Here is a 144,179-nt window from a genome sequence, read left to right on the forward strand (position 1 = left end):
GTCTGAGGACCTAAGTAAGTAGGTAAAACAATCAATCTTTGAAAACAAATTTTCAGGTTTATTCAAATTTAACCATCTGTTGAATCCACTGCTCTGTCAGAAAGCCAGAAACAGATCACCTTTTGGATTTATTTTTGTATAGTTCTGGTATGCCTGTTGAATATTCCCCCATCAACCACTTAGCTAATTGCAATACATGAGAACTATGTACTTCCACAATGCAATTTAGTAGGTCAAAGCTGAGTAATGCATTTTGGAAGCTAAATCCAGAAGTCCCAACTAGGTCGACATAACGCATGTCTCAAGCTATATCCACGTAACCTAACTGTAGCGTTTTTATTTAATAGACTGAAAGCAATTATAAGCCAAGCTGTTTTGGATCAGCTGTTCTGTTGCACGTAAAACATTAAAAAGGTATACAGATACCCTATCTATCTGAGATGGAACGCAGCCATTTATGAGAATACTTTCAATAACACAATTCGATTATTCCAAAATTTAAACAGAAAAATGAATTCAAACAAACAATAGAACTTGGTCAACGGTCACAATGGTCGCGTTCGAGGAGCAATCCAATAAGCTATCCGGTTTGGTTTCCACAAGTCGTGTTTTGACAGAAGTAAATCTCAAGCTAGCCCAAACTTAACAATGAACTAAAGAAGAATTAAAGAAGACATTTATAGTAAGGTAAATTATTCGTCGTTGCGTTAAGAAACAATTAGTTCAATGATTTTTGCTTGGATCTGTTTATTCCTTTTTCTTTCTGTCTGTTTTTTTTTTTACTTTTGTTTTGACCGTATTTTGTTACCGCCAATGACCCATATAGGTTATCCTGAAAATAAATCGATGTACTTCCAGAACATAGAACTTTCATACAGCTATCTCTTTTTAAATGCTTTTCAAACATTTTCTGTTCTTTTCTTTTAACTGCAGTTCACACTACATTACCATTTGCAACGCAAAATAGCCATCTGCCCATCATAACGAAAACAATTTTTAAGCTTTCTGAAACTAACCCAGTTAGAAACCAGGATCACAAATTCTTGTTGTATTACGTAAAATAATCAATTTGTCAAACTGACGGCGACTCGGACAAATTTAGAGCGTGTCCATTTGGACCGTTCCTAAATTTTTACCTGCCCTGCCCTGACAAACAAAACGCTATAGGCTTTTCACACCAAACCCAGAACCGGGTTTTCAGCAGAAAGTTTTCGAAACCCCGAAAATCGTTTACACATTTTCATTTGACATTTAAATTTGTTTAACGCCGGCTGTCAAATTTTGTATTGATGAAAAAAACATTTCAGAATCAGCCGCAGAACTTTCGATATACAATGAACTAAAGGATCTGGAAATGCAAGATACAAATTTAAGCCTTATGTAGGTACTTATCAAGTTGATTTTCAGGAAGACAAAGATGTAGCTAAAAGAACGAATGGGATCCCGTCATTGAGTGGTTTAACAAACGTTTCGATACGAACACACAAAAAACACCCAGTAAATCATCACCCACCGTATCGGATGCCGATAAAATGAGAATATCCAAGTTCTTCCCTTCACACAGTGAAGATGTTCTATATGGCATGTATTGTAGGATTTAGCTTTGCATCGACACCCTTAAGTCGATAATCCTTTCCTGAGCTGTGATAGAGCAGCGCATCAGCGCAAACAAGGCCGTAACATTAGCTCGTCTCGAAGAAGAGTTTCAACTGGAGTTCTGGGGACGGGTGGAATGGGCTCACGACATGAACCGACAACAACTACAAGCTCGCTTGGCTGCAGCTATCCTCTTTGTTCACTTCAACCGGTCCAACAATTCACTAAGGAGAAGCTAATTGCCTAGAAAATATTAATTTTATTATCTTCTATCATAACAAACACAATCCAAAATACTGAGCCAAATGTGCCTTCAGAACCGCCATATATTGTGGCCGTCCGAGCAACTTCTAGGTGGGGTTGAGAAGATTCTGAACAATTTCGTGTAGGTCCTTATGGCCGAGCAGAAAAGGTCAATTCCTAGTTCCAGATTCGTACCAAAATCACCCATCCAGAGCGATCACTGCAGCAGATGGTCTGCAATTTCTCAATGGCTATCTCTTTGGCTTCTTCCTTTGAGGATTCGCCTGGCTTGTCCAAAGGACTGAGGATCTTCTTGATGTTTGGCATCGGTGTCCATCAAGGGGCAATAGTCCACTGTTATGATTTTATTCACTGGAACAACGATTCCCACATTGTGGAATGTTTTGGCACAAATTTTCCTGGCCCGTTTCTTGGTGGTCTGTTAAATATTTGGTTTTATAATAAACAAATATAATTCTTTTCTGTTCTAAAATATATTAGTTATCCCAAGCGTTCACTTTGAGTCGAATATTATTTGATTATTTATTTGTAAAATGTGAATTATATAAATTTTATTATTTTATTTTACAGAGCTGTACTACACAAACTTTCCGTAAGGTAGCGGTTGTTGGAGTTGGGTTTCCTGCCACTCCAATTGTGGAAGGACGTACATATACGCTTAAGAGCAGTTTGATTATGCCTTACAAGTGATTGATGAAATAAGTGATTGAGTAATGAGTTGGCCTAAAGCATTCATGTAAAGTAAGAAATTCTAATCCGATTATTTATAAAGTTAAAAGGAATAAATAAATAATAATAAATAAATGAATAAGGTCATTTTATAATTCGTTTAATAAGAATTTCATTTATTTGATGTATCTTTCCATATATATATAAGTATAAAGTTAGATACTAAAGATCTATTATATTTCTATCAATTAAAATAAATAAGTAAAGCAAAATTGAAAGATATTTTATTTTCATCGCAGTAGAAAAAAGCGGAGGTCTAGACAAATTTTTTGAAATCGCCCTTTAACAAGGCGTTGTGACTTATCAGTGCCATTTCGTAAAAATCCATGCCTAGAAAATTTAATTGCCTTTCAAAAAACAAAAAATATATTATATATAATTTTGTAATTTTTTTCTACTCTTTTCTTTCATAAGCAAAAGAGTAGGACAAATTTGAAACTATTTTGTTTCGTGTATATGAGATAGAAATAGTGAATAAATGTTTTCTGTGTATTGGTTTATTTCGTTGATTACTTTTGGAGTTGCTTATGTGCGCGATGTTTGGGCAACTGACGATCAAACTATTTGGTTTCGAAAAAGTTGCATGTGCGCGCCTAGCCTAATTCTTATTTTGTAAGGATAGCCTAGCAGATTGCCAACCGACCACCAGCAATGTAATATATTATAATTTAAAATAGTTTTGACTGAAAAACATAAAGTTAATAGTCTTACAATTAACATAACTTTTCCTAAATTCAAAAAAAAAAACATTTACTGATCAGATTCATTTAATTTTCTAGATATCAAAAGCGAAATCAATAAAAAAAAAATCAAACGCATCTTCTAAGAAAAGAACTCATATTTATTATTTTTAAAGCGAACAGATCTCTCTCATTCCAGTTCAACATTCGTTGACAGCCGCCGAAGACCGATATCTTCCAATGATTTCTGACATTCATAAATCTGTCAACTGTCATTTGAAAAAATCGTGTGTGCGGATGTGGATTTTTAGACCACTGGCCGACGACAATTTCCACGTTTGTTTTCGATTTTCATCGCCAAATAACTACAAAAAGCTTCTAAATTTTGCTCAAATTAGTTTAAACAAATTGCAGTAACAAAAATGCCACCCAAAAAATGTTCTGCTGCTCCAAGCAAAAAGACAGAAATCAAAAAGAAGGAAAAAGTTATTGAGGTAAGTTCCCGTCTGTGCGTTGTCTGTGTGTATGGATGGATATATGGCTGCGCTTTTTGTCTCTGAAATTCTCCAATAAGCGCAACAACAACAACAACAAAAGTGATTCTTAACCTTAAAAATTCCTAATGCACTTCTTTTTATTTTCGAATTGAAACACGAAAAAAAATAGGACAAAACATTCGGATTGAAGAACAAAAAAGGCTCAAAACAACAAAAGTTCATTCAACAAGTCCAGAAGCAAGTTCACGCCGGTGGACATCATCCGAAAACCGATGCCGAAAAGAAGAAGGAAGAGAAGGAGAAGAAATTGCAAGAGCAGAGGGAATTGGCTGCACTCTTCAGGCCTGTCCAAACACAGAAGGTCGATATGGGTACCGATCCCAAGTCTGTTATTTGCACATTCTTCAAGCAGGGTACTTGTGGCAAAGGTGACAAGTGTAAGTTCTCTCACGACTTAACAATCGAAAATAAGGTCAGTTCTTTTTAAATTCTATACTTATGTATGTCACGTCTCGCATTTATATGATATATCTCCTTTTAGGCCGAAAAACGTTCCATTTACGTGGACATGCGTGATGATGAAGGCTCTGGCATGCAAAACTGGGACACGGACAAGCTGAAAGAAGTCGTTGATCAGAAGAACTCCAATGATAAACGTCGTAATACCACTGATATTGTAAGAATCTTATTAGAGTTTCTACGGAAAAGAAAAATAAGCTTTTCTTGATCTTTTTAGATTTGTAACTTCTTCTTGGAAGCTTTGGAAAAATCCAAGTACGGTTGGTTCTGGGAGTGCCCGAATGGTGAGAACTGCATTTACCGGCATGCCCTTCCCCATGGGTACGTCCTCAAAAAGGACAAGAAGAAGGAAGAAAAACCGTCCGAGATTTCCTTGGTCGACCTTATCGAAAGAGAACGTTCCGCTCTAGGTCCTCACCAGGTTTGTCATTCTTCTTATGTTCTCTATTGTTTTTTTGCTAAGGATTTTGTACATCTTTTTCTTGCAGACTCGTGTAACTTTAGAATCCTTCTTGTTATGGAAGAAACGTAAGATCCAGGAGAAGAAGGACAAACGCATCGCTGACGAGGAAAAGAAAAAGAAGGACTACAGCAAGGGCAAACAGTTCGGTATCTCTGGTAGGGAAATGTTCAGCTTCAACCCCGATCTTGTCGACGATGGTCCAATGGAGGATGGTGATGCTGCATTCGACAGTTACGCCCGTTCGGATGACGAAGAAGACAACGCAGTGGAATACAAGGAACTCGATTTGGCGGCATTATCTTTGGCAGCTCAGGAAGTACGAAAGAAATTATACAACCTCTTCATCTTCAAGGAACTAAATCATTTTATGTTTTAAGGTGGATGGTACTGGTACTGTGGCTTCGAATACAAGACTAAAAGACCAGAAGGATGCCGCTGAAGCTGAAGAAGCCGCTGGAGCTAAATCTGAAACACCTGCTGACGGCGGCGATGCGGCTCCAATCAATGAAAATCTCTTCCTCGACGATGCTTGTTTAGGCGGTCTGGAAGACGAGCTAAATGACCTCGATTTGGATGAAGAGGATTAAGAAACACACAGAATTATTTGATTGCCAATTTATTAATGACATGAAATAACGGTATCAAAAAACATCAAAATACAATCGTTTGGATTTATCATTAGCGTAACACATGCGTTGTTTCTTTATTTTGTTTTTATTCCTAAATTAATAAGCAAATTTTAACATTACAAAAAATTGGTATTCTTTGAATTCTAAACTTTTTGTTCTTAATTTGAATTATTCTACCAAAAGTTTGGCGGTAGTATTCCTTGAGGCTTTGGTATTTGTCCCTCCATTAGAATCTTACCCAGAGTTATCTCCAAGCGGGCCTTTGGTCCACCCTCGTCCACTGCTGATAGTTTGGGGAAATACTGTTGCTGTATGACGAGCAAAAGCTTGCGGAACTGTTTGCCAAATGTTGCCAGCATATCGGCTCCGGCGTTTGTGAGGAATTCAAACATTAGTGTGGCACAGATGTCTGGCAAAGGTTGCAGGGCAATGAAGTTACTCAGCCATATCCAAGCGTTTTCGATGCCATATGGATGCGGAGAGCTATCGGCTCGTCGTCCTGGCGTCATCATCACAGCCGAATAAAGTCGCGCAATTCCTAATTGTCGCTTCAAGAACAATGCCTGATTTTCTATGGCCCCATCAACAATCCGATAGCCAAGTAGTTTTGAGTAATCCTCAATGGATTGTCCGCGTTTTTGGGGAATGAAATAGGGCACGAGGAAGGGGGATTCTTTGAAGGTGTATGCCAGGAATAAATTGCCAAAGTCGGGGAATAGTTTCCAGAGGGAGACAATGACTGTGGCAACTGGAAAGGCGGCTTGGGGATTGCTCGAGACTGCCGTGTCGCCTTGACTGACGAATTTCTTTGCCATCAAAAGGATGCAGTAATCCCGGCCCAGTGGATGATCGTTGATGCTGATCTGTCCATCGGTTGTTTTGAGGGGGTTTCCATTCATAAAGGAGAATAACTTTTCGAATTTGTCCTGTAAAAAAGGAAGGAAGGATTTTTATATCATATTTGCGTTATTTTCGTGAGTCTGACGACCTATACCTGTAAATGCTGTGGACTGACCGCTGAAATGGCATTCACAGGAATGTTGATGGCTTTCTGACAGGCGAATCTATATTTCTTCATATTGTCGTCCGACTGAAGAGGTTTCACCTTCTCCACCTTATCCGTGTAGAACTTGTTGATTTGTGTGTAGAACTCGAAGCGTTCTCTACTGACGAACTGCGACGATGCCTCAACGGGCATATCGGAATTCGCTTCAGTCGGGGCTTGAGATGGTGTTGCTGCTACTGTTGGCGGTGCTGTGGCATCAGTAGCATCGGTGGGGACTTGTTGTTCTACGAACGCGGGCTGGCTTAGAGAAAGAATAGCAGAAGCAGCTTCTGCTGCCTTTTGTTGTTCTTCGCTTTGCTGCTGCTGTTGCTGTGCTTGCGCCTGTTGTTGCTTTTGTAATTCCAAGAGCTTGGCTTGTTCTTGTTGTTGTTGCTCCTGTTGCCGCTGCAGTTGTCCCTGTTGCTGTTGTTGTTTTGCTTCATTTGCGATAATCACTTCAAGTTCAACTATCGACTTGCATAGGTTTTCGGCGACTTTTAACTCCGCCGTTCCGCAGGTTTGACTCCTGATCTTTCCGATAAGTTGATCGAACGATTGTACAAAAGCCTTCAGCTTTTGGTTATGCACCTCGGCTGTTGTCAGGGCTTTCTTATCGAGCGACATCAAAGTTTTGATTACTTTTTCATAGCCCATGCGGAACTTTTTCTGATATTGAACTATCGCCTGGATGGTGATCATTTGGAGTGTGTGTTGGGTTTGTTGCCTAAGCGCGGTAATTTCGCGTTCTTCTTCACTCAGCTGTTGCAGAGCTTGTCGTTTGGCCTCCTCCAACATTTGTTTCTCATTTTCAAGGTTTTCTTGTAGGCGTTTTTCGCGCTCTTCGTCGAGTTTTTCACGAATTTCGATGATTTTGGTTTCATTTGGTTTGTTCTTGCGATGGATTTCCTCGATTTGTTTGCGAATTGATTTACGACGGTTTTTCTCAGCTTCACGAAGGATTATTGTGGCATTTATGGTTTCATAGTCTAGATTCTTCAATTATAACAACAAAATAGAATTAATTAACAACAATTGACCACTGAATGTTAAATGGAAGTCTACCTCAAAACTTGTATTCCGAATTGTAGGTGAAATTATCAATGGACTTTTTATGTGTCTTGGGGTTTCTTTTGATTCTTCGGACAATCGTTGGGGTTTAGCTGGTGTAACAGGATCTTCTTTGTAGTCGTCCTTGTCTGGTCCTATGGATCTTTCAGTTACATATGGAGATATTTCTGCAGCGTGTTGCAGGACTTTTATGTGGAGGGAAGAGACTTCAGACACGAGTCCTTCGACAAGACGCTAAAAATTAGGGTATGATACTGACAGGCAGAAATCTATAAAACCATTTACTTACTGTTGTATTCATTTTAGGAAGGATTTTCTTAGAAAATAAAACAAATTAAATTTACAAAATAAAAACTTTTTTGTTAGAAAAAATACAGCTTCTTGATGCTTGACAGATTTATTGTATATGAGGAAAAGTTTAACAACACTGATGACAGTTGGTTGACAAGGAGATGAAAACAAAGTGATGCCAAAAGATTTTATTTGTACATTACATTGCACATGAAATATTAAGGGTTAGCCTACATGTATATGCATTTGATTTCTGAAATAGAAAAATTAATTTTTTGATCGCACAAATAAATTCAAGCATTTAGTAGGATTGTTGTTGTAACGCAATTAAGTAGATGATCTGATCTGGATCACTAGGTTTTTATTATATCATCTTCATCTGATTCAATGATGCACCTATTTATTCAAGTTATAGGAGCAAATTTTAAACTTAAACAATCTTGGGCAAATTCATAAATGTTTGCTAAACTCCTGCTGACTTGTTACTTAGCAAGTCCAGAGTTTAAACTGTGCTCTTAATATAAACATAGGAACTGCTGTGTTTAAGTAGTTATTATCACAGCCAAAAGTCATATTTGAATTGTGTTTGTAAATTCACAACTGACAAAATTTCGATTAATATAGCAATTCAAGAATTTTAGATATCTTAGAAGAGTTAAAGTTATGGCTCCAAATTTGCAAATGTTGCACCAAGAAAAAGTAAAATATAAAAACACGATTTAATCCATTAATATTAAGCGACAAGGATTTCTACAAAAGATATCGTTGGGTATAGAAACAGTCACATTCATTCGTTCCTGGCAATCTCCAGGTTTTAACAGCATCTATAATAGCCAGCGGTCCTTATATCGAATAAAGCTTCCTTTTTATTATCATCGTAACAACATTTCCCTTATCTCGTTGTTGATGTGCCGGCAAATCGTTTCTCTGACTGGGACCAGTTTTCCTGCCATCCATGTTTTATATTTTCTTTGCTGTTGATCTAAAATATTAAAGAATGTTGTTAGTTATTTTTTTGATTTTTATTAAATAGTTTTGTTTTACTTACTTTATCAATATCCAATTTGAGAATTTGCAGATTTATTTTTCTCTAAAAATGCATTTTTCTATTTTTCGGAACAGCTGATACTTTTGTGTTCAATAGTGATCGAACCGTTACATTGATTTGTGTTCCAATTTCACACAATTCCAATTTCAGATTGCTGTCAGTAAATTTCGTTCGGTGGATTTCAATCAGGAATTTTTTTAATGACAGAAATTTGTAAGGATTGCTATAAACGACCTGAAAACAACGGTTTGTTTTCAATGATGAAAACCAATGATAGCTATAACTGGCGCCTAACCTGGGGTTTTGCTTAACACAGCTAGGAAACTGACCATGAATAAGAGCTGTATTTATTTAACCAATAAGCCTTTTATAGGCTTTTCACACCAAGTCCAAAACCCGGTTCTCGGCAAATTATCGGTTTTCGCCGAAAACCTACATCGAAAACTCAATTTTTCCCATACATTTTTGGTAAAGCAAAAGTTTTAAATAAAACCTCTCGAAAACAAGTAGCAATTCAAAGTTGAACTAAACAAACAAACAGCTGATGGCTGCTGTCAAAACAAATATTTCATTTTGAAATAAATTTGGTCGTGGTAAGTAATATTATTTATACAATTTCCTTACATAATAAGAATTATTGCTTTTTGTTTTTATTAACAGAATATAGAAGTGAACAAAACAAAAAAAGAAAACTTTGGGGGAGCTGCGTGGCAACAGAAAAAATTGCGGGAAAATTTGCCACCGTAGAGAATAAAAACCCCGGTGAATATTTGCGTCACTGGTGGTTCTTTTATGATCCTCCAGACTTTCAAACGCTCTCTGTTAAGCGAGGAACCCGAATTCACTATGGCTACTGGCGTGACGATCCCAAGGACGAGGAAGACTTGCTCAAAGTTCGTAATAACGTTTCAAAGGGATGCGTTTTTGAACTCGTCGCCACAAATATGTTCGACGCTTTCGCTTACTTCCTGGAGAAAGACTTTCCAGTAACTCTGTTCAATCACAAGTGTTTGGGAGATATGAGAAAGGCTATAAGTTCATTTGCGGAGGAGAATAAGTATGAAAGAAAATCTCTGGTAGATTCTAAGTCGCAGCGGGCTAGTAAAATTTGCGCCAAAACATTCCGTAATGTGGGAATCGTTGTTCCAGTGAATAAAACCTCAGAAGTGGGCTATCGCAACTTGATGAACAGTCTGCCAACATCCAGAAGATCCTCAGTGCATTTGACAAACCAAGCGAGTCCTCAAAGGAAGAAGCCAAAGAGATAGTCATGGAGAAATTGCAGCCCAACATAACAGCTTCAGTGATCGATTTGGATGAGTGTGATTTTGGTACGAACCTGGAACAAGAAATTGACCTTTTCTGCTCCGGCCATAAGGACCTACACGAAACCGTTCAGAATCATCTCAACCCTGCCTATAAATTGCTCGGATGGCCATAATATATAACGATTCTGAAGGCACATTTGGCCAACAGAAGTATTGATTGAATAGGATTGATTTCGTTGTGAAGGAAGAAGAAAATGTTTTAAATAATATTTATTTTTAGTGGAAGAGTTTTGTTCGTTTTTGATTCTATGATATATTTTCTACACAATTTGCTTCTCCTTAGTGAATTGTTCGGACCAGTTAAAGTCAACTAAGAGGATAGCTGTAGCAAAGCGAGCTTGTAGTTCTCATTCCACCCGTCCCCAGAACTTCAGTTGAAACTCTTTTTTTTAGACGAGCTAGTGTCACGTTAAAACCAATTTGAATCGGTTAGAATTCATTTTATTTTCACAAATAGTTTGAGAAGAACAAGACTTTTTACTCACAAGTTTTTTCATCAATACAAAATTTGACAGCCGGCGTTAAATAAATTTAAATGTGAATTGAAAACGTGTAAATGTTTGGTGTGAACGGTTTTCGAAAATATTTTGCCGAAAAAGGTGGTGTGAAAAGGCTATTAAACTAAAGATCAAGAAATCACGACTTTAGTATTTAGGGCTTAGTATTCTACTAGGAATAGCATTTTTTTATATATATTTAGCAATTTACTATGTGTCTTCAACATTTTGAACTATTCCTTTCTTTTTTCTTAACTAGTTAATTGCTTATTAGCTTTTACTAAACAAAGTCATCCAAACATGTCTAAACATTGACTGTAAAAAATACTGGAAATAAAAAAAATTATCAATTCGAAATGAAAGAGAACTAACGAAAGTTCTATATATTTCAAAAAATGTTGCCGTATAATTCATGGACTGATAGTTAGTACTTCACGCTATTGTTATCTATTCCTGAACACTACTAGCTCTTTTGTAGGTTTAAGGGAAATATGAACAAATATGGAACGTGGTCATTGTTTTTTTGTTTATTTTGCCAAACTTTATAATTGATATCCTTAGCTTTTTGGTGCCTAGAAACAAGAGATCGAGCTTGGGAAGTTGTAGCTAAGTTTAGTGGAATCACTTTTAATGGAGATTTTGTATGGGAAAATGAATCTTATAGGCTGCGTCGTTTTAGTGGATAAGATACATATCTTTTCTGAAAGATAAAATACGAATTTAAAACTCTTTCGACATGGTCATGGAAAAAAACTACAATTGCGAATTCTCGCTCAAATCTTGATTTTGCAGATGTAGATTGTGTAAAACCTCTTTAAATGTGTAGTAAGAAAAAAAATTAATTATAATCTTTTAATCTCGCCTTGAGTAAGTCAAATCACAAGTATAATTCTGAAGACAAAAACTATTTACATACATTACAATGAAATCGTGGATTTTACAATTTATTGATTAGAAATTGTCAAAAGACAATTTTGATTTAAGAAACATTTTATTATGTATGTCATCATCATTCTTATGAACATTTGTAATTCGCAGTTTAATAGTTAAGTTAAGGTGGCGCTACAGGCCGGGCGGATCTGGGCCTCAACCAACATGCGTCTCCAGCCTGTTTGGTCCCTAGCTAGCTGTATCAAGTTTCGCATGCCAAGTTGGTTGAGGTCTTCATCTACCTGAGAGCGCCACCTGCGTCGCGGTCTTCCTCTACTACGCTGTCCCTCGGGATAGGATTCCATTCGCTCTACATGACCTAGCCATCTAAGCCGTTGGACTTTAATTCTGATAACTAGGTCATTGTCGCTGTACAGCCCGTACAGTTCGTCGTTATATCTTCTCCTCCACTCTCCATCTATGCGTACGGGACCAAAAATCACCCGAAGAATTTTTCTCTCGAAGCATTCTAAAATGCTCTCGTCTTTCTTTGACAGGGTCCAGGCCTCAGCGCAATAAACTAAAACCGGCATGATGAGTGTCTTATAGATGGTGATTTTAGATGCTCGAGAGAGGATTTTACTTCTCAATTGCCTTCCAAAGAAGCAGAGATTTGCAAGAGTTATTCTCCATTTGTTGTCTGTGTTTATAGCTGTGCCTAGGTAGACACTTTGGTTACTTTGCGTAATAGAAATATTTTGTTTTTCAATTTTAATTGACAGGTTAACAGCTTCGAACAACTGTCGTTCCTAAATAGTTAACAATTGTATCAAAAAGAACAGACCATAGGGATATGGATTTCTTAGCGTAATTTTGTTTCCAGCAAATCTTGTTACAAAATAATTGCACGTATGTGAAATATTTATCCACCTGTAATTTTCCTAAAAGATATGAATAGCTTTCTAAAACCAATCTAAAAAAATCAATAAAATCCAGCAAGCAAATGGGATGTACTCTGTGAAACATTAAAACGAAATGAATTTCAAAACAAACTATTTATGAGTGTATTTTATATAAAATTTAAAAAATAAACATTTATTTGTGCGAATCTAATAAATAAACACACGTGTGAAAATTTACGCTACACAAAGGAAACAATTGATTTGAAAGTTGTGTCCTTTGAATATTTCGTAATTCCAGACAAAATTCGAATAATATTGGCATTACTGACCTTTTTGTAGTCTAGTACCATTTTTTCAAATTACCAACCTCTATAAATAAAATTATTATTTTGTCTTCATAAATTGACACCTGTCAAATACAAATCTGTCAAAACTCGAATGATCTGAAAATCCATCTTAATTTCGACGAGCACGTAAATCCCAGTAAGAAAGGTACTGCCACAAAATGCCTGAAATGTCCGCTGCTGAAAAGCAGCTCTTGCTTCAAAAGCATGAGCGTGCATCCAAACTACGTGCTGAATTTCAAAAGCAAATCAGCAACCCCTATCGCCATGCAACCGGCGAAGGTGGCACTGTGGTAAGTTGATGGTTTTGCAAGAAACCAATTGTTATGTCATCACAATCAAAATACTCTGAAATCAAAATATTTTTGCTTTTCCTAGTTCGATGCAGGAATGCAGCGTTTCCAAGCTATGCGAGTAAACTACTACGAACACTTCCGACCAACTGGAAAGGCATTGAGGACAGGTCTGCTAACAGTCGTTATTCCAATCTGTGCATTCGCTCTTGGTTTTAAGTTGGACCGTGAAAGGAAAGAAGAGCAATTTCGTACTGGCCAGGTTGCCTACAAAGATCGTCAATTTAAGTTCATTTAAACGATAATTAAGTTTGTGGGTGTATTTATTTTTAAAGAATATCAATACAAATAAAGATTGGTTATGAAGAATGCTTCTTTTGTTGAGTGTTTTACTTGTCTTCCAATTGTTTGTCCCTAGCTATGACATAGTCCTCAAACTTCACCATGTAAGTAGTTCCTTTATGCCAATGTGCTGTCACCTTGCATGGCTGTGGAATTAGTAACAAAATGTTTGTTATACAGGATATATTTTTGTATGAAAATCAACTTACAAATCCACAGTGTGTCAGAACGGCTTCTACAATTCCAGCTGTGAAGTTGGCGCAGTTCAAGGAGCCTTTGTCTTTAGGCACACTTATGAATGCATTGACCAATGGATCCTTTTCAATGATATAGTAAGTGCGTTCATCTTCGTTTGCGTGTTCTAGTTTCTCTGCTTCCTTGCCAAAGAGATTCTAAACAAAAGAGAAGGCAAATCAAAGCTGGCAACTTCTGAAACATTTTCTTCGCTCTTTCATACCTTCCATAAAGTTGTCTTAACAAACAAAAGCATTTGTGTCAGTTTTGTCTCTCGCTTCGATCCCCTTTCTCGTACAAAGTAGATGTCTATTACCCGAGTTCCAACATCTTGTCCCATTTCATGTAATCTACAATGGAAGTTTTCATATAACTTCTTCCTGCATAAAGATTTAAGGTACTCTTACTTTGTTTGTAATTCAGGAACAGTGTACACACGACTTTGGCAATATTGCACAATTTCACTAAACAACAGAGCTACAATGCTTTGGGAAACTTCTGTTTTTCCCTTGGCCAGTGGGCGATCCAGGATATTAGTTCTCGGGCGCATAGATGAGATTTTTAATGCTTCAAGTTTTTCCATTATTCGATTGCTTAAAACCTTTATTTATTATTAAATGCTAAGAAATATTAACAAAAGTTAATTTTCTGCTGGGAGTAAAGTTGAATTGTTTTGATAAAAGTAAACAAATTCCAAATGATGGTAAAATGACAGCAGAAATGTCATCCGAAAATCTCTACACGAGTGAATGGTAGACTTTGATTATTTTCTCCCTGAAGAATTTGAGGAGTTCTGTTGGAAGAACAATTTCAATTACAATATGAACCCCACAATAAACATCTGGCCCATTAGCTCAGTTGGTTAGAGCGTCGTGCTAATAACGCGAAGGTCGTGGGTTCGATCCCCCCATGGGCCAAGTTACTTTTTACGTTTTTTATAACAAGAAAATACAAATCCTATTAATTTCGAATTCAGCCCTCTAATGAATTCTATACAATCGTATGTGTTCCTATTTCCCGAATTAAAATTTGAATGCTTTTTCCAACCTCTGCAATAATAACTAACGTTTTCTTCAAGTGGTCAATCGATGCACATTTCCCCACAGAAAAAAGTCAATTACATTTGTCATGCACATCAAGGTTTCTAATAAAGATATCAGACCATTTTTCATGCATATCTGCAAATTTTTCATACCCAAAAAAACAAGCAAAGTAAAATGTCTTGAAGTATCAATGAATTTTTTGGGAATTTTAACTGGTCCCTATGCTTCCTGGATAGCGACGTGGATTTCAGCGCAAATATGGTTACAAACTTAATTCTTTGTGACAAGACCCATTTTTATAACGAATAGGGTAAAATATATCAAACGCAATGAAATCTCATGGTTTGATTTGAGCTGTAAAAATGTTATTAGTATCAAAGATGTGTGTAAGTTTCCGGGTTTACAAAGCCGACCCACTGAGAGAAACCGAAATAAGTTTAAATAAGCTAAAAAGACCTGTAACGGACATATTCGACGAACTCAAGGCATGACAAGAAATTACGACAAATAATACTACAATGTCTCAAAGGTAGTAAAAATGGTTAGTCATTTATAATATATTTGCGTAACACTGCGTCTTCGTCGATCGGTTCCGAAACTCGTTTCCTTTTGTTAGCTCGACCGATAAAGCCAAATTGCTTGCAGCACAGTTTAGCTGTTTATTAAATGCTGTCAGTGTGTGACGTGACTCCTCCTGTACTTGTAAGCGTAAACAGTTTAATGGGACTAATCTTTATTCGCACTCGATCAGTTGCTGGAGTACTTAGAGATCTCGACATTCACAAAGCACGATGCTGAGCCTAATTTTGGACGTACTGTTAAGTACAGTTATTTGTTCTTTAGCCACACTCTACGAATGTGGAATGCTTAACCAGGAATCGGTGTCTCCTTTCTAATCATGTCCTCCTTTCCTAATTGCTCGCACTGTATCTTATCATTATAAGGGTACTCATAACCCCTTGAGTGTTCAATTGGTGAACCAAAAAGTCAGTAATCATATGGCTCTATAGCGGTCACCATTGACTGTAACAATATATCGTTACATTTATGTTGAATTAAGGATATTTTCTGATAAATTTGGTATAACCGTTTGGATCAGGTTTTTTATCGGAAACGTTTAGTTTATCTTAAAAAAACAAACATTTTAAACATTCCATCAATGGCTGAAGTTGTCGTTCAATATCAGAACTTGCACATTTTTAACTTTCTTAGAAGTTTTTTCGTACGAAGTTAGTTAGCTTCAGAATCCTTTTTGGTTTGTTTTGTTTTTTTATTTGTGAGCAATATTAGAATTCTACGGGAACAACCGTGCTTTTTTCGCTTACATTCCTAAAAGAATTTTTTTTGAATACTATTATCCGCTAGCGTTTTACATTTTGTCTGGAGATCTTAGGGATTCGATTGCTCAGTTTTCTGGAAATTGGGCGTCAGTAAGAACAGAGTTTGTCATAACACTCGAGAGTGTAAATTGTTTCAAAATATAAAAGGCTAAGGGTGGACTGGATGGTCTTTATCTCGCATGTAACACTAGGTGAAATTTTCTTAAAAAAGTGTCAAAATTCAAAAGCAATTATGTACAAACGACGACAGCCCTTTTTTTAGGCTAAAAATAAATTCTAATTGCACAAAAGTTAAAATAAGGAAAAGCTGTTTTTAGCAATATCTTAAATTATATAACAGTGTATTGTTTTATAGAGAACAGCTTCGTTTCCGGGCAGTAAGATGGCCTTCCCTTAAATTGCGTAAATGCAACGAGATTTGTATGCGTTGGTCTCAAAAATACATCGAAATCGAGTTTGAATGTTACAAAACCAAAAATCTGCAAAGCATTTTCAAATTTTGAGTTTTGATAATAGTAACAACTTTCAAACATAAACAAAACATTTATTAAAAATAAAGTTACCATCTCTAATTATACTGACGCAGACCGGCCGCAGAAATTATTTAAAAGGTAGAAAGTTACTTACTTTCTTAAAGGGTCCTTTTTTATTTCAAATGTTCCACTAGTACCACAGAAAATGTGTCCCAAGAGAGTAATGTCGGAAAAAAACTTTTAAGTACTCGGTTTTCAAATCTTATTAAATATATCTACTACTCAAAACTTCAAACTCGTTTATTTCAATACCGCATTTTTTAACTTGGCCAGACACATAGCTCAAATAATTTTCAACATACTTTGAATATATTTTGAAAAATAATTAAAATGGTCAGGTTCAGTCGACATAAGGGACTTGAAAGTAAGGCAAGTTTCTTGCATCTGATTGGCTAGCTGCCAAAAAATTGCCTTCCAATTAAGGCAACTTTATTGGAAAGTTGGTCAAGACAAATCTCCCTAACTATAAAGACAAGTAAACTTATGTGAGATTGACAATCGATCATGTTTTTTTAATTAACTGAAAGTTGAACTTTATTCCTCTACGATTTATTTTTCGCACGATTTCATTTAATATATGTATTGTGTAAAAGGGTTTCTCGACAAATTGGAAAAGAAATAAGTAATATTTTATTTATATAATTGTAGTTTGACTGAGGAGTGTTTTGTAGACAATAATGTTTTCGGTAGTTTTTGTACGGTAAACTGAAGGTAGAAGTTAGGGAAGTAAAGTTCTGAGTTTGAAGTTTATGACACTTGAAGAACTTACTAGTTGACTTGGTCAAAATGTACGTTCAAGGAATGCAGTTGACGCAAATGAAGGCCCTTATTGTCAGAACATTTTTATGTTTCACTTTACTAAGTTGCATATAAAATGAAATGTAGCTAACTTCGTTTATATGTAAAATGTCAAAAAAATCTAATTATGTAAAAGTATGTGTGATATTTCATAAACAGCAAATTTATGAAAAGATTATGAAACGTAATTAATAATGACTGACAAGATATCCCAATTTTTCTATAAAAGAAGAGCGAACTCTTTTAGAATGTGCTTACCGAGAAAAAACAATAATTGAAAATTAAAAAAACAGATGGAGTTATGTGGAAGGAAAAAGTAACAGCTTGGGAGAGAATATCATCTAATTTTAATTTCCCGTTCGGCTACAGGACCGTTGAAGCATTCAAAAAAATGTACTAAAAAGAAATTAGGAAAGTGGTCGATGATGATGTAGATGGAATTTAATATATTTCCTATACGACTTTGCAATTCCTGTGGCAACCCTTGAAACTATTCTTGAAACAGTTGAAACATACGTCCCTCCAAAATCAGTAATACTTAAAAGATGATTGCCTGTAGCAAAGAATCGTAGATCTACCAATATCTGGTTTATGGGTGCAATTGAATTATTTCTACAAGACGGAAAATTTTGTTTAACGATTTGTTATAAAAGGCATGTATCAAACTTGTTATAAGGCCGTTCTAGATTCTTCTCGATTTGTTCTAATATATGGATAGTCATCTTTTTAGTCACAACGAAATCTTTTGTAGAAGGCCAAGTCATCAAAACTAAATAAGTACTCATTCCCATCGTAAACCTGATAGGGGACACCAACTTCAATCAATTGAGAAACCTCCACATTATCATCCAGCAAATCGGCCAATTCAAAATTCATTTTTATTATTTTATTTTAGTTTGAACAAATAACTAGTTTTTTTGGCACAACAATTTGCCAAAATGTCACACAATCACAACATAATCTCCCAAGTGAAATTTAAGGTATTATGCCCTAATATTTATTCCCCATAAAATAAGTTTCTCTTGGGTTCATTTATGTCAAACTTTGAGTTCAGTGCAAACCATTAAACAGTAACTTATGTAGAACTTAAATAGTTATGAGTGGTATCAGCAAACGGGCCTTAGTAGCTTGCGATCAAAATGTTTGTAATTCATTAATCACTAACTGCTACGAATGAATTAAAGTCAAACTTAAGCTAGAAAGTTATATAAGTTTTTGCAACTCTGTACGTTCCTATAACTACCATACCCCCTTTTTGTAATCTCGATTTGTATTTTGAAAGAAAAATCCCTAGTCAATTTGTGTTGGTTTCTAGGCTGACCTAACCTCTTAAGATAGATCGAAACGACGATGGTCTTTTTTTTTTTTTTTTTTTTTTTTTTATAATATGCAGGCACTCAAGGGGTTATTAGTACCCTTTATATGTTTATATTTAAACACAGTGCGAGCATTAGGAAAAAAAGGAAGGATTACAAAGGAGATACCGGTGCACATTGGTCTTAAAGTTCTGAACATCAAAATGGGAGGGAAAAACAGAGTTGGCTAAAGCATTCCACATTCTCGATGTGCGATTTAAGAAAGAATCTCTATACTTGACAGTACGCCCGAAATTGAGCTCAAGGGTAAACTGATGAGCATTCCTGGAAGTGCGAGTATTACGGCTGAATTGTTTAAGGGGTGGAATGCAACTGGCTAGTTCAACAGAACATTGTTTGTAAAAATATCGATAAAACAACGAAAGGCATGAAACATTGCGGCGGTGTTCTAGCGATGTAAATGTTTCAATTATAGTTCTATCGCCTATCATTTTTAAAGCCCTTTTTTGTATTCTATCCAAGAGATTTAAACTTGTTTTGGGGGCACCTGCCCAGATATGCGAATTATATTCAAGCATTGGACGGATGAAGGCTTTGTAAATTACAGCCAGATCAGAAGGGGTGAAAAATTTCTTGCACCGTCGGAGAAATCCTAAGCACCTGGCAGCATTTTTGGCAATATCAAATATATGATCGTTCCATAAAAGGTGATCTGTGATACACATACCAAGTACTGACAGTTGATTAGTTTCTTGGATGCAAGTGCCACTCATAGATAGTGGCATCGGGGGTATGTTACGCTTTAACGACAGGAGACAGCATTGAGTTTTCGAAGCATTAAATTCTACACGGTTTTTGATTCCCCATTGTACAATGCTGTCAAGATCAGAATTTAATGAGCTTATCATACGCTGCCGTTGAAGTTCCACATCCGAAGGACAAGGATGTGAATCTATAAACGAGTATGAAAAGCTGAGGGTACTGTCGTCGGCGAAACAGGTTAATGGATTAGAAGTGGCAGACATAAGATCATTTATGAATATAAGAAAGAGTGTCGGAGACAAAACGGAGCCCTGGGGAACACCAGCATTTATTTTAAGAATTTCAGACTTGTAACCATCCAATACAACTTGTATTGAACGGTTAGAAAGGTAATTTCTAATCCAACGAAGAAGAGATTCATCAATACCAAAAGCACGCATTTTCGATAAGAGAGCTTGGTGCCAAACTCTATCAAATGCTTTTGAAATATCAAGTGCAATAATCTTACTTTCTCCAAAACGATGTAAAGATTTGTTCCACTGTTCGGTGAGATGGACCATGAGATCACCAGTGGACCTATTGCTACGAAAACCATACTGTCGGTCATTAAGAAGCTTCCGTTCTTCGAGATATTTCTTGAGCTGATAATTAATCAGCGTTTCCATGACCTTGGAAAGAAGGGACGTGAGTGCTATTGGACGATAGTTAGAGGGAGAGGAGGATTCGCCTTTTTTAGGGACAGGCTGGACAAATGCTATTTTCCATCCGCTCGGAAAAAGACCTGTAGAGTAGGAAAGATGGAAAAGTTTACGCAGTGGTTTTGCCAACGATGAAGAACACCTCTTCAGAACAATTGGGGAGATACTATCCGGGCCAGCGGATTTGTGTATGTCAAGGTCTTTCAGTACTCTTGCAACTGCACGAGTGCGAAAGAAGATTCGTCCCATTGAATCATTTACGCTCTCAAGAACAGGAGGACTCATGACACTTTCCGGTAGCGTCGAATTAACAACAAACTGTGCTGCAAGCAAATTGGCTTTATCAATCGAGCTTACATAGGGAGTGTCATTGTGGACGAGCGTTGGAACCGAGGATGACGTGGTGTTTCGTACGTTTTTTACAAATGACTAGTAGTATTTTTTGCCTTAATTTCTGATCATGCAAAAATTTGGTTCGACGAATATGACCATTACATGTCTTCCTAGCTTGTTTGAACTTATTCCGGTTTTCCTCAGTCGGGTTGGCTTTGTAACAACGGAAACTTACATCTCTGATCCTAATAACCTCTTTACAGCTCGAATCAAACCATGAGTTCTCTTTGGGTTTGATAGATTTTACCCTATTCGGGATAAAATTTCTCATTCCACAAAGAATTAAATTTGTAACCATATCTGCGCTGGAATCCACGTCACTATCGAGGAAGCATAGTGACCAGTTAAAGTTCCTGAAGAATTCATTGAGACCGTCCCAGTTGGCTTTCTCATATTGCCAAACGGTTCTCATAGGAGTTTTTTCTTTAACTGGGTTTTTACGACATGAGAATTTTGCAGATATGATACAATGGTCTGATGTGCCTAGAGGCGGTAATACACTAATTGTGTATTTATTAGGGTCAGAGGTAAGAAACAAGTCTAGGGTGTTGGCGGATTGACCTGCAACGTCAGGGATTCGAGTTGGCTCATCGACAAGCTGGGTTAATTGATTTAACTCAGCAAAGATCTCAACATACCTTCCTTCCGGTGTTGACTGACCAGAATAACGAAGCCAAGAAGAATTGTGTACATTGAAATCGCCCGCAATGACAATTTCAGTGTGAGGATAATGGGCAACAATTCTTTGAATGGAGTCAGACAGAGCATCAAATTCGTTAAAAGTTGAATTTCTGTCCAGATTTGGACTTCGATATAAAAAACATGTGTGGATGATGTGTTTATTTACCGTGAATTTTAACCACATGAAGTTAAAGTTTGTGTTAGAGCACAAAGCATATTGTGGCTGGAGTTGGTATGCAACATCATTTCTTATATATACGGCTAGTCCATGATGAGGAAAAAATAATGGCACTAAGTTATACCCATTTAGATTGAATTCGGAATGATCGGAATCTTCACCTATTTGAGTTTCACTCAATGCCAAAACAGCTGGCCTGTTTGATGCAATGTGGACATATGTGGCATAGGAATTCTTTCTTAAACCACGAATGTTACTAAAGTCCACCCTGAATTCACTCAACATTTTAATGTATAAAACTTGTAAAACAACAAATTCGGACAATTACCTATAGTAAATGTAATATCTAGAATCCAATTTGAACTTTTCAATAACAGACTTTCACTAGTGTTATGCCTTAGTGAAAATCTGCATATCGATCCGCCCCTGGTTAACTAGATATCACATGTACTAATCTATCCGAAGACACACCAACTCAATCCATATATACACTGCATAGCAATAAAAAGAACCGTATGCAATGTCTACATCGATTGTGATAATATGCCTGTGTGGGGTGGAGGGAAAGGAGAGAAGGGATTACCCATTACACTGTGTTTATCACTTTTGCCATTTCATTGCTTATTTATTAATTATATACGCAATGTTGAAGGTAGGTAGGTATTGTTTTGTTGTTTTTTTTTGTTTTTCCTTTTGTAATAAAAACACTGAACACTGAGTACATGCACTTGATAATGGAATTAACACGGCGACTTTCGACTCTTTCATAAAAAAAACTTTTTAGGCAAAACAAATCAAAATTCTATTTTTGTATTATACTTTGTAATATTTTATTTTGTTTATCTTCTTGATTTTATAATAGTTTATTCTTAAAACATTTAAGTATTTTGTTTTTTTCTGTTATTTCATAGGCATTTCTATAGACATACCTTCTTTTGTTTTGTTTGTAGTTGTATATTCATGTAAATATACTCTGTTTGTATTTAGTTTTGTTTTTGTTTTTTTATGATACACATTTATTAAATATATTTATGATAGTTTATTATATATAATATGTTTTAAATTTTTAAATAAATTTGCGTAATTTAATTTTTTTTTGTTTTAATGTACAATTTTCCAAAAGAAATAACTACATATAAATCTTTTCAAACTTCATTTTATTTTTGTTTTAATTTAAACAACTTTTATTTGTCGTTTTGAGTTTATTTTTTTTTAAATATTTTTTTTAACAAATAGAATAAATAAATAAATTAGATTTATTTTGCTTAATATTTCTTTTGTTGTTATATAGTTTTTTTTTTATAGTTTTAAACGTTTCATAATTTTAAAAGTTCGATTTTTTGTTTTCTTTTTTGTTTTATTTAATGTAGATGATGATATTTTATGTCTTTATTTATTTTATTTTAAGTATCTTTAAGTATGAGTTTGCGTGGATGAATTGTATTTTTTCCTTCTTAATACTGAGTTTATTATATTTTGTAGTTGTAGTTGATTTTTGTTTTTTTTTATAACATAAGTTTGGCAAGTTTATTTTACGTTATTTTTAAATTTTTTATTTTGTTTATTTTATTGAAGGATTTAGCTTCATTTTGTACTAATGATTTACATCTTACTATTTTATAATTCACTAGTTGTTGTTATTCGAGTGACTCTTGCTTGCGATAGAAATTATATTTCCCCAAAAATTTGCAATCGCATAATTTTAACTCTGCAGGAATCTCACTTGAATGAGTTATAAGAAAATATTTAGGGGAAATATATTTTCCATCGCATGTTGAATGTTGTTAATTTTAGGATATTTTATTTTGTGAATAGTTACACAACCATAAAATTTTATATTTTAATAAACAGCAATATATATATAGTTTTTACATATACACGTAAAACGAATAATGCTTCGTTTTTATTTTGTTTTTTTTTTTTCATTTTCCACATAGTTCTAAGTATGACATTAAATATTTACCTATGAATAAAGTTTAAATATAATTTAATTAATTTATTTTATATTCTTTTAATTTAATTTATGTATCTAAGGTGCATATTTATTGATAAAGTTAATATTTTATTTATAATATTTCAAAATTGCACAACAATACAATATTTGTCAGAATTTTCAATTATTTATTAATAATTTATATGACAAACAGTGTATTGTAAAATGCATGAAAGAAACAAATTCATTTCATTCAGATGCTATAATGTTTGTTTAAACAGACAAATATAAAATATATTCAATTATTTAATTAATAAATTTAACAAGGATATTTCTAAAATTTTCGTTCCTTCCAATAAAATGATAGTTTTAAAATGTATTTTTAAGAATTTTTGTAATTCAGAAAAAATTCACTTTAGAAATTCATTGAGCCCGTGGAAGGAAGCAAAATTTATTGTTTTTTATTTTCAAGCATCTAGAATTAATGAATTAATTTCAATTGTGTTTTTAGTTTTTTTTGTTTCTTTCAAAACTTTCAATTTTTGTTTGTATTTAAATAAGCTTTGATTTAACAAACATTCAAAGAAAACTTGATATAAAGGCTTTTAAACATGGAAATAACAACATTTTATTTAATATCTTTTAATTTAAGAAATAGTTTCATTGCATTTGAAGAAACTTTGTCCCTTAGTTATACTAAAAATCATTGTTAAACCCCAGATTTCAAAATGACTGTCTTTGTTGATACTTCCAGGAAAGCCTTCACAACTCATAATTTTCAATTTAATTCTTTTTTTTTAAAGTTTGTTTTGTTTTTGTTTTTTTGTTTTACTAAAAAATTGAAAATATAAAAAAAAGTTTTGTACATTACGTAGGTATTGTTTTTTGTTTGTTTTGTTTAAATCTTAATACTGTAAGCGAATTTATTTGTTTTTATTCGATTTCATTTTCTATATAAAATAATAAAAAATGTAAAAAAGCAAAATAAATTAAAAACTTTCAGGTTTTTTGTTTATTTTCATAATATTGAGTTATTTTTGTTTTTTTTTTTCTTTTGTTTTTAAAGCTTACTCGTATGATTATGGTAAAATTATAAATAAAATGAAAAACATACAAATACATAATACCAAGTTAGCGTCTTAAAAAGTTAAAAGAGAAAAACGTACTTTAAGGAATATTTTTTGTTTTGTTGTTGTTTTGTTAAATAATTTATGCAATAAATTAAACTTAGTATAATAATTATTGAAATAAAATGCATATACAAAATTTTAAAATAAGGACTTGTGCAATGTGTTAATTTGTTGCTTTTAAGTGTGTTTCTTTTTTAAATTTGTGTGTCTTACTATGCGTACAAAATATAAGTTTCGTATTTTAAAAAGAAAATGATAAAGAAACAAACAATTTTAATACAGAAAATTGGTATCTACTCTACTTTTTAAGAGAGAGAGTAAAAGTGAGAAGAGAGAAAGATTGTAAGAGAGTTAGGTAAAGATGAAATTAAAAATGTTAACTAAGAAAAAAATAGTTTAAAGTATTGTACTTTATTCTCATTTGGTATTGATTTGTTCAGCAGAAAGTGAAAGAACTTGTTTAATTTTTCATTTTTCAATTTTTAATTTTGTTTTCCTATTTCGGTCTTATCTATTTTTTTTTTCTTTATTTGTTTTCGTAATGAATTCGGTTAAATTGTTTTTTTAGTGGGCATTTTGCTTTTTTTTTGTAAACATTTAAACTTTAAAACACAAGTCTGCCATAATCATTCAGCTGCGCTCTAACAGATGTTGGTTGATAATGTTGTTGTAGTTGTTGTTGTTTTTGCTGATGTTTTAATTGTTTTTGCAGTTGTTTTTGTTGTTTGTGGTGGTGATCATGGCCTTCTTGCGGATAGTTTGTATAGTAAAAGTTATCGAACTGTTGTAATCTAGCCTCCAAATGTCAGACCTGCGGCTTATGCTTTCCACCACATACGCCGCAGGATACGCCAACCCAGTGGCAAGCTCGTAGTGGTGGATAGCACCACAGGCATGGTACAACCAAGGAAAGTAGTGTTAGTCCAATCCATCTAAAAAAAAAAACAAAAAACACAAATATGTTAATTTGAAAATGATTAATCGTCTCTCGCAAAATTATTTACCTCTTTGTGCAACCAGTTTCATTCACACATTCACATGGATGGGATGGTGTTTCGCCTTCAGCATCACTCATGCAATGATACAACATACATCGCGCACAACCCATTCCGGAGATACATTCAAAACCCGTTCTAAAATTGTCGGGGGCAAATTCGCATGCACCCTTTCGGTTACATTCGTCCAAATACAATTCATGGCAATATCGACATCGCACCCTATTATTATTGCCCATCACTGGTACTTTAAACCCGCTCGTGTCCGTTGTACCATCCGGGGAACCATCAAGTCCGGTGCGTTTCTTTAGATTGCAGATGGATTCACGGCGTGCATTTAACACTTGTGCCGCAGCTGGCTGATCTACAACTGGATAATTGTAATCGTGTACCTATTGTTTTGTAATAAAAAAAATTAACAATCTTGTATAATTGGAGGTATTAATGAGTTACTGCGGTTAAAGTGACGTAGGAATAGTTTTCACTTGGTGCTATTGATGGCTGCTCTGCATTTGGATTTTGTAGAGGAGATGGTGGTAGCTTATCACTGGATATGTACTGAATGCTGCCTTTTTCCTTTTCACTGTCTTTATCTCGTTCACTGCTCCCTGTAGGAGAAACTAAACATATTTTATATAAAAACATTTGTTTTTCATTGTTAAACTCAAAATAAAACAATATACATACTGTGACTTTTTTGGCTACCCTCGGGACTTGTCTGTTGTTGTTGTTCAGCCTCAATAGGTAATTCCAAAGTCTAAATTTTATATAAATTTGATTAGCTTCTATGATATGATCATCGAATTTATCTAACTCACCATAAATACATCATCTTCACCAACTGAATCATATTTTTTCAATGGAGGCCAAATAATTGATGGATTTGATTGAGCCAATCCTGAAATTGTATTATTTTCATAATGTTAATATAAAAATTTTTAAAATTCGTTTAACAATTAAAAATCATGGTGCAAAAATTAAACTGTTTTTTTTTTTTTATTTTAATTATATTTTGTGTAGAAAATACCAGCAAATCATAATTAAAAACATTTACAAATAAAAAGATTTAATTTTTTTTTTAATATTTCATCACTCAAATTGAACTTACCAATTATTTTATTTTGTTTATATTCGTAAAAAAAGTTGTCCAATTATGAGGCAAAACAAAGAAGAGCACATGATGTTAGAATTCGGAAATTAAAAAATAAAAAAGTAAAGAAAACAAACAAAGTGGAGTAAATAAAACAACAACAACAAAATAAAAATTGTTTTATATTATTTTTTTTAAATAAAAATATACAAATTAAAAAAATGGGATATTTTGAAATGCAAAAAATAAACCTAAAATATCATACGGGCTCAAAAATGGACAACATTCAATGTATACACAATGGAATCTTAACTTAACCTTCGGTCTATATTTATTTAATGTTGTTTTTTTTGTGACTACTCTCACTCTTAAACATTATAATGTTGATTAATAAATATATTTTAAAATCATTGACTAACAGGTTTTTAAGTGATGACAGAAACATTAAAATCTATTCTAAGCAGCTGCATAGCTCATACATGCTCCTGCTAGTAGTTGCATATAAATTCGAGGCTTAGGAACTTAGCAAAAGGCATTTCATAGTCCAGTTTACAAAGGTTTTCATCTCAAAAAAAATCCAACAGTTTCGAAACTTGGCACACTTACTAAGGGATGTTTGGTGATGACCCAAAAAAAGTCTCCAAGAATCCGCCGTGAGCTCTAGCGGCAGTTAAGAGAAACATGGAGATTGTTTCAGTTTTTCAATTTTCTCTCGAAAACTATTTGTACCATCAAAAAATGTTGTGCCACAAAACTAAAGCTCATTAAATTTTATAAAAAATGCTCTTATCATTTTTTGTTCGTATCTGTTATAGTTTATAAAATAACTAGCGACAGTGACGAGAAACATACGGGTTTTTCGGTTTTTCGGGTTTATCTTAAAAACTATTTGTCGTATCAAAAAATAATCTTCTACAAAATTAAAGCTTATTAAATTTCCTAAAAAAATATGATATTAATTTGTTTGTACTTGTTTTAGTTTGTAAAATAACTCTATAGGAATTTAAGGAAAATATGTGTTTTTTTATACGAAAAGAAAGCTTAATAAATTTCTTAAAAAAAATATGGTATACATTTTTTCGTGTCTGTAATTGTCCACAAAAAAAACTGTTGTACTCGCTGGATCACTATATGCCTCATTACCTGCATGCCTAGAGAATCAGCATTGTAGCAAGTTACTTTATCATCTCCAACGATGCCACTCGCTATTGACATGATTTCATTTGTAACTAGAAATGGAGGATGACTTTGGTACCAATTTGGCAGCTTTGCAATTTCTGTATTATATATTATTTTACGTGCCTCCCCAAAAACTTCATGTTGCTCACTAGTAGAAAAATGAACGCTAGTGAATCCTTCGAGTTATGAGAAAATTTATGAGTAGCAGTCAGCCCTAGAACCCATTTGCTAAGTACACTATTAGTGATTCCACGCCCTGGTGTCAAGCCACCCATACTCTTCATTTCACGCATTAGAGTTTGTTCAATCGTCTGGTCCGGCCACACCCCTGTCCAAAATCGGTCAGTTCTTCTCATAGTAAAGTAACCATCTTGAACTGACGGCAGTTTTATCATGTCCCCTCAAATACAGGTGACATGATTTGGCGTACGAGAAATGTCTGGTGGCATGAAAATATGGAATCATATTCTTCACACAGTTAATATGGGCATTCCAATCCGTTAAGCGTGAATAAAATCTTTAAGTAATGTAATCATATTAAACAACTAAATCCAATCCGTTAAGCGTGAATAAAATCTTTAAGCAATGTAATCATATTAAACAACTAAATCTATTATTACATTAGCTAAAGATGTCTGTACTTGTATTAAACCGTGAACTGCTCTAGCGAAGGTTTTCCTAGCAGCATCTTTTCAACAGAAACCGGGGCGTATATAGTAGTCAATAACTCTTGCAGGCCACGTCTGACTACGTATTTTTATAGACGGGACTCAGATGAAGCTGCGGCAACGACTTCTTTGCTTTGTATATAAAGAGGCTGGTCAAATGTTATCACCAGGTATTTTTGGTCAAATTTGCAACACAAAATGCCAGGATAGTGCAATGCAGTGTAAAGTGTATTATATTCGGGCGGTGGAGATTTTATGAACAGAAGAGAAATGATTTTAGTTTTTGCACTAAAGAAGCCTGATGTTATTGAGTGCATGTACCCTTTCCATCTTGGAACATCGTAAATGCCAATAAAATTTGAGTGTAACGGTTTTGAGTGTAACATTTCATGGGAACACGCATTCAAATTCTAAAAAACTAAATTTTTTAAATCCGCCATGTTTTTACTGAAATGTTTCCAAAGGAAATACTCCAAGTTATCCACATCATTTAGCACAAGGTAGTTTTTCCAGCTTTCTTCGTATGTCCTTTTCTTTTCCTATCGAAGTAGATGCAGCAATGCATCTTATTCCGCCCAAAGAATGTAATGTACATATTTAGTCCATCTAACGTTCTAACATTAAAGTCCGTATTATCAAACACAAATTGATTAAATGAACCGCTGGAATCTTATCGCTGATATCTCCAACAACTGAGCTTCATAGTATGAAAAACAAAATCCTAAGCTTGATATAAGGTTTACCAACTTCTTAGAACCAATCTTTCTGTATGTAAATAAGGCAAGTCTGCTTAGTATTGGAGACATGAATGATCTGGGACGCACAACTGATATAATGCTATGCCGTATTGCGATGCACTTCCTTTTTCTATTTTCAATGTTCGTTTTCTTTAGTATAAGAGTTTCCAGAAACATTTTTAGGGTTTAAGGTACACAATCGTCATCAACATGAGTATAGAGTAAAAACTAATAAGCTTTAATTTTGTAGAAGATTATTTTTTGATACGACAAATAGTTTTTGAGATAAAAGTGAAAAACTGAAACAATCTCCATGTTTATCTTAACTGCCGCTATAGCTCATGTCGAATTCTATTTTGGGTCATCACCAGACATCCCTTAGTAAGTGTGCCAAGTTTCAAAACTGTTGGATTTTTTTTAAAAGTTAAGGCAATTTTTTTTGTTGACTTGATAGAGGGAAAAGCTAAGAAAGAAATTGTGGATTTGTAAGTCAAACAGGAAATTAATTCGCACTATCCCGATGAGTTGTGATGATCTCAATTAAAATTTCGCACTAAACCCAATCAATGTATAACACCATATTTTTTTTATATTCCTTTTTAAAATTGGCTTTTTGGGGCTATCTAAATTTAGGATTTTTTTTTTGATTTTTCAGATCTTTAGCGAAGAACAGTCCAACAGGAATTAGCACGACTGGAAAATGGTTGGAGAGAACTAAAGTATATCCCCAAAAATCTATGCAATGCAAGGGGAATGGGGTTTTAGTTTATCTTTTAGAATCGGAATAATTGCCTAAATAGCTAAGAAATGAGGCTTGGTAAAATGTTCTTGCTTTTAAAATCAGTGGAAACGTTAATGATATTCGGGAATTGGGTTTCTCGCAAGTTTGCTATATCTGCAAAAGTAGATAACAGCCCAAAATGTAGTCTACCGCGCGTTACCCACATTTTTAAGTTCATAAAAGCAGTACTGGAATGAATACCACTAAAACCCCTACGGAAACGAAAGATTATGCAAAGAGAATTGGATATATTCACCAAATCTATTTTAATGTAAATTAGGTAGGATCTCGGAGTTGTAAAAACTGCAGTCTTTTTGGGACTGCAGTTAAGTCACAAATAAGAATTTGTTTCTTTAGTCGTTTAACTTACAAAAGTACTTTAACTGTAACTAAACAGTCAGCAGTTAGTACTTACTTTCTGACTTGGCAGTAAAAAAAAGCAGTTAATTGGCTAAAAGTTAATTAACTGTAGTTCTTTTAACTGGTTTTATTCGTTTTAGTCAATACAAATTCCTTTGTACTGGGGTATTGGAATTTTTAGTCAGTAAGTCTTTTCACTGCAGTTAATGAACTTTAAGTCTAGTAACTTTTGTGGGCAGGTTCAGCCAACATAATGGACTTCATTTGCAGTCAACTTTATTCTTTGAACGTAAATTTTGCCAAGGTAACTAGTTCGTTTTTCAAGCGTCATGAATTTCAAGTTCAGAACTTTAATTCGCAAATCTTTACTTTATAGTACAAAAAGTACCAACAAAATTACTCTCTTAAAAACACTCATCAGGCAAGCTACAAGTCCACCACGATTTGTATTTTGTTGTTCAAAATTGACAACGAACCCTTTTACAGAAAGCATTAAATAAAATTGTGCAGAAAATAAATACATCATAGAGCAATAAAGTTCAGCTTTCAGTTGAATGAAAAAAATTATCCATCTGTCATTTTGATAAAAGTAGACTTGACTTGACAGTTAAGGAAATTTTTATTGAATAACTTTCCAGTCAGCTTTCTATTAAAGTTGCCTTAATTGGAAGGTAATTTTTTGGCAGTCCCTTATGTCGTCTGAACCTGCCCAGTCTCACTACAAAGTATCACATCCCACCATGCCAGCAAATGTGAAAACGGTCGACAAGTTGTACCACAGAGATGTGGTAGAGATGAAGGGTTTAACAAATACTCTTTTCAATTGAGATAGATGGATTCTTCTATAGAATTCTGGTGAGGCAAACAAAGCCAAGACAACACAAAAGTTCATTAGGGTCAATATCGAAGCTTTTAGAGAATATTAAGTTTTGCTCTCGAATGTCTATATTTTAATCAATGAGACTATTTATCGTTCCCAAAAATATCAATAGAAACTATGTGTGCCACTCTAGGTGAATGGCCACAACGTGAAGGGCTTGTATAAAAGCTGAGGTCGATCATTTTGAGCGAAACTACTTTTTTTAACTAATCTAATATTATGGCCAAATAAATGAAACAACAATGAATATAAAATATTATATATTTCTTGCCTTAAGGTGTTTTATTATTAAAACAGAACTTATGGCATGAATTAAGTGAAGACTCAAATCATAACGAATGAGAATTTCCAGAAACTATATTTAGAAGAAAAAGAATTTAATTTTCAAAACCTGCACTTTAGCATTAAAAAAGTAGCTTTAGGTTGTATTTTACATTTTTAAAGAGCCTTATTTTAAAAACCTGATTTGATTGAAAAATTTAAAAAAAAGATTCAAATTCAGGATATCTTATTCCTTTAAAAAAGTTTTATGTTGGTAATGAATGAAAAGGAAGTGTCTCGGAAAGTCTTTTGTAAAACATGGACGACTTACTAACGAACTGGGATGCGCAACTGGATTATGTCGAAGATACATACATTAATTTGTATGTACTTGAAAGAGTAATTTCGCCTGGTTAGTTTCATGTTGGAAGCAGCAGCAGCACGGTTAATATAATGGTAATGAGTTTAGAGTTATGAAGTCTTCCCCCAGAGAGCCCATTTACTGACTGAATTGTTCGGGGGCTATCAAGAATAAATGTTCCTTCTACTTCTAATTGGAAGCTTATATTTTACATATTAAAATAAAAAAAGAATCCCTTTTTTGAAAATGGAAAACATTATGTGTTAAATTTTGTTTACTATTTTGTTTTCTAATCGTCACTCCCATTTGACCTAGTCAAATGACTCTTTGCTTTGTAACAAAAAGTCTTATTTCCCGTGTTAGAACGGTTTTAAAATAATAAATCATAACTTTTGTATCCTCAAATATAGATTGACCAAGTTGTAGATTTTAACAACAGAATATCCAGTCACTTGCATTAAGGAAACTTAAATTCTAGAAATTCTCAGTGAAAGGATCACATTTCTTTAAGTTTCCTAAGGCAATGCAAGGAGTTTTTCTTTCCTTCTGATCTATCTGTTATCTTTAAAACTTATATACGTCTAAGCAATTTAACCGTAACAATTGATATATAGAGATAGATTTGTTCCTTAGCCGTACTACGCGAATGTGGAATGATTTACCATACTTTATCTTTCCTGCTCATTGGAATATTAAGGAATACAAAAACGATGTTCACCGACATCTCCTTTCAAACCCTCACTCCCTTTTCTATATATGTATATATTTTTTATAAAAAAAATTACTAAAACATGTGCATTGGCCTAATTGAAATAAGAAACTATATTTGGGTTCGGATGTTGCTTTTTGAGTTAGGGACTATACCTTTGAAAAATGTACCTATATATTTCATATCCTTAGTCCTACTCTTATGAATACTTATAATAACGCAGTGCTATAGTATCGTTATTTAAGTGACAGTCTTTTTGTTTCGTTTAATTTGCGTGAAACATTAATATTGGTGCAAACCATCATTAGGTTACTTACTAGGCTAATATTTTGTTTTTAATAAATTAATAATACAACAAAAAGAAAAAAAAATTCTGATGCAAAAGAAAAGCGATCATGCTTAATTAATCATAACAAATTATATCACTTACAACATTTAAAACAAAAAAAAAAAGAAGTTAACTAAAATAAAAAAACACAATTGATAAAAAACCAAAATATCGATCAACTATAAATATTTATTTTTCGTTTGTTTAATTTCAGTCTACAACTTGAAATTGTTTAAAATAAAATACAAAACAAAAAAATAATAAACAACTTACTTTAATTTAAATAAAAATAAGAAACATACCGTCTATCAATTCATTGTAGGCTCGAACAATTCCCTTGTCAAAAGCTCGCGCATCAGCGGCAGTTTGAAATGTTAAGCCATTGCGTTGTTTACCGGCGCGCCAATGATGAAATGTTGGCATAACTTTGAAATATTTTAAATCACGATTTATAACACAGCTAAGGATAACCTATTGAAAAAAAAACATACGAATAAAACGTTCAAAATATTTGTATATGAAGGTATTTCAAAACTTACATTCTGATCCGAAATTCTTTGTCCATAGATTATATATTCATGTCCACCTGCGCCGGGGGATAGTCTAGTACGTTTACGTATTGAAACGTTAGCTAAACCACCCCCAGCAAGTGGTAACCAACCTTCTGTGCTCTCGTCTCTAGTCATTACCTGTGCTCGAACTTTAACTAAGAAGTCGCTGAAATAGAAAATAATAATTTTAATTAAAAATATTTTATTTAATTAAAAAACAAAATAATTGTTTGGTTTTTGAAAGTTAGCGTTTTAAATTTTTGGCCAATATAAATATCACTAATGTCTTTATTATAAATACTAGCTGACCCATCCGGCTTCGCTTGTATACACTATATCAAAAAATTGTTCGTACAGGTGATTCTTCAAAATAATAGCTAAGGTATTTAAAGAAAAACAGATTTTCAACCATTTTTTTTTTCAATTTTGGTATTGTTTATTATATGAGGATTAAAAACAAAACAAAATAAATTAGTACCAACTTCATGAAAAAAAATGCTACCAATTAGGCAAAGTAGGAAATCAAAGGTAAAAACTTGCACGTACAGTGATACAAAGTAGCTAGTGTGATAAGCTTTGGCTTTTATAACATTTTGAAGGCGAGAACTAGTTTTGAAGTGACTTCCGACGAAATTTTGTTCCATTCCTCCAATATAACGGTTTTTAGCTGTATTTTATTACTTATTTTCGATTCTCGGACCTTTCTTCCTAAATAATCCCAAAGATGCTCAATTGGATTAAAGTCTGGCGATTTGGGAGGATGAGGCAACTGCGATTTAACATTATAGAGAAGCCACTCCTTTACTATCCTTGATGAATGTTTAGGATCATTATCTTGCACAAGTAAAAAGTCGTCTTTAAGGCCAATTTTAAAAGGCTTTCAAATTTTCTTTTAAAATTTGTAAATAATTGTTTTTATAAAATGCTTGAATGTCAGCAGCTATTTTAGGAGAACTTAACTTGGGATCAGCCTTTACCATTCTTTCAATTTTTAATTCCATATGATCATCTAGTATTTTTTTCGGCTCTTACTGGGTCCACTTCAAAGCTTTTATTTTTCAAATAATTTTTTAATACATATTGAACTGTAGACCGTTGTCTACCAATAGTTGTCGATATCTCAGCACCTAACTCAGCTGGTCTACGAGCCCAATTGAGTATCGGACGTGGTAGGTCGAGTAGAAAACACTCTTGAATTGTTGCTTACCTCTGACCCTAGTAAGCACACTATTAGTGTTCTATCCCCTCTAGGCACATCTGACCATTGTGTAATATCAGCAGATTTCTCGTGTAAGAACTTTCCAGTTAAAGAAAGAGAGAACCGTTTGGCAATACGAGAAAGCCAACTGGGACGGTCTCAATAATTATTTTAGGATCTTTTATTGGTCACTATGCTTTCTCGATAGTAACGTTGCCGCCAGCGCTGATATGATCACAAGTTTGATTCTCCTGGGAATGAGAACTTTTATACCGAACAGGGTTAAAAGTATCAGACCCAAGGAAAACTCATGGTCTGATGATGAGTTTATTAGGGTCAAAGAGGTAAATTTCCGTTGCTTTAAAGCCAACCGTACTGAGGAAAGCCGGAAAAAGTTTAAACAAGTCAGGACCAATCGTACTGTGGCAAGAGTCCTTAGAGATTTTAAGACACATAAATCCGCTGGTCCGGATGGTATCGCCGCTATTGTTCTGAAGAGGTGTTCTTCATCGCTGGCAAGACCACTGCGTAAGCTTTTTCATCTGTCCTTCTCCTCAGGTCTCGTTCCGAGCGGATGGAAAACCGCATTTGTCCAGCCTATTTCCAAAAAAAGCGAATCTTCCTCACCGTCTAACTATCGACCGATTGCACTTACGTCCCTTCTTTCCACGGTCATGGAAACGCTGATTAATTATCAGCTCAAGAAATATCTTGAAGAACGGAAGCTTCTTAATGACCGACAGTATGGCCTTCGTAGCAATAGGTCCACTGGTGATCTCATGGTTCATCTCACCGAACAGTGGAACAAATCTTTACATAGTTTTGGAGAAAGTAAGATTATTGCACTAGATATTTCAAAAGCATTTGATAGGGTTTGGCATCAGGCTCTCTTATCGAAAATGCGTGCTTTCGGTTTGCATGAATCCCTCCTTCATTGGATTAGTAATTACCTTTCGAATCGTTCAATACAAGTTGTATTGGATGGATTCAAGTCTGAAAACCACAAAATATATGCTGGTGTGCCCCAAGGCTCTGTTCTATTTCCAACACTCTTTCTCATTTTTATTAATGATCTCCTGTCTGCAACTTCTTATCCAATACATTGTTTTGCTAACGATAGAACTCTTAGCTTTTCATATTCGTTTTCAGATTGACATCCCACTTCTTCGGATGTGGAACTGCAACTACAAAATATGATACTTACTTACTTACTTAAGGTGGCGCTACAGTCCTGTGTGAACTAGAGCCTCACCCAACAAACTTCTCCATCTAGCTCGGTTCCTAGCTAGTAGCTAGATGTCTCTAGTTTCGCGCTCCAAGTTGGGTGAGGTCACCTTCCACTTGTGCGCGCCACCTGACCGGCGGTCTTCCTCTACTGCACTGTCCTGTGAGTGTGGATTCGAACACTTTCCGGGCCGGAGCATTGGTTTCCATGCGCTCTACGTGATCCAGCCATGTTAGTCGTAGGAATTTTACCCTTCTGGCTAAGTCTACGTCGCTGTACAGCCCGTACATCTCGTCGTTCCATCTTCTCCTCCACTCTCCTTCGATGCATACGGGACCGTAGATTACACGAAGAACTTTTCTCTCGAAACGACCCAAGGTGCTTTCATCCGCTTTTGTCATAGTCCATGCTTCTTCACCGTATAGCAGGACGGGGATGATAAGGATCTTATATAGCGATACTTTGGTCCTTCTAGAGAGGGCTTTGCCACTCGATTGCTTTCTTAGCCCAAAGAAACAGCGGTTAGCAAGAGTTATTCTGCGTTTGATCTCAGCGCTGGTGTTGTTTTCTGCGTTTACAGTGGAGCCTAGGAAGACGAAGTCATTGACTACCTCAAAGTTAAATTTGTCGATGGTGACGTTTTGACCAAGACGTCGGTGTTGTAGGTCCTTTCTTGAGGACAGCATGTACTTTGTTTTGCCCTTATTGACCGTTAAATTCATTTTTTGCTACCTCTGCCTCAATACTCACAAAAGCCCCATCAAGCCGAGTTCTTCCGATAATGTTAATGTCATTAGCATATTATGCTAGTAATTGGACAGACTTTTGAAAGGTAGTGTCTCTAGTGTTGACGTGTGAGCTCTGCACTATTCCTTCAATTCGCATGACAGCGCATCACCTTGTCTAAAACCTTTTTTGACATCCAAAGGTTCTATCAAGTTGTTTCCAACTTTCATGGAGCAGCGCGAATTCTCCATGGTCATCCTGCTCATCTTCAGCTCGTCCCTGTAAATGCTGTCACATGCGGTCTTGAAATCGATGAAAAGATGGTGGGTGTCGATTTGGTGTTCTTGGGCTTTTTCCAGGATCAGCCGTAATGTGAATATTTGATCAACTGTGGACTTTCCTTGTTTAAAACCACACTGATAAGGACCTATCAGGTTGTTGACGATGGGCTTTAGACGTTCACATATTATGGCAGAGAAGATTTTATAGGAAATTTTAAGCAGACTGATTCCTCTATAGTTGGTGCAGTTTAGAGGGTTTCCTTTTTTCAGGATTGGGCAAACAATACTGAGGTTCCAACTTAAAGAGCTCGGCATTCAAGCCTTCCAGCGGCTTTATTAGACTTCAGCTTAGATATGGCAATCTTTACTTCGTCTAAGTCGGGACGACGGGATTGTTGGCTTTCGTCGTCTATGTTGAATGGATCATCCTGCCTGTCAGCGGAATTCGGTTTGTCGTCGCCGTTATACAGTCTGCAGAAGTGGTTCTTCCATATCCTCAGCATTGACTGCGGTTCCACTATGATGTTTCCACTTTCGTCTTTGCAGCCTTCGGTTCTAGGTTTATGTACCTGTGAATTTCGTTTCACCTGTTCATAAAACTTTCGAACTGCATTCCTGCTTTTAAAACTCTCAACATCTTCGACCGCACGCTTCTCATGCCCTCTCTTTTTCCTTCTAAGAAGTCGGTGTTCCTCTTGCCTCTTCTGCTCGTAGAGCTCATGAGCAGCTCTCGTCCTTTTATGCAGCGCCACTTTGCGTGCCTGTTGTTTGGCTGCATTTGCCTGCCGACATTCCTCATCAAACAAGGAGTTCTTTATTGGTGGGTGCTTGAAACCCGGCACGTCAGAGGGTTTTTTGAGCGTTATTAAAAGTTGGTTTGGTTGATATGAAATTGTATTTAAGCTTTGTAACCTTTTTCTTAGTGATATTTTTTACGACGTTTCTCTTTTTGGGCTTTTTGTCATTTTATGATTTGGGTTATAATTCGTAGGGTGATAAGTTACAAGAAACGATAAATATCATAATCGTCCCAAATAAATGTCACAAAATCCAACTTTATGCCAATAAACCCAAATTCAAAATTCTTTTGTGCAAAAACTAAAAATTAGAGGGTTCTTTTATTTTGGGGAATTTTTTTTAACTTTTTGGGCTTTGTGATCAATTTTGGGCTTTATGGCATTTTAGGATTTGGGCATAACTCCAGCTTGTGGAGAAAAAAATGGTGCACAGGATTTTCGTGTATATTAGCAACTAAACAGAAAATTGTATAAGACTTTAGTTGTAAAAAATCTACAACTTTTCGTGAAATGATTCTGATTGTTTTTGAACAAATGTGTTTTTGGATTTAAATTACTTTTTTACAAGATTGTAGCCTGGGGCAGGGCAAGGGTGGCGACCCTCAAACTTGAACTTAAGCTAATACTTTTCCCCCTACACATAAAAAATATAAAATTGCATCCTCTGAAATAACTTCATTTGTTTGTACTGTTGTTACTCACATAAAAGGAGTTTACTATGTATTTGTAAATTTGGTGACATTTTAATGATGTTATTATTCCAACCTTTAAAACAGATGCGATAGGTGCGTCGACCCGACCTATTACAAATTATAAACAATTTACCTGATGCGACGACTACAACGGCTACAACGACGACGACGACGTCCTACATTATGTCATTGTGTTAAAATACTTTAAAATGCTTTAATTAATTGTTATACCTAGTCGTTGACAAACTCTTACTTGATGTGGTGGCCAGACCAGGCCAGGCCAGGCCAGGAGTCTTTAGTGCTGCTGTTGGTGTTGCTGGGACAACGATACAGCGACTATTATGTGATATGATGGAAGGTGTGTAAATGCATACTAATCAGCTAGAGAATAATGCTATTATTAGCTGAGTGAGTTGGTTAATGAGTTTTGCTTGAACTATACAAAACAGTGAATATGATGTTGTTTTTATTTTTGTGGGTAAATGAATGTAGGTATGTCCTGGTCCTGGGTGCATGCGGTGGTCATTATAGTCTACATCAGGTGGTTTTTGTTTTGTTGCATTAAATGACCATAAGGGAAAAGACACATTAAAATTACGTTATTATTCGTGTTTTTAATAATGAAGGCTTGTCAACAATATGTACATATATATAATTTAAAACAAATAAACAAATTTTAAAGAGCACGTTTTATTAAAATATCTAATGTCAAAGTATTTTTTTGTCTCAACTTTTGTATTTAAATTAAAAAACGCTTTTTACCAGGCGCACAATAAGCAAATAAAACGAATCAAAATTGACTGCTTTCCCAGTTTTCAAAAAATGTCCTTTACTGGAAATATAGAGTGATTATTGAAAATTTCTGTCATTGACAAAAATGTTCCTTATTGAAATCCAGCATTCTAGGTAGGAGTTGATCATTGAAAACAAAACTTATAGGTAGATAGCTTGGTTTCAATACCAAACATAACAAGTTCAACTTGCTTTTAAATATCGGAACAAATTTATTCAATACTAAAAACCAATGTTAGATATAAATGGCCCCCTGTACAGTGAGTGCCATTAATATTCGTTTTTTTGTTTCTTTCCATAAAACGCTTTACTTTTTACTTTAAACTTAGTAATAGTTAAAAACTATAATATTTTGTATTTAATAATTTCAATATATACACATTTTTTAATTAAAATAGCAATTTAACAAAATAAACGGTGATTTTTTAAGAGCTTGAGAACTTTAAAAAAAAAAAAACGCATACAATTTGCTAAATCTCATCGATTCTTTATTTGAAACGTTAGATTGGTCCATGACATTTACTTTTTGAAGATAATTTCATTTAAATGTTGACCGCGGCTGCGTCTTAGGTGGTCCATTGGGAAAGTCCAATTTTGGGTAACTTTTTCAAACATTTCGGCCGGAATAGCCCGAATTTCTTCGGAAATGTTGTCTTCCAAAGCTGGAATAGTTGCTGGCTTATTTGTGTAGACTTTAGACTTGACGTAGCCATACAAAAAAATAGTCTAAAGGCGTCAAATCGCATGATCTTGGTGGCCAACTTACCGGTCCATTCCTTGAGATGAATTGTTCTCCGAAGTTTTCCCTCAAAATGGCCATAGAATCGCGAGCTGTGTCGCATGTAGCGCCATCTTGTTGAAACCACATGTCAACCAAGTTCAGTTCTTCCATTTTTGGCAACAAAAAGTTTGTTAGCATTGAACGATAGCGATCGCCATTCACCGTAACGTTGCGTCCAACAGCATCTTTGAAAAAATACGGTCCAATGATTCCACCAGCGTACAAACCACACCAAACAGTGCATTTTTCGGGATGCATGGGCAGTTCTTGAACGGCTTCTGGTTGCTCTTCACTCCAAATGCGGCAATTTTGCTTATTTACGTAGCCATTCAACCAGAAATGAGCCTCATCGCTGAACAAAATTTGTCGATAAAAAAGCGGATTTTCTGCCAACTTTTCTAGGGCCCATTCACTGAAAATTCGACGTTGTGGCAGATCGTTCAGCTTCAGTTCTTGCACGAGCTGTATTTTATACGGTTTTACACCAAGATCTTTGCGTAAAATCTTCCATGTGGTCGGATAACACAAACCCAATTCCTGCGAACGGCGACGAATCGACATTTCACGGTCTTCAGCAACACTCTCAGAAACAGACGCAATATTCTCTTCTGTACGCACTGTACGCATTCGTGTGGTTGGTTTAATGTCCAATAAAGTAAACTGAGTGCGAAACTTGGTCACAATCGCATTAATTGTTTGCTCACTTGGTCGATTATGTAGACCATAAATCGGACGTAAAGCGCGAAACACATTTCGAACCGAACACTGATTTTGGTATTCATGATGAAATGTCAAAGCATACTGAGCATCTTTCTCTTTGACACCATGTCTGACATCCCGCGTGATCTGTCAAATACTAATGCATGAAAATCCTAACCTCAAAAAAATTACCCTTTAAAATAAATAAAGCATACGATAAGTCAAAAAATAACACTCCATTAATATTTGGATTTTTCACATACTTATATTGATTTTTTAATTAATCTTTCTTACCATTGATTTTAATGTTTTGTTGGACACCCTTGATTGGATCAAACTCCGTCCAGTCGCTTGGGTTTGTTTTTTTTTTATAATTTTTTGAAGGTACTCAATGCCTATTTTGCTCCACTCTTCTTGAAGCCGTTGCTTGAGTGCACTTATTGACAGGACAGGGTTTTCGCGAACTCGACGGTCCAATTCATCCCACAAATTCTCGATTGGTTTAAGGTCTTGAAATCGTATAGGTGTTTCGATAACTTTTGGACAGTTATACAGAAGATGAAATGTTTGAATGTTAACAGTCGAATTGTTATTTCCTGAACACCGTTTTATTTAATAAATATGATTTGAAATCATAAAAAAATAATATAAAAATAAACCAGCGTCAAGACAAGGTGTAATGGTCTGATGAGCCCAACCATTACATCGGGGCGAAACGCATGTTTGAACACCATGCTGGTTTATTTTTATATACATTTTTCATGATTTTAAATCATATTTATTAAGTTATACAGAAGCCATTCTCTGGTAAAATTTGAAAATTCTTTAAAATGCCCATTTTTTCAGCACTTTGTCTTAAATTTTCTTTTAGGATCCTCAAGTAGTATTCCTTATTCAATATAACGTCGATGAATACTAAATTTCACATGCCTCTTGCCGAAATGGACCCCTAAACCATCATGTGCTCGCCTTCATGCTCCACTGTCTTTGTGTTCCTGCTTTTTAGCTCTTCATTTGTCTTGCGCCACACCATAACTCTTATCCATCCGATCCAAAGAGCAAATATTACATCATCCCACCAAATTGCATCCTTATTTTTGAGTTCCCTGGCAAATTTTCCTGTTGCGCATATTGATACATGGCTTTTTTTTGGCAATACGACCATTGTAGCCATTTGTATTTATGGTTCGGCGTACCGTTGTTTCACATATTTTCTTTTTGAATTCCATTAACACTTCTTGCAAAATTTTTAGTGCACTTAAACGAGGATTTGCTTTAATTTTTCTTACTTTAATCCGTTCTTCTTTCCTCGCTAATTTTTTTGGTTGACCCATCTGCTTCTTTGCTTCGATCCTTCCTTCTCTTTTATACCTCCGAACAATATATCAGCAATTTTTTTTTGCGTTCCACTTTATTATGGTGAAAAATAACAACGTTTCTTTTTTCAAGGCTTGCATTTTTTCCTTTGGGCCACATGATTAACTTTTTAAATAAAACCAAACGATCTTACACTAAATTGTTTTAAAAATGTATGCAAACGTCTAGTAAACACTTTATTTTATTGGACAAACTGTTAATCGGTACAAATGTCAAACTCAGCAAAGAAAACAAAAAAACGAATATTAATGAAGCGCTTACATGTGTCATTTTTGCGTTGTTTATCGTATATCCTAATGCAGTTAAGTGATTGCACTATTTTTGTTAATGAAATATCTATAGATCTATAGAGTAATATACTAATTTATAAAATAACAGAATAATAAACCTTAATTCAACTTTTACTACGAGAAAAACACCAAAAGTATTTTTATATGCATAACTTCATTTTAAGCTAGTTTCGACGACTATGGGTAGGGTATTCTTTCTTAACACGGTACACTACACATTCCCTTCCTTGGAATCTTCAGAACTAATATTAAATAAACTTTCCTTGTAATCTCAAGATCTCTCTTAATATTTCAAAACCTCTCTTAAAATTTCAAAACTTCAGACCACTTAATTTATACAGTGGTGGACAAGAATTTAGCACACTTATATAATGACATGAAAGATCATATATTTTAAAGTTTTTGTCCAACTGACAGCTGCAAGTTTATTTTATTTATATGCAATATGGTGGGATATATGTTTTACCGAAAAGAACATTATACAAGTATACCTTTTAAAACGGAATTAAAAAACTTGTTAAAACAACTTCTTTTAACTGAGATGGATAACTTTCAATTTATTACCATTATGGAGGATTCAGTATTTGGTAGGCAATACTTTGTTTTTTATGACTGCACTGATTCCCAGGCAAACTTTCATCCAAAGCCACACATCGTTGTCTTGGAATGCCATAACATGCATCATGAATGAACTACCATAATTCTTGCAAATTTTCGGATTTTCATTGTTCAATTTGATGTTCCACATTATTCTACAAATTTATGATCGAGTTTAGAACTTTGATTTTATTGACCTCTAAGCAATTCTTTACAAGTTGTGATGTGTGCTCAGGGTCATTATCATCTCCATAGAAGTGGTAAATTTTCATCTGAAAATGAATCATATGGTGTACCAGGATTCTACACATGTGGGTCCATTTTTGTGTCAATTTTTACTATAGGACCAACACCGTGCTAGGAAAATGCAGCCCAGACCATAACATTCCCACCACCATGTTTGACCGTTTTATATCTAGGATTGTGTTGCATACTCTGTTTACGCCATACATACTTTTTGCCATCTGAACCAAACCAACAGAATTTGGATCCGTCGTTTCAAAGCACGTTATTCCAAAAACTGAGTGGTTTGTTCAAATTCGTTTGCAAACTCTGGCTTTAAAGTTTTTTTTTTTTTTTTTTAAATGAGTGGCTTTCGCTTGGCAACGCAACCACGTTAATTTTTTTCATTTAATCATCATCATAATTTTCTTTCAGTTCTGAAACGAATCCTAGTCTTCCTTTTACAATGACATTGCTCGATGTTTTGAATGGTTCCAAATTCTTCAAAATGCCGAAGCGCATTGTAAACCATTTTTCTGGAGCATTCCAGCTTGGATATTCCAGAAACTGTCCTTCCCTTGACTTTCATCTGCAAAATTATTTTTCGTTTATCTTCTGAGCACCATTGTCCTTTTGCCATGTCACTTATGTACATTTGGATTTAGCACAAAACTTATACAAGTAAAATAGCGATATTTCTTATCCTCTTTAAGTGTACTAAATTTGTGTCTACCACTGTATATTGACACCTACATTAAAATTGTAAATCCCCAAGACTTCCTTGATATTTCAAGCTTGTTTGGTATACCCAGGTCCTAAGGTTAGGTTAGGTATGCTAATATGATTTGGATCGTTAAGATCGTTATAGAAGAATTCTCCGTTTTGCTTGCGTTTTGGGCTAGAGCAGGGTATGTACAGAGAGGGTGAAGAACTGTTTCCTCGTCCATACAGCTTCTGCAAAAGTCATTTGAGAGTACGCCTAGCCGCGTGGTGTCCTTTCTCATTAGACAGTGTCCGTTTATGGCAACTATTATCGAGCTTATATGCAATCTGCTTAGAGATAACAAGCACCTTGAGATAGCCAGGTCCTTGATGTTTCAAAAACCTAAAGTACTTGAACTTGAGAATTTAAAAATATTTTAAACAATATACGCCCAAGAAGTTTCTACAGACTAGAGGAATGGGAGAGTGCTATAAAGGACGGTATTTTTAAATTCAATGTCGTCCTAAAAATGAGTTTTAGAACGAGAGTTGACTTTTTTAAAACTTTAAACAATAAACAGTATATTTAAAAAAAAAATTAAAGACAAATGTTTTTTGAAGATGACAAGATGTTTAAAAAAGTTATCAATGTTAAATTTACTTTATTCGAAAGAAAATCTTTTGATGATATAATTTAAAAATGATTTCTGAAAAATGACCGTCACGACTGGCTCGAACGTAGTCTGATCTAGAGGTCTAATTTTCGATGACTTTTCCCAACATCGACAATAAAGTGATCGTGGTTTTACATACAGTGCTGTGCAAAACATTTGCAACTAGACAAGATTTTTTAATAAAAAAAATTGTTAAGAAAATAAAACAGCGAAATTCTTTCTTTAGTTTTCTAAATTTTTTTGATATTACGTTACAGTTGTCGGAAAAAATTTAACACTCTTTACTTAAACAAAAAATAAATAACTAAATACTTTTATAGTTGGTGTTGGTTCAGCCAACTTTATGGAAAATTTTCCAAAATTAAAGTAATCCAATTTGAAAGAAGAACAACTTTAATTTCGCTAAAAAAAAGTAAATTACATAGTAGCAATAATTCATATACAATTATATTTCCTTACTTTAGTTTCCAGCTTATATCTTAATATATTTTATATTTTAGTAATTGCCTTAAGCAATTTTCTTATTTTTTCTGATTTTTTTGTTTTAACTATCAAGCTTATGCACTTCACTCTGTTTCTTCTCAAAAATGGTTGATTTAATGCCAAAAAAGCTAAATTTCCGGTGTTCAATAGTAAAATTAATTCTTTAAGAAAGAGATAGATATTGACTTAGTATATTGCGCCTTTTCTTGGAATTCAAGAAACAATACTGCCATGAAAGGTGGTTCCAAGTTCGCTTAACACTCCCCCCCGGTAACTGGGTTAGGATCCAGCTTACCACTTCCATCGAACTGGTGAACCTCAAGGACTGCAAGCTTAACAGCTGGGCGAGTATAAATCCCTGTTTGGGTTTGTACAATTGCGCTCCGAACAGTATCATCTTTTCCAGGTATCACTTTAAGAATCTTACCCTTTGGCCAGGTTTTTCTTGGACTGTTGTAGTCTACGATAACTACAATATCTCCTTCTTGCAACTGCCTCTGTGGTTTAAACCATTTTGTCCGTCGGGTCAAATCGGGTAAGTATTCGCGAAGCCATCTTTGCCAAAATGATTGTGCGTACTTTTCAGCGGCTATCCAATTTCTTCTGATAGCTGCTCCGTCACGTATTGGCTCTGCGTGGAGTCGTTCTTGATTAGAACAACCGATCAATAAATGATTGGGGGTAAGTGCTTCACTACTTTCAAAATCAATTGGTACATAGGTAAGGGGTCGCGAATTCACAATGCTCTCTACCTCCGCCATCATACTCACTAATAGTTCGTCGCAAGGATTGCGAGTTGGCGATATTTCAGTAAGGGTTTGTTTAACAGATCTAACCATGCGTTCCCAACACCCACCCATGTGGGGTGCTGCTGGCGGAATGAAGTTCCACTTCAGATCCAATTCAAATTCTTTGGCTACTGCATGTTTGTTTAAGTCTCTTATGGCCTGCTGCAACTCTTTACTGGCACCTCGAAAATTTGTTCCATTGTCGGAGTATACTTCTTTTGGCATACCTCTTCTTGAGATAAACCGCTTAAAAGCCAATATGCAAGAATCACTGGAAAGGCTGTGGACAATCTCGATGTGGATTGCTCGTAGAGTTAGGCAAGTAAGTAACATACCCCATCTCTTGTCTAGGCGCCTTCCGATGTTAACAAAGAGTGGCCCGAAGTAATCCACTCCTGTGTATGAGAATGGTCTTTGGAATGGTTGAAGTCGAGCGGGTGGTAGTTCTGCCATGCGTGGGGGCTGCGGCGCGGCTCTGTTGTTTTTGCAGTGCTGGCAACCTCTTTGAACTTTTTTTAGAACACGTCTCAAGCTGGGAATGAAGTAATACTGTCTAAGCTCGTTCACCACGGTTTCGTTAAAAAGATGACAAAATTTTATATGAAATTCGTTTACGATCAGGTAGGTGACTTGATGATCCTTCGGTAGAATGATCGGTCTTTTAGTTTCCGATGGTACATTTTTTATCGCATCGATTCTTCCCGCAATACGAATAAGTCCATTTTCGTCTAAGTATGGAGAGAGAGTATAGAGCGGACTGGTTTTGCCAATGTTGACCTCATTCCCGGAACTTGTTGCGATAGCTAGGGCTTCATACTCGATTGGAAAGCTGTCTTTCTGAGCTTGTTTGTAGAGGAGAATCTTAGCTGCTTCCTTCTCGTCTAGTTGGAATACTGATGGTCTGCAAGGTTTTCGCCATTTAAGGACAAATAGTTTGACATATCGATAGATAAATATTTGTGTCTTTAGAAGGCTTTTCCATCTCGAAAAACGGTTGAAGTCTAATACTGATGCAGATGGCTTTTCGAAGTGAAGAAAACATTCCTTAACCTCTTCATTGCCTTTTTCAGATGTAAGGTCTTCAGAGAATTTTTCTGATAGAGGAAATGGGTTTTGGTACAGGAACTCCGGTGCCGTAAACCATCTGCCTGAAGAGCTGAAATCATAGTTGCTTTTATATTTTGAGGCATCGTCGGCGACGTTGTCTTTGCTGGAAACCCAATTCCAATCACTTGCATCTGAACTTTCGAGTATCTCTCCGATACGGACGGCTACGAAACTTTTGTATTTTTTGCTGGATTTTATCCAACTGAGAACGACTTGGGAATCTGTCCAAAAGGTTAAACTTTCAAATTGAACTGTGTGACCATTTTTGATAATTTTAGAGAGTCGTACTCCTAACACGGCCGCTTCTAGCTCTAGCCGAGGTATTGAGAGTGTCTTTATTGGAGCTACCTTCGTTTTGGCGCTGATAAGTGAACATTCAACATCGCTTTGAGTGGAAACTCTGATATAGGCTACCGCGGCAATAGCTTCTTCACCCGCGTCCACGAATATATGTAACTCAACACGACTTCCAGTTCCAAAATGTACATTTGTGAGATATCTTCTGTTAATTGATACGTCTTTTATTTTAGGAATCAGGCTCAACCATATTTTCCATTTTTGGAACTGCCGATCTTTTATCTTCTCGTCCCACCCTATTCCTGACCGCCAAATTTCTTGCAGGATGATTTTTAGCTGAATTGTGAAGTTTGCAATAAGACCAAGAGGGTCAAAGACGCACATGAGGGCTCTTAGTACCTCTCGTTTCGTTGGAATTTGTGTGCCGTTCATAACGTCATTCTGCATTTTGCTTGACTTGAATGTGTAAACGAACATATCTGTGCTTGGAGACCACCACATACCTAGGAGCTTTTCAAAGTCATTTTGAGCGTAATTTGTAAAGGATTTGTTAGCATTTGAAGCTTTGGACTGTAGAGCGTTTAAAACGTTTGAAGAGTTGGAAACGAAATTTCTGATTTCAAACCCCGCATGCTTGTGGATGTGTATCACGTCTTTTACCAAGGCTATTGCCTCTTCTTCGGTGTCTACGCTGTCTAACAAATCGTCCACATAGTGGTTTTCAATGATCGCCTTTGTTGCCCTTGGAAACTGCATCTCAAATTTTTTTGCGTTTTTATTTTTTATGTATTGGGCGCAAAAAGGTGAACAAGTAGACCCAAATGTCATAACCTGCATCTGATACACCTCAATATTTCCGTCTTCAATATTACGCCACAAGAACCTTTGAGCGTTTTTATCATCCTCAAGAATCTTCACTTGATGGAACATCTCGCGTATGTCACCTGTTATAGCGATCTTCTTTTCACGAAATCGAAATAAGACGGATGGCAGCGATGGTACATCATCTGGTCCTGTTATTAAACACGAGTTCAAAGATACCCCTTCGACTTTCGCCGCCGCATCCCAGACAATCCTCAACTTATCAGGCTTATTTGGATTCAGGACCGGAAATATAGGTAAATACCAGGATCGTGTCTTTGAATTATTCACCTCATAATCATTTAGCTTCCTTGCGTATCCTTTCTTCAGATATTCTTCGATTTGCTTATTGACCCGTTCAACGAGTTGAGGTTGGTGAAGAAGACGTCTTTCGAGACAGCGTAATCTTTTTTCTGCCATGGGCTTCGAGTCCGGCAACTGGATGTTCTCATATTTCCACAACAGCGGAACGGCATAACTATCACCCAAGAAAATAGTTTTTTCTTCCAGTAGTTGCATTGCTTTATAATCTTCGTCCGAGAGTCTTCGCTTAGTAGGCCTAGTGCCTATACTCTCTAATGCGAAATATTGCTTTACTGTTTCATGCATCTGTGAATCCATCTCATTTTGACATTCACAAAGATGAATGTTAATTTTTGCTTCAACTTCTTTATTTAGTTCAGTACCAACCGATGAAACACCAAAAAGAGTCCACCCTAACCTTGTTTTTATTGCTGCCGGCTGAGATTCATCACCCTCCCTATTTTTCAGAGGCATTCCCAATCGCCAGTGTTGAAGACCGAGCAGGATTTGAGGCTTCGCATTCCAATATGATTTTATTGGTAATCCCTTCAGGTGTGCGTACTGTTGCATCAGGCTGCTTATGTCCAGTGTCTGTCTTGGAAGATCTAATGATTTGACTGTATGTGCACTTGGGAGCAAGTATTTATGATTGCTGTCTTGGGCTGATATTTCAAAAGTAATCTTCATGGATGAGTCCTCCCGGCGATGGGTGTTTGCAGTCCACCTTAAGCACAAAGGTTCTGTTTCACCATTGGCACCGAGTGCGAATGCTAATTCTTCATCAACGAGAGTTACTGACGATCCATCATCTATGAAGGCGAACGTATCTAAAGATTTGTTGTTGTAGTGTAACTTCACCGGAACGATCTTGAAAAGAGTAAGAGAAGCACTTGGACGAATGATTGTACCACTGTAGTGGGTGTTCTGAACGCCATTGTTGTTTGAGGTTGGATGGTTTGTTCGCACATCACCGTTGTTTCTGACTTTCAGTTGAACTTCGCTGTTATGAAGAAGCGAATTATGTCGATAGGTGCATCCATTAACACCGCAAAGCTGTGATGACATGCAACGACGATTGCCATGTTTGCGTAAGCATATTCGACAGATGTAACCAGTTTTAATCAACTTCCATTTATCTTGCAAAGTCATCTGCACAAATTTTTGGCATGAAGATAGCGATTTACAATCACCCTTGCATGCAGGACACTTATTATCATCTTGAGGCTTTTCTTCTTGATGAATGTTGATAATAGCTTTTGTCCTTTTATTTGTTTTCTGTTCGAATGAGTAAGGAACTGTCACCGTAACCTCTGACGCAGCTGCTGCATACTTCGCGATCCAATCGTTGAACACCGACAAATCGGCACAAGAAATAGTCTGTTTAAACATACCCCAATTAAGTTTTATTTGTGCTGGCAGCTTCTCTACCAGTTCCTGAAGTAAACAAGGATTGTTGAGATGAGCAGAAAGACCTGTAACCTCCATCATGCGACACATATTATCTACCTCGAGTGAGAAGTGTATTATAGTTTCTAACTTGTCATGTTTAGGTGCAGGTTCATTTCTTACCTTCTGCAAAAGCGACTGAATAATTATCTCGGGCCTACCAAATAGCATTTTCAATGTTTTTATCACCCCCTCGACCTGATCTGGATGAAGAAGTCTGAATTGTACTGCTTCAAGAGCCTTTCCTTTCAAACACCGTTGTAGCCTTAGCATATTCTCATTGTTGCTGAATCCACACACCTTTGATGAATTATTCCACCAACTAATGAAAAGAGGCCACTCTTCAGGTCGCCCAGAGAACTGAACTTGTTCTTTTGACATGAACTGTCTTGCTGCGATTTGAGCTTTGTTTAATTCTGGTGCTGGACTAGTTGTCACATCTAACTCGGTATATTTTTCCTTTTCACCTCGCCCGTTGTCCAACTTGCCATCATGGAAATTGTTCTGCGTATTTTTCTTATTTTCACCTGTCACTTCCTGCAAATTCGATTTCATTACCCACTCATAAACGCGATCACTGACGGAATGTGCACTCACAACTGAATCTTTTTCGTCATCTATGGAACATTGTTCAAGAATTGCATATTTTTTGTCAATGTATTCCTTATCACGCTTTGCTTGAAGTTTTCGCTCTTCTTCCAGTTTCTGAAGTTGTAACTTGACTCTATTTGCACTTGATGCTTTTGTTGCAATTGAACCATTGCTCCTTGTTGCTTTTTTGTTGTGCTTAGCTTTTTCGACCGGCTTACATAGACCCTTCACTGGAGTATGATCATCTACGGAATCATCCTGCGAGGATGGTTGAACTTCGACGCCTGAAGCGGCAGCATTAGTTGTGGATTTCTCCTTTGAGGTTGAATCCTGTATTGCTTGAAGTTTACTAACACATTCGCCGCAGTGCCAATCTATGCTTTCTACCTCTTCTGTAACCCCCACGCATGGGAAATGAAACCAATTAAAACAGGTGCCACATTCTACCATTGGCGCCATACTATCAGGCTCAGTACATTTCCTACAATTTTGGGCATTTGATGCCGGAGATGTCTGAGCATTGTGCGTCTTTGACCTACGTCTATAATTACCATAATTTTGAGGCATAACGACTTACCTTGTACCAATTGATTGCAAGGAGATAGAGTTGAGTTCACGACCACAACGGCGACGACTGCGATGACGGCGACGACTGCGATGACGGCGACGATGATGAGGATCTGAAGCTGAGGATGACGATGATGAAGACGTTGTTCTAATGATGGATCGATGAGCTGATGATGAAGACGATGAGTACGTTGAGCTGATGATGAAGACGATGAGTACGTTGAGCTGTGACCAGGTCAATTGATGATGACCACGTGATGATGTTGAATTGACTATGGCCAGGTCAATTGATGATGACCACGTGATGGTGTTGTTGTTCGTTTTAAACGAAATTAAAGAATTTTGTTGGTTCAGCCAACTTTATGGAAAATTTTCCAAAATTAAAGTAATCCAATTTGAAAGAAGAACAACTTTAATTTCGCTAAAAAAAAGTAAATTACATAGTAGCAATAATTCATATACAATTATATTTCCTTACTTTAGTTTCCAGCTTATATCTTAATATATTTTATATTTTAGTAATTGCCTTAAGCAATTTTCTTATTTTTTCTGATTTTTTTGTTTTAACTATCAAGCTTATGCACTTCACTCTGTTTCTTCTCAAAAATGGTTGATTTAATGCCAAAAAAGCTAAATTTCCGGTGTTCAATAGTAAAATTAATTCTTTAAGAAAGAGATAGATATTGACTTAGTATATTGCGCCTTTTCTTGGAATTCAAGAAACAATACTGCCATGAAAGGTGGTTCCAAGTTCGCTTAACAGTTGGTAAAATTGGTGTGCAAAACATTTGCAACTTAGATCTTTCAACTAAATTTCAAAACAATTTTCTTACTTAACGGCAAGGAAGTGTTAATATTTAATTGCAAACCCTTTATTTTTTATAATGGCTGTATATCTTCTGGGAATCGAAGCTACAACGTTATTAACAGCCGTTTTGGAATGTCATTCCATTGCCTCTGAATTCCAGCTCCCAATTCTTTTCTTCACAATTTCCCACAGGTTCTCTATTGGGTTTAGGTCTGGAGAATGGGTTGGCCATGGTAAAACCTAATTTTTTTCTGTAATGCACTTTGTGGCTAGCTTCGTTTTAAGTTTGGGATCATTTTCGTGTAGGAACGTTCATTTCGCAATGCGCACAAGGAAGCATGCTGCTACAAAAGATGACTACACAGTCTTCAGACTTTATCATGCCATCCACTTGTCGAATTGGCTCGATTCCTTGGACAGAGAAGCAGCCGAAGACCAAAATTAAACCATTTCAATGTTTGACCGTCCCTTCAGTGTTTTTTGGAATTAGCCTCTTGACATGTTGTTTTCGATCCGATCCGTGCTTATTGAACTTTGATTCGTCAAAAAACAAGACCGTTTCCCATTTTTGGGGAGTTCAGTTGAGATGGGTTTTTAAAAAAGCCAAACGAGCTTTTATTTAAATAAATGGCTCTTTTGCTATCTGAAAACCAAGCATTCCGGCCTGCAGTGCGCGGCGCCTGATAGTTGATGGGTCAATGGGTAACCTTAGTTCAATTTATGCATCCGTGGATGATGCCGTGGGGTATCTTCGAAAGAAATTTGTTATTTTTCAATCATCTTTTTCTGTGGTGCTTCGGGGCCTTCCTCCTCTATGATGGCATAACACCTTTCCACTTTTGATGATTCTATAAATAGTTGATTTGTGAATGAAATAATTCTTTGACATTTTTTTTTGTGATGCTTCTTTTTTGAAATAACTCAAAATCCTGTATTTTTTTTAAAGCATTTATCTTAAAAAACCGTTTTATTGATTAAAGTCCCGGCTAAAACTAATTAAACAAATCAAGCTACACGTATAAACTCAACCAACCAACCTCAAAATTTATCGGATTAACTGTAATCAAAATGAGACGAAAAGAGAAATGTCCACTAGCATTGCGTTTGTAGAATTTGCCTGTGAATCAGTGCTGTAAAATTATAAGCAGTAAGGTGACACATAAAAAAGTCTAAAGCAATACAAATAATTTGATTGGAACAACTTTTTTATAAACGAATGTTCGTTTTTTTAATAGGCGGTGTAAGTTGCAAAAGTTTTGCACAGTACTGTATCAAGTCAAGCGAACTTAAATTGCAAAATTCTTGAAGGCCAATTCAGGGGTCACGTAACGTGAAACTAGGCGGTTAAAAATGTGACGTATTGCTGAAACCACAACTGCCTAATCGCCGAATTAAAAATAAATCACTTGACAGTTGACAAAATGGCCGCCAGTTAAAATAGTGTTGCCAATTTAAAGTCTTAAGCATCTTGCACATGAGCTACGAACTGCGAACTGTGGATGTTCGCATATTTTGACTTTTCTTTCACATGGGCTTTATTTCTTTTTCTTTTCTCCATATTTTCCTCAGCCAGGATCTTCCACACAAAAACAAAACAAGAGTGGTATAATTTTGAGGTTATGTTGCACGCGAACAATTTATTCGTTGCAGTGTGGATGGTATGTGGAACGCGAATAGCGGTTGACAGTTCGTAGCAACCACACCGCAATTCGTAACTACCAAATTGTTTTTAAAAAATGTTCCTGTTTTAAAGAACAAAATGCAAATTTAACTATCCTAACATTAGTGTCAATTGGTTTCTTATAATTTAAAGTGTTTTTGTTAGAAATTGACTTTTTGAAATGTGTAAAATCATGTTTCTTCATCCATTAGTTGTGATTGATTGTGATTTTTTAGCTATTATCTTTTTGACAACACAAGTTTAGCTCATGCACGTTTCGTGTTTTGTTTCACTGTCAAACATCTTCAGTTTGGTCTATAATTTGACCATGAATCGTCTTACAAACGAATAACGCTTGCAAATTATTGAATTTTGAAACGTGAATGGGTTCTTCGAAAGTTGGCCGAATATCCACTTTTTTACCGAAAAATTGTGTTCAGCGACGAAGCTCATTTTTGGCTCAATGGTTACGTAAATAAGAATTGTCGATTTTGGAGTGAATATCAGCCAGAAGCATTGCAAGAGCTACCAACGCATCGAGAAAAAGTCATAGTTTGGTGCGGTTTATGGGCTGGTGGCATCATTGGACCGTACTTCTTCAAAGATAATGCGAATCGTTACGTAACTGTGAATGGTAAGCACTACCGTGAGATGACATCCAACTTTTGTTTGCCCAAAATGCAAAAGCTTGAGATGCATGACATGTGGTTTCAACAAGACGGTGCCACACAGCATACGCAATAATGGACTTATTAAGAGGCGAATTCGGTGAACATTTTATTTCACGTTCGCGACCGGTCAATTGGCCGCCTAGATCGTGCGATTTAACACCTTTAGACTATGTTTTGTGTTACCATGTTAAAGCTCATGTCTATACAGACCGCTTCAATTGAGGCATTGGAAGACAACATTAAAGCATTTATTCTTGAGATACCGGCCGCAATGTTGTAAAGAGTATGCCAAAATTGTACTAAGCGTTTGGACCATTTGAGGCCCAGTCAAGGTTAACATTTGCATGAAATAATCTTCAAGCATTCAATAATATGGACCGTACTATCAATTCAAATAAAGATTTCATGCATTTTTTTTAATGTTATGTGTTTTTGCTTATCGTTTTTATTTATCAATTTTACCAATTTTTTCAGAATTTTGGTAGTCTATTACTGCAAACAGCAACCAATATCCCATTAAGTTAATAGCTAAGTTAACAAGACAAAATGAAACAAAGTCTTTTATACAGAGTATTTTAATCAGTCGAAATATAACTTTTGTGAATAAAAAACAGAATTACAAGTTAAAAATGAAAATCAACAAGCTATGGTCAACTTAAACTTAAAAAATTTTAGCCTAAATGCTTACAATTAGTATTACTTGGAATTGGAATTATTTCAACAAGTTGTACTAAGTTTTTTGTTAATAAAAACGCATCATCATTATCCTTATAGCTATCATAGTTACTAACATATTACATAGTTTATATTCCCCCCCCCCCTCAGGCTTTAGATAGAAATATACTCGTGATATTGCAAGGTCTTCTCTCACTATACACTCTCTTATTGCCTTCGATTGACAAAAATAACAAAACGAAAAGAAAATTGATTCACAAACAACAAGTAAGTGCAGACAAGAATTCATTCAGTAATATTACCAGGGCTGGCCTGCTTTTTGCTATATCGACTATATTCCACCTCCTGAAGCACACCTTTTAATGCACACAGGGAACAGCGACAGCAGTCACCTTGCGTTGTACATTATGTACATAGGTATACCCCTGTCAATGGATTTATTTAATTTATATATATGTATGTATGTATGTATATACTGGCTGAGCTACCTTGCTAACTGCCTGCATGAAAGTCATCCAGTCATCCTATGAATGAAAATGAAAATATAATTTTTCCTTCAATGTTTGCAATATAAAGTAATTAAGTTTGGCGCAAAGAAAACAGTGGTGTGGTGAAGAAAAGAGGGGAGTGGCAACACTGGGCCATACATACATAAATAGATACTGTATAACGGTAACAAAAAATTATTGTCCTAGGAACGTAGAGCGGCACAGCGGCGACAACGGCGACATTCAGCAGCAGCGGATAGAAAATGTGAATTAGAAGTTGACCTAAATATTCAACAACTTTGCCTCTGTGGGCGATATACTTCATATATGTATACAAAAACACCCATACCTATATACATAGATGATAGCAGAGGGGTAGAAGTTTTTAGTTTATTTATATATACAACAGTTTTGGATATGGCATTGAGGGTTTAAGGCTGGGGTGTTGCATATGCGCGCATCCTTCCCATTCCTTTCGAATTTCCTGCTCCTATATTTGCACCACCACCCCTTAAAAATATAAATTTACATATATACACAACTTTTGGAGTTGTTTGGAAACTCTATTCTCTGTTGGGGTGGTCTCTGGCTCTGACTCTAGCATTGATCCTTCCTTCTTTATCCTTACTCCAATTTGAATGCTTCGGTCAAAGTGTGTAGAAAGCTTAATAATGAATAAGTTGCTATAAAAAGTATTATGGCTACTATTGCGTTTGCGTATATTTGGCTAGGTATGTGCAAAAGTGAGAAAAGCTTTCCATTCATTTTATGGTGTCTAGAAAATAGGTATTTTTTTATAATTGTTTGATTGGAACTTATTTTGAATGAAATATTTTTTAATATTTTATTTTTTTAAACTTCGATGAGTAATTTAAGAACTGCTACAATTTTAAGACCTTAACAAACCAATACCTGGAAAAGGCGTTGCGGCGGAAGACCTTCAAATAATCTTGATGTCACACGATATCTCTATTTTGTGTGTTCATTTGGTTGAATAAATCTTTAAAACAAATCTATGGAAATATGATACTCACTTCCGGGGATTAAAACCTTAACACATTTTATTTTATTTAATTACGTACATGCATGTTAATCCAATTGATAAATATATTAAGCCCCCCCCCCCCCCACCAGATAATTGTTTGCAAGGAAGCCAAACAAAAATTGTAACGTGATTAGAGCAAATAATATCAATTCTATTTATTTAAAGAAAAAAATAAGGCCCGATGATGTAGATCAACTGAAGTTCATTCGAAAACTAATTGTAGAATGTGATCGCTTTATTAACTATAATTTTTGTGTAAATATAGGCGCTGGTTCCAGTTCGTAGCTCAATGTCCAAACAAAAATTTAGACTTTTCATAAATCAACCAACCATATACCGACATTCAAGTTGCGTAATGACAACTGACCCTTAGTTTTGACATTTTTAAAAATAATTTTTGACAGGTGGATGTAATAGGTAACTTTAACAAATACTTGAAAATGCAATTGGAGAGGCTGTCATTGGATATATTTTGACAACATTAAGCTGGTCATACACTACTGATCGATTCATTTAACTGGAATCTTTAAAATCATTTGGTGGTACATTAAGATGACATCGCATACTTGATCCATTTGACTTTGAAAGAAAAGGTACTTTTTCAGCAATTTTGAAAAGTGTACAAAAAATGCCTTATGTCGTTTTTATTTTGAAATCCGGAATCTCTCTAAATAAATTTTTTTTATACTATTTTTAAAATCAAAAATAATATTTGCTGAAAGAAAGTTACTTTCCATAATCGGGATATAAAAAATGACAACTATCAATTTTGGGGTTTAAGGGTTTTAATCAGTTGGTATTTTCCATGGGTTTGGGGTTTCCATGAGTAAGTATAGATTTCCGTCAAAAATTGGATTTTCGTGGAGCATGGAATAGTTTTTTGTTTGCTGTCATTACCCGGGTTTCGTTGGAAAATCTATCAGTAGTATAGAAGGATTTTACACGAATAACAAAAACAGTATCCGCAGTATGAATACTACAGATAGAAGTTAAAGTAGAAACTTACTACGGATGGGTTTTTGACATCTATACGAATATCGAATGGGTCTTATGTGATTTCATTCTCAAATGTTGGTACGATAGATATTGCATTTGTATCTCGATGGCTGTGTTCGTTAAGTAGTTGTGCATTTGGAATCATGTGTTTTCCTTTGGGGAAAAAAATCAATCTGTGACTGTTGATATTATTTAGTTTTGTTAAAGAAAATGGACTAACGGGGCTTATTAAGCATAAGAAAACAATAAAACAAGATACTTAAGTTTTGATTTAGTTAAGATTATATAAATTTGTTTGGTGTTTCCACCCCACAAGAAGATTTAAAAATGATAAAGTATGACAGCACTTTCTAAAATGCAAATGGTGAATCGATGTTTCTTATGAAGTGGAAGTGAGATAGTTTGATTCGATTTTAATTTGACTAAAACAAAACTATATTTTCTGTACATAAATATGCAAATAAACATATCATAATGCATTATCTGTAAAACCAACTCCTCCTCACAGGTTTTTCTTCACAAATATTGACTAGACTCCTATCCCCCAACGGAATTGAGTCGAATCAAGCTCATTTCAATTCGATTCAGGTATATAAAGAATTGAGGCGTACTTTAAGCTCGTTTCAACACCACATGTTAATGTAGTAGTCTACGAACAAACCCTCTTCTTGAAAATTTTTTATTTTATGTCAAAGCTGCAATTGTTAAATTAATTTGTTTTATAGAATCTTAATTTTCAGATGTTTTCTTACCATTTCTTGTTTAAAATTGTCCATTTTATTAGTTTTAGTTAGTTTCTTTTGCTAAGTTAATTTTAACTTTTGATTTTCACAAAACTTTCTTCTATTTGTGTATTTTTTTTATTATTATGCTGACAGATCTTCTTCAGTTTACCAATTTTTAAATACAAAAATCTGGCTAATGCCATTTATGGAATACCAACAAAACAAATTCGGATGTGTGATGAGCTGTCAAATTTCCAGTCAAACATTTTTTTATATTAGTGCAAAGAGGGGTAAATCTACTAGAAAAATTCAGATCTGCAGATTTGATCATAAACCAAAAATAAATCATTTATTTTGCCCATGAAATACAAAAATGTCTGTTTTGACAGATCTAACTCAAAATATTTTTTTTATTTTATTCAAAGAAAACCTCATAATATCACAAGATCCCTTTCTATCACAAGATCCCTTCGGAGAAATCCCCGAATGAAAAATTCCGCTACGAATCACGAAAAGGGATTTGAAAAAAGCATTGCCTGATTCAAGAAAATCAGCGTCCATATTCGAAATCAGCTGTTTTATGTCGAAAAAAGTAATCAACACACCAGAAACTAAAATCCCTCAAGTTAAAAAAAATCCCTTAAATTTCCCCAAAATCTTTTTTAACCTTTTTAATTTAATTTAATTGAGTTTTGTGCACTTTTTGCGACTAGAATAGGTTCTTGTCAATTTGTAAAATAGATTTGATTGAAAATATTATATGAAACTACCAATTTTACTACTCTATAAAACTAAAACATATTCGTCTTCAAATGAAAAATTCCCAAATGAGTATGTTTATTAATGGTCCGGCGGCACTGTCCTTTCTGTCAGATTCATTTAGTCAAATTCATAATTGTGTTTTGTTTGTTAAACTAAATTTGAGTTTTGAGTTATTGAGTTATTGCTGCAGTTGATGAAGAGGCAGTGCAGCAAAATGAGATGAAAATACGAAGAAGGCGACTTTGATTTGGATGTAACTTTGTAAGTATTCAACTCCAATTACTTTAAATTTTCCAATTCCTTGATATCTGTTCCAGATTAAGAAAGAACTTCAGGCTCAAAAAAGACGCCTTCAAATACGTGTTGGAAGAACTTGAAGCGGAGCTGGAGCCGGGTGCGTTGTTAAGATTTTTGGCTGAAGGTTGCTATTAGCTTGGCACTGGCAATGATTTTAAGATCACAATGGCACAATCGACATTTTCTACAAATCTCACAAGTGTTATACATCTTAAAAAGAAAATTATGTCCCAAGTGGATTAAGCTGTATATGGATGACTTTAAAACGACAGAAGCAAGGCGGGAGGCTGGTTTTCCGGTTTCATGTATTGGTGTTTATTTGTTGTTTTCGACCTTTAAAATCTTAAATAATAAATAAAATAATAAATACAAAATAACAAGACTAAGTTGAAAGAACTCTCTTATTTTCAAACAACTAATTTTGTTAGTCTACGAAAGAAAAAACCTGTCGTAGAAAAGGACAACATATTTCAAGTTTTTTCTGAGCTGGTGATACCAAATTCTACGAATTTCAAATTTCGTACCAGATTTTCCACTACAAAGGGAACTTGTAATAGATTTTTCGGAATTCGTAGTCTTTTTTCTATTATGACGTAGCTCGTGGTAGGCATAAATATCTCTCTGGTTTCCTGTCAAATATACAACATAATCAGTTAGATTAGATTTTTTGTTGTAAGAAACTACAAATGTCATCCATTACATGTTTTTTGTTGTATTAAATTAAAGGGTAGTTACATTTTAACGACCTATGTTGATTTTGAATAAAACACAAAGCATTAAGGAAATTACTGTCATTTCTATTTATTATGATAATATTGGTATGGTTCAATTATGTATGGAACAAAGCTAGCTCTTTAATCTAGCTTCTAGACGTACACCTTTTCTTTCAAGGAAATGGTGTCAAATTATATGATCTTGGCGGCCAAGTGACATCGACATCATGTTTGATAACACGGCCATTGAATTTTTCGCAGGAAAGAGCCATTGTTTCGTTAGCAAGTGGTACCGTCCTCTTGAAACTACATTTCGTCTACATTAATATTTTCCCATTCGGGCCATAAAAATTTAGTATTTCACGATAGCGAACGATAGTAACTGCCTGACCGACCTCATTCTGAAAAAATACGAACCGAAACAGTCACTCTTTGTGAGTGCATTTGTTTTTCGACATCGACAATCACTCTTCGATTATCATTCGTCCAAATGCGGCAATTCTGCTTATTGACAAATCCACTGAGGTGAAAATGTGCCTCATCAATAAAAATGATTTTTTTTCGAAAATTCCTCATCTACTGTTGCCATTTCTTGCCACCATTTTGAACATTGACGACGCTTCAAATGATCAAAAAGCTAGAGTCAATTGCACCTTGTAAGTTTGTAAATGCAAGTCTTTATGCATAATGTTTATCAACGACGAGAAATGTTGGGCACGACGATGAGTTGAGTGGACTGCTCTTTAGTCACACTTTCGTGAACAGCAGCAATATTTTCTGCAACACGAGCTATACCATTGTGTACATGATATGTATTTTTATTTGAACGCCCTTTTTCATAACAAGCCTTAATTATTTTAACTAGTTGCTTGATTGTGTATTTTTTAATAGTTTAAATTAAATTGGTCCGAAATTGAGAAATGTCAAACGGAATGCAAAAAAAACTTGCCGTTTAGGTGTGGTTCACATTCAACATCGGCCCCTAAAATTTAAATGAAAGTTGTAAGTTTGAAACCAGTGATATTTAGAAAACTAACTATTTCATCCATTCATCTAAAGTTGTATTCAAAGAATGCAGTAGATAAGCTTTCTCCTGTAAACGTATCGACCCAAAATATTGTACATTTAAACAAAACTCATGTAGTTTGTTTGAATGAAATTGGATTGATATTACGATTAAAAGTTAGTATATTTTTGAGACAAATGAGGTAAATACGTGAAAAAGCATAAAATATTAGATAAGATTAGATTTTAAAACACCGATACAGTTTATTCTTAGAAATTCGATTAAATAGAAATAAAACAATAACCCTGAAAATATGGTCAATATTTTTTTTACAATAATGACATTTGTTTTAATTTTTATTTCCCAATCTAAGTCCTTGAGACAAGCATACTCGTATCTTGATTTTGTATTATTATTTAGTTCTTTCAATTTTTGTACAACCGATATAATGTATCGAAGACAGGAACTTATATTATTCCTTATGTAGTGACCAAACCAAGTGTGAGCAATCCACAATTTAAACTTCCCAATTTAACTACTGGCGCTTGAGTCGCCAAAGAATAGAGAAAAGAAATCCAGTATGTCTCAAACTTAGATTCTCCTTACATCTAGATATCATTCAACTTGTGGCAACATAAAATACAATTAATAATCTTCAATATTAATTAATTGGGATTGTGATTTAGAATATAAAGTAAATCGTTTTATTTTAACTCGCAAATCACAATAGATATATTTTAAATAACCCTCACAAAGCTAGACTCATCACATTATTCTAAACTTTGTTGTCAAATTTTCCTTCTGTAAGCTTCTTTGGATCTGGATCTAGCGACCTTGACTAATATTTATGTACACATGATCCAAAAAGTTTCCAAACATAGCCTATCGTTGGTGTTTTTGTGAAAAAAAGTTATTACGTTAAAAAAAAAAACTAAAATGGCAACACAGATGAAAGTACATTGTCTCCCCTTTCTTGTCTAGCAAATTTCATGAATTTTTTTGCTCGAAGGATACCGTTATGATCATAATAATGTGGTGGTTCCGTAAAAAAGAGACAAAAAAGTCTGCGTACACATTTCATTCTCTTGTTTTAGTTGGCAATGCAAGGTGTTCAATAAGGAATTATTTAGTTTTTTTGTAAGTTTAAGTGTTTTCAATGATATTTTAGCCAAACATTTTGTTTCCTTAAAAAAAACTAAAATGGAAACGAAATATAAGCAAATTCCTTTAGCTAATAAGTCGTATGGTGAAATTTCAAAAATTTTCAAAAGGCCACGTACTTCCGTTCAGTACGTTGTAGAACAATTTAAAAAAACAAAAACGATATAAAACAAACCAAGATGTTGTCGTCCAAAAAAATAGATCGCCGTACGGAGAAGAGGTTGCTGAGGAGTGTTGCAGAGGATCCAAAGCAAAGTGCACAAGTTCTCCCTGGAAAACTGAAAATCAGCAAAGGGGTTGATGTATGCCCTCAAACAAGAGGTCGTTTTGGGACCAAGTTATATTTACCGAGGAGAGTAAATTTAACATCCTTGGCACGGATGCTGGTCGTATGGTGTGGAGGAAGTCCAACACGGCTCTTAACCCGAAAAACTTAACTCCTACTGTGAAGCACAGCGGTTGCAATGTAATGGTGTGAGGTTGTATGGCCTCTTCCGGTGTTGGAAACCTTGTTTTTACTGATTATACCACTACTTGAGCATTCTTAAAGAAAATCTTCGTCCAAGTGCTCAAAAACTGATCTCGACGACGATTTTGTTTTTCAACAGAACAACTATACCAAGTACACATCGATGCTGGTAAGAGAATGGTTGCTTTATAATGTTCGGACGGAAGTTAAACATCCTGCTCAGTCCCCAGATCTCAACCCTATTGCGCATTTGTGGGATCATTTACAAAAAAAAAATCGTGAGTACTCAATTACCAGCAAAAATGACCTTTACTTGAGGAATGAAACAAAATTTCCCCCGATACTACTTCTAAACTGGTCCATTCTATGAAAAATAGGATGCAGGAAGTGATACAAAACAAAGGTGGTCCTACTAATTATTAAGTAAAATTATTTATTGTTTTGGGATAAACAGTTCCCTTTTTTCTAGAAAATAAAAAAAAAACTTTTTAAGTTTCTTATTTTTGTCCAGTACTGTAAATCTGTGTAGTGTATTTCGGAAATAATAATCAAATACCTGTTTAAGATATATGACTTCAATGTCTTATTTTTAATTCACTTTTATTGGTAGTTATAATTCATAATTAGGTTAAGTACAATATAGGTTATGCCATAGACAATGTGTTTCCCAAGAATGATGGATGGGTCCATGATTATTTGACAGACAGCCAGATCAGCTAACATCGAGCGTAAGCATTGCCAGACTTGCTGATATATACTCAACAATTTGTATTACTTTAAGTTTTGTTTTTAATAAAATTTTACTTTTTTAGTTGAAAAAATGTTAAAAGTCTTCGATTTCACAACCACAGGACAGCGCAGAAGAGGAAGACCGTGACATCTAGCTAGGGACCGAGCTAGACGGAGAAGTTTGTTGGGCCCTAGTTCACACAGGACTGTAGCGTCACCTTAAGAAAGTAAGTAAGTAAGGTAAAAAATTGTAAGTTGTAATCAAGTCTTTCAATCTTGGTAGTAAGTTTAAGTTCTTTAAATCAAACAATTTAAAAGTTTATCACAGAATGAACAAAAAATATACTGCTGTACGGAGACTTTTTTGACTATGTGTATATCGACATCGATAAAAGTAACAAACTTTTCTTGTAATTTAATTTTTGTTTGTTCTTATTTTAAGTATAGACGAAAATTGGTATTCAAGAATTTGACAAATTTTCCCATAAACAGATATTAAGTAGTAGCTAATGTTTTATTTTTATTTGATGTAATTACCCAAAGTCACAAGACCCAAGCTTTTTATACCATACATGTTTTATTGTCGCTATAGCTGACATCAACAAATTTTGACACATTAAAACTCAAAAAGCTTTTATTTACTCTGCAGCTCTCGTTCATGTGATGTGCGCAGACAAAAACTATTTAAAATACACTCATCTTTATAGTACTTGCCATAATTTAATGGCAAATGTAATGATGGCGCGGCGGCGGCAGGCGGCACATCGGAGTTGTGGGGCGGTATTGGACAGTCGGTATACCGAGACCAAGACCAAGACCGAGACCGACAACATTTAAATATTGCAAATAGAGAGGAAAATAAGCTTTTATATCCATTCTATGTAAGCTTCGTCATAGAGAACATTTTTTTTATAGAAGAAAAAACACAATAATCCATGAATGGATGCCAGAAATATAAACACCGCTCTCTTGGACTCTTTTCCTGTATCTAAGTACATATATATCCTCTCTGCAACACATGTGAGGCGGGATGAGTTTGAGGCATGAATGTAACGTCTCTATCTATATGTACAAACGGGCTCTATGGGGTTGATATACATACAAATAAAACTTACCTCTCCCATTCAATGTTGCACGTTTCATTGTTCGAAGAGTTTGATTGTTATTTTTGTATCCATTTCTGCTAGGTACATAAGCTTTAAACATTATTTCAATATATGTACATAATATACATATGTATCTGTGTACACATATGTATATCATATAATAGTACACGGCATCCGACATCATCATCATCATCGGCTAATATAGGGGGTGTATTATACCCAATGCCATCACCGCCGTCACCATCACCAACCAGGATTGCCAAATTGGGCTATTAATCGGAAATTGGTCTATTTTTGCTCAAATTAAAGATTGAGCTATTTATTGGAAATTGGTCTATTTTTTTCCCAAATTCTCGACTACAGTTTCAATATGACAGTCCAACAATAATTGGTCTATAAATAGCCCAGATTTTATTTTTGTCAGATCTTTGGTCTATAAATAGCCCAAATTTTATTTGTTGCTATCTTTTAGCTCATAAAAACTTTAGAAATCTTTTGAATGAGCTAGTTTTCGGCAATTTGGCGTATTTTGTATTGAAATGACAATATTTTTATACCTCTCGATTTTGTGGTTTTCTTAAAAAACTGAGCAATTATTTGGGCTACTTTTCCGGATCCAGTTTTGGGCTACAAATATTTTTTTTTTAAATTGAGCTCTTTACCGAGTTGAAGATATGGCAACCCTGTCACCAACCCGTATATACATTCACCATATCGCCAACAAAATACACAATAATTCCACTCCCTTCTTTATATGAGGGGGGGGGGGTGGTAGAGGGGGAGGTAAGGGATGATGGTATGGCAAGGGCAAGTGAGGCGAATAGAGGAAATTCTCTGTGTGAATTGTTTATGTTTATTTTATTCCTCTCACAGTTCTATGTCAGGTTGTCTCTTAGAGGTCATGTCTAAGAAAATGAATGAAAAAATTATATTCATTGATGAAAAAATACTTAATTCACGATTATTGGGTTTTTGTTTTGAATTGTTTCTTTATTTTGTTTGTTTGTTCTGTTCTATCTATCTCGGTCATTGCTTTCGCGGAGCGACACAGATAGAAAGACAAAAGAGATAAAAATTCTATTTTTTGATTACTTGCAAATTTTAAACAAATTGATTTATTTTTTTTTGAATTTTTGTTTTCAAGAACAAGAAGAAGGGTGGTAAAGAAAATAAATGTACAGTCTGCATTTTATGATTCGTTTTGTTTATTTGTTGTAACAATTTCGAATGTCTTTCGAATTTGGTATATTTATGTCAAATCGGAACTGTCAAAAAATTTTATTCATTATTTCCTTTTACTATAAAATGTAGTTTTATTTTTGTTGCTGCTCTTTTTGTCACTCAAATCTCGGTTTTTGTGAATACAGTGTGTGATTAGGGAAAGTAGCTTTTTTTATTGATATAATTTTATGGGGTGGTATGTAAGGGAGAGATAGAGCTTTTGACATCTCCTTTACTGAATGAATTTTTGGTTGTTGTTTTTTTTTTATAAATACATAAAGCATATGAAAGGTAGAGGTTTTCTATGTTATTTTATATGTTTGTTGGGTTTTGAGTTTTGAAAAGACAAGGCTACAAAAATGACATTTATTCAACTTTACTATACATACATAATATGTACTCTCAACATACATTATGTACATTGGTATTTTTGTGCAGAATTAGATGCAATAGTGAATTGGAAACATGTACGCATAAGGTTGAAAAACTGAATGATTTTTTTCGCAATCAGAAATTCGTGCCAAATTATGTATAAATACATTTTAAATCCGTACAAAGTTCCTTTCATTTAGTTTCATACACCGGAAATGTAAATATGAAGGTAAACTCTATAAATTATATGTTTCATTGTTGGCCAAGATGCCTTAGATGAAGAACTACACTAGTTAATACTTACTAAATTAGTTAATAATTTTATAAAAAGCATTTTTAAATATATACAGAATTTAAATATTCAAAAATGTAACAGTACTCCCCTTTATCAGCCAAAGCATTGAACAATTTCATGAGAACGACCAAGAAACTTGGAGGGAATGCATGTTTCTAGTATCTGATTGGTCAGCTGTCAATAAATTATTTTCCAAGTAAGGAAACTTTGTTGGAAAGTTACTTTGTGGGAAAGAAAAATCTCCCTTACTATCAATTCAAGTCAATTTTGTGTTAAAACATCAACTTTATTTGTTATTGCCATTCTCTTCACGAACTACTGAAGGTAAGGTTTGTGAAGTAAAGATCTGAGTTTGCAAATAATGACATTTGAAAAATGTTTTACTACATTTTATGATACCTTTTGTGTCTCCACCTTCAACTGTCACATTTTCGATAATGATGATGTTCAGGCTGAATAAGAGATTTGCAGGCAAGTCAAGTTTCAAGTCAGTTTTTAGTTTTTGTTTAGTTACTTAAAACAATCCTTTCAATTGAGACTTTTTTGGAAAGAAGTATACTAGAAAGTTTATCAAATTAATCAGCTTACCATTTATTTTGTATTCAACTGACTGCTGATCTGCATTACTATGTATGTAGTAGTTGTAAAAGGATGTTTTTTTAGACGTAGTTTTGTTTAAGTTTACAGGCACTCAAGGGGTTATTAACATACTCAACATGTTTTCTTTTAAAGACAGTGCGAGTGTTAAAAAAATAGTGATGGATTTTAGAGTAGATACCGGTGCACATTGTTATACAAGTTTTAAACATTAAAATGTGAGTCTAAAAAAAGTATCGCTATACTTGTACGAGTTATATACAGCGGCGAGCAAAATAATAGCAATTTATTAGGCAAGAACCTATATTTTTTCATAAATCAATAACACAGTCACTTTTTCGCAACTCTACTGTATTTTGGTACTCAGAGTAATTATGTTTACAGGTGCAAGTGATAATTTAACTGCAAATTCTCATTGCTATGTTTGATTGGCGCTTTGTGTAGTGTGATCTATTGTTTTAGGCGAGCAAAATAATAGCAGTGAGTGACAAATTTAGTTTAAATAATTGTGTTTTGATTTCAATTTTGATTTCAAAAGTGATAAAAAGTAAGTCCTGTTTTTCTATATTATATTTCCATTAAAATTGTAATAAAATTATTGAATTTATAAATTTAAAGTGGATCGAAGCAAGCACTGCACACTGGAGAGGCGGTAAAATTATAAAAAAAAAACTTGTTTTGGAAGCAAAACCTATAAAAAGATTCAAGAACTTCTTGGCTGTTCGGCGAAGATGATACGGAATGCCATTACTTTTGAAGAAAAAGCAGAAACCAGGTGACGGAAACAATCTCTAACACCATCTTTTGATGGTGTTAGAGATTGTGTAGCGGCAGCTACAGAGATTGCAGACGAGCTTAAGGTTCCGTGCGGTGTGCATACGGTGCGGAGAAATGCTAGGGGAGCATAACCTAAATGCTCGCATTACAAGAAAGGTTCCACTTTTAAAGAAGAACCATATAGTCAAAAGGATGAAGTTTGCGCTCAATCATTTAGGATGGGTTCTTGAAAAGTGTCAAAACAGTCTCTGGACCGATGAGAGCAAGGTGGTTCTCTATGGTGGTAAAGGATCTCGGCAGTTTTTGAGAAGACCCCCGAACATAGGATATAACCCCAGATACACCGCAAAAGCAATTACGCATGGGGGATTCAGTAAAATGGTTAGGGGATGCTTCTATTATAAAGTTGGATCAATATACTGAATCAAAAGCATTATGAATTGGCACTCTTCCGTGGATATCCTTCAAAACACCATGCTGCCATATGCCGAATTCGAAATTCCGCTCAAATGGGTCTTTCAGCAGGTAATAAATTTAAGAAAAAAAAATGTATTCCGAAAAAAATTGTGGTTGTTACGAACTGACTTTATTCGCGTTCCGCATTATCCACACTCGCAACGAATAAAGCAATCGCGCGTGCTTAATCTAAAAAAAGTCATTCTTGTCTTGGTTTCGGTTGTGAATAGTGTTCGGCTGTGGCTCATTCGCGACGAATTAAAAACTCTTATGTGAAATAAACATCAAAATCGACGAATATTCGTTCATTCGTTGGTCGTGCTCATGTGAAAAGTGCTTAACGCGAGTAATGTTGACGCGAAAAGTGATTATGTTTGAAACAAAACTTTTGTAGTAAGTTTTAATTCATTTTAAAGAGTTTTTCTATTATAAATAGATCCAAATAAAAAAAATCGTAAAAGAAAAATATTGAAAATACACGTGTTTTGTTGGAAAATCTATCAATAGTATAGTAGGATTTAACATGAATAACAAAAACAATATCCGCAGTATGAATACTTCCGATAAAAGTTAAAGTAGAAACTTGCTACGGATGGGTGTTTGACATTTATACGAGTCTCGAATGGATCTTAAGTGATTTAGTTCTCAAATGTTGGTACGATTGATATTGCATTTGTATCTCGATGGCTGTGTTCGTTGAGTAGTTGTGAATTTGAAATCATGTGTTTTCCATTGGGGAAACAAATCAATCTGTGACTGTTGATATTATTAAGTTTTGTTAATGAAAATGGACTAACTGGGCTTATTTTGCAAGTGTTTTGATTTTTTGTTTGTATATTTCCTTTGACAAATCTTATAAGAAATACTTCCAGACTCGAAAAATCTATTCGATAAATAGACTATATGATTTTTTTATTCAGAGTACGAATTTATAAACGAATCCAATATCGGATTCGAATCGTATTCGCTTTCGAAACGCATTACAGAGTAGGGCCGGTCGCTCAGCTCGCATGATTGAAGATGAAATAACTCGGAAAGTTTCGGGGTGCGCAACATTTATTGAAATACATATTCGTGAGTCTTGAAATATTTTAAGATACAACACATTTTTGAATTGATCGTTTTCAAATTGTTATCATTTTTTTCTACGCTCATATAAAGTGCTTAAATTTACTATAACAAATTAAAAAGGAAACAAGTTTTTTAAATAATATGACCATTTTGTAACAGAGGCAATACTCCCACTTTCGTCTTTCCGAGCTCGGAAAATTATGATGGATCTGAGGATGTGCTTGATGTTACTTTAGTAAACAACCGTAATTTATTAGTGGAGAATTGGAGAGTTTCCCCTTTGAATTCCTTTTCGGATCACAAGTGGATTCTTTTTCAAATTAATTTCGAGTCGAAAAACCCTCCGCCTTATAGAAATCCCAAATGAACTGACTGGACGAAATTCAGTCAAATTGCTAATTCCAAACTAATCAACTTACCGAATCTCACTGAATCGATAGGAGACCTTGAATCAAAGGTGAAAACCTTTCAAACTTCTATACGTAAAGCTTTTAAAGTCTTTTGCCCAGTTAAATATAGCTATATAACCCTTACTTCTTGGTGTCCCGTCTTAGGAAAATGACGATGTCAGTTTTCAATATCTGCCACAAACATAAGTTTTACCAACCGTATAAAGACTCTCTTAAAATTTACAAGCAAGCCCTGTCATCAGCCAAAAGACAAGGCTGGAGAGAATACTGTCAATCAATCGAAGACATAAAGGACTCCGCAAGGCTCAGCAAAGTTTTATCGAAGGAACATTGTAATCCTTCATTTCTCAAAAAGCCTCATGGAACCTGGACAGCCTCTCAAGCCGAATTGAGCTACTTGAGCTACTGGTGAAGACGCACTTTCCAGGTAGCGAGAGTGATAACCCCGAATCGCTTTAAACCACAGAGCTAAACGTAGCTCATGTGGAGCAAGTCAATTCCGTTTTAACCAGAGAAAATATTTTGTGGGCCATCAATACTTTTTCTCCATATAAATCCCCAGGCATGGATGGCATACTGCCAATTATGCTTCAAAAGTTGCATGATGTGGCAGCTCCATGGCTGGAACAAATTTTCAAAGGATGTCTCCTTCTCAAACATGAGCCCATGTCGTGGAGACAGGTCAAATTAGTTTTTATCCCGAAAGTGGGTAGGCGAGGTCACGAATCCGCGAAGGATTTCAGACCAATAAGCTCTTTTGTGCTTAAAACCTTGGAGCGCATTCTTGATTACCATATTAGAGAAATCCTAGTTGGACGACCTCTCAAAAGCTCTCAACATGCTTATCTTGGGATGATGACGAAATCTAGAATGCCAAAAATCTCGAATGCCGAAAATCTAGAAAATAAAAAAAAATTATCTAGAACGCAAAAATCCCGAATCCGTAAAAATCCAGAATTAACAAAAATCTCGAAAGACTTTATCTAGAAAAAAATCTAGAAAAAAATAAAAATTCGAGATAGAAAAAAAATCTCGAAAAAAAATAAAAATTCCAAATTTTTTTTGTTACAGTTAAAACTCAATAAAAAACAAATACATCAGTTTCAAAAATCAAATGGGGTGGCGCAACAGTCCGTTGTGAACCAGGGCCTAATGACTTATAACTCTCAACCATTCCTGTGTGCGAGTACTGTTGTCAGGAATGGAAGGGACCTACAATTTAAGGCCGAATACGAACGGCTAGTTTGAGAAAGCTCTTTTTCATGACAAGAATTACTCTTGAAGAATTTGCCAATTCCTCGCAAGAGGCAGTACCTGCGAAAATTAATTTTTTAAATTAAGATGGCACAGGAATGGATTGAACCCAAGACCCCTTGCATGACAGCCAACGCACTAACCATCATGACACGGGTACTACCCACCAAGGGTTTACCCAATATTTTATTTTCTGAGCAAGAAAAATAGTTTGCAAACAATAAGAAAGGTGCATGCATAGCAATGTGTAATTGTATGATTGATAACTTTACTTGTCAACTTTAAGTTTGTTAAGGAGAAGTAAGTTATCCAGAATGCGTGTTTAAATTTTTGAGGAAATGTTTAAAATTCGCGCGAATTTTGAACATTGCCTCAAAAATTCAAACACACATTCGAGATTTTTTCCATTCTAGATTTTTGTTTTCGAGATTTTCGTATTCGAGATTTTTACTTTCTAGATAATTAATTTCTAGATATCGTGGTAGACCCGCTTATCTTAAGGGCAAATCTACGGAGACTGCCCTCCATGAGGTAGTGCGTACTGTAGAACAAACAATCCATTATAAAGAATTTACTCTTGCCACCTTCCTAGACATAGAAGGTGCTTTTAACAACGTCCTTACCGAATCCATAGAGGAATCGCTCGTTAAGTTCGTAGTTGAAGACTTCATTCGAGAATGGATTATTTCCATGCTCAGTGGTAGGAAGATTCGAGCCACTTTAGGCAATACAATCGAAACAAAACACGTGAGTAGGGGAACACCCCAGGGTGGTGTCTGGTCATGGATACAATTCTCGTTAAATTAAAGAGATGTGGAGTGAAGCTAAAGAAGGTTCAGAGAACAGCACGGGTGCCATGCGTACTTGCCCAACGAACGCCTTAAACGTTATTTTGGATCTTCTACCAATCGACCTTTTTATTAAATACATAGTTTCCTGCAGCGCTATTAGGCTGAAGGAATCAAATAGCTGGTTGTCAAAACCTTATGGTCACAGCAACACTACGAAATTGATTCCCTCAGATATTATCTCGGTAGACACTGACTACTGCACTCCTACTTTGAGCCTTAGTAAGGGTTTTAAGGTTATTTTCCGATCCAGAGAAGATTGGGAGGATGACATTGTGTCGATAGGTTTCGACACAACCATCTTTACTGACGGCTCAAAGATGGAGTGCGGAGTTGGTTCTGGGATCTTTTCTGAGTCCCTAAATGCAGCTAAATCCTTTAGGCTTCCTGACTTTGCTAGCGTTTTTCAGGCTGAACTGCTGGCAATAAGGGAGACATGTAAGATACTGAAACAAAGCCCAAACTAAAACCGAAACCAATTGTGAATTAACTTTAAATTACTTTAAAAGTGTGACAGTAAGTGATCCTGATTCTTGAGTCTGGATTTGACTTTGTGTATTTCTTTAAATTATTATAAATCTTGAAAAACAAACATTTTGTAACATTTGATAATTTGGTTTTTCTGTGACATTTTACTTTTTTCTCCCACAAGTTTATTTCTCAGAGAAAATAATAATTATAAAATATCGTAAATATTATCACTCAAAGTTTTAAAATAATACATATTGTATAAGTACCTCCTAAATTCACTACATTCTGTTTTACGTGTTATATTAACTATCGTTGCATACTTTGAGGAGTGCAATTCAAATTCATTATCCAAACCGACAGAAAATACACGAACCATTCGCAATCCTCCAGCAACGTCGTCGCTACATACACTCATCTTAATGTCTTCTTGCACCATATGCCATCAAACTACGGACTACTTGATTGATTCAATAATATGTCATGGCAACTGTCGACGATCATATCACATGAAATGTATTGACGCCCCTTATAGTACTATTAAGCTGTTCAAGGAAAGGAAATCTTTTTACTTTTTCTGTGACGAGTGCGATCCGTTTGCACAGATTAACATTACTCGCGACATAATACAAAACAAATATAATCTAGAAAAGCTGCATAACCAATTACTTCGTCTTACCGAAAAAGTTGACAAAATAACCACTTTGCCACCAGTACAAAATATTGAGTCTCATAATAACGAAGTCGAAATGACTAATAGTGGATCGCTAGATGACACCTCATCTTTAAACCAAATAACTGACGAAACTGACACAATTCAGAACATGGATTCTCATAGTGTCGAAAATGAAATGACTCATAGCCGATCGCTAAACGATGCAGCATCATTAAAGCGGAAAATTGACGAAAGTGACGCCGAATATAGTGAAGCTAATCCCTCAACGAAGAAGCCTGCCAGAGCCGCTTCTCCCACTGCATCTGAACTCCCTTCTCAACATCTTCAATCAACTCTAACCGTATCAACGTCTTCTGTCCCGACCAAAGCAAAAGCAACTTCAATATCATCAATAGAGCCATTACTCGCAAATGCAAACCCATCATCATCAACGTTAGCAAACTCATTGTTATTTTCATCCCTTCCAAAGAAAAACAAAGAAATAAGGCATGGCTAAAATTTAGTAAAACTAGAGCAGAAGAAGACTTCAGGATTTACTCCGAACTTAAAAATATTTTCATTGACTACTCCAATATTCTATACTCTGACTATATTATAAAAATTGAAAATGAATTGAAACAGACCCCAAAAAACTTCTGGGATTTCGTGAAAAGTAAAAGAAAAACTGACGGTTACCCAATCTCTATGTCTTTCAATAACACAACAAGTCATGACTCCCAAATAATTTCAAATATGTTTGCTAATTTCTTCAAAGATGCTTTCGACGTACCTTCTTCTTTTCAGATTTCCGATTCGTTCTTTCCAGCCCAAAATTATCCTCACCTTAACTCACTTGACTTGATAATATGTGAGGATTCAATTGTTCGTTGTGTCTCAGAACTTGATGACTGTTTTCACCCTGGTCCTGATGGAGTACCATCATGTGTTTTAAAAAAATGTGTGTCTCATTTATCGTACCCTCTGTTTGTTTTGTTCAATGAATCTCTTAGAAGCTCAGTTTTCCCACTATTATGGAAAAGTGCATTTATAACTCCGATTCATAAAAAAGGGTCTAAGAATGAAATAACGAATTACCGGCCGATTGCCAAACTTTCCGTTATTCCCAAACTATTCGAGTCCATTATCTGTAAGATGTTATCCTTTAATTGTAATTCAATTGTATGTGAAAATCAACATGGTTTCGTCCAGAATAAATCAACAATTACAAACCTACTTCACTTCACTTCTTTCTGCCTTGACTCTTTCGAAGATCGTAAACAAGTAGATTGCGTATTCACAGATTTCAGCAAAGCCTTTGACAAATTGTGTCACAAGACTTTAGTCCATAAACTTAAGGCCTTAGGGTTTAACGACAAATTCTTGACGTGGATCGCGTCTTATCTCAAGAACCGAAGTTATAGCGTTATATTCAGAAATGAATTCTCCGACCAATTTTACGTCAACTCTGGTGTTCCACAGGGTAGCCATTTAGGTCCTTTATTATTTATCTTATATATAAATGACATAACATCCGTTATAAAAAACTCCTCCGTTTTAATATACGCTGATGACATTAAAATTTTCAAATCTATTAGTTCAATTAATGACTGCTCACAGCTTCAAGAAGATCTTCATAGTTTTAGGGAATGGTGCAATACAAACCGACTTTTATTGAATATTGACAAATGTAAAACTATGTGTTTTACACGCAAAAAAACAATTATAGATTATAACTATTTATTAGATTCTTCCTCCCTTTGTAAGCTTTCCGTTTTCTCTGATTTAGGTGTTATTCTTGACAGTAAATTAACGTTCTGTGACCATTATAACTTTATAGTTAAAAAAGCTAACAAAATTCTAGGTTTTATTAAACGTTTTTCTCGTGACTTTCGTGACCCATACGTCTTAAAACTTCTTTATGTATCATTTGTAAGGCCAATACTTGAATACGGCTGTGTTATATGGGCACCATACTATTCAGTCCATATTGACAGACTTGAAAGTATACAAAAAAGATTTATGCGTTTTTGTCTTCGTTTTCTTCCGTTTTCCCAAATATTTACACCACCTCCTTATTCTCAGAGACTTTTGCTAATAAAGCTCCCTACACTTTCACAACATAGACAATATCTCCAATTTTGTTTTATTTTAAAATTAATTAATGGTTCTATTATATCCGCAACAGCTCTGAATCGTCTAAATTTTAGCTATAGCCAAACTAGCATAAGAAGACAGATACCTTTATGTCCGATCTTTAGCAGAACTAACTATGGTATGAATAGCCCTTTAAATCAATTGATTTCAGTCTTCAATAAATTTTATAATTTAATTTCATCTGTTAATGACAATGTTAAAAGTAAACAATTTAAAGAAAGCTTTTTTAATTCGTTATAGTATTTATTTATTTCTATAATAATAAAAATTTTAAATTAAAAATTAAAAATTATGTAAATAGCTATAAGTTTATATTAACGTTAGATAATTAACGGATTAAATAAATAATAATAATAATAAGAAATGCGGCTATCTTTACAGACAGTCAGGCAGCTGTCAAAGCCATTAACTTGGCCACATCCTCATCTAAAATGGTCCAGCAATGTCGCGATGAGCTTGCGAGCCTGATCTGGGTTCAGGGCCATAGTGGTATCGTGGGAAATGAACGGGCTGACGAGCTAGCCAGGCAAGGATCGGCCCTTCATAGCTCACTTGCGGAAATGGTTAACATTCCTCTTGGCACTATGAAGGGTAAAATCTTTTCTATCTACCAAACTGAATCAAACCGAAGGTTGAGCAATTTAGCCAACTGCATTATATCTAGGAAGATATTACCCACCTATAATAAAACCCGTACAAACGATCTTCTATGCAGGCCAAGTCAAAACATAGCCAGGATTGTTGCGGTTTGTACCGGACATTGGCCTCTAGGCGTTCATGCGGAGAAGTTGGGTATCTCCTACATCACCTTTTGCTGTAGCTGTAGTGACCAAAGAGAAAGTGAAACGATAATCCATTTCCTCTGCAAATGTCCTGCTTTGGCAAACACTAGAATGAAATACATTGGAAAAGCATTCTTTCACGAACTTGATGAGCTATCTGCGACAAAGATTAGAGACCTAATCTGTTTTCTCAATGCGACAAAATGGCTCTAACATAATCGCTATAAAGCTCCTCTATAAATCTGTCCCTTTCAATCACAGGTCAAACGAGTTTTTGGTATCAAAACGGCGCACTACAGCGCTAATTGGATCTCAGGCTAGGTTGCCTTGAGATCGCCATTTCTACCTACCTACCTTTGGAAACTGGGGCTTTGCACATAAGCGCCTATATTCTCAAAATAGGATCTGAAAAAAAGAATTCAAAAATGATTGGAAATACAACAATAAACACAAACACACGTTGGTCAAGACTCAAAATATAACTCACATCGACCAAACTTGTTAGGATTCCTTTCAAGTAAAGTTGTAGCAAATAAATCGGAAATAAAAAACTTGTTCCAAAAAGTGGCAGCTGCTTTTTTTTTTTATTTGAAAATAAAATGCTTTATTTTATTTTTTACTTGCCACATTGACTTTAACCTGAATATTAAAACAGCAATTAAACTTCCTGTAGGGACATCCACCATATATCTTCTTCGTTTGCGTTCCTTTTAAAATATGCATACTTAAGAATTGCTCATATGTACAAAGGAAGCAAATAGTAAAAATGTTTAAAAAAAAGAAAGGAACACCAAATATGTCGACCATATGGTCACCTTTTGCATATTTACAATTACGAGCGAGTATCTACGTTTATGGTTGGCTTCGAATCTTTGTTCTCTTTTTCCTTTCGAAAGACAGACAAATTACAAACTGTAATTTAAACCTTAACAGTGAAGCAGGAAATTGCATTTTTGGTTTTATTTTTAGGTTTTTTCACAAATTCGGAGGCAAAATTTATGTTAGCGCAGGTAGAGATGATTATTATGTTGAGGTAATGATGGCGACGATGACGACGATAAAGATGATATAGTAGATGACAGGGGAGCATACATATTTATAGACGTTTCTATGCAAATTGTGAGATACATAAAGAATGCTTCGCCTTTATCACTTATGTGTAAATATCTATACGATACGAAGATACGAACAAACGATGATGGCGACAGCAGTATGGGTACGTAGAATCAAGTGTGGTCAAGTGGACACCGCCACCTGTTATGCTTATGGAAACTGTTAGCCTTTGCTCATTTTATTTTAAAGGAGCATTCGGAGGCGTTATGGATGTATCAAAATGTGTTCATATTTAAACAACACTATATACATACATAAGTAAGCCACCTTTATCTTGATTCTTTTTGTTTTTGCTAGAATTTAAAATAAACCAAACTGCTCATAGAAACCGATCTCAAAAGTAACTCTAAACCTTAACAAAGAAGGATGTATCTATATTAGAAAGGTACCTATATACCCATAATATCTATTAGGATATTTTAAATTTTAGTTGTGAATAGCGTTATGCGACACCCAGAAATAAACCAACAACAACAACAAAAAAGTTAATATAAAAACAACTTGCAAAAGAATATTTTTAATAATTTTGATTCAAAAAGAGAATATCACCATAACTTGCTCTTCGTGCATTATATCGAAGCGATACGACCGAACGGTGTTGAATTATTGTATGTGGGCGCAAGCAAGAGTCTAGTGAGAGGTGGGTGTAAGGAATTTTTCTTATCGATCACCCGGTTAGTTTAGAATGAAGAGGTTTATCTTGTTTTCTTTATTTATGTACCTTTTTTTTAAATATTATGTATTTGTATTCTTTTACGGAAATGAATTAATCGAGTTCTATATATTTTGTGACCAACATATTAAGACATCACTGTACGCGCACTGCAGAGTTAGCTTGGGATTCGACTTTATCGATACAAATTGCACTAAGAAGATACTCGTATCTGTACATATATGTAGGTTCTTAAAACTTTGGAGAAGGCAAAGCATTGAGAGTAGATAATTGATTATTTCCCGTTGATAATAATTATTTAAAACAGCCTTCTTTTAACATTTTAAAGTAACTTGATTTTTTTCCTAAGTTTTTTATTTTAAGGGCTTAAATAATAAATACATTGGGTGGCACAAGAGTCCCTTGAGAACTAGGGCCTAGTGACTTACAATTCTCAACTATTCATGTGTGCGAGTACTGTTGTCAGGGATGGAGGGGACTTACAGTTTTAAGCCGCATCCGAATGGCTAATTTGGGAAAGCACTTTTCATGATAGGAACAACTCTTGGAGAATTTTTCAATTCCTTGCAAGAGGCAGTACCCGTGAAAAAGACTTTAGATGGCATAGGCAGGGATTGAACCCAAGACCTCTGACATGACAGTCCAACGCTAAACATTATGCCACGGGTACCACGATTTTGAGGGCTTAAGAATATAAAAAAGCAAATTCCAATTCAATTTTCTTAAAATACATGTTGTGTACAATCTTAAGAAATGTTTCCTCATCGTAATGGTCTCGACAATGGGTTCCCTGTCCTTGCCTCCTTCAATCAAGCAAGCATCGCGTCTTTGTTGTGCTACAAGACTTTTGAAATCGGTTCTTTTTTGCCCATGCTAGTTTAGCGATAGTCTGGATTGTCCGAACAAACGGGACCAAGTCCCTTGTTAGTGACGAAGGTTGAGTACCAGCTCATCTTCAACTCAATAAAAAACAAAAAGTCAGCAGGTGTCGATGATATATCCAAATTTTTACTAAGACATTTACCGATGGAGGCAATTGACATTTACACCACGCATACTCTTCAATAATGCACTGAATAATGCATATTATCCAGTAAATTGGAAGACCGCTGTACACGAAAAAGGGAAAGCACAACTCCAACCCGTCAATTCTTCGGTCGATAATTCTTCTTCCGAGCATCAGCAAAGTTTTCAAAAAGATCATCAATAGGGCTCTGACAAAGTGGGCTGCGGACAACAAAATTATTCCGAATAAACAGTTCGGTTTCAAGGCTGGACATGACACAATTCATGCTGCGTCTTTGGAGCCTTCGCTTTGACGAAACGGCTGTTTTTCAGCAGTCGGCTTGACCCCAGAGTGGAGGTAATTTGCTACATGGCCCTCAAAAGGCCGATGATCATTTATGGTTGTCCTGTGTGGTTCAACGTTGCCCCTTCCCAGATGGAGAAGTTACGGCAGTGTTTACGACGCTGTACCGGCCTATATTGAACAGCCGAATCTTCTTACGTGCATTACTTTTCCAACGAGGTCCTATACAAATTGGCTCGAATCAACAGAATTGAAAATTTCGTGGTAAAACTCGTTCGAGGTCACATTGGAAGAGCTATGTCTTCGACCAACAATTAATTTTCGGGCGTTCTATTCGAATTACGAGTATTTTGAAAGTGCACGCTTGAGCGGCTTCATTCCACCAGAGGCATTCCTCTTTTTAGACTGATACGGTCTGATACAGGATATATTGGAAGTGCCGCTAATCTACCACGTCAGACGACGAACCGTGAATATGCGACTCCTGTACAATCGGGACGTCATGACACAAGGCGAATCGCTTATCGTAATGAGAGAAATAATGTTCAGTAAAAGTTTATTTTGTCCAAAGTAATTCCAAGGCTTGAAAATATAGTCAGTTTTTACAATTTCCTAGAATAAAGAAGATATCCACAGTTGATAGAATTATGAGTGCGAGTAAACTTATCATTTTACCCTTGTCAATGTTTTTAATAATGACGGTTTGGTATTGCACCAGTCCCATAGTTTTATAATGTCGGTCGTCTTGAAGTAGTTTATAGTTAAGGATGTTATATGTACATATGTAGTTCAAAATATTTATACTTCATCATAAATAAAATATGTATATTAATGTCATTGAATTCCTTAAATGGAAGGAATGTCATTTATATGTAAATAAATCGAATACAAGTAGACCAAGATGGCTTCCCTGTTGAACCCAAGATTTGACTTAAAATGTATTTAAATGATTATTTTTAAAAACAAAATTGCATCTGTTACTTAAGTTTTAAGTATGATAAAATTCAAGACGTCTAATTTTTGTTAAAAGCACAGTATGGTTTAGTTTGCCAAATGCCTTAGATTTTTGTCAATACAAAATGTGGTAAGCCCAAGAAGATTTGCTAACATTTTTTAAATTAGGTGGCGCAATAATCCGTTAAGAACTAGAGCCTAGTTACTTACAACTCTCAAACATTTCTGTATACGAGTACTGTTGTCATGAATGGAGGGAACTTACAGTTTTAAGCCGAATCCGAACGGCTAATTTTAGAAAGCACTTTTCATGACAAGAATTACTCTTGGAGAACTTGTCAATTTCTCACAAAAGGCAGTATCCGTGAAACAACTTTAGATGACATAAGCAGGGATCGAACCCAAGACCGCCCTATTTTTTTACACCAATGCATGCGTGGCCTACTATGGTAGACCATTTAATAATGTTAATAATTTTTTATTTAAAAAAAAAAATATAAATAATATAAATATTTTTGCGTAATGTTCAATTAGCCTTAAACATTTAATAACCATGATTTATGAATTTTAGGTTGGAGTGTAAAAAATTTCAAATCTAATGCTAATAAAAAACTGTTAAGATATAAAGAAAACTGTAACTGTGTTCTACTATAGTGGGCCATATTTTGCTACCCAAGAATGTACATTTTTTTTATATTTTCTATAATGTAATTAGATCATACAAAAATTAAAACAAGTCAAAATAATTCACACAGTAAATGATGGTAACAAAAAATTAAATACATTCAGAAATTCGTCTGCTAAAACCTAACCGGATTTTTGTCACTAAATCTTAAAAATTCATATTTTGTAAAGTAACCTTTATTTTTAATAACTTCTTGGCATCAACGAGGCATTGACATGATTAAATTTTCGATTATAGAGGCAGGAATATTCTAAAACTGATTCTTCAAAGCTGCAAAAAGAGATCTTGTTGAAGTATGCGTTCTCTTTCCAACCCTCCTTTTTAAAACTGCCCACAACTGGCCACAAGTTCTCGATGGGGTTCAAATCGGGAGATTGGGAAGGCCAATCTAATACACAAATATTTTTTGTTGAAAACCACTCTTTTAGCAGCTTTGAATAATGTTTGGGATCATTATCCTGCTGAAAAACCCAACGCAAGGGCATTTCCTTTTCAGCATATGGCAGCATTGTTGACTCCAAAACACCCCTATATTGAAAACGGTCCATAATTCCTGCGATTTGATGTATCGGACCAACGCTTGCACGGAAAAGCAACCCCCGACCATCACCGAGGCACCTCCGTGCTTAACTAACCGTAGGGTGTACATTTGATGTCTTTAAACGTGTTCCTTTCGAGCGCCTTACTGTCATGCTACCATCGGAGTAAAATAAGTTGAATTTGCTTTCATCACTGAAAAGCACACTTTTCCATTTTCTTATAGTCCAGTTCAGATGATTTTTTGCAAATTTAACCCTGGTTAAATATTTTACTTAAGAAATTGAAAGTCTTTCCGATATTCCTATCATATTTTACCTTTTTTTAGGATGTTTTTCAGTAGTGGCTTTTTTGCTGATCGGAACGCATAAAGACCGCATTCCCTTAAACGACTGCTTGCAGTAGATGGCGCTATAGATAAATTAAGATGCTCACGGATGTTTTTCTACTGATTATCCGAATCTAATCTTTTTGATAATGTCATAAACTGTTGAAGTTGGAATTTTCAGCAGTTCAGCGATTAGATTTTGTTTTGTACCGGCTTGATACTTTTCTAACACTTTATAACGAATAGCGTTTGTTTGACGTGTTTAGATATTTTGTCGAATTAATTTCTACTTAGACAGCTCACAACCTGCTTAGTTTTTTTTTTAATTAATTATGTTATCCAAATGACAATTAAAACCGTTACCTAAACATCAAAACTCGAAATTTTGTATAAAATCCGGTTAGTTTTGAGCAGGGATGTTATGGGGTAAATTTTCTAGCATCAATGCAGGTACTATATTTTAGTGAACAACACAAGTGAACAAAACTTCTTGATACGAATTCTGTGTTTTACGGGTTAGACTTTCCAAAAAAAATAGTATTGCTATGAAAGATTAAAATTTAGTGATTTTGTACAGTTTACAAGTAAAAATTAAACGAATTGAAAAGCGTCAAAAATTAAAAATCTTATCAATTGTTTTAGATTTGAAGTTAATAGGGAAATTAACTTTGGTTTAGTCATTTCAAACATTATTGCTTTTTATTATTTCATTAACTTTCTGTAAAAAGAGAGCATTTAACATTAAAAACAAAGGAACACGTAAGTATAATTATAGCCTTTTCCTTTTAAACCGAGAGATTAATATCTAGGGAAGAATAATTAAAAATTAATTATAATTAAAAGTGAGTACAAAATCTAAATTTTGAAACTCTAATGAATTGAATAGTCTATACAAATCAACAGCTAATAATTTGATTAGACTGTCTCATATATGTAAATAATATTACAGCAAAGAAATAAGAATACAAATTCACATAAATCTACTGAAATGGATTGAATAATTGCATTCAAAATCAAAAATCTGCAGAATATTATCAATTATTTTTGATTAAGAAAAAGGACAATAGTTTGTACCTATTACATTAGTTTTATGGACTTTTAAAGAAACTATTTTTGTTTAAACTTTTCATAAAAGAAGCCGAGGAAAATCCAAAATAAGTCAAATACATATTTGTATATATGTAATTATAAGTACTATACTTTCTGATGACGGGTCAAACTTTTAAAGGCAAGAAAAACATTAAGGTTTCCAAATAGGTCCCTATGCCATTGTTGGACATCAATTAAAATCTCATTTGATGACTTATTTTATTTAAACAAATAAAAAAAAAAAAAACTATAGACATTCGTATTATACAATCACTTTATTAAATTTTAATTATTGATTCAATTTTACTTTCCAAAAAAAAAAAATTAAAACTCAGCACTGTCATGAGTTTCCACCTACACACAGTATAAAAATTCAATCCTCAAAATTACCGATAGGACAACAATATACGGATTGAAACCTTACGACGAAAGTAATCGAAAGGACGAAGGAGAGAAAAAAAGTTATGTATATTATATACACATACATATATAGGTACACCCAATTCGAATTGAAAAAAAAAACGAAGAGGATTCCCATCACATCATTCTGGTGAATTTTTCTTTTTCAACAAATGAATTGCTATGAATTCAACAAAAATTTGTTTGTTATTTTAACAATAAATTATAAATTTGTAAGCTTATTAACTTACCTTTCATGTCCTTCTGTCATGATTTGTAATCACAAATATCCTAATATTGAAGCGTAGCACGACCAGTTTCACCATGTTTAAAGCATAAAGACATCAGCCGCAACCAAAGTTCTTTCAAATAGGATTTCCGTTAAAATAACAAAAAAAATAACTAACTAAACTAACAAATTAACAACAATATTATGGAAAATGAAAATTTTATTTTCCTTTAAACTATTCTCCTTTTTATTTAATAATTTTGTTTGTTGTTGCCTTTGACTTTTGCACAAGACGTCCAAACCACACTCTACTATACACTCCCTTTTTCACTCAACATATAAAAATATATACACGACGAGACACGCAGATTTTCTTCTCACTCCCAGCAGCACTAGATGAATATTGAATTTTCTTTTTCTGGATATAAAATTTCTTTTTTTTTTCTTATTTTTGTGTAGTTTTGATTTTGTTTAATTCGATTAAAAAATCAAACCCAAAATTCCCGAACCAAATCAATCGAAGTTTTCTTTTTCTCAAAACCCCGAAGAACCTGTAAACTTTTTTTCTTTCTTTGAATTTCCAAAAGAAAATCGAAAGCCGTAGGATTCCTCCTCCTTTTTCTTTCTTTTTTTCCTTTTGGGAATTATTTTCTTGATGCACTTCAGCTTTTCATTAATTATTATTCATCTATACAAAAATTAACAAATAAATAAAATAAAAGGGAATTTAAGAAGCGACTTTTTTGTTTTTTCTTCTTCTTTTCTTTTTTGTTAAGCTGTAAGGTATGTGTATCGGAATCGGAATTGGAATATCGGACGACGACGACGACGAGAACGACAACGACGACGAAGACGACGACGACGACGATGGATGGATGAGCAAATTGCAAGAAATAAAAATCACTTTTGCTTTTCTTTTCAATTCAATTTCAAACACCACTCACTTAGCTGTATATACAAAACGAAGAAGAAAAACTGAATGATTTTGGTTTTTATTTGTGTTGCTTTATTTGTTTCACTTTCTTGTCACTTTGTTGGGATTGTTTGTTGAGAATTAAAAAAATTTAAGGTTTTTGAGTTAATATCCCATTTTTGAAAAATTGAATCCTGTTTTTTCTTTTTATTTGTTGGAGGAAGAAGAAAAAAGGTTCTTCGGGTTACACAGCAGCGAAGAAATATTTGTGCTGCAGAGCAGGAGCTGAGCCTTTTTGGTTTTTTCGCTCAGCTATCGCCTTCTTTCTGCCACCAACTTCGGATGAGATGATTTTTTTTTTGTGTGAGCAAATTTTTCTCTACGCATCGAAGTTGAACAGTGATGACACTTTTTATTTTAGTGAGTTCAAAAACGTCGTAGTTTTGAGAAGATGGGATATATAACTTGCGTATCGTATAGATCCACTTTCAAAATGATCATTCTGCTTTTGGGTGCCGCAATATCTACGACTTTTATCTTCATTGCGTTTCAAAAAAAGAAATCTGGCTTCATTAATCTTATTCTTTTTATTTATAGGGAGAAAATAAATGCATTGAAATTGCATTGTTGTTAGAGACAGCGCTCCTTCAGATAAGTAAAGCGTCAATCATTTTTGGGTATGATCTGTTTACCGGAATTCCCAAATAGTTAAAAGCATTTAAGGCAAAAATTTATTGAAGAGAAGTTTAAAATTCAAAGTTATTAAAAGCCTAACTTTTAACTTCTTTTATTTGGGAAAAGGATGTTTAAATGTTGACTCTGTTTAGGTGACTTATTTTTGTGCTCCATAATCTTTTACCAAATGGTTTTCTAAGAAAATAGAATATTTGCCTCAATTCCTTTTCTGTTTTTAACAATCAAATAAGAACTAGATTCAATGATAAGATGGATAAGTGAGTGATCACAAAAAACGAAAAAAAGAAGCATTTACATTATAAAATTTAAATTTATGGATTTGCACTTAAGCTAAATAATTAAAAAGTTCTATTTAAAAGTGCCGCAAAACTATAATAATCTAACGAAAAGTCATGAAGAAATATATTCTGACAGCACACCTGTCAATGTACTTGAAATTTTATGTTTTATGAGAGTACAGTAGTTTTGATGATGTGATTAAAGCTTAACGCCCAATCCTCGTCGAAAAGTACTTTCTCTAATCTTTTTTGTTATAATCTTTTTTTTTAGAAAGTGTCAACTCTGCTACAGAGAGTACATTTTTACCTAGAAAAGCGGAAGATACAAAATTATATTGTCGTCCTTGTTTTGTATATGTTGTTTGCCGCTATAGGCTTTTTATGTTTGGCCTTCTTTAATATTGGCATATCGAGGTCTTTTTTTATTGAATGAAGAGCCGACATCTACAACGGCACAAGCGATAGATATTGCGCATGCTCTCATATATATTTTTCAATGAATTTTTCTTTTTGTTATTGAATAATCCATTGGAACTTTGAAGGGTGGATTGTAGTAGCTTTAATAGGTGTTTCTTTGATCTATTACAATAATTTTGTTTTCTTGTCACCTGTCACAAATTTTAAGGGCTATGAGGTTGAGCTTACACTTTATTATTTTGTAAAATAACAAACGTATGTTTAACCTACACTTCGTGTCACATGAATAGGAAAGTTTTTATATGACAGTATTTTCAGACCCTTAGAAAAAAAACCAAAGTGGAATGAATGAGGTATGTATTAAGTTTGTTTTGCAAAACATATGTTGGCTTAAGACTTAAGTTAATAAATACAATTTTAATGGCGTATTACCTAAGAAGTTCATAAAAAGTAATTATTTTTTTTGTGTGACATGAATGGGGACAGATCTAAGTTTACATGTAATTAAGTAAAGAAAATAACAAAAATACTAGTTTTATTCAATGGATTAAAATAATTGTTAGTAATGTTTGGCGTGCTGCCTCCTAATTTCTGAATTACTTCAAGTAATTGTGCTGTATGGATTCATAGACTGTTTTCAGGTAATTGAGTGAAATTTGGGCCCGGAACCGTTTTATGTCTTTAATAATCTCTTCGGGTTTTGGTATTGCCGTTCTTCTTTGTAGACTTTTTTTGAAAACCATTTCCATCTTTTTTGTTTGTTCATCGGAAAGACGACGGGAAGTCAAACTCGATTCCACCTGTTGTGATTTGTTTCGAAATTAAGACGTTGCCTCTTGGGTACAGCATTCAATGGTGTCTTTTTATGGTCGTATATGGTCTGTCTTCTGTATTACCCAGGAAACACTTGGTTTCATAGCATTTACCCCAGCTTCTACTTTGATTTTATTAATGAAAACCCTTGAATTTGAATCAACTCTAACTATCGCCCACCTTTCCTGAAATGATGTGGCTTTCTTGACTTTTCCTTTGTGGTTTTTTCTATACCTCTCTGAGCCCTTAAGATATTTGTATACAACATTTGAACTTTTTCTAATTTTGTTGTCTATAAAACTGATAGTTTTCCCGAGATCCCGGGAAGCTCCTAATAGGCTTTTCACACCAAACCCAAAACCGGGTTTTCGGCAAAAAGTTTTCGAAAACCCGAAAATCGTTCACACCGAACATTTACACGTTTTCATTTGACATTTAAATTTGTTTAACACCGGCTGTCAAATTTTGTATCGATGAAAAAAACATTTCAGAATGAACCGCAGAACTTTCGATATACTCTGCAATGAACTAAAAGATCTGGAAATGAATTATACAAACTTTAGCCTTATGTAGGTACTTATCAAGTTGATTTCCAGGAAGACAAAGATCTAGCTAAAAGAACGAATGGGAACCCGTCATTGAGTGGTTTAACAAACGTTTCGATACGAACATACAAAAAAATCCCAGTATATCATCACTCACCGTATCGGATGTGGATAAAATGGAAATATCCAAGTACTTCCTTTCACACAGTGAAAATGTTCTATATATATATAAGATTTTCTTTGCCGTCGGCACCCTTGAGTCGATAATCCTTTCCTATGCTGTGACAGAGCAGCATATCAGCGCAGACAAGGCCGTAACACTAGCTCGTCTCGAAGAAGAGTTTTAACTGAAGTTCTGGGGATGGGTGGAATGGGCTCACGACATGAACCAACAAGAACTAGAAGCTCGCCTGGCTGAAGGTATCCTCTTTGTTCAATTCAACCGCTCTAAGAAATTCCCTAAGTCTAGAAAATATGTTATAGATTCAACAAAAAACAAAACTCTTACAATGAAAATTCATTTTATTTAAAACATTTCTTCTTCTTTCACAACCAATTCAATCTAAATACTGAGCTTATGACTGTTGCTTCTGTTGGTCAAATGTGCCTTCAGAATCGCCTTATATTGTGGCCGTCCGAGCAACTTATAGGCAGGATAGAGAATATTCTGAACGATTTCGTGTAGGTCCTATACGAGAAAGTCTTTCTCCAGGTAGTAAGCGAAAGCTTCGAACATATTTGTGGCGACGAGTTCGAAGTGCATCCATTGGATACGTCATTCCATATTATGAGCAAGTCTTCCTCGTCCTTAGGGTCGTAACGCTAGTAGCCATAGTGAATCCCAGCTCCTCACTTATCAAAGAGTGTTTGAAACTTTGGAGGATCATAAAAGAACCGCCAGTGCAGCAAATAGTCACTGGAGTTTATTCTGTAAATAAAAAATAAAAAGCAATAATTCTTATTTCGTAAGGAAATTGTATAAATAATATTACTTACCACGAACAGCAGCCATCATATGTTTTGTTTACATTAATTTGGGCGCTGAATTTGTCGAAGGTTTGTTTGTTTAGTTCAACTTTAAATTGCAACTAGTCTTCTAGAGGTGTTTTCGGTTTAGTGTGAAAAGTCTACAAGGCTAGGCGCATATACACAAAACAAATTAGTTTCAAATTTGTCCTATTCTTTTGCTTATTAAAGAAAAGAGTAGATATATTGTTGGAATACAAAATTAAATAAAATGTATTTTTTGTTTTTTGAAAGAGATTTTATAAGTCAATACAAATTTCTGGATATGGATTTTACCGAATTGGCACTGATATATGCCTTTAAATTAAAAAGACGGAATAACCCTGTAATCAAAAGGCAATATTGGGTTCACCCGTTGAATTCACAATGCCTTGTGAAGGGGCAGTTTCAAAAAATGTGTCTAGACCTCCGATCCCACCCGATCTCCACTCAGCTTCACAAGCAAGTTCACGGGTGAACCAAAAACTGAAATTTGTATGGGTTCACGAGATGGTTCACAAGTATGTACTAGGCTTAAGCCTACCCATACAAATTTCAGTTTTTGGTTCACCCGTGCACTTGCTCGTGAAGCTGAGTGGAGAACAAAGTATAGAGTTTTCGTTCACGGGCAATTCACGTGCAAAATGTACGGTAACTGTTGGTGAAGCTTTGACATTTGGTTTCCGCATTTTGAAGTTTGTGGCTGCTTGCGCGTTGTTCTAAAAAAAAAGTTAAAATGGTGTCATATGAAATAGAATACCTATTTGAAGATTCAACTGATGAAGTTGACGATGTTCACAACGTGTACTCACAAGTGTGTACCAGTGAGCAATGTCAAAAGTTCACTTTCTCCACTGGCGAACGTTCACTTCACGAGGAAGTATGTACTAGGCTTTAAAGCGTAACATAGCCCTGAAAACAAATCGGATTTCAGACTCAGTCAGTCTGTTCGTTGATTTCAAATCGTCATCTTACCTCTCAATTATTTGTTTAGCTACTTTTGGGGCACACATCAAAGGATTCAGTTTCTTGAAAAAATATTATTCAGGAAAATAAACAGTATACTTTTAAAAGGGGATTTGAGAAACAAATAATAAGTCCCACAGTCAAAAAAAAGTTCTACAAAAATGATCTGTTTTAAAAGTATGGCAACATCGGACAATTGATTGTTCACACAAATTTTACTACTACAATCTACTACATTTTCGGAAACACCCTTCAGTACAGGCAACATTTAAATTCAAAACCAAACACTACCTTGACATTTGAACATGTTGACCAACATAGAAATTTAATAAGCTATCTTTTCGTTTGGTGTGCGAACATTTGATGACGGTTTTAATTCTCGTATCGTAAATTTTTTCAACTTAATTCCAATAAAAATGGCCAAAAAGAAAAGTGAAGACTACACCGGCGATAGCGGCGATGATAACGATTACGATGAGGAGCCAAATTTCGATGATCCCGAGGGTTTTGTCGACGATATTCCCGATGAAGGTAAAGCAAAGCGGTTTTTTTTCTACTTACTACCTGTACTTGTTCTCTGCCAGCACATCATGAACATGCATCCCATCATGATGAATATAACCTCAAAATTTAATTCTGGCGTACAGAAAATGCGAAAATTTCGCTCGCAAAATCCAATAATATGATAATGTGATTTTTCTTTTGTAAATATTTATTTCAGAACTTCTGGCTGATATGCTAGCACAGAAGCCATGTGAAACCGATGGCGTAGAAAGTGTTGTGGTTGTGGATAATATTCCAAAAGTCGAACCATCTCGTATGGAAAAATTGAAATCGGTCATTCTTAAGTTATTTGCAACTTGTGGCGAAATTGTCAATGTCTTTCATCCATTGGACGAAGAGGGCAAGACCAAGGGTTATGCATTTTTGGAATTCAGCAACGCCGCTAGTGCTGCAGATGCTGTGAAGACGATGAACAATCATCGTTTGGACAAGAACCATACATTCGCTGTTAACTTGTTCACCGATTTTCAAAAGTAAGTATATACATTCTTTCATTCAAAGGTTTCTATAAATATCGTTTGAATCATTCTTTGAAATATGCCCAAGGCTATTATTTATTAGAATTAGGGATCCTTATAAAAGTCGAAACGAAAAACCTAGATTTCTCCTAATTAGCATAACACTTTGAATATTGAACTCTAGTTTGCCAGACTTTAATTTTGTATTAAATCTAAGTTCTTGCTTTTAACATCAATCAGAACCGCATGCCTCTTGAAAGGAATCGACAAAGCCTCCACAATTTTTGTCTCCTGATAATTTTTGTTTGAATCTTTAAAATTCTTAATTCAATTAAAACAATTCCAAAGTCTTAAGACCGGGAAATAAAAAGGACTGGAAGCAGCTTGATCCTCCTTATCTTTCAATTTAAAAAAAAAACACTTAACTGTAGTGTATTTTTATTTTATTTGTTGTTCTATTTTCCCCCTCTTAGGTATGAAAATATTCCAGAAAAATGGACTCCACCAACTCCTCAGCCCTTCAAGGTTCAGAATGATTTGTACAACTTCATTACCGAACCCGATGCTTACGATCAATATTGCGTTGCTGCCGAAACCGCACCCAACTCGGTGCAGGTACAATTCTGGCAGAATACCCTGCCTGAGCCATCTCAGTTAGAGACCCGCGAACGTTTCACTGACACTTTTGTCAAATGGTCTCCACTGGGAACATACGTTGTAACTTTCCACAAACCAGGTGTGGCTATTTGGGGAGGAACCAACTACACCAAAATCAACAAGTTCCCCCATCCAGGAACACAGTTCGTTGAGTTTTCGCCGTGCGAAAATTACCTCGTCACCTATGGGCCCACTGCAACTGGCCAGATGATCATAATCTGGGACATCCGTACCGGCATGGAGAAGCGTAGCTTCGTATCGGATGGCAATTCGAACTTGTCAATGTTCCGTTGGTCCCATGACGATAAATATGTCGCTCTGATGGGTGAAAATTGCATTCATGTCTATGAGACATCAACTTTCTTTTTGTTGGACAAGAAGTCCATTAAAGTTCCCGGAATCCGTGGATTTAGTTGGTCGCCAACTGACAACATCATCGCTTACTGGGTGGGTGAAGACAACCAAATCCCTGCTAGGGTTATCATCTTGGAGATTCCGAAGAAGCGCGAGTTGCGTAGCAAGAATCTGTTCCATGTCGCCGATTGTAAGATCCATTGGCAGAAATCCGGTGACTATTTGTGTGTGAAAGTCGATCGTTTCTCAAAACAGAAGAAGGACAAGAAGGACTTTGATGTCAAGTTCCTTGGAATGTTCTATAACTTTGAAATATTCCACATGCGCGAGAAGGACATCCCAGTCGATTCCGTTGAAATCAAGGAACTTATTTTGGCCTTTTCTTGGGAGCCAGTTGGCAATAAGTTCGCAATCATTCATGGCGAGCAAAGTAATGCGAATGTGAGCTTCTTCGAAGTCAACAAGGGACAAAAGCCCAATTTGGTGAAGAAATTGGAAAAGAAATCATGCAGCCATCTGTTCTGGTCGCCACGTGGTCAATTTATTGTTCTGGCCAATTTGACAATGGGAACATTTGAATTTATCGACACCAGTAATGATTTCATTGTCATGTCTTCACCAGATCATTTCCGTGCTTCGGAAGTTGAATGGGATCCAACTGGACGTTATGTCGTCACTGGAGTGTCGTCTTGGAAGGTTAAGGAAGATACTGGTTACAACATGTACTCATTCCAAGGACGCATTCTTAAGCGTACAATTTTGAAGAACTTTGTTCAATTCTTGTGGCGCCCTCGACCACCAACTCTTCTCACCGAGGCGCAACAGAAGGAGATCAAGAAGACCCTGAAGAAGTACTCGCCACAGTTCGAGAACAAGGATCGTCTTCGTATGACTCGTGCTTCCAAGGAATTGCTGGAGAAACGTGCACAATTGCGAGAACAATTCTCTGAATATCGCAACAAGCGAGTTGTTGAATGGAAGGAACAAAAGAACAGACGCATGCAGCTTAGAAATCGTAAGAAAATTAATTTTTTGTTTTAAATCATTCAATTATTAATTTTGTTTTATTTCTCTTCCCAAAACAGATGTCGATACTGATAGCTTGGAAACTGAAGATGTTGATGAAGAAATTGTTGAATTTTTGATTAAAGAAGAAATAACCGTTCTCGAGTAGACGACTTCAAGATTCCGTTCATCATCACTCTTTATAAAAATAACTTGCCATTTTAAAAAAAACTTTCAAGTGATCTTTCCCTATGAGATTAAGTTAAAAATTATTTTCAATACTAAACAACAACAATAGTGATTGGTTAAGATCACTTTTTGCAAGTTATTCTTTATAAAATAAAATCAAAGTGAAACAAATTTGATCAACAAACAACATACATTTTTGGCTTTTAATTTTTTTTTTTAATATTTTTCGCGTTCCAAGTTCTTTCAAGTCAACTAACAAAAAAAAACATTTTAATCTACAAACATATATAAAGTAATATTTTAATCAAAGGCATACCTACTATTTATTGTAAACAAAATAACATTTTTTCCTTATACTATTTAGGGTTTTTTTTTGTTTTTGTAATACCTAAAATATTTGTACTTTGGGCGAAAGATGACATCAATTTGCAGGGGATTTTTTCACAAAAGAACTAAAGCAATAGGAAATAGTTATAATGATATTTCTTACAAAATATTTTATTGCATCAATGTATTACTAGATAACCTTATAAAATATAATCATGGTATTCAATTACAGATTTATGTATTGCCACAAAAAAAAACGTTGATTTTCTTTTCTTGTTTTTTAATTGAAAGAAAACTTGGTTACACGTAAATCTTTTAATAGATTAAAGTGGGTACAATTTGCTGCTTATCTTTGTTAGAAAAACCCATAAAATGGTATAAAAGGAAAAAGTACTGTTAGAAAGATGAAGTATTTTAAAGTCACTATTCAGAATTAATTTCACTCGGACATTTTTCCAACGCCAACGTTTGAAAATTTCATCATTAATAATTTTTAAAGGAACTTTGATTCTCATTTCAAGAAGCCAAATTTGAGCCTGCGAGAAACAGCAAAAGTGCTAGTTCTACTAAATTCAGTCGATGGCAAAAGAATTATTTAAACTTTAATCACTATCAGCCCTATTATGGCTATCAACTATAAATTATTTGTTAATAATTTAGTATTATGAGTATCAAATGATAATTTTTCACCCCTTGTGAATATTAATCAATATACGATTGTGAATAGGTTTTGTTTGGTGTTTGACGTTTGTCATTTGTGTTGAGTTCTTGTGTTTTGGTCCATAAATAATTTGGGCGGAATAATGTAAGTTGTTTTCATTGAATACATATCTCTTCTTTCTTAATAATATTTAGTTTATTAAGGAGGAGAACAGTTAGCAACAAAAAAAAATGGAAAGGCTTGTGGAACTAATGGAGGAAAATCCTGAGATTGCAAAAGGCATTCCTGCTTAACCAATAATTTGCTAATTTTAATTCATGAATTTATAATTTGACCAGTGGGTTTGAAGCATCTCGTAATACTGTTTATTTTAGCTTGCACGATAAACCTTCGTTCCTGAGTACAATTGCCTTCAGACAACAGTCCTTGTTTTTCGAGAAAAAAAATTGTCTTATAGCTTACCGTTATCCTGCCATGGTAGCTAGACAAAATTTAGTCATAAAAACAAGCATTTTTTTGGCTCCAATTCTGTAAAAAATACATGTCGTGGAAGTCAGAATGGCAAAAAGTGATTTTTTCAGATGAGAAAAAATTCAATTTAGAGGGCCCTGATGGCTATAATTATTACTTTCATGACCTTCGAAAAGAGGAGCATTATTTATGTCGGCTGCATAGCTGCGAAGGCAGTGTTATGGTGTGGGGAGCTATTTCCTTCTACGGAGCCTTAGAGCTACAATTTGTAACATCAAGAATGAATGCAAATTCTTATAAAGGTGTGCTAGAAAAGACCTTCCCACAGATTTCTGATCTGTTTGGACCAATATCTGGGCATTCCAACATGACAATGCCCCTATCCATACAGCGAGGACAGTAAGGCAGAGGATTGAGAGTCAAAATGCGGAGATGCTGGTGTGGCCCCTATACCCCCCTGACCTTAACATAATAGAGAAATTGTGGGGACTTCTCTCACGTAAAGTATACGAGTCAGGGAGGCAATTCGAAGACAAACATTCATTAATCGCATGGTCAGAAAATTTCGCTTCAAAACCTGGAAAAATTGTATAGTTCAATTCCAAATCGAATTTACGAGACTATATTAAAAAAAGGTGGCAACACTTACTATTAACTTTTGTTAAATAACCATAAAATACAAAAGGGTAAAATAAATCTTTGAATTCAAATAATTTTTATTGTTTTATCCCATTTCATCCGTTGAACCTATTCAGATGAGCCAAAATAATTTCTAGTTTTTATGAATACATTTAGTCAAGCTACCGTGTGAGGATAACGTTAAGCTTTAAGACAATTTTTTTCCAAGAACAAGCACATGATGATGCTTTTTAATTACATTTATAAAAAAGATGTAATATTGCAATATACCTATATGAAGAGAGGCCAACAGTGAAGTAAAAATATTTGTGAACCTATTCAGATGAGCGGCAGTGTATAAATCGTATTTAAATTACAATTCTTTATCATTTACGAATATTTGATACATTAATTTGTAAACGAAGATTTTGTAGCTGATAAAATATTTGATGGGTATCAATGGTCGCATTCACAAAGCTAGTGGCTACGAAGTCAAGGGATTCTGATTGGCTAAATCTAACTACAAAAGAAGTTGAAATTTCCCCTCCGACGTAGTGTAAAAAAAATCAGCTACAAAGTTAGTGGAGAATGATTTTGACGTTTCAGAATCAGCTGCTCGGTAAACCACAAGAATTGAAAATGAAATAAATTGTTCAGAATTTAAATACAAATATAAATCATTCAAATTGTGTCTTAAATTTGATTTTATTGAATTTAAAAATACAAAAGATAAGTTAAAGTTATCGAATTAAAAATGTTTCTTATTTTATATATTTCCATTTGTCAATAATATGACAGTTCCAGATTGACTAGCTTTGTAGTGTAGTTTTGCATTCACAAAGCTAGTTGAATTTTGACTACGTAGTCACTAGCTTTGTGAATGCGCCCAATATGTTTGATAGCCGTAATACCGAGTTTATCAATAAAGCTATTCACAATAGATCTTTTAATTCACTATTTATCAAAAATATTAATAATTGATCACCATAATACCGATTCATTAATTTTGTTGGCAATTATCAACTATTATTAAATATCGTGTTGATATTTGATAACCATAATAGGGCTGTATAGTGCCCAATATATTCGAACAAGGGTGGAATAGTCTTCATATGAACGAAGGTCTGGGGTGCCAGGACGTATGTACTCGTAACTTGATACAATCGAGGATTGTCGATCGTCGATCAACTCGAAACAATTTGTTTTTGACAGCACGTAATTTGATCCATTGTGACTTTTACTTGAAAAAGTCATTGTGAACTATAAAATGAAATGTGAAATTAATTTTATTTAAAATTATTTCATTCTAGGTTTTCAAATTTTTTTCGAAATGTTTTTCTTTGATTCGGAGAGTGAAAGTAAAGGCGAAGAAGTGTCATGTGCTAAAATCAAAAGAATATTTGAGAGATAAAAGCAACCCATCCGAATTGAGCGCAAATGAGTAAATAATTATTCAAAAAAAAAGGAAAGATCATGTATGGCATTTGTAAAACAATTTTTTTTAGCTTTGTGCAGCAGTTTAGAGACAAAAAGGAATGTTTTCACACGATATTCAGCTCGTTAGATCTTCCAGAAGAAGAACATCAGTTCCACCAGTTCTCCAGCTTTAGGAATACAATCAGTTTTCCCCACAGTATATTGCTATTTTTTCTCCCTTGCAGTTTAAGGAATTCTCCTCGCTAAATCAACGTGAAAACTCATAAAACTGATCAAAATCTCTGTCTTTTTTGTATATATTGACATATTATTTTGTTTTTCCATTTTTCTCATACAAAAATCACTGCCGACGATACCTAATTCCTGTCGAGTGAAAACTTTTGTTTCAAACGTCAATTTGAAGTTTGTGTGCTGCCAAATCTGGGGAAACAATCGAGGACACTCGATTGAACCAAAATGTATGGTGCCAATGCTCGATTGTATCGACTCGGTTGTATCAAGTTACGTGCTGGCATCCCAGGGGTTATAATCTTATATCTTCGTTTGGTATGTATATAAGGCTTTTGAGGCAATATAATTTTATGAAGTGCCTTTTTCAATAGGATCAGTGATTGGTTATTTTACATTTTTCTTCTATATGGGCAAAATTTTAGAATTGTCAGTAAAAACATTCGTTTTTAATTAATACTAAGAAAATCATAAATGTTATAAGGACGCTTCATATTTAGTCCACCTATTCATAACGAGTTAAAATTGCCTTAATAGAGGAGAACCGTGTAACACATTAAACATATATAATTTTTATGAATTTTATACAAAAAACTATAAATGTTTATTGACGAAACTGTAGGCATATTTATTTAGACTATTAATATTGCATGAAAGGATTTATTAAAATAAATTTAGGGGCGGCTCCAATTTTTTGTAAACAATCGCCTCATAGAATACATACGTCCAAAGGTTGAGTATAACTCTCATCTCTGGGCTGGTGCTCCTACAACTTACTTAAGCCTCTTGGATAGTATTGAACGTAGAGCATTTAAAGTGATAGATGATAATATCATCATAAGTTCATTTACTTCGCTTGAACATCGTCGTAAGGTCTCTTGTCTGACCCTTTTTTACCGTTATTTTAACGGCTTATGCTCTAGTGAAATTGGCTGTTGCATTCCTCCCCTTAACAGTTCAACCGTAATACTCGCGCTTCTAGGAAAGCTTATCAGTATACCCTTGAGCCCAACTTCAGCCGTACTGTCAAATACAGAGATTCGTTCTTTAGCCGTACCACGCTAATGTGGAATGCCTTACCACACTCTGTCTTTCCTAGTCATTGCAATATTCAGTAATTCAAAACCAATGGGCACCGACATCTACTTTTAAACCCTCTCTCCTCTTCCTAGTGCTCACACTGCGCCTCTGTATAATAAGGGTAGTAATATCCCCTTGCATGTGTGTTTGTTATAAAAAAAAGCTCCCAAACCAACCAACTTTCATGAACCCCTGTTAATATAATTTTTGTATTGGTAATCTGAAAGTAATGAAGCACACTGACTTACTTACTTACGGTGGCGCTACAGTGCGGGGCGGACCTGAGCCTCAACAAACATGCGTCTTCAGCCAGCTCGGTCCCTAGCTAGATGTCTCCAGTTTCGCACGCCAAGTTGGTTGAGTTCCTCTCCCACCTGGGTACGCCACCTGAGTCGTTGTCTTTCTCTACTGTGCCGTCCTTTGGGATTGGAATCGATGACCTAGCCATCTAAGCCGTTGGACTTTAACTCTGCTAACTAGGTCAGTGTCAGTTGAGTTTTGCACAATTCATTCCAGAACAATATTGAAGAAGTCGCTTGACAGTGCATCGCCTTTTCTAAAACCTTTTTTACATCAAATGCATCGGTGGGATCTTTTCCGACCTTGATAGTGCACCGTACATTCTCCATCGTCATTCTGCACAAACGGATAAGTTTGACAGGGATGCCAAAACTAGACATTGCTCTGTAGAACTCTTCCTTATAGATGTTGTCATACGCGGCTTTAAAACCGATAAAGAGATGGTGGGTATCGATTTAAAGCTCCTGGGTTTTTTCCAAGATCTGCCGTAGTGTGAATATTTGGTCGATAGCGGACTTTCCTGGTCTGAAGCCACACTGATAAGGACCAATCAGGTTGTTGACGAACGGCTTCAGACGTTCACATAACACTGCAGAGAGGATCTTATACGCAATGTTAAGGAGACTGATGCCTCTGTAGTTGGCGCAATTTAGAGGGTCTCCTTTCTTATGTATCGGGCATAGTATGCTGAGATTCCACTCATCGGGCATGTTTTCTTCCGACCATATTTTGCAGATGAGTTGGTGCATGCTCCCTACCTGCTTATTTGAAAAGTTTGGCAGCGATACCGTCAGCTCCAGCAGCTTTGTTTGACTTCAGTTTCTATAAAGCTATCTTCACTTTTTTTTGAGGTTGAGTGGTTTTATCTCCCTTACAGCGGAATTCGGTTCGTCATCACCGTTATATAATTTGGAGAAGATGTCTTTCCATAATCTCAACATCGACTGCGGTTCTACTACGATGTTCCCCTTATCGTCTTTACAGACTTCGGTTCGTGGCTGGTACCTTTGGGTTTTTTTACCTTTTGGTAAAATTTACGAACCTCATTCCTGTTGTGACATCAATCTATCTCCTCGATCATTCGCTTCTCATGCTCTGTTTTTTTCCAAGTATGAAGCCGGCGTTCCTCTCTCCTATTCTGCTCGTAGACCTCGCGAGCAGCTTTTGTCCTTCTGTGCAGCGCCGTTTTGTTTGCCTCTTGTTTCGCTGCGTGCGCTTGCCGGCATTCGTCGTCAAACCAAGGGTTTTGCTGTTGTGGCCGTGTGAAACCTAGGACTACAGAGATTTTAATTAAGATTTAAATTATAAAGCCTTTCTGGATTTCAAAAGTTATCTTAATATTGCTTGTTTGTTAGATTAGAAATTATCAAATCTTCGTTCTGTCTACGACACTCTCTCAGTTTTACTAAAGATAACCTGTTGGAAACTTCTTATGAAGTTTGTCATATTCACATTTGCATGCACAAGAACAACGCTTTTTTAGTGTGGTTCATCAACGGCAATGAATTAAGAGGTCATTAAAATCTGACATTTATTGTCAAATGGGAAACACGAAATTGTGTTAAATTTAAGGCGTCGAAAACGCAATGGTGCTAATGCCCTAAAATCGTTACTTACCATCTTTGTCGCTATTTACGAGTCACTTTCATCAGAGAAACTAAACTTAACATTTTGAAGATCTTAGTATGTGTAGTCCCAATCAACTCTTGTTTTTGTGTTCAGGTGCAATAAACTTCCTCCTTCTCTGATCTGCCCACTATTCACGAAACTTATATGTATACGTGCATCTCCGGGGTGGAGCTCCGGTCTTAAAACAGACGGTATTGGCAGAAGAGCGTTAAAAATTATTGGTGTGAATAACATCATAATGTTTCTTTGAGGGCATTCACTAAGCTCGTGGCTACGTAGTCAAGGGATTCTGACTGGTTAAATGCAACTACAAAAGTAGTTAAAATTTCCCCTCCGACGTATGTAGTTAAAAAATGTCGGCTACAAAGTAGGTGCACACTGGTTATGACGTTTCAAAATCAGCAAGAAGGACACAAGAATTCAAAATGAAATGAATCTTTCAGTATTTAAATTCAAATATAAATTTAAAAAAAAACTATTTTAAGTTCCGAAAACACAAATGTTTCTTATTTAATATATTTGTATTTGTCGTTAATATGACAGTTCCGAATTGATTAGCTTTGTAGTTCAATTTTGAATTTTGACTGCATAGCCACTAGCTTTGTGAATGAATTGCTTTGTAATGCAAAAGTTCCCCTCCGACGTAGTGCACAAATTTCGGCTACAAAGTTAGTGGAGAATGATTTTGACGTTTCACAATCAGTTTCTCGGTAAAGACAGTTCAGTATTTAAATACAAATATAAATCACTCAAATTTTGTTTAATTTTATTTTATTGAATTTAAAAACACAAAAGATAAAGTTAAAGTTATCAAATCAAAAATGTTTCTTATTTTACATATTTGCATTTGTCAGTAATATGACAGTTTCCGATTGACTTAGTTTATAGTGCAATTTTGCATTTACAAAACTAGTTAAATTTTGACTACATAGTCACTAGATTTATGAATGCACCCATTTTGATTGGCTAAATGCAGCTACAAATATAGTTGACATTTCCCTTCCAACGTAGTGTATAAATTTACCTACGTACGCTCTATTCGACATTAAATCGTTTTCAAATTATTATAGATCTGTGCAACGTTGTATGTTTTATAAATAGCGTTTTCATGTTTGGAGCTATTATAAGGAGTACATAATTTTATGTATGCTTTATATTGGTTTTGAAATAAGAATGCAAAAATGCCTTAAGGCAGCGTCTATATATACGACTGTTAACTTATTGCACTTGAAAAGATGCAGATGGCTCTTCAAATTATACATATTGAAGGTTTCTTATTTTCTTTGAACCATTAAATATATTCACATCTACCTACTTTAAATATATGTAATAAAATTTCATTTATTCTAAAGAAAAGCGTCATTTTAACATAATTATTATATTTTTGTTGAGTAATAGTTATATGAAATCCCTTAGTCTGTATCCTTCGTGTTAGTGTCAAAACTCATATCACCCTGTGCCATAAGCATCTGTCAAACATTTTCGCCGCTGTCATTATACTTCCACATAAAATTTCGTATTGTTAAAAAATTTGTGTGAAAAAATGTTTTTGTGTTAATCGAAACTAATAAAATAAATTAAATCTCTTTTTCCAACTCTAAAATATCTCAAAAACTACCCAAAATTAACAACCATCAAAATGCCAGAGGATTCAAAAGAAAATAAAGCCAAAAAGCTGGCAGCAGCTCGTAAGAAGGTACGTCCTAGTTTAGAAATGAAATGAGAAAAAATTAGCCCTTGGAAAATAAATTCGATAAAAGTCTCTTCTACTTGACACGTCACAATTTTCAAAAATATGTAAATAAATAAATATTCATTCTTAGCTCAAAGAGTACCAATCAAAGGAAAAGAAGGATAGCGAAGGAGCTATCCCGGCGTCGTTGGAGACACAAGTTACCCACCAGAATGATGCAACGAGTTCTGAAGGCAGTGAGCCAATTGTCAATGAATCTCCGTCACCGGCAGCGGCGGCTGCGGTGGCGTTGGAGACTGGTGTGGATGTCGTTGCGGAACCCATGTCGTATAACGAAATGCCTTCGGCTGTTGCAGGAGTTGTGGAAAATCTATCAACTCCTTCCATCCCACCCCCATCTCAAAATAACAACAGCAGCAGTATTGACACTATCCAAATACTCATTACCGAGAAGGCTGCTCTGTCCTCAGAGCTCAATATGCTCCGTAACTTTTGTCGTGAGAAAGAGTTGGAAAACGAGGAATTACAAGCGCAGTTCCAATTGACATCAAAGCGCCTGCAGGATCTGCAAAATGAGTTCACTCACGAGCGTCAATCGATGAATGAGTTCAAGTCCAAGAACTTAACTTTGCAGGTTCAATTGGAGGAGACTCGATCCAAGTACGACGACCAAGCTGAACACTTAGAAGAGACTAAAAAACTATTTGCCCTCGAAAAAGATCGAAGCCAATCGCTGAGCAAAGAGTTGAAGGAAGCCAAAAACGAACTCGAACTGACCAAGATTCGCATCAATCAGTTGTCCGATGAGGCAAGTGTTACCCAAGACAATCGCGTGGAGTCCCTAACACAAACCCAATTCATGTACGAACAACAAATACGAGATTTGCAAGTAAGTTTTGTCTAACTGATTTTTAAATAAGTGCTAAGTTGTCCTTCTTTCGTTTCAAGGCAATGGTACAACAGTTGACCAGCGATAAGGAACAATCCAATCAGCAATACCAGACTTATGTGCAACACTTGAATACAGAGGTGACCGCTCTGAATGAAAAGAATGGGGAACTTGCTGAGGAATGTTCAAAACTACAAGAAAGAGAGAGGCAATTTATTGATCACATAAGTGGCTTGGAAAAGGAAATCCAAAAATCCATCTCACGCCAGGATCAAGTTAAGGAAAATCAAGTAAGGAATCAATTGCTTTCTGATTACTTTCGAATATAATTTTTATTTTATTTGCTTTAGCAACAAGAAGCCAATGAAATCTACATAAAAGAAATCGAAGAGCTCAAAACTAAAATCACCGACTTTGATTCCGAACGCTATGAGTTCCAATTGAAAATCAAATCCCAAGAAGATCGACTCGAAGGATTCACTCAAAGCCTCATCGAGAAGGAAAATAAAATTGCCGAACTAGAAGACCATCTGCAAAATATCCTCTCCGAGCGTCCAGATAGCCATAAGCTTCTGGCAACCATGGAGAGTGATAAAATTGCTGCATCTCGAGCCCTATCTCAAAATGATGCATTGAAAAAACAATTGGATGAGTTGGAGTTGAGATTTGTTCAACTGACAAATGATAAAGCAGACTTGATGAACAAACTGGACGCTGAGGAGTACGCGAATCGTGAAACTCGCAATAATTTCTCCAGCATGGAGGAACAAATTAAGACACTTCAAGAGAAACTCAACTTGAAAGACGAAGAAATGATTCGGCTAACGCACGAGAATAACGACATAGCTAGGAAGAACTTGATGCTTCAGCAGCAATTGGACAGATTGCAGCACTATGAGGCAAGTGAGTATTCCACCAAGTATCAAACAACTGGCCAAGAGAGTGCGGTGGAGAATGGAAACGATCCGCATGGGGAAACAAATCACCATCACGACCACCACGATCATAATCATGATCATTGCCATAACTATGATTATGGTGAAGATGGACACAGTCATGATGACCATTCCGAATGCTCCTCCGGTCATGCTGGACATGACCATCGACATTCCCTCACAAGTTCAGTGGATGAACCCGATCATCCTAAGGAACAAAGCCATGTGGCAACATCTATGACTCCACAACATCATCAGCACAAACATCGACACGATGAGCCTCCCACAATTCCAACTATTGAAGCCCTAACAAAGCTCCAGAATCGTTTCACAAAGCTGATGGCTCAGACTGCGGAATTAACAGAAGAAAAACAACGCCTCGAGCATCTGGTGCTTCAGCTTCAAGGCGAAACCGAAACAATCGGTGAATACATCGCCCTCTACCAGACCCAGAGGCGTATACTCAAACAGCGAGAATATGAGAAGGCGGCACAATTGCAGCTGCTTCTGGGAGAGCGTGAAGAGATGCGTGAGAAAATCACAACACTCAATAAACTTGTGTCGAATTTAGGAGTCGATCTACCCAATAATTTGCGACTAAACGAGGACGAAATGGAGAACATATGTATCGAACCGACAAGCGTTTCCCACACCCCAAATAGTGAAGGTGGCAGTGAAGGCGATCACATTCACCACACCCCTCTCGATGAGGCTGTCATGAATAAGCGTTTGAATTCTAACGAATCGAAAGAGATATTGGCAAAAATTCAAAATATTATAACAGAAATAAAAGAGAATACAAAAGATATACCGCCTGTCAACACTGCTGACCATTTGACATGTTGCTCGGGGAAATTTGAAATTGTTTAACCAACCTCGTTTACACACAGAAGAAGAGCCTTATAGGTCCCAAGTTAAGATTGTATTCAAAACGAATTCCTTAATCAATAAATTTGTGTTTATTTTGTTAGCGATTGAGCAAAGACATTTTAAGAAACAAAAAACGGGCATAATGTGTCTTTATTTTTGAAGGCACTTTCTTTTTAGAAAATGGTTGGTTTTGCACTCCTTATTTGTCACCACACGTTTTTATAATATCCCACTACCTATTCCAAGCTATTTGCAATTGTTTAAATATTTTTGTCTGCTGATTGTTTATAAAACAAGGGAAACTACTTATAAAAATAAAACATTAAAAAAAAATTAATTTTGTATGTTATTTATTCTGTTGAGAAGCTTGTGGTAGTTTTGATGGTTCCACTAATGCACGCTTCTCTGAGTTCTTGAATCAATGATTGTTCTTGTAACTGATACCGGAGTGAGTCTATCTATCCCAGAAAACATCATCATAACACCACTATTCCACATTTGTATGCTTGACTAAACATCGCTCTTAGAAAATGCTATCAAAACTAAATTATGATAACACCAGAGAATGTCTTATAGGTCATGAATATAAAGGAGATATCTATTTAAGTTGTGGCCGATTAATTTCTTTGTTTTTGTTTAAGTGGGTTATTTTCTATTTTTCTTGAAAAGATAAATATCTGCGAATTTTTATTATGTTGAAATGTGTTAATAATTAAGTGCGTCTAACTTCCGTTAAAATGAAAACTACTAAGCAGTATACAATATTGTTTATTGAAACAAAAGTATTGATTTTTTTTGTTTTATTGCGAGTGATTGAGAGTCCGTCCAAATATCCCTTGTGTTAATTATATATTGGGTCCGGTAGCGAAGTATGGAAGATTTGAACGGACGTGAAGCGAGGTGAGGGAAACCATATTTTCATGAGTATCGACTTATTGCGAGATGCAATTTTTAAAACCATGGAGCCGGATGCAAAAGCAATGGGCAGGTTCAGACAACGTAAGGGACTTCATTTGCAGTCAATTTCATTATTTGAACGCAAAAATTTACCGAGGCAACGAGTTAGTTTTTAATGGCCTTACATTTAAAACTCAGAACTTCACTTCACAAACCTCTACTTCAAGTTCACAGTACAAAAACTTCTAACATCATTACTGTCAACAAAACACTCCTCAGGCAAACAACAAATCCATCATGATTTGTATTTTGCATTGTAGAGAAATATTACTTATTTCTCTTCCAATTTGACAAGGAACCCTTTTACACAAGAGATTAAATTGGCAAACAATAAATAATTCATGGAGCAATAAAGTTCAGCTTTCAGTTGAATTAAAAAGCATCATCAATTGTCATTGTGACACAAGTTCACTTGACTTGATAGTTAAGAGAGATTTTTATTAACTAATTTTCCAGTCAACTTTCCATTAAAGTTGCCTTAATTGGAACCACGCTTTGGCTTCGTCTGCGTTACGACGGTGGCCTTGCTTCGAGGTTGCTTTGAATAACATATCTATTATTTCATCCCTTTAAAGAGCAAATATTGTTAGTTGACATTTTTTTACAAGCTGTTGAGCTGTCAGACAAAGCAAATTTTCAGATAATTGATGGCTGAAGCACAAACACGCTTCAGCTTCGGCTTCACCTGACGTTTATTAGTTCAGCCATAGGAATTTAATGCATGCTATCACAATGGAGCTTCAACCTCACGTTCCGTTTGACAATCGTAAGGTAAAGAACGTAATGTGACTACAAACGGAAGCTCTAGTTCAACATTGCCAAGTTCCAATCAAAGAAGCCGTCTTTGACGTGCTGGGTTTCAAGCAACCACCAACAAGGAACCCCTGGTTTGATTAGGAATGTGGGCAGGTAAATGCAGCCAAACAACAGGCACGCAAAACGGCGCTGCATAGAAGGACTAGAGCTGCTCATGAGCTCTATGAGCAGAAGAGGCGAGAGGAATAACCGACTTCTCAGGAGGAAAAGGAGAGCGCAAGATGAGCGTGCGGTTGAAGATGTTGAGAGGTTTAAAAGCAGGAATAAAGTTCGAAAGTTTTATGAACAGGTGAAACGAAATTCACAAGTACATAAACCTTGAACCGAAGGCTGCAAAGACGAAAGTGGAAACATCATAATGGATTCGCAGTCAATGCTGAGGATATGGAAGGACCACTTCTGCAGACTGTATAACGGCTACGACGAACCGAATTCCGCTGTCGGCAGAATGATCCATTCAACATAGACGACGAAAGCCAACAATCCCGTCCTCCCGACTTAGGCGAAGTAAAGATTGCCATATATATTAGCTGAATTCTAATAAAGCCGCTGGCGCTGGAGCGGATGGCTTGAATAAGTTGGTTAGGAGCATGCACCAACTTATCTGTAAGGTATGGTCGGAAGAAAGCATGCCCGATGAATGGAACCTCAGTATTGTTTGCCCGACCAGGAAAGTACACAGTTGATCAAATATTCACATTACGGAAGATCCTGCAAAAAAGCCAAAAACATCAAACACCATCTTTTCATCGATTTCAAAGCCGCATATGGCAACATATACAGGGCCGAGCTGTATAGAGCCATGTCTAGTTTTGGCATCCCTGCCAAACTAGTCCGTTTGTGCAGGATGACCATTGAGAATTCACTCTGCTCCATAAAGGTTGGAAACAATTTAACAGAACCTTTCGATGTCAAAAAAGGTTTAAGACAAGGTGAAAAGAATAGTGCAGAGCTCTTAAGTCAACAATAGAAGTACTATCTTTCAAAAGTCTTTTAAATTACTAGAATATGCTGATGACATTGACATAATGGGAAGAACTCAGCGTGATGTCAATGAAGCTTTTGTGAGTATTGAGGCAGAGGCGGCAAAAATGGGTTTAACGGTTAATGAGGGCAAAACAAAGTACATGCTGTCGTCAAGAAAGGACATACAACACCGACGTCTTGGTCAAAACGTCATCATCGACAGACGTAACTTTGAGGTAGTCAAGGACATCGTCTACCTAGGCTCCGCTGCAAACGCAGAAAGGAACACCAGCGCTGAGATCAAACGCAGAATAACTCTTGCTAACTGCTGTTTCTTTGGACTAAGAAAGCAATTGAGTGGTAAAGTCCTCTCTCGAAGAACCAAAGTGTTGCTATATAAGACCCTTATCATCCCCGTCCTGCTATACTGTGCAGAAGCATGACAAAAGCGGATGAAAGCTTCGAGAGAAAAGTTCTTCGTTCGATCTACGGTCCCGTATGCATCAAAGGGGAGTGTTGGAGAAGATGAAACGAAGAGCTGTACGGGCTGTACAGCGATGTAGACTTAGCCAAAAGGGTAAAAGTCCGACGACTAAGATGGCTGGGTCACGTAGAGCTCATGGAAACTAATGCTTCGGCCCGGAAAGTCTTCGAATCCACACCCACAGGACGGCACAGTAGAGGAAGACCGCGAATCAAGTGACGCGCATAAGTGGAAAGTGACTTCTTAATGAGCGGCATGCAGTATGACTTTCGTAGTATGGTTAATCTCAGCAGACAGTGGAAGAAATCTTTACATAGTTTTGAAGAAAGTAAGATTATTGCACTTCTTATTTCCAAGACATTTGATAGAGTTTGGAATCAAGCTATCTTATCCATATATATTTAAATGCGTGCTTTTGGTATTGATGAATCTTTTCTTCTTTCGGTTAGAAATTACCTTTCGAACTGTTCAATTCAATTGGTATTGGACGAGTTCAAATATGTCCACAACATAAACGGTGGTGTACCCCAGGGATCCATTTTGTCTCCGTAACTTTTTTTTATTTTTATAAATGATCTCTTGGTTGAAACTTCTTACCCAATAATTTGTTTCTATGGTGACAGAACCCTCAGCTTTTCATACCCATTTTTTAGATTCTCATGCTTGTTCTTCGGAAGTGGACTACCAACAGCAGCGTATGATAAGCTCATTAAATTCTGATCTTAATAGTCGTCTACTGTCACAAAAGCGTAATCTTTTCCCAATTCCAACTTGCATCGAGGAAACTTAACATCTTTTAGTTCTAGGTATGTTCTTCACATATATGAAAACGATGCAGTGTTTAGGTTTTCTCCGACCATGCAAGAAGTTTTTTTTTACCCTCGGACATGCGGTGGAATCGGCTAAGGTGATTTTGATAATTGACTATCAAAGTAACCGAATTTGATCTATATAACACCTTACTAGCTAGAAAGCTGTGGCAACACAAAAATGTGATGGTACCGGTTCAGACAACATAAGGACTTTATTTGCAGTCAAAGTACCATAAACATCAATTTTTTGACAAATGATCAAACTGACATGAGAAATTGGGTACGTTCAGGCGACATAAGGGACTTGAAAGTAAGTCAAGTTTCTAGTATCTCATTGACCAGCTGCCAAACAACTGAATTCTAAGTAAGGCAACTAAATTGGAAAGTTTACTGGAAAGTTAGTCAAGAAAAAGATCCCTAACTCTCAAGTCAAGTCTACTTTTGTCAAAATGGCAGTTGATCATGTTTTTTCATTTAGCTAAATGCTTCACTTTTTCACTCTGTGATTTATTTTTCTGCACAATTCCATTTTATGTTCTTTGTAAAAATGTTCCTTATACAATTGGTAAAGGAATAAGTAATATTGAGTTAAAGTACAAAGTACAAGACGAGATGGACTTACACCTGAAAAGTTACTGACAAGTTTTATTTATGATTTTAATAGTTTGTGCACGATCAACTAAAACTAAAGATTGGTGAAGTAAAGTTCCGAACTTGGAGTTTACGACCCTTTATCAATTAACTTGTTTCCTTAGTCAAAATGTACGTTCAAAGAAAGCAGTTAACTGCAAATGAAGTCCCTTATGTTGTCTGAACCTGCCCATTTCCCTTACTTTCAAGTCTCTTATGTCATCTGAGTCTGGCCATTTATGCTGAACTTCGGAATTCAAGATTTTTTAGTGCAATGTTCCGCTGCACCTATTGCTTTGCGGCATATTTTCGAAATCAGTCCGAGATTACAAATCCTATTAAAAATTTGATTTCTTTACCAAGCAAGAGACGCTCTTGTTGTTTTGTCCAGCTTAATTCTGAATCGCTGAACTTAATGCACTGCACAGTAACTATTTCTGTAGATATTACGAAAGACCTTGAAATGTTCTTATTTTATGACGAATATGCAAAAGTTCAATATAAGTCAGACGTCAATGAACCTATCAAGGTGCCGAACAAATCAACGCTCTTTTATTAATTCATCATTAGCAAAATCAAGTGATGAAGTGGAGGCAGTAGATGTACGTCTTAAAGCGTAGGAAGACGCGGTTATGTATGCCAAATGAAGAAATAAATGGTAGTTGATTTTTTTTCAACTTTGTCATGATGAGAGATTCATACGTTACCATCAGAGATAATCTTGACAAGTGGTCGTTAATAGAAACCGTCAACTATATGGCCAGAAAAAAAAAACAAATTTAGGAATTTACTTTTTATTACATTTTTACTCATAAGATCACCAGATTATGAATATTTGAATTTCAAATTCGATACCTTACCTAAATATTTGATTTTGCAATTTTAATTCTTTTTTTTTTCTGTGAATTGGATTAATTGAAGCCTTTCAAAAAGAAGTTAATGACATAAAGTACTAAGTGATCGTTCGATGATGTGAGTCGTTTTGATACAAAGAAGTGGATCTAGTTAATCGTCAGTTAAATTCTATACACAACAAAATTCCGAAATCTATAAACAGAGAACATCGTAGGTAATTAGAATTTGCTTCGACATTGTTTCAATATTGGTGAAATTCGAATTTGACCCAATTTGAAACCCAAAGTGTCCAAGCGAATAAGTTCCCAATGTAGATTAATCCCAACTTCCTAATGGGGTTTTTCATTGGTAAAATAAATTAATTTCTTTTTGATCAACACATATCTGCCAAAACACAAGTTTTCCTTGTTTTAGCATTCCATAAAAAAAATTGATTTAATTTTGATTTAAGATCAAATCTGTATATCTAGAATTTTTGGCAGATTTACCCTTATTTTAGCACTTAAACTGATACAATTTAAATAGAATGTTTACCTAGAAATTTGACAGCTCTACCGCCTTCGTTAACACCTGCATGAACTTACGTCCTTTAAGATTATAAACATTTCAAGGAACATTGCTTACGAATCTCAAAGAAAACAAATATTTTCGAATGTAACAGTATTTAAAATGGATTTTTTGTCAATGTTCTTTCTTGTCAGTGGAACTTGTCAGTGTTGGTGAAGCTGTCAAATTATCATTAAGAAACCTTCTTAAATCTGCTGGAAGCATTCTTTTGACAACGACTTCTGATTCTATAAGGAATAGAAACGGGCTTAGGGCTTGATGAATGATGATATTTTTGATGTCAAATGCAATGAATACAAATATGTTTCAACCCTATTAGCATACGAAAAAAAAAATACAAGACTGAATCGCATGAACTTGCTTCGGTATCCAAAGAGTCATTTTCAAAAATAGTACCAATAGTTTAAGATTTAAAGATATATCTGCAAAATAAATTTGTCTTCAAACGTTTAAATGCCTTTTGATTTTTCAAACAAATTTTATTTTTGAGATTTTTTTATTTAATGTTTTTTTTACAAAAATTTTTGATATGCAGTTATTTAGAACATATACATCGAATTAAAAAAATAATATATTTTTAAAAATCCAAAACCGAAATGTTGACATTTTTGTGCATACAAAACTCGAATTTTCGATTTTTGAACAAAAAATTTGTATGTGCACTACTGTTATTTTGAAATTTGAACTCAATCGACTAAATGGTTTTAGCTGAACGGGCCGGCACAGATAGATCGAATCGGGGGACCTACTTTTTTCGAATTCTCTACTCTCGCAGTACCATTTTTGATTGGATTTTTTTTACTTTGAATCAAATATCACGAACACTAATCATTTGGTAATTTTTTTTAGACAAATGCAATAAACTGAAAAATATGTTTTAGCTTCAGTATTTTACGAAAAAGAAATTATAATAGCTTTAAAATAATTTTATATTATAAAGAACGACGGTTTTTGATACATCTGTTAAGAATCTTACTGACAATTTGTGTACAATTTTTTTATAGTTAGAGTAGAGAAAGTTGTTAGCTTCAGACTTATTTCATCTAATGAAAAATATTTTGTTAATATTCGGTGAAATTTCTTAAAAAATCCAATTGGTAGTATTTTTTTACATAACTACCAAAAATGTTTACGAAATTGATTTAACACTTCGAAAACTGTAATTTTTGATTGCATATTCTTGAAGTTAATGACAGTCAAATAATGTATATTGAATAAATCACTACCTACATTAATTAAAATGACAGATGAAGGATGTACAAATGCCTCGAAACAGGTGGACTTGCAATTTATTTTTTTTTATATGGGACCTATGCTGTTTTCCATGGGTAAAGTGAATTATTTTTGATCAAATTTGCACTGATAGCTCTACCGCACTCGTCAACATGACCACGAAGTTGAACAAATACAGGGTTATGCATTTTGCGGTTCCAAAAGTAAACGTAAATAAAACAGATATAAAATATTTGATTTCCAAAAGTCATCTTAAAAAACCTCAAATTTCACAGAACAAGTTACTTAAAATGATGCTTAATCTTTCTCGATACCATTCTACACTGGACTTACATGCAAGAGCAAATGTTGAAATGATCTCTGAAAGAATAGTTAAACTTAAGAATTCATTTTTGCGAAATTGTGAAATTCCTGACAATCCATTAATTAATCAATTGTTTTCTTAACCATATTTTTGATATTATATACTTATTATTATAAGATCCTTATATGTTTACATGTTTACGTACTTGTTTATTTATTTATTTATTATTATTTATTTATTTTGTATTTATTTATTTATTTATTTATTTATGTATTTATTTATTTAATTATTTATTTATTTATTTATTTATTTATTCATTCATTTATTTATTTATTTACTTATTTATTGTTGTAACTATTTATTTTTCTTTTCTATACATATTTATTTATATGTTGATTCATTCATATATCTCGTTCATATTTATTTGTTTATTTATTTATTTACATAGGTACTATTTGTTTATTTATTTAGTTATTTACTCATTTGTTTTTCTTATTACTATTGTATTTATTTAATTATATATTTCTTACAAATATGTATATTTATTCATCTATTTACTAACAAAGTACTAATATACCTTTATAAATTAATTTATTATTATTATTTACTAACCCAATTCATACTAACCTTCTTCATTACTATAGTTTTGAAGTTGAATTGTTAATTCCAGTCCAAACGTACCTGATTTTTTTTTTTTATTATTTTGTATTGAAGGTTTTATTTGTACTTTCCTTCAAAGTAAATTCCTTATTTTTTTTTTGTAAACTTTATTTAAATTAAAATACTTATTCAGTAGAAAGATATTATTATAGCATATCAAATCTCTGTGTGTAAACTGTGCGGTAGCTTACCAAATGTATATCTAAATGACATTTGGCAGGTTCAGGCAACATAAGGGACTTCATTTGTAGTCAACTTCTTTCTTTGAACGTAAATTTTGACCAAGGCAACTAGTTAGTTTTCAAAGCGTCATGAATTTCAAATTCAGAACTTTACTTCACAAATCTGTACTTTATGTTCATAGTACAAGAACTAGCAAACACATTATTGTCTAAAAAACACAGAAATTAAGACTAGCTGCAAGTCGATTACGTTTTTTCGTTTGTATTGTCAAGAAATAATTCTTATTTCTTTTTTAAATTGAGAAGGAAACCTTTTACAGAAAACATTAAATGGAATTGTGCAAAGAATAAAATAAATTATAGAGTTGTCAAGCTCAGCTTTCACTTAAATGAAAGAACATGATCAGTTTTCATTTTGAAATAAGTTGATTTGACTTTTCTTTATTAACTTTCCGGTTAACTTTCCAATAATTTTAAGGCATTTTTTGGCAGCTGGCCAAACAGATACTAGAAACTTGCCTTACTTCAAGTCCCTTATGTCACCTAAACCTGGCCATTATGTGTGGAACCCTACATCATTTAAGTGACCACGACGCGAATTGTTGCAAGCATCGATTTGTTTGACGAATTTTAGTTGACAATAAAAGGGTTTTTTATACCTTTAATATGTCAAAGAAAGTGTGAGCATTAGGAAAAGAGGGAAGGGTTGGATATTAGCTGTCGGTGTACATTGGTTTTAAATTTCTGAACATTGCAATGACAGGGAAAGATACAGCGTGGCAAGGCGTTCCACATTCGCGTAGTACGGCTAAAAAAAGAATCTCTGTACTTCATAGTACGGCCGAAGTTGGGCTCAAGGGTAAACTGATGGGCATTCCTAGAAGCGTGGGTATTACGGATAAATTGTTTAAGGGGAGGAATACAACTTACTATTTCATCAGAGCATAGTCCGTTAAAATAACGGTAAAAAAGGGGTGAGGCAAGAAACCTTGCGTCGATGTTAGAGTGATTATAACGAGTTGGTGATGTTAATGTCACCAATCATTTTAAAAGCTCTTTTTTGAATACTGTCCAAGAGGCTAAAATAAGTTACTGGAGCACCAGCCGAGGGATGAGAGTTATATTCAAGTTTCGGACGTATATAGGTTTTGTAGATTGTAGCCAGATCAGACGGAGAGAAAAATTTATTGCAACGTCTCAAAAGCCCTAGACATCTTGCGGTATTTTTGTCAACATCGTGTATGTGATCGCTCCACAGAAGGAAGTTACTGATGCAAATTCCAAAAATGTCAGGATTTTCCGTTTCGTTGATGCAAGTGCAACTCATAGATAGTGGCAAAGAGGGTTTATCTCGCAATAAAGCCATATTCGCTCGAGTTGTGTTGCATGTGGCTCCGCATTGTTGAAACCACATGTTCTGCCAGTCGTATATTTGAATATAAGGAAAAAAGTCTGTTATCATATGACTATAACGCAAGGTCCAATCACACCTCCGGACCAAAGAGCGCACTAAACAGTGACTTTTTGTTGATGTGATGTAAAATGCACGCCGAGTGAGAAATGTGCTTCGTTGTAATAACATTTTGTTCGAAAAATCGCCGTCCACAGCATGTTGTTCAAGCACCCATTCGACGTGCTGAAGCTAGCTTCAGTTTTTGTGTGTGCTGGACTTTATGTGGATGAAGGTGTAGATCCAAATGCAAAATACGCTAAGACAGTTTTAATTTCTGGGAAGGAAGAGGAATCGACAAATGTGTTCCGTTCTTCGGCAACACTTTCACTCACAGCAGCGTTATTTTCAATGGTACGAGCAAAACGATGGTGCACAGGCCTTACAATATCTGTAACCAATCCAGTCTCTTTGAATTTCTTCACAATTTTACCAATTGTTTGCGTAGTTGGACGATTATGTAAACCATACTCTCCTTTCAAAGCAGGAACCATTTTTGTGGTAGGTTTTAACAATTTGTATGTGTTGTGCTATAGTTAAGTGATCTATTTTGTAGATGTCAGATTTCAACTGACAAAAAAAACTGGTTTAATAACTTCATTTGACAGATGCCGAATTCCAGCCGAATACTTTTGAAACCGCATAATTGTAAACCCGTTATAGCCTTTTCACACTAAACTCAAAACCGGGTTTTTTGCAAAAAGTTTTCGAAGACCCAAAAATCGTTCACACCGAACATTTACACTTTGAACAAATTTGTGAGTAAAAAGTTTTGTTCTTCTCAAATTATTTGTAAAAATAAAATAAATTCTAACCAATTCAAATTGATTTTAACGTAGCACAAGTTCGTTTCGAAGAAGAGTTTCAACTGATGTTCTTGGGACGGGTGGAATGGGCTCACTACATGAACCAACAAGAACTACAAGCTCGCTTGGCTGCAGCAATCCTCTTTGTTCACTTCAACCGGTCCAAACAATTAACTAAGCTAATTTTCTAGAAAATATATTATAGAATCAACAAAAAACTAAACTTTTACAATAAAAATTAATTTTATTTAAAACATTTCTTCTTCTTTCACAACCAATTCAATCTAAATACTGAGCTTATGACTGTTGCTTCTGCTGGCCAAAAGTCCCTTCAGAATCGGCATATATTGTGGTCGTCCACTGTCAACTTATAGGCGGGGTTTGAGAAGATTCTGAACGATTTTGTGTAGGTAGAAAAGATCAATTCCTAGTTTCAGATTCGTACCACAATCATACTTATCTAGAGCGATCACTGAATTGGCTGCAATTTCTCCATGAATATCTCTTTGGTTTCTTTCTTTGAGGACTCGCCTGGCTTGTCCAAAGTGCTGACGATCTTCTTGATGTTGGCAACGCTGTCCATCAAGGGGCGATAGCCCAATGCTGTGGTTTTATTTACTGGAACGCGCAAATTTTTGAAGACTACTGCGACATAGCCTCCACCAGAGATTTTCTCTCATACTTATTCTCCTTCACAAATGAACTTATCGCCTTTCTCATATCTCCCAAGTTAGAGTTACGGGAAGTTTTGGATACCTTTTTCCACTGATCAATTGATTTTGTTATGGGTCCCATAGCATTTAAATTGAGCGCCAATATTTCCCACATATTCAATGAGCTTTGGTGGGAGTTTGGGCAATTGAATTGCCCCCTGGCAAACTCTTAGTGGTCCTCCATAAATTGAACCAAGCATTCTTTTTGGGCCCTTGTAACCCGGGAACATCTCTGAAAATACAGTTTATTTATTTATTTATTATTATTCCATCAATAATAAGCTATTTATGTACATTTATTTATGTACCTTAATACTTTGTACTTACCTTTGCGACTTCGCTCATTTTTAAGTTTTATGTTGTTTTATATACTTCCTTCCTTATCGCCGCTTTTAATAAAGTGATATATTTTGACGTTTAATGTGAAAAAGTTATCGACTTTTAGAGATACAGAAACAAATTTTATCGCATTTTTCCAATATTTCTATTCCGTTTGTTCCAGTCGATAAAGTTATCGCCTGTCAAAGTTACAGAAACCCGATTATGCGATAAAATGAGTTTTGTTTCAATTCTCACCGTTTCTCGACAAGTTTTATCGCTTCGCAAGTTACAGAACATGAGTCCAGGTAGTAAGCGAAAGCGTCAAACATATTTGTGGCGACGAGTTCGAAGACGCATCCCTTGGAAACGTAATTACGAACTTTTATCAAGTCCTTCTCGTCCTTGGGGTCGTCACGCCAGTAGCCATAGTGAATTCCGGTTCCTAGCTTAACAAAGAGCGTTTGAAACTCTGGAGGATGATAAAAAAACTGCCAGTGACGCAAATAGTCACAGGGCTTTTATTCTCAACGTTTTTTTGCTGTCACGCAGCTCCCCCAAAGTTTTCTTTTTTTTCTCTTCCATATTATGTAAATAAAAACAAAAAGCAATAATTCTTATTATGTAAGGAAATTGTATAAATAATATTACTTACCACGACCAAATTTATTTAAAAATGCAATATTTGTTTTGACAGCAGCAATCAGCTGTTTTGTTTACATTAATTTGAGCGCTGAATGTTTCGATAGATTTGTTTGTTTAGTTCAACTTTGAATTGCTACTAGCTTTCGAGAGGTTTTATATAAAACTTGTGGTTAATCAAAAATGTATTTGAAAACTTGAGTTTTCGATGTATGTTTTCGTCCAAAACCGATAATTTCGCGAAAACTGCGTTTTGGACTTGGTGTGAAAAGCTTATTACACTGACAAAAACAATTTGAATCGTGTTTCATGCGCCAAGAAAAATCAATTTTTGCAGGAAATCTGAATGTACCGATGGAAAACCCCATTAAAAAGGTAAAATTTTTAAATGTTAACAGGTTTAAATAAAAAATAAATTGATTTTATATACCAATGGAAATCTTATTAATGCAGACAAAAATAGAATTTCAATAACTGCATAACTGATGGCTTGGGGATCACCTTTATTTAATACCAAAAATAAAAACAAATGGCTTATTTTCCGCTTCTTACTTTTTTTTGGGGACTATTTCCTATAAAACCAAAATAACCACCATACAACCTGAGATTTTAATCTTCAATATTAAAACGGATGTTTCTGTTTAATTAATTATGTCATAACAAACTTCCATAGGTTTTACGATTGAAACAGTTTCAATTGTCCATAACCCCAAGGGGCATTTTCTGAATTATAAAAATTTTATGGATGACCAACTTTTTTTCGAAAATTTCATAACTTTTTGATTGAAAAATTTCATTTTTATGATATTTTCTCCGATGCATAGAATGATGCAACTAATTGATCTTCGGTTTTTTATTTTTCAAATCTTTTATTTGCGTGATATTCAAATTTTTCATGGTAATAATATCTTTAATATGCATTTATGAGATCTAAGAAAAGTGTTAATGAATTCCTAGAAGATAAATTCAGTTCCACAAAAATATCTGACTCGTTTATAGTATTTTTCACGCCACGCTTTTCCATTTTATTTATAATCACAATCTATAAAAATTGACGAGAACGATACGTAAACAGTTTTTTTTTACAAGTTTCTTAGAAAAATACACCTTTTTGGAAAAAGGTGCCGACATCAAAAGTCATTGCTGCCAATTTGTTGATATTATTATTTCTTTATTCATTCAAATTCAAAGTAATATTTCACACCATATAATTTTCTTCTAAGAATTTAAAAAACCATTACTTCCGTTCAATATCTATTTTATTTATTTCAATTTTTTGGAAACAAGCTCGGTGATGAGACTAATAATGTGGACGTTTGAAATTGAAGAATCAATAATAATTTGTACAAAGTAAATAAAATAAAAACTCTTCGTATATTTGTGTTTCCTGAAACTTCTTAGAGGGTCATCAAAAACAAAATTCACTTCAGTCAGACATCAGACAAAAATAAATTAAGATATCTTTATAAACATTTACCACTTTATAAAGTGATGATTCAATGATTTCCAAATAAGGCAACTTCAACGCATTAAGAAAAAAAAAGACATAACAAATAAATCGAAACCTAATTAACCCGAAAAATATTGAGCCTTGTTTTTGATTCACCTTGAAAAGGCCAAATGAGAGTCGGATCGAAGACGAAAGTTATACTTAACGTATATTGTTTATAAACACAAAATAAAAACTGGAAACATTATTCTTTTTGTAGATACTAGTACGTAAATGTTTATCTTAATCAACTTAACAGGAAAGAGGGGGTGTCCCGTCCCTTTACTGCATCAAGTATCTGTATCTTTCTGTATTTTATACAATCTTAATTCAGATCAAAAAAGGTGTTAAATGATTGTGTTTATTGTGGATTTTAGAAATCAAACGAACTCCAAATATCCCAAAAATAAATTAATAGACATGTACAAAAGTTGTGAAATTGAAATCGGAATTGTATGTATGGATGTGCCACAAAAATTAACTTTTTCTTTTTTGACGGTACATAAGAGAAGCATGATGTTTATTATTTTGTGTAAATTTAGTTTACGTCATTAATTTTTATTTACATGATTTGGGGTTCGAGTTGAGAGTGCGGTTGATTGTTTAAACAAAAGTTGTCACTCGAAAAATTTACCTTGATGCTGAAGTCTGGTGTTAGGTATGTTAAATGTATTTATGGCCTTCATTGAACTTATTTACTTACGTGGTAAATTGTTATGATTTCTGATAATTGATATATGACACTTTGAACTAAGTTACATATTATCGAAATTTATATTTCACTCTTTTTTTCTTATTTTTACTTTTGTTTCAAATTCCAATACAATGGATTGAGAATATTATGTGAGGTTTTTAATAAATTTGAGTTTAAGAGTATACCGTAATGGGAAGATTTAAAAATGTATTTATTTATTTATTTATTTATCATCAAGCAGACAGCTAATTCTTACAGACTAGGATTTACATAATTTTTTTAATTTATTAATAATATAGATAATATTTATATGAATGAGAAAAACAAAAACTCAACAATAATATAATAACAATTAACAAAAATATTAAAGTTCAGCTGATTGAATAGTTAATTCATTTAAAACATATGTTTTGAAGGTATCTCTTGAACAACTTTTAAAAATATCTATTTTATTACATACAGCATTAGTTTCCCTTATGCAACGAGAAATTGGCTCATTAAGTCCATAATTTGTGCGATGAAAATATTCATATAAAAGGTTAGATTCACGAACATTCCTCTGAGGAACACGAAGTTTTATAAGATTTAATAAATTAGGACATTTCATGTGATACGTTAAAATATCTCTGCTGAATATAACAGAGAAGCAAGTACGCCGACTTTCCAGAGTTTTAATATCGAATAGTGAGCACCTTGTTTTGTAGGTTGGCATATCAATTCGCCAATGTAGTTTAAAGATTAAATATCGAGTAAAGTTTCTTTGAACTTTTTCAATTCTATTACAGGAGTTTCTATAAAAAGGATTCCAAACCACACTAGAAAACTCCAACACAGATCTTACCAGAGAATTAAAAAGTGACTTAAGAGAATATGGATCTTTGAACTCTCTTGTGTTTCTCTTTAAAAACCCGAGCATTTGATTAGCCTTGTTAACCGTATAGTCAATGTGTGGCAGGAATGAAAGTTTAAAGTCTAAAACGACTCCAAGGTCCTTTTTACATTCAACGCGTTCTAAATTTACATGATTAAGTTCATAATTGAATAGAATAGGGGTAGTATGTCTAAAACACGACATAACTTGACATTTAGAAACATTAAGATGGAGGAAATTAGACTGACACCATTCTGTTAATCTAAGTACATCTTCAAGAAGTAAATGACAATCAAATAGACATTTAATTCCACGATACAACTTAAGGTCATCGGCAAATAAGAGACAAGGAGAAGATACAAAAATTGACGGAATATCGTTTATGAATAATAAAAATAACAATGGGCCCAAATGACTTCCTTGAGGAACACCTGATGGGACATAAATATTTTCAGAATAATAGTCTTCAATTTTAACAATTTGAATCCTGTTGGAAAGGTAAGATTTTAACCAGCTCAGAAGTGTAGAGTGAAAACCGAGATAATACAATTTATGCAGAAGCACCCTGTGGTTTACACGATCGAATGCTTTAGCAAAGTCAGTAAATATAATATCTGTTTGTATATGATCTTCAAATTTATTTATGATGTAATTAGTCATTAGAGACAGATTAGTTGTTGTTGATTTACCAGAAATAAAACCGTGTTGATATTCGGATATATAGTTACGTAATTGAAAAGATAACCTGTTGTAAACAATTTTTTCAAATAGTTTTGGCATTGCAGAAATCTTGCTAATAGCCCGGTAATTGGTAATATCCTGCTTAGATCCAGATTTAAAAACTGGGGTAAGAAATGATAGTTTCCAACTATCCAGAAATTTACCCTCGGATAGAGATGCATTGAAAATGTCCGTAAGTGGTTTAGCCAGTGAACGAGCACATTTATGAAAAATAATAGGTGGAATCCCATCCGGACCCTCCTTTTTACTTGCATCAAGCTCAAGCAACGCTTGTTCTACTTCGGAGACATCGAAAATCATAGAACCTATATCAAAAACCTTAGAAACACTTGGTAGTTCCTGGTTTGAAAATAATTCCGAGGAGTAAACGGATTGGAAATATCTAGCAAAAAGGTTGCAAATTTTTTGAACATCACTAGTTGTAGAATCATTGAATTTCATGCAGCTTGGATAACCAATGGTCTTACGTTTAGAATTAATAAAGTTCCAGAAACATTTACTGTTATTCCTCATATTACATTCAATCGTAAACATGTAGGAATTATAACAAAATGTATTTAATATGTCAAATTCGCGTTGAATAGCCTTATATTTAGATCGAAGTTCAAGATTATTATAATTTTGTTTATGTAATTTGAAAGCTTTATTCTTTCTATTTTTAAGATTAATTAATCTCTTATTAAACCATACAGGATTTGAGCTCAATTTCGAGTATTTACTTGGAATAAATCGATGCATTGCTTCTTTGATGGCTGTCAGTAGATTTTTATTGGCGATTTCTAATTGAATTTTGCTATCAAATAAAAAAACAGAATCCCAATGAAAGTTAAGAAAATACTCATTCATTGCATCAAAGTTTGCTTTGCTGAAATTTGGAACATATGTATTATAAACATTATTTTTTTTAATATAATCATAAAAATGAAAGGTACCTTCTAACGCAACATGGTGTATAGAATTTCAATAACAATAAAAAATTCTTTATCAACAAAAACCAAGTCAATAAGTCTTAAATTATCATTTACAAAAGAGTTGATTTGAATTAAGTCTAATTGACTGTAAAAATCTATGATACTTTCTTCAATTTCGGAATTGACATTGTAAGGAACAAAATATTTTTCATCTAAAGCCTAGTACGCTGCTGATGCGAAACGAAATTTTTCGGTGGTCTCCAAGTGTAGAGCGAAATTAAAACGAAAACCACAACGGAAAAATATTTGTGTAGAGTTCTGTCAGCTGTGGAAAACAAAAAACAAAAACACCGAAAGTCACGAGTAAACAATTTTCAATTTTGATTTGTAAACAATTTTTTCCAATAAATAAATTAAACGTCAAAATTTCGCAAGCAATTAATATACCGGGCTATTAAATTGAGAACGAAAAGAGTGGAGAATTGTACTAAAAAATCTAGTACAGCTATCCACTAAAATGACACATTTCGTTGTTCAGCAGCGTACTGAAAAACGAAAAGCACAGCGAAATTTTTCGTTTATGATTTCGTCATGTCATTTTTGTATGGGAAATTTCGTTTCGCATCAGCAGCGTACTAGGCTTGAGTCTAGAATCCAATTTATATTTCCTTGATTAAAATCTCCAATACATATAGCATGTTGAAAATTATTAAGATTTTCTAAAATATTTTTACAATTATTAAAATGTATATTATACACCTCAAGAGAACTCCTAGGAGGAATGTAGCTTAATATAACAAAAACTTCAATATTATTATTAAATAAAAGTGCTACAATTAACTGATCAATATCAATCTTTGCTTCACTGATGTTATTATTAGATAGTAAATTTGATTTTCATTACATCTTTGGTTCTTTGATGCAACACTGTATAATATCTTGAGGCTATACATTAATATAAAATCAAAAAATAAGCGTTGTAATTAGAATAGTTTCACAAACAAACTTAATATATTTTGTGAATCCTGGAGTCTCCGCGTCAATACTAACAAGAAAAAAATAATGATTTTTGAACCGCGTCAGAGAAGAAGACTCGCAAAAGAAAACTGGTCCCTAAAAGACGTGTCTATTGCGGTCGTTCATTATTTAAAATATCTTGGATTTTTGCAGTCTTACAAGTTTAACTGCAGCCAAAAAATCGATCTTAAATCCAAATATTGTGTTTTTCAAGCAAATGTGAACTACTGTATTCGCTACGGTACCCACGTTTTTTGATATTTACAACTGGAGGAGTTTGAAGCCGTGCAAAGGTATTTCTTGAAACGTGCCTTGCATAAGTATAACCGCAACTGAAAATATGCGTTTTATAAAAAACTTAAAATAAGAGTGACTCCTACTATTTTTTATTGAGTTGTTTCACTGATGAAGCGCATTCAGAAGAAAATAAAGTACCGTTATTTATTCGGCTATGTTCAGTGATAAAAAAAAGTTTAATCTTGATGGACCAGATGGTTTTAGCGGATATTGGCATACGATTTGAGCAAAGAAGAATTTTGGTGGTGGCAGCTGCATAGTTTGGGGGGCCTTCTGCGAGCGTGGTAAGGTTGCACTTGCCTTCACCTCTACTAGAATGAACATTTCTGACTACACTTCGGTCCATCAGGAGAATTTAGTACCTTATTTAAGAAGATTTCCTCGAGTTGAGCATGTCTTCCAGCAAGATAATGCCCCAATTCATGAAAGTCATCAAAGTTTCGATTGGTTCGGATCGAACAACATTAATTTGATGGAGTGGCCGTAACGTTCTCCAGATTGCAACTCCATGGAAAATCTTTGAAGAATTTTAGCCCGCAAAATGTATGCCCCTAATAGGCAATTGACTAGTGTTGCTGAGCTGTGAGAGGCAGTTGTGATAGAATTTAACTCTCTAGACGACTCCATATTGTAGTAATATTTATAATAGTAATAGTGCAATACTAGCATGTAAGCGTAATAATAAGTAGTAAGTAAGTAATTGTTAAGCAGTGGCAACACTTAAGTAGTATGTAAGTAAATGTTAAACAGTGGCAACACTTATAAAAGAATGCAAGATGAAAATAAAAGAGAAGCGGGTCAGTTGGTGACCGACCGCCAAGAAAGTAAGTTGTTCTTTATTTCGTTACCGACTATTAGTTGCCTTTTAAATATCTGTGCCTAAAATATTAAAAAAAAATAAATCTAGTCCAAAAAGAATTTTCAGCATGGTGGAAATTAGAAGCAACAAAATTGCATGCTTTGTTAAAAATTAAGTTAAAAAAAATCCGGTTTCTTTTAAGGAATGGAACCAGATAACTTCTTTAAATGTCGGTAATTTATTCTTTTTAGAATTTCAATTTGAATCAATAACACACCATGTTCAATGATCTTATCACCAGAACTGATGAACATATCTTCAGTGAACATCTTTAAAGAGCCTCAACAACATAATTAAGAAATGTGCATAGAAAACTTAACCACCAAATGACATCATAGGCTAATTATTTCAGTAACGAGTTTTCTTCTGAGGCTATTAGTTACATATTTAGTGACCAAGTCGAAATACTGAATTTTAATTCTATGCCGCATCGAACTGATGTTCCACAAATATGTAGCCCTTGTAACACCGAAGAACCGGTAGGCACACTTCTTTGCATCATGTCCTCTACTCCAAGAGATTCGACGGCTGTATTTCGAAATCTTTAATGGAGATTTTGGATGGTCAACTGTCTATAGTTGATACAAAAGTGCTCTTAATTACTGCAATAATTTTCCATAACTCTACAACCAACAACCTTGCAATTGAAGGTTAAAACAAAGTTTCCTAATTACTATTTTGTGTTTTAAATCATGTAAAAAATTAATATATTTTTCCAATAGGAAGTTATTGTAATGGGTCCGATTTGTCAAATTGAAAATTTCGAAATAAAAGATTTTTAGAAAACTGTCTGTGCGAGCGTGTGTCCGTACGTCCGTACGTTCGAAACGTTTCTTTCGTCGTCGATCGCTCAAGAATCAGAAGAGATATCAATTTCAAATAAATTTTGCTATACAGATAATAAGGCAGAAAGATGCAGAAAGGGCTCTCAAAAAAAAGAAAATTGCGTGGGTGGTTTTTTTTACCATAGCAGTTTAAAAAAAAGGTGAAAAATTTGGTTAACCCTAAATATTTCATGAACCAAAAACGCTAAATTAAATTTTATATAATATATTGTAACGTGATACCAAACAAATATATTTTTTGAAAAAAAAAAACAATTAACGTTTTTTTTATAAATCAAAAATGTGTCACCTGGAAAATTTTACGAATATAAAATGATTTCCTCTCCAAAACAATTTTGCGCAACGAAAAATAACATTTTTACCATCTGTTAAAATTTTGAAGAAAATCAAATTGAAATCAAATAAAAACCTAAAAAGAACATTACTCAAAGTTGATAAAAATTGCTTTTCGACTCAAATATCTGTTAAAAATTTGAGATTATGGCTTCAAACTTATTGTATCTTATAAGAAATATTGTTTTTAACATTCAAAATAAAAATCTAAACAAAAAAATTTGTAAAAGTTGGTAAAATTGATTTTCTACTCAAATATCTTTTCAAAACTTTGAGATATTGGATTTTAACTCCTTTTATCTTTTAAAAAATATTGTTGTTAACATTCACTTACTTACTTAAGGTGGCGCTACAGTCCCCGGGCGGACCAGGGCCTTAACCAACATGCGTCTCCAGCCAGCTCGGTCCCTAGCTAGCTGTCTCCAGTTTCGCACGCTAAGTTGGTTAAGATCTTCACCCACCTGCGTGCGCCACCTGAGCCGCGGTCTTCCTCTACTGCTTGGATTCGAAGACCTTCCGGACTGGAGCGTTGATGTCCATTCGCTGTACAAGACCCAGCCATCTAAGCCGTTGGACTTTAATTCTGTTAACTAGGTCAGTGTCGCTGTACAGCCCGTACAATTCGTTGTGATATCTTCTCCTCCATTCTCAATCTATGCATACGGGACCAAAAATCATAAGAAGAATTTTTCCCTCGGAGCATCCTTACACGCTCTTATCTTTCTTTGTCAGGGTCCACGCCAGAGGACTTTACTTCTCAATTGCCTTCTAAGTCCAAAGAAGCAGCGATTTGCAAGAATTCTTCTTCGTTTGATTTCAGCGCTGGTATCGTTGTCTGTATTAATAGCGGTGCCTAGCTAGACAAAGTCCTTAACTACCTCAAAGTTATAGCTGTCCATTGTAACGTTTTGTCCAAGCCTTCGTCGTTCAGTGTCCTTTTTTGGCGACAGCATATACTTGGTCTTGCCCTCATTGACCACTAAACCCATCTTCTTCGCTTCCGTCGCAATGCTCAAAACGCTCCACAGACATCACGCTTTGATCTTCCAATTATGTCATCTGCGTATCCGAGTAATTGGATGGACCTTTGGAAGATTGTGCCTCTAGTGTTGACGGTTGAGTTTTGCACAATTCTTTCCAGAACGATGTTGAAGAAGTCGCATGACAGTGCATCGCCTCGTCTTTTGACATGAAATGCATTGGCAAGATATTTTCCGACCTTGATAGAGCAGCGTGCATTCTCCATCGTCATTCTGCACAAACGGATAAGTTTGACAGGGATGCCAAAACTAGATATTGGGCAGGTTGAGCCGACATAAGGGACTTGAAAGTAAGAAAGTTTCTAGCATCTGATTGGCCATCTGCCAAAAAATTGCCTCCAATTAAGGCAACTTTATTGGAAACTTGACTGGAAAGTTAGTCAAGAAAAATCTCCTTAACTATCAAGTCAAGTTAACTTGTGTCAAAATGACAATTGATCATGTTTTTTAATTCAACTAAAAGCTGAACTTTATTACTAACTTACTTAAGGTGGCGCTAAAGTCCTGTGTGAACTAGGGCCCCACCCAACAAACTTCTCCACCTGATTCGCGGTCTTCCTCTTCTGCGCTGTCCTGCGCGTGTGGATTCTTAGACTTTCCGGGCCGGAGCATTGGTTTCCATATGCGCTGTACGTGACCCAGCCATCTTAGTCGTTGGACTTTTACCTTTCTGGCTAAGTCTACGTCGCTGTACAGCCCGTACAGCTCATCGTTCCATCGTTCCATCTTCCCCTCCACTCTTCTTCGATGCATACGGGACCGTAGATTACACGAATAACTTTTATTTAGAAACGACCCAAGGTGCTTTCATCCGCTTTTGTCATAGTCCATGCTTCTGCACCGTATAACAGGACAGGGATGATAAGGGTCTTATATAGCGACACTTTGGTCCTTCGAGAGAGGACTTTGCCACTCAATTGCTTTCTTGCGGTTAGCAAGAGTTATTCTGCGTTTGATCTCAGCGCTGGTGTTGTTTTCTGCATTTACAGCGGAGCCTAGGTAGACGAAGTCCTTGACTACCTCAAAGTTTCGTCTGTGGATGGTGACGTTTTGACCAAGAAGTCGGTGTTGTATGTCATTTCTTGACGACAGCATGTACTTTGTTTTGCCCTCATTAACCGTTAAACCCATTTTTGCCGCCTCTGCCTTAATACTCACAAAAGCCCCATTGACATCACGCTGAGTTCTTCCGATTATGTAAATGTCATCAGCATATGACAATAATTGGTCAGACTTTTTAAAGATAGTGCCTCTATCCCATCCTATTTCCTGGATGGCGGTGAAGTCTGCTTTATAGCAGTCTAGGGCCTCCGCTAATTCTTCGGCTGCACGTGGTCTGTTAAAGCACCGAAGTTCGTTGTCCTTAATTCGTTTGCGTAGGTTTTCAACAGTAAATTCGTCCGTATCGGAGGCTTGTCGGTGCTTCGCAACTATGAAGTTTTTACGTGGCCAGGAAGTCATCCCGACGGTACGACCCCCAACCTGGAGGGCCAGATCCTTATTATAACTCCAAGGACGGGGAGCAGGATAAAACCGCTCCTTATAGTTCTGAGCTCCGAATAATTCATAGAAGCCCTATAAGGTGTTCACTAAGTAGTTCAACCTTACTGGAACTGTAGACGGAAGCGAAGGAATTCCGGAGATGGAATCAAGGAGAGGTGCCTTAGTGGAAACACCTCACCCCCCTCTATCGTTTGCTGCCACCAACAACTTTCCACTGGGGTTGGAACCCAATCTCCAGTTGAGGTACTAGGCCACCGATGTTCACCACGGGGAGGTGAGAGTAGGAGTTGATAGACAGAGGTGGGTATGGTGGACGCTTGTGTCCTCTTGAATGCACATGTCTACCATTTGAGATTCGAATTTAGGACATCTTAATTTTCTCAATAATTGTTTTGTTTGTGAAACAGAACTAAACGTAATTTTGTGTAATTACAGAAAATTAGTTATTCCATCAAAAAAATTCCTACAAAGGTGAACTCTGGCAAAGAGTTTCATTTATACAACATGAATATATCCCAAAAAATACGATAAATTAAAAGTAAAGTCCTCTTGTATACTTCTTTCTAGTCTTTTTTTTGTTGTTCATTCTTAGGTGTGCAACAATTCTTAACTTCTAGAAAGTGTCTCTAATGAACAAATGTGTTTTCAAGATTTATTTCCATTTTGAAACAAAACAATCACAATCTCAATTAATTTGTAAAGGACAATGCGTGACCTCCCTTCTTAAATATTAAGCCTTCTATGCCATTTATAAACTTGGGCTTTGTATTTAATTTGATTTTCCAAGGTTTTGTTTTCTACATGTTTGTATTTCGAATTTTTCTTTCTAGATTTTCTTCTGGAATTTTTAATTTATTTTCCACATTTATTATTCAAGATTTTGATTTTCTAGACTTCACTGTAGACCCTAAATAACTCCTTTACAAATTTGAACTTATTATGCACATGTTTTTTGGTGTGATATATCAAACAACGTACCAATAAAATATAAAAAGTACGCATACGCCCTGTGCACCATTTTTACAGTTGGCATTTTAATTTAACAAAAAGTACAACATTATAACGTGTGCAATTAAAATTGTTTTAAAATATATGAGATCTACCGTAAACCTAAATTTTTTAAAAGAAAATAAGTGTGTTTTCGAAAACATAATGCCAGATAACATTCAGCCATAAACATATAATACAAAATCTAAGAATTATGATTTAAATTATTTATATTTTTAAAATACTTTTAACACATCTTATAAGCGATAAACATACTACATACGAAAAAAAAAGATTAATTGCTTGTGTTTCCTCAAAAAAAAATATACACGAACGAATATTTTTCACTTATAAATGTCGTTTTGTGAGCTTTTCTTCGAGTAACACTTAAAAGATTCTTATAGATACATAAACTGATCATGTGGTACATTTATTATTAATTTGTTTGTTTATAGTAACATAAAAAAGTATGTATATATGTATGTGGAAGCTTGATTAATTCGAACAACTCTTAATTCATAAAAACAAACAAGTTCAATGTCTAATTTGAAAACTTTTGAATTTTTCAAACATAAAACAAATCAAATCAACAAAAAGAAGAAAAATATCATCATGTATGTTTTTGAAAAATTATGAATTTCTATATTTAAAAAATTGGTTTTAATCTTTTCGGAAATAAGTGGGAGTGCGATGTTTTATTGTTTCTATCTAGGAATTGTATATTTTCATCTTCTTCTTCTTTTTATTTTTATTTTTATTCAATTCCAAAGAAAATTATATTATTTTTAATTAATTGCTGGACTTTGCTGACTTTAGCAAGAATTCGAATTAACATCATTATGTTTGTCTGTTATAATCTTAAAATCTGTTTAATTTCACTCCAAAATGCAAAACCCAATAAGAACAAATAATTTACTTTATATTTGTTGCAGAGGGGAAAGGTAAGGTATACACTACGATTATAGACACCACTTGAAGGCATCAAGCAATCCGTAAGATACCCAGACGAACCATGGACTGGGCCGATGCGATGTGGCGTGTGGTTCATCTTAATCACATTACATTTTATACAAACGGTAGCATGTTGATTTTTATTCTGTGATCCGTGGGCTGTAGAATTTTGTGGTAACAGTGGAACATTTTTTGTTTTGATGTTGATGTGCAAAATGAACTTCTCGAAATGTGGAGGTTAGGTTCATGGTAAATTACAACTGGTCGACAATCATGCCTATGTCGTCTCGTTTTTTTGACGACTCTCGTTTTCTCCAAAATTTCACCCTCCAATTCGACGGAGCCATCTTACATGTTCAAAACTTCTGCTTCTAAATAGGAAAAGGAGGCGTCTGCATCTGTAGTCTTAGTTCGTGTTAATGTATGTCCGGATGTAGTCGTCAAAGTATTTGGAAGTGAATTGGGCTGGGATACACCAATTGGATTTCCGTTTGGGTTTAATCACTGTTTGTATTTAGGCTGATTTGCTACTCCTCCAGTTTGCCTTTTGAATTGTTTTTTAATTTCTTCTTCACTTTGAACTTAAAGTCGGCCAAAACCTGATTAAAGCAAACAGTAAAATATTTTTTACATTAATGACATAAACAATTCAAACCTTTTTCCAACCATCTCCATCTCGTACTGGAGGACCCTTGCTGTTCAGCTGCTCAGCTATGGAATTCCATATCCTTTTTATGTCAGTTTTGTTGATTCCTTTCGAATATTCTCTAGCCAACTGCTCGTTGCTCTCCATCAAATCAAAATCAGACGAGGGCCAGTTTTTGATTTGTTAATTTCAACTGCAAATGTGAACAAATATTTTGTTTTTGTTTATAGCAAATAAAGTATTAATAAATTATATAAAATAAATTATTTAGCAAGGAAACTTACAATTTTGCGAACTTCCATTTCTTCGTTGGAGCAAATTTTCAAACGAGAGATACCGTCTTTTTTTTCATTGTCGTCGTTTCCTTTCGTCTTACAGAATGCTGAATGAAAGCTTTCAACGCAGTTGACGTTTACACGCGACAAAAAAAAACGAGTGACAAAAGTTGAAAACGACTTATGGAATGCAGATCGTGTCATGTCGTATATTTTGCTCTCGTTTACGACATCGGTGAATATTGAATAAACAAAATAAAGCTTTTTTTTACATTGTCCTGAACCTCGCTATATAGTTTTTCTAACATCAGTTTTTTGGAATATGCCTAATAAAAATGTTGAAGACAAAGGTAAACATACATAGCTCTTGGCAATTAATTGTATGATGATTTTGAAAAGTACAAATCTTTGTCTTCTAGACATAGTTTAAATCGTTATAATGATGTTTTTTTAGAAGTGTATAACTTTTAAAAGGAATAAACAATTTCATGATTGTTGAGGTGATGAACGAAAGAGTCAGTACTGACCAATTACTGACTTTATGTAGGCCAGTATTGACTGTAAATCTCTGGCCAGCATCGTTTTTAAAGAAGTACTGACCAATTACTCCACTAATCAGTTCTTAAACTTGGGGACTATCATCTCTCCAAAAACAGCAGTTTTGTTAAATGATTTATCCGTTCAATGAAAAATGAGCCTTATTGCTAAACAAAATTTGCTTATAAAAATTTGAATCAACGTAAATTACGCCATGCGATATGTGATAATGTGGCTTTAATTCTTAAAATCCCTAATAAAACTAAAAATGAATAACTTGAAAACATGATTTTCAGAAATTCAAGTGTACAACTACCAAACTTGTGGAAATCGTGTACTTTTTGCTTTCAGCGCTTTAAAAAGGAAAAAAAGTTGACTTTATTTCAACTGACTTTAAGAAAAGCCTTTGACAAAATATCCAACAGAATTATACTCTTTAAGCTTTTTACTCTTGACTTTGAACCGATTTTGTTGCAATAGATTTCCTTTTACTTAGAAAGTCGCATATATAATGTTCGCTTCATATGCGCTCTCTCCTATCCTTATCTAGATACCTCTGGCGTACCTCAAGATAGCAACTTAGGCCCTCTCCTTTTTATCTTCGTTATTATAATGATATATGTATTGTATATATACGCGAACTAGATTTACACAGTTCTCAGTCTTGTGTAAAAAAAACTTCTTATACCTTAATATACTAAATTTCCGTGCTCATGTAGGTGATATTATACTAAAACTCAACGCTCGGTTTTATAAAACGTTGGCCAATAGAATTTTCTAATCTCTACGTTTAAAGATCTCTCTGAAATAGTCCCCAATCAAGGCATACATATTTCAAGAATTGAAAGTGTTTAAAGCCGTTTTCTCTACCTTTTCATGGATCATGATCCTTCTCTACATTAAGACCGCTTAACACTAATTAAGACTGATATCTGACATCTTATTCGTTTATCGTCTGCTTTCTAGGTATATTAACTATCCTAATCTGTATAACTTAATAAGAAATACATCCATATCGCACCTCTTATGGCTCAAATGATGCCATTACTAGCATTCTCAGGAATGTCAATTTAAAAAAAACTTGTTTTTGATGTCAATGGTGTTTTTAAGACTAAGGCATCGCTTCAAAATTGTCCCTTTCACCAGCCTCATCCTAGAAGTTACATACATACTTAGTTCTTAATTCAAATTGAGTGTGTAGTTTGAATTAAGCCGAATAAATGGGCTTCCCCAAAATTAAAAAAAACACGCTTTTGTATCTTATTTAGTTTCTCGAAATACTCATTAGTACTTTTCTTTCATTTAACTCTAAATTAAGTTTTGAGAAACCTTGATTTTATTGTGAAAAATACGTTTTGGTATTAGTTTGAAGTCATAGGGACCTACTCTGTATTAAGTTCCAAAAGTGAAAAATTTCGGAATGTTTGTACTCTCTCTATTTCAAAAACGGAATAAAATCTTCTTCTTACTGATTGCCAATTCCGAAAATGACATTTTCGTATGTACGTTGCAACTCGTTTCAGATTGTCAAAAGCATCAGAAATATGGAAAATGTATCTACGGATAATGTGATATAGTTAAGTGCTAGGGGAGTCTTAAAAACATAAGTTTAAACGAAAATGTCAGTAATAATAATAATTTAAACAAATAAAATTCATTTATAAGGAATCTATAACAAAAATGTACAAACGAAGCAACAGCAATTTCAAATGTTAGTACAATTTATATAAGTACTAGCAGACCCGACCACGCGTTGCTGTGGCTGAGTAATTAAGGAAGGACTTAATAGACATAATTGAACACTAATTTAGGTACATAACATCTTTAATTTCATTTTATTAATAAATACTATGATTAACATAAATAAAATAAAATCACAGTTAAAGTTTACTGAAGTGCCAATCGATGAAAAACACAACACAATTTGTCAACACAAATAAACTCGATGGTCTCCCTACACGTGAACAGGCCACGTATAATTGCCCATTAGAGAAACATAGATTCTCTAAGTCTAAGCCGCAAATAGACATTGTTTGTCCTTGTGATTTGTTAATAGTCATCGCGAAAGCTAAACGGATAGGAAATTGGAGTCCTATGAAAGGTATTGGAGAATCTCACGGTATCATTGAAATGCGTGGTAACAGAACCAATTCTCCTTTAAACTTTCCTGCCAAAATAGTTGCATCGAGAACATTTCCGGTGATTTTTTTGATTACCAAACGTGTACCGTTGCATAGTTTAGGGGGGTTCAAGTTACGCAGAAGAATAATCGGTGATCCAATTTTTAACCGAAAAAATTGGACAATTCACTGCCTAGTCTTCATCGACAATAGCGTCGATTGACATAAACGACATTATATCGTCTGGTAATAATTGTTGTATCAGGTAGTTAATTAGATCTACATCAACATTTGTTGCTGCCAAAATAGCACGATTACTGTGCCAATTGTGATTTAGATAGTTATTTATTATATCTGGGAAGACACTCTCGATCAGATCATTTTTAGTTTCAACAACAGGACATAAATTGTCTGGCAATCTTATGCATTGGGTATCTTGATTAAATTCCACTTCACCATTGCCATTATCTAATAGTTGCTGAGAAAATACTCGTGCTGTCGGATCATATTGGAGTTGTACTCGCATGTTTTATGTTTACCTTAGTGTTTCGACGTTTCTCCATAAAAATGATTGCTTTAAGCCTGCATTTATTTCATCAGCAAAAGTAGAGCAAGGAATCACTGGCAATGTTTGCCGAAAATCAATCAGATAATAGTAAAATAGCTCCACCAAAAAGTCTGTTTTTACTGTTTAAATCCTGCAAAGTTCTATTTAATGCTTCGAGTGAATGTTTATGAGCCATGGTACACTCATCCCAAATTATGATTGAACTCCTTTGTAATACTGTAGCCATTCCACTCCTCTTCTTAATGTTACACATAGCATTTGGATTTTTATGGACATCTAGTGGTAACTTAAAAGCAGAATTTGCTGTTCGACCATCTAACAAAGTAGCAGCTATGCCTGATGATGCAATTGCTAATGCAATTTTCTTTTGTGACCGTAATTTCGCAAGGATCAACGATATCAACAATGTTTTACCGGTTCCACCTGGTGCAACCAAGAAAAAGAAACTACTTTGTTTAGCATCAACAGACAAAATAATCCGATTGTATAGATTTTTTTGTTCGTCAGTTAATAATGGTTCATTATTAGCAACAATTGTAGCTAAATCAAGATTATTAAATTGTTCTTCTCACTGCAAATCGCTATTCACTAAGTCTATAGCTGGACGATTAGGTGATGGCATATCATAATGACTAAGTGATGAATTTAAGATCATAGCACATAAGTTTTCAATTAATATCAATGCTTCATTATACATATCTGGTGAGAAATCTAGATTTGGAAATTGGTTTGTTTGTTTATGTCGGTATAGTATATATTCAGTCATGTAGTTTTTATATTTTCCCCAGAGAATAGATGACTGTGTTGGAAAACATGTCGTCAAGATGATGGCAAATAATTGACGAATACAACTTGGTGAGGACGTTAAAACTGCACCAGCAAGTGTCAGATCCCATTGATTGTCATCTTCTAAAAGTTGCAACTCACGACATGCAACTTGATACGTACTGAACACTCGACCATTAATTTTTCGTAAAAATTGGAAAAAGATTGGTCCAGGAACATTAACCAACAACAAACGCAAAAAGAAGCATTCACGTTGTTTTTGATGTACTGTATAAAGTCGCCCCAGTGTCTTAGCTTTAAATATACCTGCTATAGAAGGATGTGGTTCTACTTTTTTACGTGGCTCCCATTTTTTTGTTGACATCACCCATGTAAAATATCATGGTATATCGGTATACAATAATGTTCTTCCGAATTGGGCATAGGCATCAGTTTTTTGACAAAGTGAGAAAAATCCAGTTAAAGTCGTTTTTAGTGGTTCAAATGCTCTTTTAAAAACATTACCTTCAGTGAAATATACACGTTGAACATTTTCAACATGCACTGCAAGATGTTGGATAGATGGTTCTCTGTGGTGTATGGGAAAACTAAGTATACGCCAGATAGCTTCGTTGCTGCTAATGTATCTGCCCATTTGGTATCGTGCTATTTCGTCATTTTCATTTATGTTTTGTACTCCAAACATGGCTAAATCACTATCCTTATTGACGTACTTGCAAATGTACTTAATGCATTTAATTGAACTACAAAGCTCAATATGAGCCTTGTATGTTTTTGAGAGCAGTGGTGAGTACGGTACCACCCATTGATTGTCAATTTCTAATTGGTTAGAATTTGACGTTCCTATTTTAAATGTGTGACCACCGTTATCGGCGTTTCTACGGCGATACAACGGATAACCGTCGACATCAGTAATTGTATCATTCGTGAATTTCTAAGGATTTTTTTTTTTACATTTCCCATTTTCCATGCATGGCGATGTCATATTAAAAGCACTACACGGCCGGTGAATCATGTGACTTGTAACAATGTCAAATAATTCTTGATCAATTGATGAATCTGGAATTTCGGCTGAAATAATTTGATCAATTTCTTCTGGACGAATTTTAACATCAAGCCAAATTAAAATGTGAGCATGACGTAAGCCTCGCTCTTGCCACTCAATTGAATACAACCAACAACACGTTTTGCCAAAGACTGAATATTTTACAATAAAATCAATTAAGGATTTTAATTTTTGTTTAAACACTCGTGCAGTAATGCCGTGACTATGCATCGAATGTTGACCTGGTAATAATAAAGTTTGTATTTCCTCCCAATTTGGATTGCACGTAAATGTTATAAACAAATCTGGACGTCCGTAATGACGGACATAAGTCATCGCGTCCTGAATGTATTCTTGCATGTTTCATGGACTACCGATGTAGCTTGAAGGTAATAAAAAATTGTATTTCAAAGTCAAAATATATTTCAAAAAACATAATGATTATATATAATTAGAAAAGTAGATTTTATATAAAGTATTTTTCATTTGCAACACATATGTAAACAATTTAGACCATTACTCGAAATATAAACTATCCTATATCTTAAGTTAGGCCAAATTACACATAAAATGCCAACTTTCACCGAAATTGGTTGACTTGGTGAAGAGTTCACTGGGAACATACATATAACACTGGATTTTTATATATTAAGATGTGTGTTCATCCTGATTAAGTCAAGGAGAAAACATCTGACGCCATGCAAACTTAAACAATTTGCGGCAAATGCTTTCAAGAAAATTGAATACGAAATGGCTTGGAAAAATGGAAGTTAAAATACCAAACCTACAACAAATAAATCAAAATTAGTTCTACGTTGGTGCTGATGACCTCCTTGTTTTTCTGAACGAAACTGAAATAATGAACAATCATTTAAATAGTGAAATTATTCTTTGTCAAAAACAGCATTTTAAATTTGATCACACATTTCCATAATATTAGATTTGTCCCGTATAATTTTCCACTCTCCATTTTCGGCATCCATCCAAGTTCATCCAAATCCATTATCTTTCGATTTATTTTAAATAAATTCTCTTTAAAAACATTAATTAATGTTTGATTTTAGGTCATGTCTTTTTTTTGTTTCTTGATTTAACAGTTTTGTTAGGAAATAGTTCGAACATCGAAAAACTAATTCCTAAATGGAAAAGGTATTAAGTACTATTTTTTCCAATTCGAAAGTTATACGGAGTACCAATTTAAAAGCGGAACGCAAAGCACTGACGAACTTTCGAAACCAAATACAGAGTAGAGTCCCTAATGTCAAATTTCTACTCCGATTTTAAGTAGCTGCTCAAATTTCAAAAGCACCTGGTTTTCAACTTGATTTCTATATTTAACTTCCCATAGGAAGGTATTGTAATCGGTCCGATTTGTCAAATTGAAAATTTTGAAATTTTTTCGACGTTTCAAGGTCAATAGAGTCTAAATAAAAGATTTTTAAAGAGATGGTTTTGCCCGCGTGTGTGTGTATGTTCGTACATCCGTACGTTCGTGACTTATTTTGCTAAACAGATAATAATGCAGAAAATGGAGAAAGGACTCTCAACAAAAATTGAGTGGGTGGTGTTTTTACCATAGCAGTTTTGAAAACAGATGAAAATTTTGGGTTAACCCAAAATATCTCATGAACTAATGATGCCAGCGACTTGAATTAAATTTTATATTATATACTATGACTTGGTAAGTATATTTTTGGAAAAAAATCATTTAATGTTTTCTACTATAAATAAAATAAAATGCACTACTGGGTCGCACGAACTTGCTCCTGTATGCAAAGAATCTGTTTGAAGTACCTATATAAGATTTAAAAATATACCTGTTAAGTAAGTTTGTCTTCAAAGATATAAATGCCATTTGACTTGTTAAAAAAAACTCAATTTTTTTATTGAAAATCGTTTAACCCATTTTTATTTAAATTAAATTTGCTATAGCTATATACAAATTTTATATTTTTTCTTAAAAATATTTTTGTTATGCAGTTATTTAGAGATTGGATAGAAATGTAGTATAGACGATTATTATTTCTTGAGCACGTCTCCCATTTTCGGCTCTCATACGGAACTAATTTTAACAAATAAGATGGCAAAACAAAGAGTATTTTCCGTAGACTATGCGAAATGCATTTTAACTTTTTATTATAATAAAAATATAAAATACTTCGAAAATATTATGTTAAGGGTAATGGTTTGTGTATTTTAATGAACTTATCGAATACACAACATTTTTTGTCGGTAAGCTAGTTTCATCCTAAGACACAACTTATCTTAAGTTAACTCATCCCGGATATGAAAAATACGTGTAAGCATACTTAACGAAAACAATTGTTTTGTGTATTCAAACCTTTTCCTTTGGATAGCTTTATTTTAATTTCATATTAGAAGAACAAGGATGGAAAATAAATTATCTGAAGATAAGAAAGAGGCAGAACATGTATGTTTAAATAGTAAAGCGGTGTATAAATTGATTAAAGATTTGTTCATTGGAGCGCTCAGCCATGTTTATGATGATAATACAGGAATGTTATAAGTAGGTAGAAGGTACTTACTACAATCTAATCTCATTCCTTATTTCCTATAAGTTTTCAGCGCAAACATGGAGTTATTACGTTCAGTTTATTTTTTTTTGTTAAAGTTAAAAAAAAGACAAGCAAACGAACAGGTACTAGAAACTGCTATTCATGTGTTGCTTACAGCCAGGCTCTTGTGCGTTTTGGATTTTAGTTATGAAGAGACACGTAAGCAATAGTTGTAGAGGTTGTACGTAACACCTATACTGGTATAATGTGTATACATACGTTGAAAAAGTGATTCTAATAGAAAATACATACACTCTTTCTGGCCCGTTTCTTAAACTGGTATAGGTACTAAGTATTTATTCTTTTATGTAGGCGAAGCAAGTAAAACATGTGTGAAACAACCTTATTCGTAAAGAATAATATTTTAAAATCATATATGTAAACAAAGGTACCAAGATAATACTTCTTGATAGACACTCTAAAATAGATTCTTTAATCCGATACAGTGGCGCTAGACGGCCATCGTTGGTATTTACAATAGTTATTGTTATAAAAATACCTAAATATGTACCAAATGCATTATTTTGAATAAAAGATAGTAATGTAATCACTATTTTGTCAAAATAATGCACTCTTTCTGGCTCATGCACAGTTAGAATAATTTAAAAAAAAAAAACTATTTTAAGATTCAAAATTTACCGGAAAAATAAGTTTGCCTTCAAAAATTTAAATGCCATTTTATAAATCAAAAAAACCTTTGATTTTTCAAAATCGTTAGAGCAGTTTTTTTTTAAATTAATTTTTTATATATAAAATTTTTCAATTTTGTTCTAAAAATATTTTTGTTATGCAGTTGTTTAGTAATTGTAAATATACGACCTACATTTGAATTTCGTAAAAAAATGTTGACCCGTTTTTGAGATATAGAATTTTGAAAAAAAAAAATAATTCAATATTTTTTAAAAATCCAAACAATAAAAACTTGCACTTTTGATAATCAAATATTGTTAAGGCTTATTCATACAAAAATTATTGAAATCAGTTCATAAGTTGCTGAGAAAATTAAAAACAAAATAACGGTTCTATGACCGGTACCATTCCTGAGCAATACAAACATATGTTTTTCTTATTTTAGAGAAAATTTAATAAAAATCTATCTGTTTGTTTTTGAGAAAATTCGAATTTTGGTATTTTGACCAAAAAAATTGTGTGGGGGCCTCTGTTAGTTTTGATCTTTAAAAAAAAACCCTAACGTGAATCTACGCAAAACCTTAACTTCCAAGTTTGAACAATCGACCCAATAGTTTAGGCTGTAGGAGCGTGGACAGACAGACAAAACATACCGGACGGAATCACGGGACCCACTTTTTTCCATTATTATTTTGAAAACAGCTGAGAATTTTGGTTAACCCAAAATATCTCATGAACCAATAATGCTAACGACATAATTTAAATTTTATATTATATGTATATTGTGTATATTTTTCGAAACAAATTCAATTAACGGTTTTTTTTATAAATCAAAAAAACTGAAAAAAAGAAAATTTTCACCTCGAATATTTTACTAACAAAAAATGATTTTATCTCCAAATTAATTTTGTGCAACGAGTTAAAACGCTTTTGACATCTAAAAAAAAATTAAAAATTATAAAATTATAAGAAAAATCGAATTGTTTTTTTTAATAAGGCCCTAAAGAAACATTACTAAAAATTGGTAAAAATTGACTTTCGACTCAAATATCTTTTCAAAAAACTTGAAAATTGGGTTAAAACTAGTTTTATCTTGTAAAATATGTTGTTGTAAACATCCAGTAAAATTTTGAGAAAAATCAATGTCATAGTTTTTTTAACAAGTTTGTAAAAATTGGTATTCCACTCATATATGTATATATGTTTATATTTTTAATAAGAAATACAATTTTTTTGAGAAAAGCTACTAAATTGGGTTTCGAATGAAAATCTCGTTAACAAAAATAGATTTTGAAGTCAAACTCTTTTATCATATGTAAAATATTTTTGGTAATTTTTAAATTTTTTTAGAATAATTATGTACCACAGGTAAATTTTAATAAATTTAGAAGATATAAATGAAATAATATAAATATTTAAACTGAATGCTGGAGATACGGTTTATAGGTTTGGAAAAATATCACAACTTTTATTGAAAATTAGCAACTTTAGAAACGTTGGTAGCCTCAAAATGTTTAAAAAGAAGCTTCTTTAAACTTTACTGCAGTAAAGTAATTTTGGAGTCAGACTTATATTTTAAATGAATTCTTGAAGAACTATTTCATTAATAAGGGATGATCTATGTTTTTGAGTTGAACTCAATTTAAGCTTAAGCATACCCAAACGTTGGCAAAAGGTTTAGACATAAAAACTCTAAACAAATGTGCATGCAAAATATTATATCCCGACAAACTTGGTTATTTACCACTTTTTATTTTAATTACTTGAAGAACAACACTAAAATAGTTTTCATGGTTAAATGTCCCACTGTGGCGTTAGCGAGTCCATCGGTCCATTTAACCGACCTGATTTTTTTTTTTTTTTTATCCGCAAAAACTGAATGTGAATCCATTAATTTCAGGGTAAGACAACAGTTTTTTTGTTGTTGTTTTTGTTTTAATTATTGTAAACAACAATATACAATTCAATTGGTTTGCAATTAAAAGTATTAAATTCTTTAAATTTATCGCAGGAAATGTTATTTAAATCGTTTTTGATCGGTAAGTTTCCAAACCGATTCAATTGTTTATTTAATTTTCAATGTTGCCTTGAAGTTTTATACATATGTATGTATATTATAGGAATTCGTTTTGCTATAAATCGTTCAATTTGTGCGGTTTTCCAGAATCGTTTTGAGTTAATCAAACCACATGATATTGTATGTAGATTGTAGATATATACATTTTACACAGTTTTAAATGAACAAATTATGGTGTTGTAATTAGTGTCTATTGCGGATGCGAAGATTTCATCGGCACATATACGAGTACTCATCGTAACATGCATTTAAAATGAGACGCATCTTTGAAGATGGGCTGCTTGCTTTTTTGCGCCTCGCCGCCGCACCGATGGGCTAGCTGCTGCCTTAACGCTGCTGCCTACTGGATTGATTAAGTTATACAATTATGTGTTGTGTGTATGTATCAAGTTTGATCAAACAGAAATTATGCATTTTGTCTTAATTGAGTTATATATATAAAAACAAAAGTTGAACTCCTCACTCAACAAACGTTTTAAATGAATCTGCCTACGCAAAATTTTAACTTCCTCTTGTCTGCTTATAATTAAGATTTCTAAATGGTTCAATCTTGGGCCTTTGGGAATTTAACTATAATCTTTAGAGAGAAGAAAGGGCTAATTTTATGTTTTCTTGTTTTATTGTTAGCTTTTATCAAAATATAAAGCAATCATATTTAATAGCAACAAACAAAAATAACACCAATAAAATAATCATACAAAAATTTGGAACGGAATTTAAAAGGTTACCTTTTCTAATGTTTTATTTTGTAAAAATCCTTAGCTATTGTAAGATACTATACAATTAATTGTATATTATGTATTAATATCTTGGAATCTCATGTATAATCACCAGGCCCGAAGTTTGGGTCCACTCCTGATCTTCTTCAACAAATCTTTCCATCTAGCCTCGGGCAGAGCAACCGCCACCATCCCTCCAGCGCAGCGTAATGTAATGTAATACCTTTTTTAATTCCATTCCGACTTCAAAATTAATCTATCACGTCAGGATTTTGAGGTACATGGTTTTATAACTGAAAAAAGGCGAAATTTTAATTCAGGCCCTCGTAGTCTTCTAAAAAAGTATTCTTTTGCTTATGCAGCATTTTGTCGTTCATTTTAATTAATGGAGTTTTCCATAAAATTAATAATATAGGGTGACTCTGAAAAATCTGATTAAACCAGAACTTTCGGATCCGCCCTTGTGCGCTCTTGAACTCGATCAAAAGGTCGATGAGCTTACAGCAGCCCTCAATAAAGCCATGGAAACTGCCATGAAGAAACCATATTGGTGGGCTGCTGAACTAGATATACTCAGGAAAGGTTGTAGAAGGCTTTTCAATCGAGCAAAAAAGACTAGACATCCCCAAGATTGGGACTCCTATAAAGAATCCTTCAAAAAGTATAAACTAGAATTGAGAATAGCCAAAAGATCCTCATGGAGATCCTTCTGTAACTCCATAGAAGAATTCTCGGAGACATCAAGGATAAGGAAGATTCTCTCGACAAATCCAACCATGCCTAGTTGTCTTAAAAACTCAGATGGTACATGGACTAACTCTTCCGAAGAAACGCTAAACCTGCTATTAGACACCCACTTCCCGGATAGCTCCCAATCCGTTAATACAACAAACAGCCCTGGGTCGGGTATTAACTTAATTTTTCCTCAAGGTCTGGTTACAAAAGAAAAATTGACATGGGCTCTGAATAGTTTCAAACCTTACAATCTCCAGGTCCGGATCAAATTGTACAAGCTGAGCTACAATATACCATTGCTATAACTTCGCCCATCATTGAGATGATCTTCAAAAGTTGTATAAATCTGGTCTATATATCTCAGCGATGGAGGGATGTAAAGTTAGTTGTCATTCCCAAGGCGGGCAAATGCTCGCATGTCAACCCTAAGGACCTAAGACCTATTAGCCTATCATCTTTCATGGTCAAAACTCTGGAACGATTGATCGATATCCATATACGTAACAACATTGAGAAGAGACCATCAATGTCTTAGCATGCTTACTGCAAAGGGAAATCGGTAGAAACAGCCTTGCAAACTCTGGTAAGAACTATCGAATACTCCCTAGAGAAAAAGGAATATACTATGGTGGCCTTTTCGGAAAATGCACTCAATATGCTCACTAGATGGGCTGATCACTGCGGACTTAGTAATAATCCTCGAAAAACAGACCTTGTCCTTTTCACATGGAAATACAAGATCCCAGTAATTGCACATCCTTCAATAAAAGGTATACCGCTAATTTTTACCAATGAAGCCAAATACCTTTATCTGATATTGGACAAAAAATTAAGTTGGAAATCCAATATACAGGAAAGAGTTAAAAAGGCTACAGCAGCTCTTTTTTTCTTTGCAAGAAAGCTATAGGAAGCAAATGGGGTTTTCAACCTCGCATAACCTACTGGCTATACACATCGGTCATCCGACCAATACTTGTGTACGGGGTTGCAGTATGGTGGACTGCACTGGAGAAAGTCACATACTACGACAAACTCAACAGAGCCCAACGCACTGCATGCCTCTGCATAAGCGGGGCATTGAGAACCACACCCTCAGCAACGTTAGACACTCTCCTCCATCTGACACCCCTCGACATCAAGTGGCAGCGAGTACAGCGATAAGACTCGACGACATCACAGGAAATTGTAGAGCCGATGAACACGATAAAAATGGAACCGTCATGCCTATTTAACCTGAAAGGGAAGAGATAGGTATACCGCTATCTGCATGTAAACGTATGCTAAAAGATACAGCTTTTGTGATAGCAAACTCTAGGTGGCACAATTTACCAACATGCGCAGCCACAAAACTCATATGGCCTTCACTGGACCTAAAACGCTCTAAAGACTTGTTATCTCAAAGCAGACTTCATATTAGCTCCCTAATAGGTGTCCTTACGGGACACTGTCTTATAGGCAGACACGCAATACGAATTGGTGTAGCCTCAAATGACTTCTGTAGGAGCTGTATGGACGAAGAATAAGAAGAAACAATCTCTCATCTCCTATGCACTTGCCCTGCTTTTTCACTCAAACGCAAACTTCATCTGGGGGACTACTCTTTTGATAATCCCAGTGAACTAGCTAAAAAGGATATCAAATATTTTCCTCGCTTTATAAAAAGCTCAAAATGGTTCGACCAGTAGGAAGTAATTTTTTAGATTCATGTGGTATCACAATGAGCCTTTCTCTTGGACTTAGTGTGTGGATTTTTAATCCGCAGCCACGTTAACCTAACCAAACCTAGCCACTGGAACTCTATGAACTTTGGGATGCGTTAAAAAAAAGCGTATGCCGCTGTAATATAAACGAAAGTTGACAACCGAAAAGCCTTTCAAATTGTGTAAGTGCTACTTTTTCAACTTAAGTAATCTAGAAAGCAAAAAACGCGCTTTATTTAACATAAGGCAGAATTATGGACACTACATAATATACTTTCCTTAAAGTTTATGTTGAAAATTCAAAAACTTCAGGTTCTGCAATTTCATTGGACTTTATATCAACTTAAGAATTTTAAATGCAAAATTGTTTTGGAGTTTGGATTCTCTTTTTTAAAAGAGTAAATAATTTGAAGGGTTAATATAAATCCTAAACACACTTTTCAATCTATCATCCATTTCAAAACTTGTAGTGATTACAAGGATATAAGGAGCACGTTGAACACTTAAGATCACTCTTACTTTCCCACTGTTTCACAGTTCGACTGTTCTGCTGTCCCACTGTTTCACTATCTAACCAAATGCCAAGTGAAGATTGATATTACTAGTGTGACATTAGAGAAAATTTGAAGCTCTAAGCAAACATCTTAAGGAATCTGGTTGAGGAAATAGATGGACAAGATTTGGGCAAATACATATTTAAAATGTGCTGACGATTGATACTGACTTAGCTGGAAGATGCTGCCTAGAAGGACCTTACCGGCTGACAAAAAGCTGTTTCGAAGAAAATATCAGTTTAAAATGAGACAATTTCAATGATCTATAAGCACATTAAGATGGCTTAAGGAAAAAGCTGCTTGAGAAAAGTTGGAAGCAGGCACAAGAAACTGGCAAGCTAGCTTTAAAAGCGGGCTGACAATGATTGGATGGATGAAAGAAGCTCTTTGATATTGCATAGCTTCTAGAAAGAATTTAAGCCTAGAATCTAGCTGGCTAAAAGAAGTTTAATTAAGCGTGCTAGAGCTAAGACTGCTATAAATCAAACTTGTTGAAAAAAGCTAACTGGAAAGAGCTGACTTTAAAAACTTACTGGTTGTTGTAAGGTGAGTTCTAACAGTGACAGTACATCTAGAAGAATTTGGTTGAAAGAATTTCTCTGGTGTGGAAAGCTTTTAGAGCTACCTAGCTTAGGGGAATTGAACTTAAGGTGGTAGTTAAACCTTAATAGTAAGAGCACGAAACAAGAATCAGATGAGCCGAAGCAAGTAGCAAATAAAAGATGGAAGCAGCTGACAGTTAGAACAATCTGTCTAGATAAAAAAGGTTACAAATTTGATTGAAAGTAACTGAGCCGATTATTTGAAGCTAAAACTGCTTGACTAGAAGAAGAAGCTGAATGAAAAACAAATTACTGCAGGGATCTATGATAGGAAACTGGTTGAAAAAGCTAACTGCTAGAAACTGCCCCAAAAAACTATCTTAGAAGCAAACTGTTAGCTTATGGGTGAAATAAATCAAATTATTCTTTATTTATATTTGCCAAAATACAACTTTCTACTGTTTTTGCATTCTATAGACAAAATAAATTTATTTATTTTTGAATCTTCAGATCTGGATTTACCCGTCTTTGCACCAATACTAATACAATTTTTAAAAATATTTGGCTTGTAATTTGACAGCTCTACCGCAATCGTTCACAACTACATGAAGTTACACTAATACAATTACAAACAAAATCAAACAATTTCATTTCGTGTTCCAAGTGTCGAAAATAAAAAAAATAATTGGTCAAGGTAATCTCAATTTACCCATGGAAAACCCCGCATACGTTTTTGTTAGTGTTTTACATGTACAAAAACTGCTGATCCAAAAAAGCTTGGATGTAAAAAAAGGAACCCAAAGATATCTAAGAATTTCTGTAGTATATGGATATCTGACAGAACAGCTGATTAAACATATGGTTACATTTTAAGGAACCCGAAAAATTGAAAATTGATTTCAAATTAGAAC

The 144,179-nt window shown here is 34.6% G+C and overlaps 7 protein-coding genes and 1 non-coding gene across 8 annotated transcripts; 5 read left to right on the forward strand and 3 right to left on the reverse strand.

Moving 5' to 3' along the window:
• Positions 1–3,534: 3,534 nt before the first annotated feature.
• Positions 3,535–5,435, forward strand: LOC129939832 (zinc finger CCCH domain-containing protein 15 homolog). The gene is made up of 6 exons (XM_056047995.1): positions 3,535–3,763; positions 3,936–4,238; positions 4,308–4,442; positions 4,503–4,706; positions 4,774–5,064; positions 5,126–5,435. Exons 1-6 carry the CDS (start codon positions 3,692–3,694, stop codon positions 5,333–5,335), a joined length of 1,215 nt encoding a protein of 404 aa, XP_055903970.1. The 5' UTR covers positions 3,535–3,691; the 3' UTR covers positions 5,336–5,435.
• Positions 5,436–5,443: 8 nt separating this feature from the next.
• Positions 5,444–7,909, reverse strand: LOC129939831 (mRNA export factor Gle1). The gene is made up of 4 exons (XM_056047994.1): positions 7,780–7,909; positions 7,485–7,724; positions 6,372–7,415; positions 5,444–6,303 (listed from the first exon to the last, which is right to left on the reverse strand). The coding sequence occupies exons 1-4, from the start codon at positions 7,789–7,791 to the stop codon at positions 5,551–5,553; spliced, it is 2,049 nt and encodes a 682-aa protein (XP_055903969.1). The 5' UTR covers positions 7,792–7,909; the 3' UTR covers positions 5,444–5,550.
• Positions 7,910–12,838: 4,929 nt separating this feature from the next.
• LOC129938763 (NADH dehydrogenase [ubiquinone] 1 beta subcomplex subunit 4) lies at positions 12,839–13,434 on the forward strand. The gene is made up of 2 exons (XM_056046496.1): positions 12,839–13,063; positions 13,149–13,434. The coding sequence occupies exons 1-2, from the start codon at positions 12,932–12,934 to the stop codon at positions 13,359–13,361; spliced, it is 345 nt and encodes a 114-aa protein (XP_055902471.1). The 5' UTR covers positions 12,839–12,931; the 3' UTR covers positions 13,362–13,434.
• LOC129938762 (trafficking protein particle complex subunit 5) lies at positions 13,369–14,342 on the reverse strand. The gene is made up of 4 exons (XM_056046495.1): positions 14,047–14,342; positions 13,863–13,989; positions 13,615–13,797; positions 13,369–13,551 (listed from the first exon to the last, which is right to left on the reverse strand). Exons 1-4 carry the CDS (start codon positions 14,220–14,222, stop codon positions 13,453–13,455), a joined length of 585 nt encoding a protein of 194 aa, XP_055902470.1. The 5' UTR covers positions 14,223–14,342; the 3' UTR covers positions 13,369–13,452.
• A 140-nt stretch (positions 14,343–14,482) lies between these two features.
• Trnai-aau (transfer RNA isoleucine (anticodon AAU)) lies at positions 14,483–14,556 on the forward strand. The gene has a single exon. It is a non-coding gene; the product is annotated as a tRNA-Ile (tRNA).
• An 8,510-nt stretch (positions 14,557–23,066) lies between these two features.
• On the reverse strand, positions 23,067–84,075 carry LOC129953188 (sprouty-related, EVH1 domain-containing protein 2). The gene is made up of 8 exons (XM_056066073.1): positions 82,850–84,075; positions 33,333–33,510; positions 33,096–33,264; positions 26,258–26,337; positions 26,127–26,196; positions 25,893–26,059; positions 25,449–25,831; positions 23,067–25,376 (listed from the first exon to the last, which is right to left on the reverse strand). The coding sequence occupies exons 1-8, from the start codon at positions 82,867–82,869 to the stop codon at positions 25,250–25,252; spliced, it is 1,194 nt and encodes a 397-aa protein (XP_055922048.1). The 5' UTR covers positions 82,870–84,075; the 3' UTR covers positions 23,067–25,249.
• Positions 84,076–88,788: 4,713 nt separating this feature from the next.
• On the forward strand, positions 88,789–91,878 carry LOC129938636 (eukaryotic translation initiation factor 3 subunit B). Its single transcript, XM_056046302.1, has 4 exons — positions 88,789–88,991; positions 89,182–89,497; positions 89,956–91,508; positions 91,579–91,878. Exons 1-4 carry the CDS (start codon positions 88,877–88,879, stop codon positions 91,665–91,667), a joined length of 2,073 nt encoding a protein of 690 aa, XP_055902277.1. The 5' UTR covers positions 88,789–88,876; the 3' UTR covers positions 91,668–91,878.
• Positions 91,879–99,930: 8,052 nt separating this feature from the next.
• On the forward strand, positions 99,931–103,162 carry LOC129939709 (golgin subfamily A member 2). The gene is made up of 4 exons (XM_056047825.1): positions 99,931–100,134; positions 100,262–101,020; positions 101,080–101,310; positions 101,371–103,162. The coding sequence occupies exons 1-4, from the start codon at positions 100,078–100,080 to the stop codon at positions 102,823–102,825; spliced, it is 2,502 nt and encodes an 833-aa protein (XP_055903800.1). The 5' UTR covers positions 99,931–100,077; the 3' UTR covers positions 102,826–103,162.
• Positions 103,163–144,179: the final 41,017 nt, after the last annotated feature.

The sequence above is a fragment of the Eupeodes corollae genome, chromosome 1, assembly GCF_945859685.1.
Source record: "Eupeodes corollae chromosome 1, idEupCoro1.1, whole genome shotgun sequence".
Lineage (NCBI taxonomy): Eukaryota > Metazoa > Arthropoda > Insecta > Diptera > Syrphidae > Eupeodes > Eupeodes corollae.

Excerpts from the sequence above, each read along its gene's own strand:
- LOC129938763 (XM_056046496.1), top strand. The coding sequence starts at position 12,932 with ATGCCTGAAATGTCCGCTGCTGAAAAGCAGCTCTTGCTTCAAAAGCAT. Across the intron at positions 13,064-13,148 it reads CCGGCGAAGGTGGCACTGTG|TTCGATGCAGGAATGCAGCG; the intron begins GTAAGTTGATGG and ends TGCTTTTCCTAG.
- LOC129938762 (XM_056046495.1), bottom strand. The coding sequence starts at position 14,222 with ATGGAAAAACTTGAAGCATTAAAAATCTCATCTATGCGCCCGAGAACT. Across the intron at positions 13,798-13,862 it reads TTAAGACAACTTTATGGAAG|AATCTCTTTGGCAAGGAAGC; the intron begins GTATGAAAGAGC and ends TCTTTTGTTTAG. Across the intron at positions 13,552-13,614 it reads TTCTGACACACTGTGGATTT|CCATGCAAGGTGACAGCACA; the intron begins GTAAGTTGATTT and ends CTAATTCCACAG.
- LOC129953188 (XM_056066073.1), bottom strand. The coding sequence starts at position 82,869 with ATGACAGAAGGACATGAAAG. Across the intron at positions 33,265-33,332 it reads AAAGAATTTCGGATCAGAAT|GTTATCCTTAGCTGTGTTAT; the intron begins GTAAGTTTTGAA and ends TTTTTTCAATAG. Across the intron at positions 25,832-25,892 it reads CCTACGTCACTTTAACCGCA|GTACACGATTACAATTATCC; the intron begins GTAACTCATTAA and ends ACAAAACAATAG.
- LOC129939831 (XM_056047994.1), bottom strand. Across the intron at positions 7,416-7,484 it reads TTCGGAATACAAGTTTTGAG|AATCTAGACTATGAAACCAT; the intron begins GTAGACTTCCAT and ends TTATAATTGAAG. Across the intron at positions 6,304-6,371 it reads TCAGTCCACAGCATTTACAG|GACAAATTCGAAAAGTTATT; the intron begins GTATAGGTCGTC and ends CCTTTTTTACAG.
- LOC129939709 (XM_056047825.1), top strand. The coding sequence starts at position 100,078 with ATGCCAGAGGATTCAAAAGAAAATAAAGCCAAAAAGCTGGCAGCAGCT. Across the intron at positions 100,135-100,261 it reads TGGCAGCAGCTCGTAAGAAG|CTCAAAGAGTACCAATCAAA; the intron begins GTACGTCCTAGT and ends ATTCATTCTTAG. Across the intron at positions 101,021-101,079 it reads AACAAATACGAGATTTGCAA|GCAATGGTACAACAGTTGAC; the intron begins GTAAGTTTTGTC and ends TTTCGTTTCAAG.
- LOC129938636 (XM_056046302.1), top strand. The coding sequence starts at position 88,877 with ATGGCCAAAAAGAAAAGTGAAGACTACACCGGCGATAGCGGCGATGAT. Across the intron at positions 88,992-89,181 it reads CGACGATATTCCCGATGAAG|AACTTCTGGCTGATATGCTA; the intron begins GTAAAGCAAAGC and ends TATTTATTTCAG. Across the intron at positions 91,509-91,578 it reads ACGCATGCAGCTTAGAAATC|ATGTCGATACTGATAGCTTG; the intron begins GTAAGAAAATTA and ends TTCCCAAAACAG.
- LOC129939832 (XM_056047995.1), top strand. The coding sequence starts at position 3,692 with ATGCCACCCAAAAAATGTTCTGCTGCTCCAAGCAAAAAGACAGAAATC. Across the intron at positions 4,707-4,773 it reads CCGCTCTAGGTCCTCACCAG|ACTCGTGTAACTTTAGAATC; the intron begins GTTTGTCATTCT and ends TTTTTCTTGCAG. Across the intron at positions 5,065-5,125 it reads TATCTTTGGCAGCTCAGGAA|GTGGATGGTACTGGTACTGT; the intron begins GTACGAAAGAAA and ends TTATGTTTTAAG.